Raw genomic sequence first — 102,205 nt, 5'->3', positions numbered from 1 at the left:
TTTTATTTTTATTTATCACTAAGGGTGTTTGGACCAGTTTGCACACATCTCAAATAATCTTTCAGGGCCTAGGACTGTCGGTCGGATAAGAGCTCCAGTGGTCACCCCTATTAGTGTTTGGAAAGACACAAATCTCAACTAATCCTTTAAGGTCCTAGAACTATCAATCAGGTAAGAGCTTCAGTGGTCACCCATATTAGTGTTTAAAGGGACGCACATTTCAACTAATCTTTCAGGGTCCTAAAACTACTGACCGAGTAAGAACTCTAGTGGTTACCCCTATTAGTGTCTGAAGGGACTCAAACTCAAAAGTTTATAGAACCTATTTTTCTCTATGGGGATCTTGTTCTTACTAACTTAATTCTTGATGACTAATGTTACAAAAGCATTTACTGTATAATTAATCAAATGAATTAATACCTGTTGATGCTTGATTTTGACACCAACTACTCGCACATGAGAAATGTTAAGCGGGTTTAGAAGTCACACGTGATTATGAAAATATTTAATTTGGTAAAAGGTGCAGAACAATGTTTAAAGTGGTTCGGATGCTTAAAAACCAATCTTACGTCTACTGATATTGTATTAATGAGAGTAGGGTCAGGTCGCGTTCAGCGAGCTGAATTACAGCTTTGAGAATACAAGAGAGAGAGAGAGAGTATGCTATTCTATAGTGAAATTAGTCAATCCCACAAATGAGAGAGAAGTCATCTATTTATAGTGGGATGAATCAAGGCAATGATTACTAAATCTACGAGCGGGGTGAATGCCGTGCAAATCCTTCTCTGCGTCCCATTGCTTACCTGCTCGAGTAATTTCCTCGACTTGTGCAGGGATTGGACACGTGGACCATTTCCAACCATTCGCCAACCTGACATTCACCCACTACACTGGCAGGAGCATACCAATTACGTCATCATGCAATGTGACCACATCTAACGGTCATGAAACCTTCTTAAGTTCTGATCACCCCATGCTGACAAGACTCTACGTTAGCTCTACTTTTTCAAGCATAACAATACCATTTTCTCTTATACCAAGTGGATAATGATGCATACTCATCTATTAATTGGATATATACACTGAGTGAGACAGAGAGAGGGAGAGAATTGGCTTAAGAGTTAATTACACGCAATTAACATTACCCTTTTTTAATGTGTTAGTGTGTGTGTTTAATATATGAGTCCCCCTCCATTGAATCTTCAAGTGGGAGTTTACTTGTGGAAATGAGTTTATCAATTTAATTGGGTTTTCTTTTTTAACCAAATAGTGTTCAATTTTTCATCAGTACAATAAAGTCAGGAAAGCATCAAGTAAACAGCTGCTAGTTAATCANTTAATCAGGGACGCCCGTCCAAAATAAAGGGACGACCGTCCATAACGGATGAACGGCCGTCCCTAATGTTTATAAATTTTTTTTTATTGTATTTTAATTAGGGACGGACGTCCTTTAAATGGGGACGCCCATCCCTTGTATATGGACGGGCGTTTATGGAGTGAACGACCGTTCACTAGAAAAAAATTGTAAAAAAATTCAGAGGCGCGTTACACGTAGGCCGGTACAGAATTTCGGTGCAACTTTTTCGGTGTCTGTAGCTTTGTTGTAACGAAAATGCTACATTTCTAACTATAGTCTATTGGACTCTGTGCTTTTAAAAATTAACTATTACCTTATGAATTGTGCATTCAACAATTAGAAATATGGTAGACAATCATTTGAAAGGTTGTAATGTGTGTATAGTTGTGTCAATATACATAGTCTTCTTCAAAACATACTCGTCAGTTCAATTGTGTTACTCTAATTTGACCTTTATCAAAGGTAGCATAGTTTTTGACAAATTTAGGATTGATCCTGTGGAGTAAAATGTTCTTATGCTTCTGTATATATTAGTGTTAACTGCAGGGTGTATAGGCTTTAGGTGATGTGCGATTTTGTAGGACATTCATGTTGGCAAGCTATAAGGTAAAGACAATAGCCTTTGCATACACAATATTCAAGATTTTGTAGGACATCTCAAGGTCTTAAACATACACAATATGATGATGACCATGGTGATGAATTTTAATGCTAGTGTGTGAAGCTCAATCAATATGGAGATGGATCAAAGAAAAAACATTTGCATCAAATGTTTTGTTATTAATTATTATGTATTTTGTTTTGTCATTTAATATGTAAATATAATATCATATTTGGATTTAGACTTTGAATTGTTGTTAAATACTTAAATTATGTTAGAATTGTTATTGAATTTGAACTTTGAATCATGTTGGATAATAATTAAGTTGTTATTGTATTATTAAAAAATAAAAATCTAAAAAAAAAAAATTTTTTTAAAAATATGTTGATATTATTATGATGAATGATGATATCATCGATCTAATCGGTTACACTAGTGAAATCGTGACTCGACCATCAAAACCCGTTGTCATAATCTTATGTACGGGTGGTCCATTCTTCCTTGTCATAATCTTATGTACGGGTTTCGTGGATATTTTACGGACATCAGGATGCAGCTGTTGGCATTAAATATATTTGCTNTATTTAATTAATTAATTAATTACTATCATTGTCAAGGCTATGATTAGCTGCCCTCCACTACTTTCATCATCCTCTACAACTTCCAATAATTCTCTCTTCCTTATTTAATCAAGATTTATAAACTCAACCCAATTCTCTGAATTATACATTGGAAATGGCCGGCAGTGTAATCCACATGTATATGATTTTTGTTTTAAAGTTTATGAATCATGAACCTAACATTAACATGTGAAATGTTTCACGTAAATATTAAATTCATTCATCCTTTTGAGTTTTGATTCCAAAAACAAAGACTTTTCAAAAGTATTACCCACTTTTTTATGGCAGCTAGGGAATTAATTTTCTCCATTAATTCTGTATTACTTATTCAAGTATATTTTCCAAATTAAACACCAGATGTCGATCAGGACCCCCCCTGTAATTTAAATACATAGTTTTGAATTTGAGCACTCTGAATTGATAAAGATGGAAAGGAAAACGATAGAATTCAATGGAGAGTCTTTTCCTAGGCCTAAATTTGATAATGAAAGGAGGATTATAAATAATCTGCATATGGACCATATGGTGGGGTTGCTAAAACTTTTGATTTAGGAAATGGGAACAGTTGATGTGCTACTGGTATCAAATTCTACTGTTTAGTTCAACTTAAAGCTTCGTTTGTCCCCCTGTGGCTGTGACTGACTCTGAGCATATGCCGTCCTTGACAAGCAAATTATTGGTTTTTTTGCCGACGAAAATGCAATCAAATTTACCCTTTCTCTTCAGTCAAGTTTGAATCATGCTGGTATTCTAGAATGCATGTGTAAAACTTGTTTAACAGCTTAATTGTATTGTTAAATCTTTACTTTATAACTTAAATTTTCAAAGACTAGTTCAACACAGATAATGTGTAATAAACGTGGAAATGCATCACACCCAAAGCTTTTTATTTTTTTTTTGTTTATCCGAAGATATCCTGACCAGTTTACGCATACTTCAATTAATCTTTCGAGATCCTGAAATTAACAATCAGATAAGTTTCTAATGACTATCCTTTATTAGTATTCGTAAAGAAACTTATAACCTCTTAAATAATATATCTAAGAGTGTTAAACAAACCGTCAAATTACCTAAAAGTATGTCATCACACCCAAAGTTAGAAACGGGTTCATACCAATTTCCGATTTGGTCAGTCATGGTCCAGATCCATAAGTTACGAAGAACTTATTGTACCTGAGCTTTTACTCGGAATGCAATTGCATTGACTCTTACAAGTTACAATACAATATCCCAGGACTATAAGCAACCCCTTTTTTGCACCATTTTCTGAATTGTAATCGGACAAGCTTTTAACTGCTGGAAGACACACAGAGATTATAAATACTGTTGTCTAAACATAGAGATACAATCCTGTGACTGCTGCAGAGAAGAGATCGATATTATTGCAAAAAGAGGCGACACTTCATAATAGAGGTCTTGATTTGATTTGACTGACCAAAAACCAAACAAAACATGACCATCCATTGAAAAAAGGCTGAGTAGCTAGGGCCCTTCTTGAAATTTGGTCTTCGTAATCCATTCATAATGTACTAAAATTTATCAAGAACTCCACTACATGAACCAAGTACTAGATGTTATAATGTAAATGGGGGCAAAACTAGTTTAGATGTATAAGTAACTATGGGGTAAAAATGTTGTTGAAGATGAGATCAGGGTAGCTGCAATACAATGACATGACATTGCCCCACCTGTTAGTGTATTGTCCATTTGTTTTTGTGCCTACAAACACGGGCATGTGGGTGCATTTTTTTGGATGCAAACTGATAGGAAACTAATTAAACAAAAGTATATATTCCTTTCAAACGTAACCATTCGTCAATAATAGAGTAAACGGGATGTTCCTACCCAAGGTTTTGCGAAATTCAAGAGTGGTACCCCTGGTTTCATAATATCCAGATTCCCACCCTTAAATGGATGGCGTTTCATTTCTTTTAACGTTGAAGGTTAAAATTGTCATTTAACATTTTCATTTCTAAAAAAATTCTCTCACCCAGTCGGCGTCGCTGCCGCTGATCTTGCCGCCATCTCTAGCATCAAACACTTCCAAATCAACCAGAATCAACTTCCAAGCAACCTTTAATCTAAATTTCCTTTCAAAAATCTCTGAAACAAACACCAATCAAATCCAAAAATCGTAAAAACCTAAGGGAAGAGGCGACTGACAAATGGTGGTTGATTGGGACTTGGGATGTTGGGGGTTTTAGAGAGGGAACGTCAGTGGTGCAAAAGGTGGTGGTGGGGGGAATTTCTGATGAAGGGAGGAACCATAATTTTGTTGGGGAAGGGTGATAATTGCGCAAAACCCTAAGGGGTTGGCAGCGCCAGTTAGTGTGCAATTGTGGTGGAAGAGTTTGGGGGTTTTCGATGGGGGACTCCGGTGAGGCTAATGGTGGAATCGGGGGCGATTGTCGACGATGGATTTGATCGAAAAAGCTTGAAATTCGTGGGCAAGAGGGAGTGGCAGCTAAAAGCTAGGGAGGAATGGATATGCCGGGGTAGGGTTGCAGCCGACTACAAGTTTACCCAATGGGGACAAGCGTTGGTCGCTGGACAAGCGCGCATGCAAATGGCAAGGTAGTTTTCTTGGGAAATTTGTCAAACGGGTGGTGTGCCTGTGCTAGCAGCTAAAAAAAATCAATCTTCCCAATTCGTTTAAAACCCATAAAATCGACAAACAGCACTCCAAAAAACACTCAATCAACCTCCAAACATAACCCCAACACTTGATCTCTAATCAAGAAACAGACACAAAAGGCCAATGACAGTGAAGAAGAGGAGGGGAGATGAAGAAGAAGTGGGTCCAAGGGCAATTTGGTAAAAACATATGTTGCTATTCTGTCTAAACTCATCCATCACTAACGACGTCCATTTACGGGTGGGAATCTGAAATTTATGAAACCCAAGGGTATCAAGCTTCATTTCACTAAACCTTGGGTGGGAACATGTCATTTACTCTCAATAATAATATAGCTAGGGGAAGGTGTTAGATTAGACAAGACTACTCGATGCAGGTGCCCTTTAGAAAGCCTCCACGCCAAGGCCACCCACTCTCTCTCTCTCTCTCTCTCTCTCTCTCTCTTTCTCTTAAATGATGTACTCCATTGGCTATATAATGAATATTGGCTTCATATCGCGACAAAAGAAACAGGTAATTGAGGTGCAGCTTGCTAATAAAATGAGAGTTTTCTCTTTCTTAGAATGTTATCTTTTGACATTGCTCCTTCTGCACTTAATTCCGTCACAATTTTGCTGCCCCAACGTACTGTATAACATGTTCGATACAAAAGAACATCAAACAGAAGAGATTAATAGATCTCTTTTTGTTCCTGTTCTGCTATTTTAATACTCTTTTCTCTTTGCATATCGCTTGGTTTACATATATGATCCCTCGTAGCATTAAAAGATTTGAGTATAAGGGTTTTTCTGGTGTCTACCCTACGAAGAACATAGAGGAACCTTTTGAATTAAGAAAAATGAAAAGATATACTCTCTTTTCTTTCGACTTTTGAAGAATAGATATGGTTAAAATATTAAAATACAAAGGTGTAAAATAAAGTAATCTAAATGAAATTGATGTGATTCTACAAAAAGCTAGAACAAAAAGAAGAAATCCCTGTGTGCAAAAGGCACAATATCATGTAATAAAAAAAAAAATGAAAGAAAAGAAAGGGAAGAAGGGAAGAACCAAACAAAGAAGAAACAATACAAAATACAATTAAAGATGACTATTGAATAGAGCAATAAATGTTATATGATTTTATTGGACATGGGGTGTACAGTGGAATTGGAGTTGAGTAATGGGTTTTTGTTGGGGAGTGACCGGTGTGGGTCTATGTTATTATAACAAAAATATTATATACGAAAACTATATTATAAAATAAGAAAGGGAAGCAAGGTTTGGCTACAGGTCCTTGTCATATTGAGGTAGTGATTACACAAATACAATAAGAGAAGCAATCACAAAAGGATTACTTTTTTCAAAATAATTGATGTTTACAGCCCCTATATTTTTTTCTAGTTGTTATTATCAGAGAGAAATGTTGTTTTATGAAGCATGAGAGAGAGAGAGAGAGAGAAATGGGTAAGAATAAGATACCCCAATCCAGATTCCAAATAACCAAAGCCCCAGAAATCTTAAAATCTGAAAACAAAATCTTAGATCGATCAAGTTATAAAGGAGGGGGGGATAGCACCTGAAACAAGAAGAGTAAAAATCAGAGGTGCACGTGTGCATAACTACAGAACTAACTCTATATATTGGACTTGGGGGGGAGCCCAGGCCAGGAGAAATGAAAGAAGCCGGGACCAGATGCACAGTTGCACTGACTAAGAAGATAATACAGTATAAAAAAGGATTTTGATTTAGTTGAGTTTCATTCAGTACTACTTATTGATTGACTCCACTTGACCTTGAGTGTGTTGTTGTGTTGGGGTATTGTTGCCCTTCTTGCAAACACAAAAGGCCTGCTGCGGTCTTCTCGCTCACTGTTAGAGCTACAAACAAATCTTACGCAACAGTTGCCACAAAGAAACCAAGAAAAAGGCAAAAAGAATGGCGACTATATCAACTATATGATTTTCAACCACACTATTTTATATTAAAGGGTCAATCTGATCTTCTGTGTTAATACTAATCTCTAGACTCTAAATATTGGGCAAGAAAACCAAATCCATTGGTACTGGTAGAGTTTTCTTGTACACAGGTACAGATATATACTTTTTATTGGATCGAGTTTACCAAGTCAAAATAATAAACAAATGAAATCTATACAGTAATTAATAATGACACCTAGTTTTGTTTTCCTAAATAACAGTATGATGGTCTATGGAACTGACGGAGAGGAAGAAGAAGAGTTTCGAACCATGCATGTACATATATATATATATATTTACACACACACACACTGAATTACTAATTATGAAATGAAGTAAAGGAGAAGAAGAAGAACAACAAAAATAGTAACCTTGTTCCTCTTTTATAATTAATTCATCATAAAATGAGTAGAGAAGAGAAGAGTGATGACGGCAAATAAGTATGAGAAAGAGAGAGATTTCTTACTGGAATTCCTATCTATTTTGTGTTCTCGATCCAATTATAAGAGAATCGATCGCCAGAAATATATTGCTCATATCGATCGTCCCAATAGCAACAGATAATCATAAGAAAATAAGAAAAATAAAATAAAAAAGTGAAACTATACTGTTGTAGTCGGAGCAGCAGCATTCCGAGCAACCTCACCTCCACCTCCACCTCCTTCACCAACACCACCACCAGCAGTAGCAGTAGCAGTAGCAGCAGCACTCGCAGCCACCGACACAGCAGCAGCCGTAACTGCAGGAGCTGGCCTCTTTCGCTTCTTCTTCTCATAAGGTATTCCTCTAGCTTTTGCCTGTCCTTCCCTAACCTCCCTCAAGTAAATCCTCACGGCCCTAGCCCCAAAAGGGTTCGACTCCGGCCGTCCACCGTTCTCTTCATAAGCTGCTCTCAGCCGTCCGATCAACGCATCAAGACTCCCCCACGCTTGCTTTAACGGGCAAGCGCATGGAGCCGGAGGATTTGGGTGCCCAAAATAAGGACACCCCGACATATGAACCTTTGTCTTCCCAAATTGGTCTAGGTATTTCAAGAACTCTATAACGTGTGCGCCACTGCAGCGAGCAAGCGTTAATGGTGGCTTGTGGTTTTTAAGATACTGCAAGAACGTGTTCCAGTCTCTCCGTTTTTGAGATTCATACCGACTTGGTGGAGCTGGAGAGGAGGATTCCGGCGGTTGTTGTTGCGATGGAGCTGAACCTGAACCTGAAGCTGAACCAGAACCAGAAACAGGAGGAGGAGCTGATGATGAACCTGCACCAGTATTTGACTCAGGTGCACCGCCTCCTGAAGCAGAATCCATGAGAAAGCAGTGCTATATAGACCTATTTTCAACTTTCTTCTCGAATAAATTGCTCTAGTATGCAATCTCTTCTCTCTCCGTATGTTTGATCAAGGGAGTCAAGTCTCAGATGGAATTCGATCCGGCGCTGTGTTAAGCAAAATTTGAATGTTAAAATGATCGATCTTTTCACGGGAAAGAGTAGTTTGTGTTTTCTTTATTCGTGAGGAGTGGAGGGGTTTTGGGGGAAGAAAATTTAAGAGAAAGAAAGAGAAAAGAAAAAAAATGAAAGAGAGAGAGAGAAAGAGAGATTGGTCTTTCAGTTGATGGGACGTAAAAAAGAAATGTTAAGATGAATGAATGAAAGACTGAGACTGTCTCTCTCTCTCTCTCCTTACACATTGATAAAACAAAACTCCTCTTCACGCTCTCAACTCTATATACGTACTTCAACTTCACTTGATCTTTGAAATTTCACCAGAATAGTTTTTTTTTTTTTATTCGGTATTTTTACAATTCAAAATAATCACAAGGTGGCCCCCAAAGGACGTGATATGTTTCTAATTCACCCTCGGCGGCCCCCTCCACTCTCCCCTTTCTTTCTAATTTATATTTGTCATACTCATACATGAGTCTCTTAGTTTACTCTCACCTCTCTTTTGAGGAGCGTGTCGCTTACATTCCATCGGTGAGTCCACCCGGGGAGGACTACTCTCTCACTACTACATCAATGCGTCATTACCACGTGCATCGGATGCTGCATGGATTCTGGGATCTGATGTTAATTAATAGCGCCTGAAATTTCCATCACCACCGTCGCCGGTTAAGGTTAAACTGCTGTGTAAAAATTTCAGATTAACCACGCTTGATAATACCAATTTATCTTGAGGCCATTTTGATTGTTATATGGCAATTTATTTGAGATTAGGGTTTAGCTTAATTAATTTGATGAATATCAAGTGAGGTTTTACTTATAGCTTAGAGCTCAATTAATTAATCAAATTCTCTATAGGGATCTTTTTTCTTTTTCTTTTTTTTTTTATCACTAGGGGTGTTTAGGCCAGTTTGCATACATCTCAAATAATCTTTCAGGGCCTAGAACTGTCGATCGAGTAAGAGCTTCAGTGGTCACCCCTATTAGTGTTTGGAAAGACGCACATCTCAACTAATCCTTCGAGGTCCTAGAACTATCAATCAGGTAAGAGTTTCAGTGGTCACCCCTATTAGTGTTTAGAGGGACGCACATTTCAACTAATCTTTCGGGGTCCTAAAACTACCGGCCGAGTAAGAACTCTAGTGGTTACCCCTATTAGTGTCTGAAGGGATTCAAACTCAAAAGTTTATAGAACCTATTTTTCTCTATGGGGATCTTGTTCTTACTAACTTAATTCTTGATGACTAATGTTACAAAAGCATTTACTGTATAATTAATCAAATGAATTAGTACCTGTTGATGCTTGATTTTAACACTAACTACTCGTACATGAGAAATGTTAAGCGGGTTTAGAAGTCGCACGTGATTATGAAAATATTTAATTTGGTAAAGGGTGTAGAACAATGTTTAAAGTGGTTTGGATGCTCAAAAACGAATCCTACGTCCACTGATATTGTATTAATGAGAGTAGGGTCAGGTCGCGTTCAGCGAGCTGAGTTACAGCTTAGAGAATACAAGAGAGAGAGAGAGAGAGAGAGAGAGTATGCAATTCCATAGTGAAATTAGCCAATCCCACAAATGAGAGAGAAGTCCTCTGTTTATAGTGGGATGAATCAAGGCAATAATTACTAAATCTACGAGTGGGATGAAAGCTGTGCAAATCCTTCTCCGCGTCCCATTGCTCACCTGCCCGAGTGATTTCCTCGACTTGTGTAGGGATTGGACACGTGGATCATTTCCAACCATTCGCCAACCTGGCGTTCACCCACTACATTGACAGGAGTATACCACTTATGTCATCACGCGACATGGCCGCATCTAGCAGTCATAGAACCTTCTTAAGTTCTGATCATCCCATGCTGACAAGACTCTGCATCAGCCCTACTTTTTCAGGCATAACAATACCATTTTGTCTTATACCAAGTGGATAATGATGCATACTCATCTATTAATTGGATATATACACTGAGTGAGAGAGAGAGAGAGAGGGAGAGAATTGGCTTAAGAGTTAATTACACGCAATTAACATTACCCTTTTTTAATGTGTTAGTGTGTGTGTTTAATATATGAGTCCCCCTCCATTGACTCTTCAAGTGGGAGTTTACTTGTGGAAATGAGTTTATCAATTTAATTGGGTTTTCTTTTTTAACCAAATAGTGTTCAATTTTTCATCAGTACAATGAAGTCAGGAAAGCATCAAGTAAACAGCTGCTAGTTAATCACAATAATAAATAAAGCCAACCATATCATTAAATATTAATCAAAAACATGTTAGTTAATGGGTTGTAGTAACATTCTTATAATAAAGTTTTCAAATTATGACGCTACTTTAAACTATAGCTTATACGTTGTTTTCAACATTCAATTACCTATTAATTGGTTTAATGGCCCCAATAATTAAGTTATTTATTACTCTATTACTTTATTGAATCAAATTAAAGTATTTTATATGTTTAGAAAAAAGTTTACTTCCTCCGTTAATTTCTTAAATTTAAACTACATATCTTAAGATTATCTACTATATTTGTGGTTTATAAGATTTATTGGATTTATAAAAAGTTCAATGAACTTCAAAAATTAATTGAGATACATGTAAAAAAAAAAAATAAAAAATAAAAAATAAACAACGACATCTCCTAATCCACTAATATAAAAGCTTGTAAAAATTTGATGTCTTTAAATGGACGTTAAAAACTTAAAACCATTAAAATGTAATGTTTGGATGATGAGAAAGACAAGTCTGCTGCAGGCTGAGGTAGAAAATAATTACTTTTACAATTACCGAAAGAGATTTAAAAGGTGGAGATGATTTGACAGACAAGACATTTGGATATTGAAATGATAGAGTTGATAATGGTGATGAGATTGAGGTGATATCATTAAAACGGTAATCCCTAATCACTTATGAATGTATTCTACTCTTGTGTTATTCAAATATGGAAATTTCACAGACCTTCCTTTTTCTGATAAGAGAGATCCATCTTTATTCTCGTTTCATTTCGTGGACGTCTCCCTCTTTCTTCTTCTTTTCATGGAAACGACTTGCACCTACCTAAGGTTTGAAGAAACAACATATTGATATTCAAAAGGTTTTAAAAAAATAAACAGGTACATTTCATTAGGGAAAAGACTAGAATGTCATTTGAGAAATATTAGTCTATTTTTTTAATTATTTTTAGACCCCTTAAGTTTATTAATTCCATCAAATACCTCAAAAAAAAATTTAAAAATTAACAAAAACACCCCCACTCACTCATACTTGTCAGATTCCGACGGCCACCACCGGAAATGGTCGATAGTTCATCGATTTGGCCTTTTTCGGCCAGATCTGATTTGAGAAGGTCGGAAAGTAACGGCCAAAGATGTGGCCGTCGTTGACTGTCAACGATGGCCACATCTTTGGCCGTCACTTTCCGGCCAGATCTGGCCTTCTCACGTCAGATCTGACCTTTTCCGGCCAGATCCGTGGTGGATCTAGCCAAAAAAGGCCAGATCGATGAACTACCGGCCATTTCCGATGGTGGCGTAGACCGTTGTGATAGATTCCGGCTACCACCGATGGTGACCGTCGGAATCTGGCAAGTATGGGTGGGTGGGGGTGTTTTTGTTAATTTTTAAACCTTTTTCTGGGGGTATTTGAGGAATTAATAAACTTAAGAGGTCTAAAAGTAATTAAAAAATAGACTAATATTTCTCAAAGGGTGTTCTAGTCTTTTTCCTAACAAAAGGTACTTGTTTATCTTTTTAAAACTTTTGGGTACCAATCTATCGTTTCTCAAAATCTTGGGTAGGTGTAAGTCGTTCTGCCTCTTTTCATCATCTTCTTCTGCATGGCACTGGCATTTGGCCCCTCCTCCTGTTCTGCCCTCTTCTTCTTCACTCTTATACGCCAACTACTGTTTCTATTTTTCTTTTCATTTTATTACAATTTACAATTTCAGTAAACCTTATAATTAATTTACATTAACCAAATAACATTACCCTCCTCCATATGAATACAAATAGGTTTAAATTCTTACTTATAGTGAGTTAATTTTTAGGAGTGATTATACTGAATTGGGTTGTATCAAAATTATATATAAAACCTCTACAAGGAAAAGTCGTTGTTAGGATTGTACATAAATAGCCTTGATAGGATAAAAGTGGTTACTAAAACTCTTAACCTCTCGGGTCATTTTAGAGTCTTGAAAGATTAATTGAGATGCGTACAAGTTAGTTCGAATACCCCCGATTATTTAAAAAAAAAAAAAAATCTTAACTGAGTGATTAAAGTCAATGATTTAGAAGTTAATTTTATCGAAAAGAGAAAAGAATTCGAGACTTTAATGGTGGTTTTCTCACTTCTCATTTGTCTACACAAAATCATTAAAGAGATGGACACCATTTTTATATTGTTTTTTTTACATATACAATTTAATCAAAAGCATACGCAATTGAGATTTATTTTCTTATTTCTATTTATTTTATCAACCACTAATTATATAATTGAATATTAGATTAAGATAATTTTCTAAACTCTATCATTTTTTTTTAAATATAAATTTTTTATTAGTGATTTATTTAATTCAGGGGAAAGTAGTGAATATACCAACCATTGTACCAAGTTTTTATTTATTTATTTATTATTATTATATAATAAAGTTATAATTTATTTCTTATTCTCTTAATGTTTTTAGATGATGTATTAATCTTCATATTATGTTGTAACTTTAATTAATTTATAATTTTAAATAATCTTGTTATAATTTATATAATTTTAATTGAGCATTTGGTTGTCTGTGTCAGCCACCAACCAAGCTTCTTAATTAATTGTTTTTTATTGATTTAGTAAGATATATGTATATAATGTTTCATGTCATTATAACAAAGATTACTTCCTTGATTCAGAAGGAATAAAAATCCCATATTAATTATCTCCTTCCTATGAACAAAAATTAATTAAATCCATCTCAAAGTAACATTCTTCTACATGTGATTTGGCTTATCAAATTTAATTAATTAATTATTAAATAAATAATCCCAAACCCTAATGTAAACTGAGATGATGATGATGATTAAGGAGGATTCACATGTCATCTTAATTTCCAAACAGTCTTGACTTACATTACACAACCTCAGGATTCTCAAATTTGTTCACAGGTTTAGTTTATAAACAATATTATATTCATACGGCTGAGTTCAGGTTCAGCTGTCAATGAATAATCAAATTAAATTAAATTTGTTTTGGTTATAAAGTCATTAGTTCCCGTGATACATTGGTCATGAATCAAGTTTTTGTTCTTTTTCTGATTACCTTATTCTATTATTAATTAAGTTGCATGACTTTGAACTAATCAAAATTCCTGTATGATTCGATCCTAAAAGTAAACAGCCTCGTATTAAAATGTTTTCTCATTACCATATTCTATTATTTTACACATCAACTGGGAGACGAGGTCAAGAGGCTGTGTTTGTGCAAAAGTTCTACATCGGTTAGCAGACGAGAGTCTTAGTCGCTTATATAGTAAAATGACACATTCACCACCTAGAGACGTTTTTTCAGGACAAAACTATGCAGATCCCAGAGCCCAAAGCGGATGATATATCTGGGAACTCATCTACTATGTGTCTGGATCTAATAGACATCAACACACTTCTAATATGTTTCTGGATCCGACAAACATCAACCCACTTCTAATATGTTTTCGGATCCGGCATATATCAACACATTTCTAACATTGAATGTGAGAATTCATAACACAATGATGGTAAATTTATAACATTAAACATAAAAATGATAAAATAAAATATAAAAATTAGGGTTTATTTAATAAGTCCCATGAGATATCGTTTATACATTTTGATAATTTTAAGCACGTTTTTAATATTAATAGATCTTTCCAAGTATATAAAATAAACCCATAAAACTTATAATATTTATGAATGTCAAATTCAATATGGGATTTTAAGAAATGAATCTTGTAATTAATTTGCCGAAGAAAATAGAAAAAGAAAAGGGAAATTAAGAAAGCAAAAGTTTTTCCAAATCTAAAGTTCGTCACTGTGTGAAAGAGTTTGGGTTTGGGTTGGGAGAAAGGGGCATCAGTTTGACCGTAAAATGTGTGAAGACTGATGGAAACTTGAGTCTACCATTACTGACCAGTATTTATATTTATGAATGTGGGGGCAGTGACTGAGTATTATTGGGTGCATGTCAGTCAGTAGTGGGATTCCAAATGTCAGAAGAAAATAAAATTAAAAGCAGGGGAAGCAAGAGAAGGAAGAGAGCAATGGCGATGAGAGATTACGTGTGAATTTGATTAAAGTTTTTTTTCTCTTCAATTCTTGGAAGAGTTGACAAAACGAAACTACCAAGAGAATACCCAGGACATTCACTATTTATATATATATATATATCCCCACGAACTTTTACACTCTTTTGACTATTGCTATCCGTTTGATTCATGATTATCAAAATGGTTTCTTTCTGCCATGGAGCTAAAGCCATTGAATAACAAACAGTTAGGTTTTTTGTGATTTAATGTTTTTCAGTCTTTCTTGTTATTTCCATATTTCTACGCAATGTATCTACAAAAACCTAACTGTTTGAACTTATGAGAAATCACTTTCAGAATTTGTCTTGTAACTGGGATTACTGATTAGCAAAGGTTTCCTAGGGAAGATTAATTTTATGATGATAAAAAGCTGCTGATTAAGCCAAATATTAAAGGTACTGATGATGATGATGATGATGATGATCTTGAAAGAAAGAAAGAAGGTAGGGAAGCTAGGAGGTTGGAGGTAGGAGGTGGAGGGTATCAGATAATGGGGACACAAATCAAAAGGGGTTTCTTTAATTATGTATCATCAAATATATATGTATATATTATAGATTGAATGAATGAGAAGATAATAATAAAAATGAAAGCAAGCAAAGAATGAATAAATTAAAGAGTGGCGTAAGAGAAGATAGTGGTTATATCGTACGGTGTTATGCAACCAAAAAAAAAAAATCCATTCATTCATTTTATTAAATTAAAAGTAAAGAAAAATAAAAAGCATCCAATGCTTAGAACATTTCATTCAGTCATTCATTCATTCATTCATAGACCCTAAATTCAAGACAAAATAAAGATGTCAACTTCGCAGCCCCACCCCACAAAATTTTTTCTTCTTTTTACGGTGAATTTATATACGTATCATGTATTCATAGGTTTGCCTTGACCCACCACCAACGATTCCTTCTTGTAATCATTCATTCATCCATCCATCTGTCTAACTTAATTAATTCATTCTTAATTAATCCATTTGCTAATGGGGTTTTCTTCTTTGTGATAGACGAATATATCAGGTGTACTTTTGCAGCTTGTAAATCTCCAGAAAAAAGATTTTTTATCAGCAGCAGTAAGTAAGTACGATACTACTGATCTTCAGCAGAAACCAACCGCTACAAGTCTTTTGATTTCTTTTCTTGAAAGATTAATGGTTTGTCACCTTGTAAGATCTTGCATATCTTTCACTAGATTTTTCCAAATTTTTTTTACAGTTAATAGAGACATGAATGACTCGTTGAAAAAACAAAGCTCTTGGTAATTTTTGTTTACCCTCCAGATAATTTTAAGTAACGAACAAGATTAAGACCTGTCAAGTTTGGATTCAAATCTTGAGAGGATTCAGATTCAGAATACAGATAGCCGTGTTAGTGTAAAAATATATCTGTCATGTTATGTGTTAATTAAATGATGTAAGATGAAATTGTACAAAATATTGCAGAGAATTAGAAAGAAGAGTTAGGTTGAGGTACAAATGAAGTCATTACAAATTCATCTAAAATCTATTTCTTGGTGCCCACCCACCCACCATATACCAGTCAATAAGGCCCTTATATGAAGAAAGAAAGAAGACAGATTTAAGTGGAGCATTTGGTGAGTGATGCTGCATGGATGTGTTTAAGAGTAGTGAGTGTATTATTTCTACTTCTGTAATATAATTTCTTTTGTGGTTGTTTTTATTTATTACCTCCCAACCCACCATTCATTGTCTGATGTAGGGTCAATTTCTTTCTGATGCTGACCCTCAACTCATGAAAGCTTAGTATGACTAATTGGATGAACCCCACAAATATTTTTAACAAAAATTTAAAGAAAAGAGAAGGAAAACTACATGCATATAATATATTTTTATTTAAAACTAAAACTGGGTTGCTTCCAAGTTTCAATTTTTGTTTTTATTTTCTGATTTATTATTGGCTTTAAAAATGGACTTGGGACGAAGAGGAATCAAAGACTTAACACAAAAGTAGGGAATAATATTTTCATAAATGCGTAGGCCTCTGCTTTTGCTTTGTCTCCATGTTTTGATTGAGTGAGTGAAAGCACTATTTTCTGATAATGGATACTGTCCCCACCCTACCAAAATATGTAACCTTTAAAGACTCTTTCAGTTTTTTTTTAATTTTAAATTTTAATTTCGGGTGTATAACATTTAATATAGCCCTTAAAATGTAGGGTAATCTAATTAGGTAGTGTTGTCATGTCATGTTGTTTTTATGTTTTTGGAATAATATTTTCAAATGTCATGTAAAGATTAAAGATCCAAAATCAAGATAAAATAAATTGAAAAGCATTCTTCGGGGTCCTCTGGACTAGTACGGTGTTCAATGAATCTCACCGAACACTCCAGTTATTAAAAAAAAAAAAAAAAATTAAAAAGCGTTGCCATCAATAGTTCGTTAATGAAGGGCAGGGCAGCTATCAAATTCAAGAATTGCAACCCTTAATGTCAAAAGCAATCAGATAAACCCCACAAAAAATACAAGCCCCATAAATAACAAACCCAATTCATTTCAAAAGCAGTGAAGAATGAAAAATAAGGAACCCTAAAGCAATGAGAATGATTGGGTTGGGTCATCCCATGATACGAATGGCTGAAATCAAATCAAAATCTATACAGGCAATAATTAAATGAATAATGTACATGATTTGGAAGAGATTCAATCAATCACATGAGGTAACAGAAAGAGCAACACGAAGATCATTTGAGGTTCCACATGTATACATTCGATATGTTTCTATTTCTTGTTGATAAACCCCTGGAGTGTTAGCCGCATAATGACTGTTGTTCGCGTGATTGTTCATGGAAAATATAATTTCCCTGAGGACCGGTTCATGGCCGTTCAGAAGATTACCCATGCTCAAAACTTTTCTCCATGATTGATTAGCAGTGGGCGGTGTGAACATATTCGATATAACCTCTCTCTCGTGGTTCCTCACTGGCAGCTTCATTTCAAAATCCTGACCAAAAATGACAAGAGCATAGCACCATTAAAGTCAAAAACATAATAAGGATGTTTCTGCAAAAGCAATGGATTAAAGGTTGATATTGTAGATTACATAGTTATAAAAGTCAAACATCATCAAAAACAATTAATTTGATGCAATCTCCTATAATGGTAATTTCGATTTTCAACCACCAGTCAAAATTAAGTTCCCAGGAAGATTCAGAATTTCAAATAGACCAATTAAAATGGTGCTTCACTGGAGCCTAGGAGAAATCTGCTAGACTATTAACAATGATAAGTTGTCATAGATATCTTACCGTTTGAACATCAACTTCCTTTGAGCTCATTCCCATTTTTGGAAGGTAAAAGTTGTAGTAGTCATTAAAAATTGCTTCAGTGAGGCGCGGTGCATGCAAGAACTTACGATGAAGAGAAGCTGCAAGAATTAACAGCTTCTCAATGTGCTCAAAGACAACACAAAGCCTTCTTAGGTCTTCTACAGTCTCGCTGTCGCCAGATAAATTATTCACTGCAACCAAGACAATTCAAACTTCAAAACACTAGGCAGGATACTTGCAAACAAGATGAACAAGATATTGAAGAAAAAAAAAAACACCAACCTATACCTTGCAAAGGCTTCAGTACAGATGCCATAGTAACGTAGAGTTGCTCTATTTTCATTGTCATCTGCTTCAAAGCTCCAAAATGAGTCTGATCTAGTGCGTCAGCTGATGCTCTGAAGGCAGTACAAACCATTTGTTCAAGCAGCTGATGGGGTTGCAACGTTTCAAGGTAATGAAGGATCTGTGCAATTCAAGGTGCTGTAGTGAGTGAAGATTAAAGCTAAAGGAGTTATTGGGAAAACTATGAAGCCAGTCATTCATTCATTCATTCATAGACCCTAAATTCAAGACAAAATAAAGATGTCAACTTCGCAGCCCCACCCCACAAAATTTTTTCTTCTTTTTACGGTGAATTTATATACGTATCATGTATTCATAGGTTTGCCTTGACCCACCACCAACGATTCCTTCTTGTAATCATTCATTCATCCATCTATCTGTCTAACTTAATTAATCCATTTGCTAATGGGGTTTTCTTCTTTGTGATAGACGAATATATCATGTGTACTTTTGCAGCTTGTAAATCTCCAGAAAAAAGATTTTTTATCAGCAGCAGTAAGTAAGTACTACACTACTGATCTTGAGCAGAAACCAACCGCTACAAGTTTTTTGATTTCTTTTCTTGAAAGATTAATCGTTTGTCACCTTGTAAGATCTTGCATATCTTTCACTAGATTTTCCCAAATTTTTTTACAGTTAATAGAGACATGAATGACTCGTTGAAAAAACAAAGCTCTTGATAATTTTTGTTTACCCTCCAGATAATTTTAAGTAACGAACAAGATTAAGACCTGTGAAGTTTGGATTCAAATCTTGAGAGGATTCAGATTCAGAATACAGATAGCCGTGTTAGTGTAAAAATATATCTGTCATGTTATGTGTTAATTAAATGATGTAAGGTGAAATTGTACAAAATATTGCAGAGAATTAGAAAGAAGAGTTAGGTTGAGGTACAAATGAAGTCATTACAAATCCATCTAAAATCTATTTCTTGGTGTCCACCCCACCCACCATATACCAATCAATAAGACCCTTATATGAAGAAAGAAAGAAAGAAGACCAATTTAAGTAGAGCATTTAGTGAGTGATGCTGCATGGATGTGTTTAAGAGTAGTGAGTGTATTATTTCTACTTCTGTAATATAATTTCTTTTGTGGTTGTTTTTATTTATTACCTCCCACCCACCATTCATGTCTGGTGTTTGCCATTCTGATGTAGGGTCAATTTCTTTCTGATGCTGACCCTCAACTCATGAAAGCTTAGTATGACTAATTGGATAAACCCCACAAATATTTTTAACAAAAATTTAAAGAAAAGAGAAGGAAAACTACATGCATATAATATATTTTATTTAAAACTAAAACTGGGTTGCTTCCAAGTTTCAATTTTTGTTTTTATTTTCTGATTTATTATTGGCTTTAAAAATGGACTTGGGACGAAGAGGAATCAAAGACTTAACACAAAAGTAGGGAATAATATTTTCATAATTGCGTAGGCCTCTGCTTTTGCTTTGTCTCCATGTTTTGATTGAGTGAGTGAAAGCACTATTTTCTGATAATGGATACTGTCCCCACCCTACCAAAATATGTAACCTTTAAAGACTCTTTCAGTTTTTTTTTAATTTTAAATTTTAATTTCGGGTGTATAACATTTAATATAGCCCTTAAAATGTAGGGTAATCTAATTAGGTAGTGTTGTCATGTCATGTTGTTTTTATGTTTTTGGAATAATATTTTCAAATGTCATGTAAAGATTAAAGATCCAAAATCAAGATAAAATAAATTGAAAAGCATTCTTCCGGGTCCTCTGGACTAGTACGGTGTTCAATGAATCTCACGGAACACTCGTGGTTATTAAAAAAAATAAAAAATAAAAAAATAAATTGAAAAGCATTGCCATCAATAGTGCGTTAATGAAGGGCAGGGCAGCTATCAAATTCAAGAATTGCAACCCTTAATGTCAAAAGCAATCATATAAACCCCACATAAAATACAAGTCCCATTCATAACAAACCCAATTCATTTCAAAAGCAGTGAAGAATGAAAAATATGGAACCCTAAAGCAATGAGAATGATTGGGTTGGGTCATCCTATGATACGAATGGCTGAAATCAAATCAAAATCTAAACAGGCAATAATTAAATGAATAATGTACATGATTTGGAAGAGATTCAATCAATCACATGAGGTAACAGAAAGAGCAACACGAAGATCATTTGAGGTTCCACATGTATACATTCGATATGTTTCTATTTCTTGTTGATAAACCCCTGGAGTGTTGGCCGCATAATGACTGTTGTTCGCGTGATCGTTCATGGAAAATATAATTTCCCTGAGGACCGGTTCATGCCCGTTCAGAAGATTACCCATGCTCAAAACTTTTCTCCATGATTGATTAGCAGTGGGCGGTGTGAACATATTCGATATAACCTCTCTCTCGTGGTTCCTCACTGGCAGCTTCATTTCAAAATCCTGACCAAAAATGACAAGAGCATAGCACCATTAAAGTCAAAAACATAATAAGGATGTTTCTGCAAAAGCAATGGATTAAAGGTTGATATTGTAGATTACATAGTTATAAAAGTCAAACATTATCAAAAACAACTAATTTGATGTAATCTCCTATAATGGTAATTTCGATTTTCAACCACCAGTCAAAATTAAGTTCCCAGGAAGATTCAGAATTTCAAATAGACCAATCAGAATGGTGCTTCACTGGAGCCTAGGAGAAATCTGCTAGACTATTAACAATGATAAGTTGTCATAGATATCTTACCGTTTGAACATCGACTTCCTTTGAGCTCATTCCCATTTTTGGAAGGTAAAAGTTGTAGTAGTCATTAAAAATTGCTTCAGTGAGGCGCGGTGCATGCAAGAACTTACGATGAAGAGAAGCTGCAAGAATTAACAGCTTCTCAATGTGCTCAAAGAAAACACAAAGCCGTCTTAGGTCTTCTATAGTCTCGCTGTCACCAGATAAATTATTCACTGCAACCAAGACAATTCAAACTTCAAAACACTAGGCCGAATACTTGCAAACAAGATGAACAAGATATTGAAGAAAAAAAAAAACACCAACCTATACCTTGCAAAGGCTTCAGTGCAGATGCCATAGTAACATAGAGTTGCTCTATTTTCATTGTCATCTGCTTCAAAGCTCCAAAATGAGTCTGATTTAGTGCGTCAGCTGATGCTCTGAAGGCAGTGCAAACCATTTGTTCAAGCAGCTGATGGGGTTGCAACGTTTCAAGGTAATGAAGGATCTGTGCAATTCAAGGTGCTGTAGTGAGTGAAGATTAAAGCTAAAGGAGTTATTGGGAAAACTATGAACACAAGTTCCCATGCTCAAGAGTGCTTTTTTTTTTTCTTTTTTCAAACTGACCTTTTCTCCTTCCCGATTTGGATCCAAGAGTGGCTTCTGCTCAGAAGCAGGCAAAGTGGGGGCATCATTCCAAATTTTTCGCCACAAGTTCCCATGCTCAGACATTCGCTGTGAAAGTAGTCCTCGAGGAGGCCAATTATCCTGTGAACCCTCTGTTGTAAGAACTCCGGATGCGCCATTTCCTTCACTTTCATCGTTGACCCAATCTCCAGGGGAATGCCACCTGATAAAATCTTCAAAAACAGCATCTGGGTTTGCTGCTTTAAATGCTGACATATCTACACCCAATTTTAAACAAATACTAGTGAAAAAGAATAGATAAAAGAAAAGTATTGGTAAAGTTACACAATCCAAATGCTTTCGATTGAATTTGATTTCCCTTTCTCATATATTTAACTCTATTTATTTTAATCAATTGCCTTATACCAAGGGTTATTTGCCTTATACCAAGGGTTATCTTGAGAGAAAAACATATATCTCAAGATAAAAATGATGGCCAGCAAATGAAGCATTAAACTACACAAAAATATCAGACTGATGAAAAATAGCTGTTGAAATTATTAATTACCTGATGATAAAATATCTCTCTCCAACTGAGCAGAAAAGTCCTGAAATAAAGTTGTAGACAATGCTTTCTTAGCTGATAATGATGAAGTTCCTCAACGTGACCTTGAGAAAGCATCTAGCATCTCATTCATATTACAGAAAAAGCATGACATGGATAAATTTCTGAAGCTTAATGTGCCACAAACAATGACCAACAAATCATAATCAGATTTAAATCTGTCAATAAAAATATTAATTGAGCATACCCGAACATAAACTGAAATATTTGAATCAAAGACTTATATACAAGGTATAGCATGCACTTTAACCAGTGAGGCGTAACAAGAATCACAATATTAACCAGAAAGGCATAACACAAATCACAATATCAACCAGTGATGCACGAATTCCCATATCCACCTGTCTCCAATTATTTTATATTAGTGTTTTTGATATCTCTTGTCAAATAACGCATACTTATGTCAAAGACATCATTGTAGATTGTTTCCTCCTTTTCCAATTGTTAAGACAGTTCATCTTTCAATGGGCAGACAAACTTATGCTAGTTTTGACAGAGCAACAAAACATAAACTGCCTGAACACCAAACAAATTGTAAGACTTCCCACTTACATACTATTGAGAACTCCTTAGAAAAGATCACTCACAACTCAATAGGCCCTAATAAAATTCATGTGGAAATATTATTTTGATTGGAGCTTCCAGAATGATAATAAATCAAATGTCACTAAAACAAAGAAATTCATAAGGATTGAAGCTTACAAATGAATCACCTAAGGCTTCAACAGCACGCAGACGTTCTTCATGCATGTCTTCCGTCATAAGTGGTGCATCCTATGATGAATCAGAGAGAAGGAAGATAACTTTTATAAACACCACACTTAATGGGAGATTTGAAAAGTTATCAGAATGTGAAACGGTACAAAGAGCATGGAGCAACCTGTGTGAAAGGGGCATGCATGTTTCGGTATGACTTCAGAAGCATCATAGACCCCACAACACCAGCTGAGCCCCTCCTAATACTATCTGAAGGCTTTTTTTCAGTAGACATCACATCTTCAGGCTTCTTTTCAGTAGATATCACATCTTCAAGCTTTTTTTCAGTAGACATCACATCTTCAGGCTTCTTTTCAGTAGACATCACATCTTCAGGCTTCTTTTCAGTAGATATCACATCTTCAGGCTTTTTTTCAGTAGACATCACATCTTCAGGCTTTTTTTCAGTAGACATCACATCTTCAGCCTTTGTATTAGACCTTGGTGTAGTTGTACCAGATCCATGCAAACCCTCTTCTGTCGACTGACTGCATCATGAGCAACAATATTAAGCACCATAATTACACAAATAAGATAAATATATCATTTCCCAGAGAAAAAGGAAACAAGTTGTATCTTGTAAATGGTTTTCACATATTCTTGAGCAACATAAACGATTTATCAGCGACATCGGCTGATATTTATACCAACTACTCCTAACTCCATCTATTTGAATACCATACTTAGAAGTTCTAGGCATTCATCAAGTTGTTTACCACCAAAAAAATCGGCTATTCAAATGTCCTACACCTATGTCACATAACAAGCTAACAACTAGATAGATTTATAACCTAAAACAGAATGATAAAGAGCCTCATTAAAGGAAAAATTCATGGCAGAACACAAATAACCAAAGACCAGATAGCAGATACTAACATTCAAATTTACTTCCATTTTATCTGACATTAACGAATCGATATATCCATCAATAAGATTGCAAGAGTTTTTCCTACATGCAAAACCCATAGGAACATGATGATAAATTGTCAAAGGCAATTTACAATCCAAGTTTACATTTATCTTATCTGCAATCAACTAATCATTACATTCATTAAAGGATTGCCCGAGCCACCTATCTCCTACATCAAGTATCTATCTCCTACATCAAGTATTGGTGTAGACACGTAAGTAACAAATGGCCAAAAAAAGAAAGAAAAAAGAAACACTACTTTCCATAGTCCACTCATCCGCTAATGTATGTGCTTATTTTTGGAGTTATAACCCACATCATGATAGTAACTCTCAAAGACAGTGAACTAAACCACTTCTCAATGCCACTTCTATAAATAACATGAGAATATCAAACCATATGAAATTAAACACCGAACAGTAACAATTTTTTTTTTTCCGAAAGTGATGAAGAGGAAAGAAATAAGAAGCTCAAAAGAATTAATTGCCCCAATTAAGATCAACTTAATGAAGACAACCAAAGAGCTCTCACTTGCTTCGTTCACCTGTCACGTTTCTGGTCTAAGTTTTCATTGGCTTGTTGCAAATTGGTTGAACCCTCCACAACTTGACCATCTTCCTGCATATTCATTTTTGAAAGACAAAGAGAAATAAATAATATTGATGACTGATTCTCACTATGGAACAGTTACAAGCACTAAAAGAAGATGGTAAGACTGAAAGACCATTCTTACCTCAATATCACCAACAGATTGCTCTTCGCTTCCAAAACAATCTTGAAAGTCTTCATTCAGTTCACGCTTCTTGTCAATGCAAATGGCAAGCTGAATATAGCAGCGAAATGACATAAATTTGTGTTGCCATAGAAATGCTATAGAAAGAAATAACAAGGCAATTCAAAGGTCCTAAGATCTGCAAACCAATTCTAATGTAATATTCGTACCAAAAAAAGAATCTGCAAAATAACTAGGGGACCAGCTTCCAGGAGGAAACTTAACCTACTGAATCCAATGCAAAACAAATTTGTACATATAAAAATAAACATTCATGAATCTGACACATGAAGGAAAGCACTTGGATCAATCTTTAAATATGTAAAACATTTGAAACCAAAAAAAAATTAACATGTTTCATAGCTTTATGCAACATCAACATTCTGAAGACTCAGTTTATTATTCACACTTTTAAGAAATTGTTTTTATTTCAAATTATTCTATGAAAAAGCATGCACTGTTGCAAACTAATGTTGGCTCATAAAATAAAAATGGCCCTCCTCGTCCAAAAGTCATCAATTTTTTTAAAGAAAACTTCATTTTGTTGTCAATCATCTGGATATGGAAAAAGAAAATTGCCCTTTGAAGATCTGTGAAGTCAATTACCATTTGTAGTTTCTGGTTAATCAAACAAGTTGATAAGTCAATTGAACCATTGGCTGGCATTTTGGGCAATGGTTGTGACTCTTCCCAACACCAACGAATTTCTCGAACAAATTCTATCCAGAGCATGGCAATAGCTAAACACAAATGAATGATACAGTAGTGTGGTCAGAAAGACTAAACAACAGAATGCTTATGGGTAAATCTCCCACAAACAAATGCATAATATGTGACAGTTAAACAGCTTTTTCATGAAAATAAGTCATAGCCACTTTCATACATACCTCGTATGTTGCAGTTGCCAAACCACAAGGAGTGTAAACAAAACTGTGCAAAAAGAGATTCAAAGGGCGCGCCTTTAATAAATCGAGAACTCTTATGCTTCCCTTTAGCATAATCTGGTAGTTTTGATCCTACACGTAACATGAGGAAATTTAATAATGCGATCCATACTTGTTTAAAATAAATAAATTAAATGTTCAATTCACAAGCAAATCCAGTACGTTTCTAAATGTTCGTAGCCAAATAATCTGTTAGAATACAAGGTGGATGCCTTTCTCAAAATATTGGAAATCATTTTATATGGACTGTATATGTAGTAAGAAACAAGAGATTTCTAGAAAAATCAGAAATTGCTGTGAAGTATTATTTATTTCACAGTAATAATAATTGTATGGACAAGTTTTCTTGTTCCTAGAAGATTATAAATCATAAGAATCAATAAATAATAAAACAACTAGACAAAGCAGACAGTAACTTAAGCCCCAATACCAAACATCAGAACTTGAATGTGCTTTCTGTTTTCAATGTCAATGCAAAGTTCGTTTTCATATCCAACAAAAATGGAGAAAGAAAGTACCCTCATGAAAGAGTTCTTTAAGCACACGATCAACAACTGTTGGTGAGGGTATAACCATTGAGGACTTCAAATTATCAGAACCAGGATTTTCAGCTGCTACAAACCAAAAAGAGGAACAAATAGGTAAAAACTTTAAGTTACAAAAACTAGAATCTCCAATTATTTCTATTACACTATGCGGCAAGTTGATAGAGTTGAATACATAAATTAAACAGGAGAAGATAAGTCATATTAGTAGCTCAAACCTGAGACAAAATCCTCCATAAATTGAGCCTCAAAAGACATATTCAATGCATCAATCAAAAGGCCCAATTGTGAAGCGAAACCAATGCTATTTCCTTTTGAACTTTCGTATCTGAATAAAAATAATGTTTTGAAATGTATTACATTACCAGAAAGTTAACGGAAGAGGAAGGTACTACAAGAAAAACAATAAAAATAATAAGAAAATAATCGTTAGACTGTTAAAAAAATCCAGAACCATCATATCCTACAAAATGTAACAAAATCTTTTTGCTTTTTTACAACGAAAACCAAAGCTGTCTAACAATATATAAGAACGTATATTCACAAACAAACGTTAATTTGGTCATAACATCAGAATGTCTTTGTCTGTGTCTCCATATACCATCTACTGAAAGACAGTTCTTACATAGTTGGGAATAAAATCCACTTCTCAGCCTCATGAGGTGAAGCATTTTCCAATTCAGCCATTTCCAGTGAGCTTTCAACCATCTTCTCTGACCATAAGGCAATCAAACCAAATCCTGTGTGCACAAAATGCACCAAGTATAAGAACGAACTCAATCTCTGTAGCAAAGGCTTAAAGCAAGAAAAACTCTTTCCAAGCTTGAGAAACCAACATTATTCTGATCTAGGCAAAGTACACACAACCTTAACAACTCCATCTACCTCCCCTCCTTCCAGGAAAAATAAAAAAAAAAAGATCTAGAAAACAAAATCTCTAAGCTTGATATTTTAATGTCAAATTAATTTAGGGTGGGAGAGTAAGTCCTCCAACTTGGTATGCATGTACTCTCGCAGAACAAATCTTTCATTCTCAAAACAACCAAACTCAAAATTTACTATCCTTGTCTCAGTTTGGAAACAGAAGAATATGAATATCCTGGACATAAGTTTACCTTTTATCGGGTCTTCCGCAGAATACCATTCACTCCAAGGACAATCATCATCCCACTGTTTTCGGTTGCTGATCTCACCAGGATAATCATCAGATTCTGCATTTTCAGCATCAGCTCCTCTTATATCATCATCATCATAGGGAAGTGTTTGGTAAGTTAGCTTCATTGTAAACCGAACTTTGAAAAGATGCATTGAGAAGTCCAATGTGGCGTAGGCCTTCAACATTAGATGAAATTAAGTAATGCTTTTCCAAGCATAAGAATTCAAAAGTCTACAGGAATGTAAAGCATAAATCTGACGTAAGTGTTTTTATACAAATTGGGCATGAAAACTGATTCAAACAACTTACAAGGGATAAAAATGTATCTATCGTGAGGGCACTGGCAATAAGTCCAACATTATCTTAAAGGTAACATTAATCAATAATTCGATTGATACCCATTAATTTGTTCTGATTACTCGATTAAAATGATTAAAAAACATAGTAGTCCTATGAAGGACACATAAAGAACAAATGACATAACAGAAAGGGTGCATCAATAATAGGCCATTTCATAAGGAGATAAATAGCTTCATTACAATCGAGGTAGAACTATAAAGTACAAAGGATGTTAGGAACTTACAAACTTGGAAACAAACAACTCGTACAAGCCTTCCAAATGCATGAGTCTCACTGGAACCTGGCTATATATACGATCTGCCTCAAACCTCCTAGTAAAAACTGTTCCCATATTTTGGATTCCAATATATGCATTTCGAGAAGGATCATGCACTGGAACAAACACTGGCCACAAACTGAATAACCAAATGTACAAATGAAAATTTTGATTTAGGCAGTCAAATGCGATTAAAAAAAAGACCACTGATACAAAAATAAAGTAGAAGACATGAACAAATTTTAGCCTAAACAACCATTCAATAACTATAGTTTAGGGCAAACAATAGAAGTTAAAATGTTACAAGTTGAGACAAATAAAATGATTCCAAACCAAACATCAAAGCTGCTGTAGTGTATTTAGCATATATATCATGGAAAGCACATTTATCAATATGCTTTGAATAAAGATTATCTGGTAATAATTTCAACTCAAAGCCCTACCTGGAACAATTTGACAAAGCTATTGCAATTGCACTTAAAAGCTTGCTAGCCTCTGGTGCATCAAGCACCACACCACTGGCACTTTGAGGAGCAATCACCTGGTGAACCACACACATTAAGTGCAAAGCAACGAAGTATTCAATGCCATGTGGAGTACAAGATGCAAATAGAAGCATACCAAAAATTCCTTTACTCCAAAACACAACTGCAAATCATGCAAAGTCGAATCCCAATTTGGGACTTTGCCTGCACCAACCAGAACTCAAGTCAAGGAAAACAAAAATGAAATAGTCTCCAAAACTTAGTAAAAAATTTAGGAAAAAAACAATTTGAGTACCATTATTGTTAATCTCGAAATAGTACTCCATGCAGTAGTTTTTCATAAAGTACTTCAAGTCAGATTTAATCTTATATATGCTCTTTGAAGAAGCCAACGGAACTGCTCCCTTTTCCTACAACCAAATAATATAGAAAATGTAAAAAGTGGAGTTAAATGAACAACAAGATGACAGGGATACGACTTGCATGCACCCGCTTTAACCATATATTTAAAAGCTAAAAACAATATGAACAACAAGAGTACACTCCAAAATATTTACAATAACAAAAAGGATATTGAACAATATTTAATACCATTAACTCGTCTAAGTAATTTATAAAACAAAAATTGCAAAACAAAGAAAGCATACCAGTAAATTCTTTGGTCCATCAGCCAACCACTGCCGACAAATTGCTTCTATTTCAGATATGAACCTTAAACCAACCATAAATTTAACTTTTATCAGCTTCATAAAACATCGAGCAGTAACATAAATAATCATTAATAACATAAATTAGATATACCTCTCCCATGAGGAAGCAAGTGTGAAATCATCAAACCGTTCCAACTGCAGCAATACAAAATAATAACAATAATAATTTCATATGCAATTTAAATGTGTTGCATAACAAATTAATTTGAAGGGATCGATAGTAATTCACCTCCTCCTCTTCAACTTCATCGTCTTCTTTAGAATTAACCTTGCTCGTGGATGCCATGAAAATGATGAACAGCTAAATTTAAAAACTAAAAACTAGAATTCAAAAGTGGAAGTTAGATTAATGCATTTGAAAAATTACTATCCCGCGCCAAGAAATGGTGCGAGTCTGACCTTGTTGATGAAGTTTCAGAGATCAGAGACTGATATGAAGATCTGTTTTTTGCAGTGGACGGAAAGGAGAAGACGAAGCTTTGTGAAAACTTTGAATAAATTGCAATCACATCCCGATTAAATTTTATAATTACTGAATCTCCCCATATAATTCTACATTTGCTAGAAGCGTCTCTAGTTTTGTGTAATATCCTCCACTTCCCCAATTCCATTACTATTAAAATAAATGAAATTCTACAGAAATCCTATCCATACAGGCAAGAATTAATGTACATAATTTGGAAGAGACTAATCGGATGAGGTGACGGAAAGTGCAACACGAAGATCATCTGAGGTTCCGCATGTATACATTCGACATTTTTCTATTTCTTGTTGATGAATCCCTTCGTGTTGGCCGTCTAATGACTGCTGTTTGCGTGATCATTCTTGGAAAATACAATTTCCCTGAGGACTGGCTCATGGCCATTCAAAAGATTACCCACGCTCGAAACTTTTCACCGTGGCTGATTAGCAGTGGGTGGTATGAACACATTCGATAAAACCTCTCTCTCGTCATCCCTCACTGGCAGCTTCATTTCAAAATCCTAACAGAAATGACAGAGGCATAGCACCGTTGAAGTTTGCGTTTTAAGGCATTTCGAGATATTACAAAATTTGATGCAATCCTCTAACTGGTGAGAATTTGAAAATATATTTGTTTATGGTAGTTTTGATTTTCAACCTCCTGTCAAAATTTCAAAAAATAGAACAATCAGAGCGGTGCTTCACGTCCTCAACCTTTTTTTTTTTTTTTTTTTTTTTTTTCAAATATCTCAATTAAACTAACATATCTTTTGTCAACTTTTTAATCACTCAAGATCTCAAAAATTTCAACAATATCACCTCTAGAAAATCGAAAATGTAGGGGGGGTTTGGTTTAATATTCCTATCCATATCCCAATCCATTCCAAAATATTTGTTTGGTAATTATTTAGGAAATATAATATCTTTTTAATTACTTTTAGACCCCTTAGTTTATTAATTTCATTAAATACCCCATAAAAAAGTTTAAAATTAACAAAAATACCCTCACTTGCCCATCGTTGCTAGATTCTGGCAACCACCATCGGTGGTAGCCGGAATCTATCATAACGGCCTACAAACGACCAAAACTGACTGGTAATTCACCGATCTGGCTGTCAACGACAGCCGTATCTTTGGTCGTCACTGATGGCCAGATCTGGACTTTTGTGGCCGTCGACGGCTAGATCCGTAGTGGATCTGGTTGAAAAATGCCATATCAAAGCCCTACTCGCCAGATCCAACCGGTCTGCGTTGTAACGCCATTTTTCGGTCAGATTACGGCGATGGTGGCCAGAATCTGGCATTGTGGGTGGATGGGGGTATTTTTATCATTTTACAAATTTTTTATATATTGGGGTATTTAGTTGAATTAGCAAACCTAGGGGTTTTTGTGTTAATTTTTAAATTTTACCTCGTAATACTCACCATATTCAACTACCTAATATTATTCCCAAAATCCTATTTAAAATAACAAAACAAACGGACCGTAGTTATTTGGTAGAAATTATAGTTATGGAGAATATGTTAGAGGAGTTTTACACTTTGAGAAGCAATCACCTTGTGGTAAGCTTACCCCTGGTAGGGTAGTACAAAGATTTAGGGTTAGGTTTGGGATTAAGCTTGAGCAGTTAAGGCTGTGTTTGTTTCCCTATGTCTATTCTATTCAAAATACATGTTTATTTCACTATTCTCAAAATTCAATCATATTCTATTCAACTCAAAATATTTAGATTTTTTTAACCCCATAGGTTTGTTAATTTAACTAAACACCCCTAACTAATCGGTCGTACGCCATTCCGGTGACTTCCGACCACCCTCCAACGGTGGTGGCCGACTGTCAACATTTAATGGGTGGGTGGGAGTGCTTTTGTTAATTTTAAAACTTTTATTGTAGGAGGTGTTTAACTAAATTAACAAATATAGGGGATTAAAAAATAATCATACCAAACACATTTTCAAATTCAAATCTTATCCTTGTAATAATAACCAGGGGCGGATCCAGCCATTTTTTGGCCCACCCTCAAATTTTTTTTTTTAAATGTTAATATATATAATTTATATATTTTGACCCACCCAAACAAAAATGTTAATGGACAAAAGTATTAATGTATAATTAATTTTTATTTTGGCCCACCTTAGCAGAAATTTCTGGATCTGCCATTGATAATAACCCAACTCAACTTTTTCAAAAATATTATTCAATATAACAAAACAAACACACCCTGGTTTGTTCCACCACATCCATGGAAGTAAAACTGGGTTTGTTCCTACATAAAATCTGGTGTTGTTTATATGCTTGCCTTTATTGTGTGATATTTTTCTTTATTTTCGGATGTCATGCACCGTGGTTTTCTCTAACAATCAAAGAGAGGTTTATTGAGAACTATGCCTACCGAAAAAAGGAAAAGCATAACTTAATGCTTTACTTGAAGGTTATTTTGATTCAAACAAAGCATCAAGTTTAGTTTTCAAAAGTTGAAGGCCTTGGTGGAGAAGAAGACGAATTTGAAACTGAAATGTCTAAAGAGTGTTGATAATGATAGGAAGTATGTCTCGTAGCGAGTTAGCGTAATAAAACAAGACTAATACTCGACTACACCGTTAGAACTGATAACAAGTCTCAATTACAGAAACTTAATCTTAAAATCTGAAATAAATTTGAATAATTCATTGAGTCTTCTATCTCCTCAAAAGAAATTAATAATAAATTTATATAGGGCGGTTACAACCAACCCTAACAAGACTCTAATTAAATAAGAAAATAAAATCTTACTTAAACACAAAAACTAATTAAAACAAGAAATCTCAACTGTTGACTAATTATGAAATAAGAAAGTAAAATTTAACTAAATTAAAACTTTCTAAATCAACTAAACCCCTAATAAAAATTAAAAAAGACTAACTAAATTCCTAATATGAAACCATAAATAAATAAAGAAAATCAAATAAAGAAAATATATTGTTGACTATCGACGGTTGTTACTCTACCTTGACTATAATGAACATTCATATAGAGTAGCTTTAAGATTCTTTTGAATGTAAATATACGAGATCAAATTGATTTACGACCTGACCATACATTGCTTGATGTTCTTTAATTAACCTTTGACATAGAATCACAATTAAGAATTAAAAAAAAAAAAAAAAAAAGAGTTATTCGTCAAAGAATACATGTCTCACCAATTATGGAAGAAGACGAGAAACATAAAGCACTTCCTAAAGAAATTCTTAAAGCCAACAAAGATCATGAGATGTTACAAATCGAGGATCACACATCAGAGGAGATTGAGCATGAAGTAGACGTTGAAGCTGAACGAGTTCTCCAAGAAGAGAAGATTGAACAAGAGCAAAAGTAAACTATCCTAAAGGAGAAGCTTGAGCAAAAGCAAGTTGTCCAACAAAATTAAATTCTAATTAAATCCTAATTTAATACTATTTTCTCTACATCATACTCTCCCTCTTAAAAATAAGCTCGGCCTCGAGTTTCAATCTGGTGGATTGATACTTGAAGTAGAGTAATAAGTCATCCTTTGGAGCAAATAAATATCCATTGTCATTGATCTTCTTAGGAGAGTTGTCACACACTATAGTCTTCCAGTCGAAATCAAAAGTCGTCGATGTTTCATCCTTTTGATCCTTAACTTGAATGTGTTCTTATTGCTCAATCTTCTCCTTTAAAAAGGAAACTAAATTAAATCCTAATTTAACACTATTTTCCCTATATCAGTATGAGAAGAATCATGAGTTCCAAGAGTTTTTTGTTGTTAATGGAGTCCGGATTGAAAAGACACACGGACAATTCCTTTACTCCAAAAATATTTACAATAACACGAAAATTCCAATCCCAATCCCAATATGGAACTTTGCCTGCAGAATGGCAAGTGCTTTTCGTAAGGTATATGCTCTTTGAAGAAGCCAGCTGAACTGCCCCGTAGTGTATATATATAGAAAATGTAAACATAGAAGTTTAAAATGAGCGAAAAGATGACAGAGATACGACTTGTTTAAAAAGATAACTAAAAGCACGAAAATACCAGTAAATTCTTAGGTCCGTCACCCAACCACTGCCGACAAATTGCTTTTATTTCATATATGAACCTTAAACCAATGCTTTCCCATGAAGAAGGAAGAGTGAAATCATCAAACCTTTCAAGCTGCAGCATTACAAAATTAATAATAATTTTCACGTACAATTTGCAAACGTGTTGCATGAAAACTGAAGTTAAGGATTTAATAACAATTCACCTCCTCTTCTTCAGCTTCGTCGTCTTCTTCTTCAGCATTAACCTTAGCTCGTGGATGCCATGAAAATGATGAACAGCTCAAAATCTAAAAACTAGAAAATAAAGTTGGAAAAAAAGTGAAAGTTAGATTAATACGTATGGATATATCTATATATTCATGACCCGCACTGAGAGATGGTGCGAGTCTGACCTTGTTGACGAAGTTACAGGGATGATAGACTGATATAAAGATCTTTCCTGCAGTGGATGAAATTAAAGGAGCAGACGAAGCTTTGTGAAGCACTCAGTATCCCATGCCTCTACTTCCCAGTTCCAATACTAATATCTTAATTAAACAAGGAAATTAGTACAAAAGATAACAATAAAAACGTGTTCAGCATAATTGTTTGAAAAGAAAAAAAATACAGAAAAATAAAAACATTGAAAGAGAAATGATAATTTCTTCAATTCCTTGACTTTCAAATATATTTTTTTGTTAGTTAGTCAACGATATTCCAAATTTCCAATACTAATTACAATTATTGTATGCATTTTCTTCCTTCAATCACGCAATTAATTTCACTTCTTTCGTTCTGCTTTTTTCTTTTCTTTCTTCTCTTTAATGTTTTTAGTGTTATATATATATATATAAATTAAAAAATCATGTGACAAATATGTATTAATTAATTATACTAATGATGTGATACCCTTTATTCATGGATGTAGACAGATACTCAATTGAGGGGTCAAGACGTTAATTAAACTTAACAATACAATTATAAATAAACTTATAATAAATAATATATTTGATATAAGTTATACAAAAATGTGAGTATTTATTTATAATGCTCTTTATAATTAATATTTATGATTGTGTTTGATGATATGAGATAAATTTATGATACTTTAACGAGTGTAAAACAAAACCAAGAAAATTTATTAAATGAACAAGTTATTAAGTTAACACAAATAACAACATTTCCAAATTAAACTATAATAAATTTCTATAAATAAAATATTCAAATATTTATCTAGTTTTTATAGTAAAATATTATAATTTTTGTTGTAATTTCACTTTTATGTTTCGACCCCTTCAAATAATTCATCAAAATACAATTTTTTTATATCTATCTTTTTTTTCTTCCTAACTTCAATATTTTGATATAACCCATTTACGGGTGGTCTAAATTGTTAGAATGAATTGGGGACAGTGTGGATAGATACACGGTCTCATGTTCAATTTTTCATCTGAACATCCTCGATTTAAGTGAAGGATTGTGAGTTAACCCTTATATATATATATGATTTTTGTTTTTTGTAAGTAAGAAGTATTGAAACACAAAACAATTGACAATAGTTTAATTTGACAAACAAATTTTACAAATGATATTTATTTTATAAAATATATAAAAAGATATACAAATTTTTTTCATTTTGTTCTTTGTACAATTAAATAATAGATATAAAATTCATTATATAATTTATTAAATATATCAAATTAAATTCTTAAACGATAAATAATTTAAAAGTTAATTTCATATATATATATATTTGATCATTTTTCAAAGTCAAAGGTCAACTTGATCAAATCATTCATCGTCGTCTTGATAATGGATTTTGTTTGAGTGGAGTGTCCATTAATGGAGTTTGTGTGTAAAATGTATGTCCATAGCTTAGAGTTGGACACTTGAATCAGAAGAACTAATTTTTAGAAAAATGGCAAAAACTCGAGATGTTCAAGTCTAGTTACTCGAGTGAGGTATAATAATATTAATCTCGCTTGAGTGAGTGTTTTTTTGACAAACTTCACGAGAATAATGTTATACATATGAAGTTGGGATTCTAACCATATATATATATATAACAATTAAGTTGACAAATTAATTCACTATTCACTAATCTCATCATTCTATAATTAAGGAGATATTGTCAAACAAATTAGAATACAAATGTTGTCATCTTGACAGTGGATTTTGTTTGAATAGAGTGTCCATTAATGGAGTTCGTGTGTAAAATGTATGTCCATGGCTTAGAGCTAGACAAAATGCATACATTGCTAGGAACTTCATCATTTATCTTCAATCTTCATCAATGAAAGTGGACCATCATGTCTCCTCAACAAGCGTTTTATGATGTTTTGATGATGAATGTCATGGAAGCTTTTATCATGGCTGTGTTTGTTTCATTATTTTGAGTAATATTTTTGAAAAAATTGAGTTGGGTTGTGATTACGAGATAGAATTTAAAAATTAACAAAAACACTCACTAGGTTTGTTAATTTAGCTAAACACCCCACCTATTCACATTTGCCAGATTCTGGCCACCACTGCTGGAAGGTGGCCAGAATCTGCCGTAATGGTGCATGACCGATTGGATTTGACCAGTCGTATGCCGATATGACCTTTTCCGACCAGATTTATAGTGGATATAATCGAAAAAGGCCAAATCTACAACCAGATCTGGTCGTCAATGACGGTCATATCTTGGCCATCATTGACGACCAGATATAGCCAAAAATTTGGCCATCAACGACCAGATCCACGTTGGATTTGGTCAAAAAAGGCTAGATCGGCGCACTATCGACCAAATCCAACCAGTAGTGCGCCATTACGGTAGATTCTGGCAAATGTTGGTGGGTGGAGGTGTTTTTATCAATTTATAAACTTTTTTTGTTAGGGATGTTTAATTAAATTAATAAAGCTAAGTGGTTTAAATAGTTTAATAAAATAAGATTGAATTTTGAGAATAAGAAAACAAATATGTATTTTTAGTACGATCGGAATAGGATAAGGTAAAAAAAATAAAACAAATGATATTATTATTTTCTTTTTTCTAACGGAACATATTTACGTACAACTTAAGTAATCTTTCTGGACCTTGACATTAACGATTACATATACCTCGCAAAAATGCAATATTACGACTCCTGTTGTACACAGCAGCTCACACCTGCGGCGAACGGTGGCAAGTGGGCTTAATTTAAGCCAAGAAGATGTTGTCCAGAAGGACCGGCCGGGCCCAGGTCACAGTTGCTAATCCGTTGATCCAAACATTCCGTACAAAACTTCATTTGCTAAAAAGAATCAAAGTGGTAGTGTACACAAGATTTACAATCAATCAAAACGTGATTTAGATAAGTTGGTCCCACTTAACAGAAAGTAGCCTCCAACCGCATATGAATCCCCACAAAATTTTCCCCAAATCAACGGCCTAGATTTCACCTTTTTTCTCATGATTTTCCAAACTGTTGTCTCTGGGCCGTCACATGGCAGACCAATCTCCAACACTTGATCCCGCCCTCCATCCCCACTGGTCCTACCTTTTCACATACACCAACACCATATTAACACCGCGGATTTGAATGTTTATAAACCCACTTTATTCCATTTATTTACTGTAAAAAATAATTAATATTAATTTTACTTAGATTAAATTTTATTTAATGCTGTGCGTAATAAGAAAATTAAAGAAATGGACATTATACATTAAGAACTCAGTGACAATATAAATTGGTTGAACTACCTTAAATACTCAAATGGATCCTTTATTTTTTTTTTATCAGAGCAATTTGTCCACTTCTTGACAAATTTTACGGGACCTTGAAATTAACGATCGGATAAACTTTTTAATGATTATCCTTTCAGTGACTATCCTTATTAACAATCGTGAGAAATTGAACTCAAAATCTTTTAAATAATACACTCAAGAGACTCTATCGTCTCACCCGATTATCAAAGAGTGGTTTATAACGGATCATTTTAATGACCCATTTTGTTATGCTTTGACATAACACATCATTAATACTTGATAAATATGATCATTTCAGGGTGTAATTGTAACCCACACTAATAATAATATTACTATATTGCCCAATCATTTTCTTAGCGCACCTAATAACTAGGGTCACTTTACATTGTTACAACAACAATACACCATTTTAATACTCTCCTTAATTAAATCATTAATAATTTGTGTAATAATAAAGTGAAAAACATTATCATAAAGATTTAAAAAAAAAATATATATATTTGTTTAACATACAAAATGAATAGTAAAATCAGCGATTCAGCGTCACTGAAGTAAAGCATCACCATCCATCATTCATCATGGCTTGTCATCACCATTCTCGATCAANAAAAATGCAATATTACGACTCCTGTTGTACACAGCAGCTCACACCTGCGGCGAACGGTGGCAAGTGGGCTTAATTTAAGCCAAGAAGATGTTGTCCAGAAGGACCGGCCGGGCCCAGGTCACAGTTGCTAATCCGTTGATCCAAACATTCCGTACAAAACTTCATTTGCTAAAAAGAATCAAAATGGTAGTGGACACAAGATTTACAATCAATCAAAACGTGATTTAGATAAGTTGGTCCCACTTAACAGAAAGTAGCCTCCAACCGCATATGAATCCCCACAAAATTTTCCCCAAATCAACGGCCTAGATTTCACCTTTTTTCTCATGATTTTCCAAACTGTTGTCTCTGGGCCGTCACATGGCAGACCAATCTCCAACACCTGATCCCGCCCTCCATCCCCACTGGTCCTACCTTTTCACATACACCAACACCATATTAACACCGCGGATTTGAATGTTTATAAACCCACTTTATTCCATTTATTTACTGTAAAAAATAATTAATATTAATTTTACTTAGATTAAATTTTATTTAATGCTGTGCGTAATAAGAAAATTAAAGAAATGGACATTATACATTAAGAACTCAGTGACAATATAAATTGGTTGAACTACCTTAAATACTCAAATGGATCCTTTATTTTTTTTTTATCAGAGCAATTTGTCCACTTCTTGACAAATTTTACGGGACCTTGAAATTAACGATCGGATAAACTTTTTAATGATTATCCTTTCAGTGACTATCCTTATTAACAATCGTGAGAAATTGAACTCAAAATCTTTTAAATAATACACTCAAGAGACTCTATCGTCTCACCCGATTATCAAAGAGTGGTTTATAACGGATCATTTTAATGACCCATTTTGTTATGCTTTGACATAACACATCATTAATACTTGATAAATATGATCATTTCAGGGTGTAATTGTAACCCACACTAATAATAATATTACTATATTGCCCAATCATTTTCTTAGCGCACCTAATAACTAGGGTCACTTTACATTGTTACAACAACAATACACCATTTTAATACTCTCCTTAATTAAATCATTAATAATTTGTGTAATAATAAAGTGAAAAACATTATCATAAAGATTTAAAAAAAAAATATATATATTTGTTTAACATACAAAATGAATAGTAAAATCAGCGATTCAGCGTCACTGAAGTAAAGCATCACCATCCATCATTCATCATGGCTTGTCATCACCATTCTCGATCAATCAGACTCACACCCCCATCGTTTATTTATTACTCTCCACCCGCTCTCTGTCAGAAACCAAACCAGAAGAACATGACCGACGTCACCCTAAAATCTACTGCTACTAATACTTAACACGACGCTTGAGTTCAACATTTCGGAGTAACTCAACCCAATGGCTGCAGCTCTCGAATGCTGGTCGAGCCGGACCAGCACGGACGAGGACATGGTGGAGCAAGTCTTGATGCGGACCAACGACAGGTCCGAGGGAGCGCCGGAGACCTCGGCGGCGGTGGCGGCGGCGAATATCGGACCGACCAAGGAATACTCTTCCGTTATGCAGAAACGGTTTCAGCGGTTGAGTCGGAACGTGTCCGAGGCGATTGCGTCGCTTAAGAATACGTTGAATCTGGACTCTGCGACAGCCGCAGGTGCTGCCGGAGGAGCACGTGACAACCAAACGGCAACGTCTAAGATCGAGAGTTGTCGGAAGGTTGTTTGGGGGAGTGTTGTACGGAACTTGACGCAGTTGTATCCTGGAAGTCAGTTACCGGAGAAGCTCGTCTCTAATATTAGAAAGCATTATGATTCGTTGCCGCTCAGGTATCGTTACTGTTGGTACTGAGAAAGATAAATGTATTTTTTACAAATTTTGTTTTATATTTTGACATTCTAATTATTGTGAATATATAAACAGTTATGCGCAAGCGGGATTTGATATGAAAGAAGTGTTTTTACATATAAAATTGATAGAGCAAGCGTCAGGGGATGAGCGTCCCGCTATAATGATTCAAGAAGTGTCCGATGATGAAGTACAGGGTTCTGTATTTAAGCTTACATTTGCATGTAACTCATCAATTTCATGGCCAACGATGTCTGGTGCATTAGATAACGCTTCTATTTGTTGCAAGAAGATACAGATCTTTGAAAAGAAAGGCTTTACTCTTGGGGTTGTTCTTCTGTTAGTTCAAGCTGGGCACGAGAAGTCGTTTAAATCAAGGATTGAAAATGCAATTAAATCGGCTATTAAGAAGCCTAAACAAACATCAGTGAAGCTCCCGTTTGGGCTCTGTGGGTGCCAAGAGGAGAATGCGAAGGGGAGAGATTTTGGAGAGATTGAGGAGGAATCTGGTGAGGAGAACTTTAGAAGTGGGGTTGAGAATTTGAATATGAAAATTCAGCTTCAGATGCCGTTACCTACTTCTTCGTTTGTTGTATCGGTTGATGAATGGCAGACGATGCAATCCGGTGGGGAAGAGATTGGGAAGTGGCTGTTGAACTCAGATAATCTTGAGTTTATTGACCAGATTGGACCCAATTCTTTTAAAGGAGTTTACAAGGGGAAAAAAGTGGGAATTGAGAAGCTCAAAGGGTGTGACAAGGGGAATTCGTATGAGTTTGAGCTGAGAAAAGATCTGTTGGAGTTGATGACTTGTGGGCACAAGAATATTTTGCAGTTTTATGGTGTTTGTGTAGATGAAAGTCATGGGCTGTGTGTAGTGACGAAGTTGATGGAGGGCGGTTCAGTTCATGACTTAATGATGAAAAACAAGAAGCTTCAGACTAAGGAGATAATTAGGATTGCTGCTGATGTAGCTGAAGGGATCAAGTTCATGAATGACCATGGTGTTGCATACAGAGACTTGAACACACAAAGGATTCTATTGGATAGACATGGTAATGCTTGCTTGGGGGACATGGGTATTGTCACTGCTTGCAAGAGTGTTGGTGAGGCAATGGAGTATGAAACCGATGGTTACAGGTGGCTTGCTCCTGAGGTTTGTATTCTGTTATTTCCTTGTCTCATTTTACCACAACAAGTTACGATTGATCTTAATCATCCAGTTCATAAAAAATCGCTTCATCTCAGTAATAATCTAACTTCTAGAGCCTATATGCATGGCCATAGTGATGATACCATTTACATACCTCCACTATTAAAAAAAAAAAAAAAAAAATTGTTAATGTAGCTTTCATGCCAAATGGATACCCCAAAGCGCAAATGTAGGCTAAACTGGTTCATCTTTTTTCCATGATTCCAGGGTTTTGCCGATGTGGTCCAATGTGTATATAACACCGGGCTGTGTTAGGAGACTAGGATCCTTCGTCTTCAGTGGATGTTTAGTAAATTGCAAGATATCTTGCTGATATACCCTACATCTTTAATAATGTAACTGGGGATTTGAACTTGATTATATTGGGGTAGTATGTGTTTAGACTAAGGCTATGGTTTAACCTTAAATCCTTCAAAGTAAAGCAATTGTGTTCTGCTAAATTAAGATACAGCAGTTTCACCTGAATAAGCCTTTCTAGTGTTCAATAGAAGGGCTCATTTTTCATGGAACATTATGTTGTTTTCTTATGTTTTAGGATGCTATTTAGATTCATTGTACCTAGGTACAATTCTCAGGTTTAGTAAACTCTTATAAAGAGACTTTATATCAATTACCCCAAAATCATTGTTTGAGCATGCGTAACATGTCATCATAATTATTATTGCTTTTATAATTTAATGTGTTGTTTACCTTTATTTAAGCACTCATATATTCTCCATTAAACTAATCAGCTTGGCCACAACATTGTAGCAGTTCCACTTTTAGCAAATTGGTTAATTAGTGGAGCCCGCATAATGGAGCTTTAAGTTATTTAGCATAATTAATAGTCCCTTTCCAGACCTAACTTGGAACTGTGTGGATGAAAGCTTTCTGCCGAATTTCTTTACCTACTTGGAAGCATTAGGACGTGTAAAATGAATGTGCCTAGTTTGAAGTAGATTATGATAATGGAGTTATAAAATACTTTTAACTATAGAAGTTTTCCTTTGCAATAAGTTTTAACTCATTTTGTTATGATTGTAGATGTGCAAAGTTTATGACTATTTCTTTAACATATTCCAATTCTGTCAAATTAGTGATGCAGATTCGAATTGGTGTCTTACTCTAATCTCTTTTTGGTGAGTACAGATTATTGCTGGTGACCCGGAGAGTGTTTCTGAGACATGGATGAGTAATGTATATAGTTTTGGAATGGTGATTTGGGAGATGGTGACTGGTGAGGCAGCCTATGCGTCATTTTCACCTGTGCAAGCAGCAGTTGGAATAGCTGCTTGTGGTCTAAGGCCCGAGATCCCCAAGGACTGCCCACAAATGCTGAAATCTCTCATGACTAAGTGCTGGAACAATCTCCCATCAAAGCGCCCTCAGTTCTCTGAGATTATACAAGTATTACTGCGGCCCAACAACAGTAATAGGTAGAAATCTTTAAATTCCACAAAACATAATCTACTCTCCAGATGTTTGTGTAAAATAGGTCCCTTATCAATTTGATTTTTTTTTTTTTTTTTTATGCATAAATGTTGACTTGGGAATTCATATAGCAGAAATGAAGATATAATTTCGTCATTTTAATTCAATGTTATATCTTATCTCTCTTACTCTTCCAAATAAATTTGTTTATCATACCTGTCCAAACATAAAAAAGAAGAACGCATGCGCCTTTATGGTTTTCGCAGAATGTGTTTAGCTTCATATGCATAACGTAATACATTAGGATGGTTATGAAAGTGATATAAACACTAAAAAAATGCTGTCCTCGTGTGTGTCATAATGGATGACTACTAGGCATTCGGTGTTGGTCTCAAAGGGATAGGATTATTAGCTTAGGAAAAGGGAAAAAGCAACGAGGAGTCGTGATTTGTGTGAGATCTTATGGCCTACAAGACTTGAGTGATACAAATTGCATTATAACTTCTCTTTATGTTTATATAGTGGCCATCTGAGGGCCCCAAACGATGCCCCCCTTGTTTTTGTGTTCCATGAGAGTTTCCTTCTTCCATTATTTCCATTGGAAGTTAATTGTTTGGAGCTTCACAATGTCCAAGGGATTTGGGTTTTGGTATAGTTACTTAAATCCCATTTCTAAAGCCCAGATTGGATCACATGATCATCATCAGTCAAGAAAGTATGAAAGATGCACATGCTAGGCATGTGCTTGTGACCATTAAGGTCAAAACTTCTGGCTCCATAGTTTCAACTTTCAACATCTGACAAAGTAGCAACTGTAAGATTGGCAATATAATATTAAAATTAAGATGAAAGTCGGTGTGAACTCTAATTTTGACTCTTATCTTGATTATCTTATTATGCAGATTCTTTGTGTATGAACTAGTCATCTGTGTGTCTACTTTTGCGTGTGCGCATGTGTAGACTGTCTTTAAGTCCCCAAATAATTTCTGTTTGTTTTTTCTGCCATTTCTGGTGCTTGCATTTAAGTCCTCATTACTTACCCGTGACAGGGAGACACTGAGTAGATATGGTTATTAATAACAAAAGTTATCCATCTTGTGAGTCTTGACCCGTGTGGGATAGGTTGAATGGCTAGGATTTTACCTAAATATGTGTAGCAAAATGATATTATTTTTATTTACATTGTACAAAGTTGCAAAACTTTTAAGAAATTACAGTTAAACCCCTAAAAGATTACATATTGCTCCCCGTTCTACCAAGCAAAACTCTAGAAGCCCTCCGGTTGCTCACATAAAATAAAATTTCAAAAAGATCTGTTATCATATAAACCAAACTTGGGCTTGAAGCCTCGGTAGGCCAGGGTCGGGTATTAAAAACCCAAGCTTTTTCCTAGACACGGGTTGCAGTTTCTTATGTACACGGGTCTAACCCGTGAAAGTTCGGCCCAGGCTTGGGTATATACATCCCTAAAAAAAGTGGATATGTTTGGGTGCGTTTGGCACATTATTTCTACCTATATTTCCAATCCTATTCCCAAAATACTGTTTGGCACATTATTTAAGAAATATTAGTATATTTTTTAATTACTTTTAGACCCCTTAAGTTTATTAATTTCATTAAATACCTAAAAAAAAAGTTTAAAAATTAACAAAAACACCCCCACCCACCCATACTTGTTAGATTCCGGCAACCACCATCGGTGGTAGTCGGAATCTGTCACAACGGCCTACACCACGAGCGGAACTGGCCAGTAATTCATCGATCTGGCCGGATAAGGCCAGATTTGGCCTTCGTTGACGGTCAACGACGGTCATATCTTTGACCGTTGCTGACGGCCATATCTTTGGCCGTTTGCGGCCGTCGACGGCCAGATCTGGCCTTTTCCAGCCAGATCCTCCAAATTGGCAAACCGGTACAACAAATACCGATTTGCCAAGGCATCTGCAGAATGAGTTGGTTGATCTCATAAACGGCCTACACCACAAGTTTGACAGTTTCAGCACCACCGTTTGTGAGAAGGTTGATAAAATGGAAGAGGAGAAACTTGATAGGGTTTGGGAAATGGTTGAAGTGCAACCTAAGAAAAGAGAGAGCCAAAAGGGCAAGCATGTGAAATCTCCATTCATGGAAATAAGGTATGATAAGAAGAGGAGAACTAAGAAAGATAAATAAGAAGTTGGTAGAAGTGGAGAAGCGAAAAAGGATGATAAGGAGGAAGTCGGGAAGTTAAATTGAAGGATTTAAAGGTTGATTTGTTTAGGCTAATAGATGAGGAATAGAAAAAATTATTTTATGCCTATTACAATGATGAAGGAAGTGACGTTTGTGTCAATTGCAAACGTCACTTCCAAGACCGAGGATTATTCCCGGAAGTGGTTTGATCAAATGTTGAGAATATGTTGTTGGCTTGATAACTCAATGAGTTATTTTTCCCTATTTTTGCTTATGTTTCCCATAAGGTATTTTGTGATCGCTTAGGCAATCTATTTTTTTCTAAACAAATTGCTTGTGTTTGCCAAGACACTTATCATCTTGTTTTGATTTGATGCAGCACATTGACGAGGTATTGACACTGATGAGGATGCGATAGAGTACTAATTGTGATATTTTTTATCAGCAATGTGCCATCACCGATGTGTCCTTTGGCTAGAGCCTAGTAAGTATATATGAGACGTTAATGAAAAAAGCCAATGATAGAGTAGCAACAAGGGGAGACAAGCAGAAAAGAATGGTCGCAGAGGAGTTTAACAGTGTCCTTGCATATTATCGGTTTGACAAGAGGATGATCCAGTATGTAAGGGGGCAAAGGCCCAAATATGGCAACAGTTGGGCGAAGGTGAAAAGAGTATACTGCATCGTGAATATCAAGCAAATGCATTGGATAACCATCATTTGGCTACTCGAGGAGGGCTTGGTGCAGATCCTTGATTGCAACTGGAGTATTTGTCGAGAGAGAGCGTTGAACATAGTGATGCAGTCACTGTGTAAGTTGTCCCATAGCTTTTACGAGACAGCGGGATATTTGAGTACTTGGGTGATAAACTACTGACGGGAAAGTGGTCACACAAGCACGTGTTCCGACTAATGAGGCGAGTTAAATTGTGTATAAAACTTACTTATTGCAATTAAGTAATTTTATAAAATTATAATTAATTAAGTAATCATTGAACCATAATGTAATGTTATAATTGATTAAGTATGATATTTAACTAGTAATTAAATTTACTAATGTTTATCAATTTATCATATATAATTAATTAATTGCTAATATACTTAGAACTTGATAATTAAAGTAAATAATTAAATATATTATTATTCAATCAAATATACTATTTTATTCAAAAATAATTCTTTTAATAACATTAAAACACTTTTAATTGGATTATAATTCCAGTTATTCCCTTAATTAATCAAAATTTTAATATTACTATATTAAAGTTTTTAATATAGTGTAGTTTATATGTAATAAGTATAATTGTATATTTATTTAATTAGGTTATTCTAAAAATTTAACTTCTTCTATTTTAAATTTTTTTTATATGTAAAATAATAAAAACCTCTCATTATTCACATTTCACAAATATTTTATTGTAGTCCAAGTTCTAAAATAGGTTCCAAACAGGTTCGAAACCAGGTACCCGCTATAGGTTCCAAGCAGGTTCCATTTTTAGATTCTTTTTCTAGGTTCTAGTTTTGGTTTGTTTTCGGTTCCTCCACACATAAGAACTGGAACCGAAACCGAAATCGCACAATGTCGGTTCCAATAAAATGAAACTGGAACCTACCTGCACAGTGCTGGTTTCAGTTTCGATTCTACCCGCATATTCCGGTTCTATCAGTTACCCGTGCTCACCCCTAGAGTAAACGATGTGTTCCCACCCAAGGTTTAGCGAAAAAGTAAGTTTCCACCCCTGGTTTCACAAATCTAAGATTCTCACCCTTAAAGTAACACTGTTAGTGACAGTTAAATTCTGACACAAGTACAAGCGATGCTATTACCAAACTGCCCTCCATATATCCCCTTCTCTGCTATTACCAAACTGCCTTACCGTATTCTTCTTCTTCTTCTTCTTCTTCATCCCCTCCTCCCATCTTCATCTTCTTCTATTCCCCTTGGCATAAAGATCATTTTACTTGTTTTCTCAATAAACTTCAGGAAAAAAAAAATATATATATATACAAAAACAGACCCTTAATAACCGAGGTAAAAGAAAAGAGAAATATGTAAAATTATATTCTTTAGCCTGCGATCGATCAACGATCTACCAAATCACTTTCGCTCTTCATTTTTTTGATCTATCCCTTTCATTTCAGCTTCATCAAACGCAATAACTCCCCAGTCCTCACCCATCAACAAAATTAAACAAATCTATTTACAACTTCATCAACTCCACGTTAAACCAACTTCATCAACTGCGGATTAATCAACAAAATAAATAAACTTAGATCTTCATCAACAAATTCAATACAAACATGACCAAGAATTTTTTTTACCAGAATATAAAAACAACAAAAAAATTACACAGAGAGGGTGGGTGTTGCTTGATTGAGACAACCAATTGCTTGATTTGAGAAGAATTTGGATGAGTTTTGGGATGGTGGATGCGGCAGCAATGGTGGCCATGGCTTTTGTGAGGTTTGGGGTTGATTATATCATTAAAAATTTCGATCCAATATATTATTAACATTTATTTTGAGTTTTATTAATTTGGATTGATTTGAGTTTTGTGTTGTTTGGATTCTGATTTGTTTGAAGTTTTTGGATCTTGGATTCTTGGGTGTTTTACAATATAGTTATCAATAAGTGCATGGATGGTAAAGAATAACATCAATAAAATTATTTCTTAAACAAAGTACTGAACCATCTGAATTTCTTTCTCTTTGAAACCACATTTCTCGTAGAATGATTTATTGTCAACACTGAAATCAAGAATTACCTTGTAACACCCCATATAATGAGCATGGTTTGTAAGGAATTTGATTATCTTCTTTCCTAATTGCATTCCTCGTGCACCAGCATCAGCCACAACATCTTCAATATGCCCAACTTTTCCACAATTTCTCAGAAACTTTTTTTCAATGAACATACTCCCAGTTGCAATAATTTTCCCAGAATGATCATCCTCAATCACACAAACAATATGGTCATCACCATAGGAACTCAGGCTGCGTTTGTTTCAGTTTTGGGAATACTACTTTTAGTATTCCCAAAAAAGTTAAACAGTAAAATACCCAAAAACTCAGATTTTTGGGAATACTACTCCCAATATTATTCAACTTTTTTTAAACCCCTTAAATTTGATAATTTAATTAAATACCCCTAAATATTTTTTTAAATTACAAAAACACCCCAATAATCCACATTTACCAGATTCCGGCCACCACCACCGGATAATGGCCGGAATCTGGTAGGATGGCGCACTACCGACTGAATCTGGCCGGTAGTGCGCCGATCTAGCCTTTTCCGGCCAGATCTTTGGTCGTAACACTCGGTCATGACGGCCAACAAACGGTCGTCGTTGACCATCAACGACGACCGTTTGTTGGCCGTCGTTGAGAGCAAATACGGCCAGATATGGCCTTTTCCGGCCAGATCCACCGTGGATCTGGCTGGAAAAGGCCATAGCGACGCATGATCGGCAAGATCCAACCGGTCATGCTCCCATACGGTGACTCCGGCCACCTCCGGTGGTGGTCGCCGGCTGGGGGTGTTTGAGGGTAGGTTAGGGATATTTTTGTTAACTTTTAATGTTTTATTATAGGGGGTATTTTGTAAAAAACAAACATAAAGTGTATTTTATTAATTTATAAATTCTACATCGTAATACCCACCCAATTCAACTTTTTTTTAACTTTTTTCAAAAAACTTTTCCCAAAACCCCAAATTTTGGACCAAAGGGAGCTCAGTTCTTGAAATCGCTCTTCAAATTGCTTGTCAACACGGAATCACAAACACTTAGTTGTTGCAACAACTCTATGAAACCCTTGCTTTTGTCTGTGATCTCCAATTTCCGGACTTGAAATTTGTTTCCCTCATTGGGTAAGTCAGTGTTCTGCATCCTGGTCAGACCTTAGTTCTCTGCCAAGTAACTAGTAACTGCGATTTGCCAATCTACAAACAAATAGATAGCATTAGATCCGTTAAAAAATTAATTCTTATAAATGATCAAATAATCTATAATACTTAACAAAATCCCAACAAGCAAGCATTTAGTGTACAGGTGAAGCAGCCTTGAAAGTGACTCTACATATCATATATGTATTTCAACAAATTTCTTAGGGTGTGTTTTATTATTTTGGGTATGATTTTTTAAAAAGTTGAGTTGGGTGGTTATTACGAGGTAGGATTTAAAAATTAACAAAAACACTACCCTAGATTTGTTAATTTAACTAAACACCCCAACAATAAAACATTGAAAATTAATAAAAACACCCCCACCCACCCATTAAATGCCGGCAGCTGGCCACTACCGCTGGAGGGTGGTCGACAGTCGTTGTAATAGCGCACGACCGGCAAGATCTGGTTAGTCGTGCATCGATCTGGCTGGAAAAGGTTAGATCTAGCCACATTTGGTCGTCAATGAAGACCATATCTTGGCCGTCGTTGACGACCAGCTATGGCCAAAGATCTAGCCATCAACGGCCAAATCTTTAGCTACGGATCTGATATTTTCCGAACAGATCCATGGTGGATTTGACCGAAAAATACTAGATCGGCGCACTACCAGCCAGATCCAGCCGGTAGTGTGCCATTACGCCAAATTCCGACCACCTTCTGACAATGGTGGTCAGAATTTGGCAAATAGGGAGGATGGGGGTGTTTTTGTTAATTTCTAAACTTTTTTTGTTTTTTTTGGTATTTAGTTAAATTAACAGATCTAGGGGGTTTAAAAATAGTTGAATAAAATAGAATAAGGAAACAAATATGTATTTTAGATAGGATAGGGAAACAAACACAGCCATACATATTTATGAGATTGACATAAACATAAGTATAAACCACTGGTTTCAAAATCTTTCATAAACCTTCTCCGAAATTCTAGAAGTCATTAGAAACCTCCCATAAAGTTGGTTTGAAACCTGCCTTGAAATTTTATAAAATTACTCAGCATAAAATAAAAATTTTCTAAGTGGAAACGAACATTCAAAGATAATTTCATCACTAAAAAGGAGTAAAAAAAGTAACGAATTGTAAACCTAAGAATACATAATTATATATGAAAACAAAAACTTTTATTTTTCAAAATAAATAACATGATTAAAACTAATTTCTGCCGCAGCAATTGAAAATAAAAATAGAAAAATCATAGGAAAAACCTCAACATGTTATGGATCTGAATCTTCATCAAAAACCTTTTAACAAAGGATTGCTGCTGCACCTAGCTAACTTCCTCAAACAATCAAAATAAACTTATATAAAAACTATAACTCAATACGTAAAATAAAAGTCAACTTGAAAAATATATGAATATGCATCTGCAGCCATGGGAGTGAAGGCTTTTCTTATGAAACGATACTCTAATTACAAGGTTCAGATGATGTAAATGCAACATTTAATTAATGAATGAATTCTGATTGAATTTCCACATAATAGATTTATTTTCTAAAAAATAAAAGTCTTGAGCGCAAACTGAAATCTTTGGTCTCTCCCAGCTCATAAATATACATTATACCAAATAGATAAATCTGAAAGGTATGTTATTACATAATAAATTTTGGGGGTGAGCGGTGGTTCCAGGTACCCTGCATTTTTCGGAGGAATCGGAACCAGATTTGCACAGTGCAGGTTTCCGAAAAAAGGAACTGAAACCGGAACTGCACAGTGCAAGTTCTTAAATTCAAGGAACCGAAACCTAAAATGCAGGTTCTGGTTCCTTTCCCGCGTATCCTGTAAAAAATCAATTGCCCCCCTATTAGTTTGAAAAATGAAAAAAATATCTTCAAAGTTTATAAATACACCCCTAACAAATTTTGATTACTCATTTATTTGTGTCCAATGTAACTCATAACCTGTAATCTCTAGGCAACACTTGAATTCAATCAATTCATCACAATTCACATAAAATTTGACAATCAAAACCAAAACACAAACAATTATTCATCACAATTCACATCAAATAACTTCACCAAAATCATTCAAACAAACAACAATATAGAAAGTTAAAAACTGTCACCAACTTCTTTGATTCTCTTACTAATTTCAATCACTACAATTATAAAACTACAAAACAACCCAAAAAGCATAACATGACTCATGTCTAATGCTCCAAATTAGGCGTGGATGTTCCTTCGTCAAGATATTGATCATGTCTAATGCTCCAAAAAAAAAAAAAAAATGACAGCTACAGAAAGCATATAGTGCAGTAAGCTACCAAACACGACACAAAACCCCATAAAAATTACAATCAATGCAACAAACCAAAAGCTCATGCATCTAGTGGCGGATCTAGGAATTTCCTTCGATGGAGGTAAAATATAAATAAAAAAAATAAAATTAAAACCAATCATAACTACACTTTTTTTTTTTTTCATTACAATGAGCTCCAATAAAAAGTTATAAAATACAAATAAATATCTTTAAAAAACACAATTTTTGTAAAAGTAGAACAATTTTTCTACAATTGTCCTTGACTAGTTTTCCTATTCTGAAAACGTTGGATAATCATTTCATTGTCAATTGTATCAAATACATTTTTCTTAATATAGATGACCAAGTAATCATTCATCCATTGATCTCTCATTCGATTGCATAACCGATTTTTCACAAGATTCATTGTAGAAAAAACCCTTTCAACAGTCGCAGTCGCAACTAATAAAATCAATGCAACTTTCACAAGCTTATACACCAACGTATGCAAAATTTCTTTTTTAAATCGAACTAAATTCTTAACCAAATCACCAATTCCTTGTAACTCAGCAAATTTATCACAAGAACGTATGTCAATAACATAAATCTCAATCTGGTTCTCAAGTACTATCAACTCAAGTGCAGAAAAATCAAATAGATAAAACTGACCAAACCCATTTCCTTTTCCTTTGCTTCTTCTTTTTTTCTTCTTTATGTGTTTTTCTCTCTTTTTCTTCTTTTTTGACAAACAACCCAATTTATATATAAAACAACTTATTTGAATTATGAAACTGTCCCAAGATTCTCTTATTCTCACCATGACCTCACCACATTAGCTTTCTAATGTAAAAATGCCTAGATTTCTCCCCTCAATTAAATGCAAACCCAACAGTTCTTATTTCTTTCATTTTCACTCCTAATAAAACTTTTAAAAACTAACAGATCCTCTTGCATAAAAATAAAAATCACAAAAAATATGAAATATATATATTCGGATTAAAAATAGGGTTTTACAAAAATAAAATCTAAACTAATCGAGAGTTAGTAGAAAAGAGTTACGAGAAAGAGAGTATAATAGAGAGAGTAAATGAGATTTGTAAGGAAAGAATTAGAGAGAGTTACAAGGATAAATGAGTAGAGGTTTTACTTACTGAGCATTGTTTTGTGCTCACCCCGTTGTTCCCTATGTTTTGCAGGATCTAGGTGAGGGCATAGTCGGATGAACGTCATTAAGCGAAGAGAACTGGCTACACTGTCCACCATGTTTTTGACGTTTTGTACATGATACTACTTTTTGTATAAAGAGTGTATATGTTTAATAAAAAGAAAAAATTTGGGCCCAACTTTTATGCTTTCTTACATGTATTTTTACTATGCATATTCTAAAGGAATATGAGTAGAATTGAGACGTTACAAGCACCACAAAAAAAAAAATCAAGATATTGTAAATGCTATAAATACGGTTGAAGCATGTAAGCAAGCTTTACAATTGATGAAATATAGTAGATGGGAGAATTTACCCAACAAAGTTTATCTTGCAATAAGAAGGATAGAGTGTTTCCATTAGTTTATCTGTTGATAAAATTAACATTGATTTTAGCGGTTGCCACTAGGCCCACTACTAATATAGAGAGAGTATTTTCAACAATGAATGTTGTGAAAAATCGTTTGCAAAATAGAACGAGTGATTAAATATTATATAAAGAATGATGTATTTAATAATATTAATAATGAAATCATTATACAATATTTTTAAAAGATGAAATCTTATTGAAAATAATTACAAGTGTGTTAATTAATGAGAATTTAATTAATATAAATATTTGTGTTTATTTTTATTTTATTTTATATTAATTGTTATTTTAACCTTTGTCCTCTTAAGCTTCATTCTTGGCTCCGCCCTGGAGATAGCCAAGACTAAAAGTCACACGATGGAATCGATGTGGGATTAGTTGTGTCTAAAAGTTTAATATATGGTCAATATTATTGTATCGATCTGGGATTAGTTCATCATTTTCAAAACTTACTTCATCACAGCTCCAACTTATCCCAATCAAACGTAAATTTATTCGTACACCTAGAAAGGAATGGTAGGGGTGCGGACTGAATGTCTACCATAACATAATATGTGTCACCCTCACCTCTTCAACATTCACTCATAAATACATAATTATTTATATAAATACCTTCCACTAATATACTTTATTTGTCACTTTGTATTTATTCTTTTGATTTAGACCCATTAATCACTAAGGTTGGTTAATTAATTTTTTTTTTTTTGATAATCAAGGTATTCGAATTAGTTTATGTACACTTTGATTAATCATCGGAAGAGAGTTCATAACCTTTTACTTAAATCGCGAATATTCAAAATAAAAATCGAATCTACACCGTGCGCGTCCTAATTCACCCTAACTGTTTAGGTTACCCTAATAGTAATCTAGCCGAAAGTTTAATTTTACTCAAATCTTGAGAAAAGGAAAAGGAATTTGGCTTTGCCTTTGGAAGGAATATATTCGTTCTTTAATGTAAAGTTTCTGTCTGTTGAAACCAATTTGCTGCAACTGTTGAAAGGCTTACTGGAAGGATCCATGGGAGGTGTTGTAGTGAAAGCTTCTAGGAAGCTTCTGCCCCATTTGTATCAGCTTTCTAAAGACAGACCAGACGTGGGCTCCACATAAATTGGTATGGCCAGGCCTACTCAGAAAGTCAGACCTACTTAATTTACTACTCTTGGGCCTAGCCTTCCATCCTAGTTTTAAAAGGGGAAGGTTTTTTTATCCTCATATAATTTTTTTCATCCCTAATATTATATTTATTTTTTGTTTTGGCAAATTTAATCTTATTTTAAATTACTAGAAATACCATTATAATTTTTAAATACATTCATACTATTTTTTTTAACATTTAATCTTATATAAACCTTAACCTTAATTGTTTTTATTATTGAGGATTTTTAACATTCAATGTTATATAAACCCTAACCCTAATATATATATATATATATATATATATATATATATATATATATATATTAGGGTTAGGGTTTATATAACATTGAATGTTAAAAATCCTCAATAATAAAAACAATTAAGGTTAAGGTTTATATAAGATTAAATGTTAAAAAAAAGAGTATGAATGTATATATATATATATTATTTTTAATATTAAAAAAATCTCGCCGTATTATTTGGGGCTACGGTAAGACACAGATAATACGGTAAGGCTATCATAGTGTTGAACGACATTGTAAAAAGGCAGTGACTGATCTCACTTGTTAAGGTTGTTTGATGACAACCTTATATAACGCATGGATGCTTGCTATAGGCAAGTTCACTAGACTGACCCACCAGAGGATTCCATATGGATGGTAACCCCAATGTCTATGGAATAAATCATCTAACGAATGATAGTACATGTGATCCTTAAACTTGAGATCACCGGAGTGCCTTGTACACCGATTGGTGCAGTTTAACACTAGCCCAACACAGTTCTATTCAGAGCTATCAAAAAGTTAGTGATTGACTGTATCAAGGAGTGTATCAAGACTATTGTGGATCGACAGAGGATTCATCACTCTTGGGTACGAGGATAAGTTATCTCATGGCGCAATTTAGTAAATGGCAATGACTCTAAAACTGTGGCCACAGTGGCATTGAGTTGTTACTTTATTCAGTTTATAATACTGGTCATTGGTCCAGTAACTGAATACATACATATTAAGAGTAACTAAGGTTGACACTATTTCTATGCCTCGGTCTCGTTGAGATAACGAATGATGAAAGGGTTGGACCCATATTGACGCCCTACCCGCTAGATCCGACCAGTTTGTGTCATAACGCAATTTTTCAACCAGATTCCGACGATGGTGGCCGAAATCTGGCACTGCAGGTGGTGGGGGTGTATAACTATATGGACATAGCAGTGTATTGTATTTGGATTGGAGCCACTTTGTGACTTGTTTACTGTCTTTATTCTATACCTTACCATTTATCACAGACAAAAACTTTACATTAAAGAAAGAATATATTCCTTCAAAAGCCAAAGCCAAATTCCTTTTCCTTTTCTCAAAATTTGAGTAAAATTAAACTTTCGGCTATATTATTATTTGGGTAACCTAGACAGTTAAGGGTGAATTAGGACGTATAGTTTATATTCGATTCTCTTTTTGGGCATTTGCGATTTAAGTGAAGGATTATGAAGTCTCTTTCGACGATTAGTTAATATGTGCGTAAGTTGATTCAGATACCTTAGTTTTAAGAAAAAATAAAATAAAAATTAATTAACCAATCTTAGTGATTAATGGGTCTAAATCAAAAGAATAAATGCAAAGTGACATATAAAGCATATTAGTGGAAGGTATTTATATAAATAATTATGTGTTTATGAGTGAATGTTGAAGAGGTGGGGGTGACACATGTTATGTTATGGTAGACACTAATGCCCCACCCCTACCATTCCTTTCTAGGTGTACGAATAAATTTATGTTTGATTGGGAAGAGCTGGAGCTGTGAATCTGTGATGAAGTAAGTTTTGAAAATGATGAACTAATCCCACATCGATACAATAATATTGACCATAAATTAAACTTCTAGACACAACTAATCCCACATCGATTCCATCGTGTGGCTTTTAGTCTTGGCTATCTCCAATGGAGGAAGAAACTGAAAGCCTATTCCCAAACGTAAACGTCTTCTAGAACTTTCAAGTATTTTGTAATACCAAAACTTGGACCGCCTGCCTGCCTGACACGAATGTCTCACTTGGGGGCAGCGCCCCGCCCACTGCTCCTCCTCCTTAGTCCTTGCCGTGTTTGTTTGCGCTTTGCCTTTGGCTTTTCCGACCGCCGCACCATTCCGATTCCCATTCATTTTATTTTTTAATTATAAATTAGTATACGACAAATCAAAATTTGACAAATTTTCTATTCAAAACGTCGACGTTTTTTTGTTTTACCAAATGACCCACCATTGTCAATTCTGATCTTGACTTTTATTTATCTATCTCCTCTCTCCTTCCTCCACACCAAATTCCTGCTTTCTAACAAGATGATTCTCAGTACAAAATTTTCCAAACAGCACCTGTCCAACTCAAAACCCTAGACACATAGCTCCACCACAAAACAATGCAAACCCACAATTACCCCTCCTTCTCCATCTCCATATATCATCATCACACAACCCACGCATAAGTAAGACTAAAATTACTCTCCAAGTAATCCATCTCCTCTCCATTTCAATTTAACAACTAAAAATCAATTCCTTAAAATCTACTTCTTCTCCCCCACAGATTCTATTCTTCTCTTAATCACAGTCCTAATCGGTACGTTTCTTTTCCCCTTTTTTTAACCTTTACTATTATTATTATTATTTTTAATAANCCTAGACACATAACTCCACTACAAAACAATGCAAATCCACAAATACCCCTCCGTCTCCATCTCCATATATCATCATCACACAACCCACGCATAAGTAAGACTAAAATTACTCTCCAAGTAATCCATCTCCTCTCCATTTCAATTTAACAACTAAAAATCAATTTCTTAAATTCTACTTCTTCTCCCCCACAGATTCTATTCTTCTCTTAATCACAGTCCTAATCGGTACGTTTCTTTCTCCCTTTCTTTCACCTTTACTATTATTATTATTATTATTTTTAATAATAACATTTCTATACTCTAAAGATTCCTTGTTCCAAATGAAGTTTAACAAGTGGGCGTTAGGGTTTACAGTCTTATTTCCGATTATTCTCGGATATCTGTACGGAAACTCTGATGTTGTTGTTCTTGTTGTTGATTATGGTAATCGATGCATGAGTTTTTGGTTTGTGGCATTGATTGTAATTTTTATGGGGTTTTGTGCCGTGTTTGGTAGCTTACTGCACTATATGCTTCCTAGAAAGAGAGCCAGTGAAGGAGTGGTTGTTGTCAACGAAACCGAAGAAGAACAAACTCTAAACATTTCTAGCGATAACGATAACGCCTCGTCTGTTATTAAGAAGCATCGGATCTCTGAATCAACCCCCGCTGAGACTAACAACGCCGTTATTTTGGACGACAGTAGCAACCACAGTACCAGTACCACCCTAGCTGAAATCCCGATCATGGCCCTTGGCGATTCCAATCAGACTGACATCGATGAAGATCTGCACAGCCGTCAGCTGGCCGTGTACGGTCGCGAGACGATGAGACGACTTTTCGCTTCCAATATCCTCGTCTCCGGGATACAGGGCCTTGGTGCCGAGATCGGTATGATTATTTAATTACTATTTTGTTTGGTAGATCGTGGTTTGATGGTTGTAAATTTACATTTTGTTATTCTTTATGTTGGTTTTGTAAATTTTAGTTTTGGGGTTTGTGATTTTGTATTTAATTTTGTGATTGATCTTTGGGATGCCGTAGTTTTGATATCCTGGATTATTTTTGTTGTTAAATTTTGTGTTTAATTGTTGTCTGCTTGATGGGAAAACAAGGAAATGCAATCGGTTTGTTCACCTTCTTTTTGGTAGTTTGTAATACGTATAATAGAGGCTATGTTGAAGACATGCGATCTATTCTATATATTATCTGTTATGAAGGCATTGCATTGGCCTTTACGTGCTAGGTTTAGAATGCATTTTTTCCTGGATTTTAGCTGGTTAAGGGAATATTCTATAGTTTGTTGTACATATATTAGAAGCTATGTTGAAGAAATGAGATCTATTTTGTATGTCATCTGTTAAGAAGTCATTGACCTTTACATGCTAGGTTTAGAATGCATTTTCGCTGGGATTTAGCTGGTTAAGGGAATATTCTATGGTTTGTTGTACATATGTGAGAAGCTATGTTGAAGAAATAAGTTCTATTCTAGATGTCATCTATTTTGAAGTCATTGGCCTTTACTTGCTAGGTTTAGAATGCATTTTTGCTGGGATTTAGCTGGTTAAGGGAATATTCTATGGTTTGTTGTACATATGTGAGAAGCTATGTTGAAGAAATAAGTTCTATTCTAGATGTCATCTATTATGAAGTCATTGGCCTTTACTTGCTAGGTTTAGAATGCATTTTTGCTGGGATTTAGCTGGTTAAGGGAATATTCTATAGTTTGTTGACAGATATTATAACCTATGTTGAATGAATGAGTTTTACTCTATATGTTATCTGTTATGAAGTTATTGGCCTTTACATTGTTAGGTTTAGAATGCATTTTCACCGGGATTTTAGCTGGTTAAGGGAATATCTGGCTAGTTTAATTTGACATGGACTTCTTTTGAGCTGCTGTGAGGTCCATGATTTGTAGTCTTACTTCATGTTATTTTTGTTACTTGCAGCAAAGAATCTTATTCTTGCTGGTGTCAAGTCTGTGACCTTGCATGATGAAGGGACAGTGGAGCTGTGGGATTTGTCCAGTAATTTCATATTTTCAGAGAATGATGTTGGTAAGAACAGGGCTCTTGCCTCTGTTCAGAAGTTGCAGGAGCTCAATAATGCGGTTATTATTTCTACCTTAACAACAAAGTTGACCAAAGAACGACTTTCTGATTTCCAGGTATTTCTCCCACTTTGTTTTTGCTTGATTAAACCTATGAATTGCTTAGTAACTTTTTTTATTTACGAAGACAAGTGTTACGGCATATTTGAAGTTGTTCCGACTTGTTCTATTTGATTTATATTTTGAACAAATTCATCATATAATACTGATTCTGTTCATTAACAGATAAGACGCTGAACATATTTCACCAGTTCATTAATCTTTCTTGTTGACTAAAACAAGATTTAAGAGGAACTTCTGACAATGTAGCAGTTCATAACAAAGATAAAGACAAGACTGAAATTAGAATAATGAAAGATCAATATCTGGAATTCGAGAGTTGTTGGAAATTCTCAGATTTGAAATTTGCTATGTGATGATGAGAGAAACTACTCTAATCAATAAATAATAATAATGATAAGTTGAAAAACTGCTTATATTATTTGAAGAGGCTAATTATAACAACCTTAGAAACACCTAAATCTGTCGAGCATAAAATATACAGCAAAAAACATTTCTTTCTTTGTTTGTCTGCAATATGCTGTTGTGTAATCCTGTTCTGCTTCTGCAAGAAACTGGATATATTAGATTTTAATGTCTTCTGTCCATTAAGGACTTACTTAAGTTGACTGATCTTCAAACTCCTGTCACTGGAGTGTGTTAACGTAGATTAATAACCTCAACTTTTTGACAGTATGTTTGTTTGTCTAAGAAGCGTCATTGTTATTGGATCCTGATTTAAGGAAATGACTTTCTGTTTCAAAAATTGAAGGTTGGGCTGGTTTTTTAGGGCCTTTTGTAGCTAATTTAGATGTTTTAATCTAGTTGAAAAGATCTTGCGCTTTTACTAGAAATGAATTGCACAACATATTAGGGCTATTATTTTTCAATTTTTTTCCTGTGATAGGGAATGAAGAACGTATTAGGTCTTTAAGTTTATTATATTTCTGATATCTGATCCATGTCTTATGCTGTTATTTCTATTGGCATTTTTGTGTGTTTACTTATTTCATTGTCCATGCTGTTTACTTTTTGGTGGTGCAGGCTGTTGTATTCACTGATATCAGTCTTGATAAAGCCATTGAGTTCAATGACTACTGTCATAATCATCAGCCACCCATCTCTTTCATCAAAGCAGAAGTTAGAGGCCTTTTTGGCTCCGTGTTTTGTGACTTTGGTCCTGAGTTTACAGTTTTTGATGTTGATGGAGAGGAACCACGCACAGGCATTATTGCATCCATTAGCAATGACAACCCAGCCCTAGTTTCTTGTGTTGATGACGAAAGGCTCGAGTTTCAGGATGGGGATCTTGTTGTGTTCTCTGAAGTTCATGGAATGACACAGCTTAATGATGGGAAACCAAGGAAGATAAAAAATGCAAGGCCATATTCGTTCACTCTTGAGGAAGACACCACAAATTATGGTACCTATGTTAAAGGTGGTATTGTCACGCAGGTGAAGCAGCCCAAGTTGTTGAACTTTAAGCCACTAAGAGAAGCTATCAAAGACCCTGGTGATTTTCTTCTGAGTGATTTCTCCAAATTTGATCGCCCGCCTCTTTTGCACTTAGCATTTCAAGCACTAGATAAGTTTGTCTCTGAGTTGGGTCGCTTCCCTGTTGCTGGTTCAGAAGAGGACGCTCAGAAGCTTATCTCTGTTGCCACTAGTATTAATGATAGCTTCGGAGATGGGAAAGTGGAAGATATTAACCCAAAACTTCTGCGGCACTTTGCCTTTGGTGCTAGGGCAGTGTTGAATCCCATGGCTGCCATGTTTGGTGGTATTGTTGGACAAGAGGTTGTAAAAGCGTGCTCTGGCAAGTTTCATCCTCTTTTTCAGGTTGGTTGTTGGTTTTGTTTCACGAGAGTTGTTTTTAGAGTCAGGACATTTCAATGTGCTTGTTATTCTGCATAATCAAGCCTGCTTTTATTGCATCAATAGACCTTATTGTGGGCATTCTATCTGTGCCAATTCTCAGAGATTTATCTCTCTGTTTCTCACACACAAAAGACATGCATGCATACATAAGAGTAGGCTCATGCTTACATGCACAGATACTGTGATTTAGAGTGTGTTGTAATTAGTCACAGGAACTGCTGACCGCGCTAGACACATGGTTGTGAAGCCTTTTAATATGTCCTGTTATGTTGATCTTGTTAACTTGCTTAATTTTAGTTGCATGAGAAACTTATGACCATTTTTCAGAGCTTTGTCTGAGGACTTGTACTCTTTTGATGTGTTGTTCTGTTTAACTAACCTTATTTCACTTGTTTTCACAGTTCTTCTATTTTGACTCAGTGGAGTCACTTCCTACAGAGCCTCTGGACTCCAGTGAGTTTAAACCTATAAATAGCCGTTATGATGCACAAATTTCTGTGTTTGGGGCCAAGCTCCAGAAGAAACTGGAGGATACTAAACTGTTTATCGTAGGATCTGGTGCTCTAGGATGTGAATTCTTAAAGAATGTAGCGCTGATGGGAGTTTCATGTGGTGATCAAGGAAAACTAACAATCACTGATGACGATGTAATTGAGAAGAGTAATCTTAGTAGGCAGTTTCTCTTCCGTGATTGGAATATTGGCCAGGCCAAGTCCACAGTTGCTGCTTCTGCTGCCTCATCAATAAATCCTTGTTTAAACATTGAAGCCTTGCAAAACCGTGTGGGTCCGGAAACGGAGAATGTGTTTGATGACAACTTCTGGGAGAATTTAAGTGTCGTTATTAATGCTTTAGACAATGTCAATGCTAGGCTGTATGTTGATCAAAGGTGCTTATATTTCCAGAAACCACTTCTTGAGTCAGGGACTCTAGGTGCCAAATGCAATACTCAAATGGTCATCCCTCACTTAACAGAAAACTATGGTGCTTCAAGGGACCCACCTGAGAAACAAGCACCCATGTGCACCGTGCACTCATTCCCTCACAATATTGACCACTGCTTGACATGGGCTCGATCTGAGTTTGAGGGATTGCTTGAGAAAACTCCTGCTGAAGTGAATGCTTATCTATCCAACCCGGCTGAATACACTACTGCAATGACCAATGCTGGTGATGCTCAAGCTAGGGATAACTTGGAACGTGTTCTTGAGTGCCTTGACAGGGAAAAATGTGAGACGTTTCAGGACTGCATTACCTGGGCTCGTCTAAAGTAATTTCCTTTATGATTGAAATTATCTTTGTGACTACAAATTAGTGTTTTGTTTTATAATTTCTTACATTTCATCATGATTCTTATGTAATCAGGTTTGAAGATTATTTTTCCAACCGTGTCAAGCAGTTGATTTACACATTTCCTGAAGATGCTGCTACCAGTACTGGGGCCCCGTTCTGGTCAGCCCCAAAGCGATTCCCTCACCCACTGCAGTTCTCAGCTGCTGATCCTAGTCATCTCCATTTTGTTATGGCCGCATCAATGCTACGAGCTGAGACATTCGGCATTCCGGTTCCTGGTTGGGCCAAGAATCCTAAGCTGTTGGCTGAGGCTGTTGACAAAGTAATTGTCCCAGAATTTCAGCCAAAGAATGATGCAAGAATAGTTACCGATGAGAAAGCTACTACTCTCTCCACTGCTTCTGTGGATGATGCAGCAGTTATCAATGATTTAATCATGAAGTTAGAGCAGTGCAGGAAGAACCTACCACCGGAGTTCAGGATGAAACCAATTCAGTTTGAAAAGGTTAATATCTTTTCATCCCTTGTTCCAGTATATATTTACCACTACCATGCGTATTCCTTTTGGGAATCAAAGTGGGTCTCAACTCCTTAATAATTTAAATTTGCTCATCTAAACTCAACATTTTTGTGAATGTGCAGGATGATGACACGAATTATCACATGGATATGATAGCTGGGCTTGCCAACATGAGAGCAAGAAACTATAGCATTCCTGAGGTTGACAAGCTAAAAGCCAAGTTTATTGCTGGAAGGATTATTCCTGCTATTGCAACTTCCACTGCAATGGCGACAGGTCTTGTGTGCCTGGAGCTATACAAGGTTCTGGATGGAGGGCACAAATTAGAAGACTACCGCAACACATTTGCTAACCTTGCATTGCCTCTATTTTCCATGGCTGAGCCTGTCCCGCCCAAGGTCATGAAACACCGTGATATGAGCTGGACTGTTTGGGATAGATGGATCCTGAAAGGCAATCCCACCCTCAGGGATCTTATTGAATGGCTCAAGCAGAAAGGGCTGAATGCTTATAGCATCTCATGTGGAAGTTGCTTACTCTTTAATAGTATGTTCCCCAGGCACAGAGAACGGATGGACAAGAAAGTGGTTGATCTGGCAAGAGAAGTGGCGAAAGTAGAATTGCCTCCATACCGTCGTCACTTAGATGTTGTTGTGGCATGTGAGGATGATGAGGATAATGATATCGATATTCCTCTGGTATCGATTTACTTCCGTTAAAATGTTGTTTTCCCGATCCACCAAACCAGTCAAACTGTGATTTAAGAATGAGAACCCTATTATTCGAAGTAGTATCTTTGGTTCTGTTTTATATTGAAGAGGTACAAAATCAAAATTTTACATCAGTTTCACTTGTCATATAGAAACCGAAAGCAACTCTGATTGTTGTTATATATTTCTATATTTGCTTTTATCTGCTGCTTGTGTTGTTGCTTTGTGCGTAATCTTCTTTGCTGTGTGAGTGAGTGGTCACTGATTGCAACTACAGTTTTAACACTAGATTTATGGGTTACTTTCTTTAGGTTTCTTTGTTTCTTTCCTTACATTATGCGATGTAGATTATCAAAAGGAGAGTGCCCTGGTAGTAATTCAACAGGTTTCATTACTTCCCAAAGAATTTTCAAGGGAGAAAATCCTGTACAAAGCTGAAATCAGCTATCCTGTTATAACTATTCATGTACCATTAAGGCTGAATCAAATGTTATGTTTTACTATTCTAAATGTAAAAGCCAGATTTTTCATCAGTAACTTGTACAACTGCCATCTCTAACCGAAAACAGATCACTTAATTTTTATCAGCATCTTCATCAGATTCAGCAGAATTAATAACTCCGAAATCATTTCGCTTCCGACGCTTTGCACGACGGCGCTCCTCAAAATCTTCCCATCCGTCACTCTGTTGTAGAAGAATACTTTAGTATCTGTTGCAGTAAATGGGGAGCAAATTGGGCCACTTGATAGTTCTAATAAATAATATACAAAACCTGCCAGAGGGTGTCCATAGTGATTTCTGTATGATGATGATCCAAAATTGAGAGCTGGGTGCACATCATGAAAAACGAATTTGGGAGGCTTTTCATAGCATTGTTACTGATATACAAAGCCTGTATCCAAGATAAAAAATTAGCCACAGTTCTAGATGGCAAATCTCATGCCCCCTCAAGAATATACAGCTAGTGCACAAGAATTGGTGAACCTCTTGATGCAAGAATTTGACTGTCCTCCAATAATAATGTCTTAAGTTCTATTTTAATTTAGTGAAAAAATTTGACCAAGATGAGGCGGGAATTCATTTACAAACTACCTAAAACCCTGATATAGCAATCATATGAAAGAGAGTAGAAAGAAAGAAACGTGTAACTAAGAAGAAAGTAGGGACCTTCAAGTTATGCAAACTGCAAAATTCATCTGGCAACTCAGACAGATGATTTGATGAAAGATCTACCTGCATCACGTGAAGATCGGGTCAAATGAAATATCAAATTCATGTTATATGGATGGAAATTTTCCTTGTAGTTTGCAGCCAACAACCAAGTAATTTACGTCGCATTATACAAATTTTCATCCAATTAAAAAGAAAAAAGGACGAACACAAAGAATTGTACCTCGACAAGAGAAGTACAATTGCCTATACTTGAAGGAATGGAACTAATCCTGAGGAAGATAAACAAGCCAATCAAGAATCACAAAATTATGTGTACAGCATAGACAGAAAGAAGCATGCATAGGGCAGTCTTATTCTTTTTGCGCTCCAATGCCAACAAAAGATTTCCTACAAAAAAATTGCATCAATTTATGTATATATTACCTATTATTGTTGACTTTCAAAATTTCAAGCTCAGTCAGATTTCCTATTTCAATTGGGAGGGCAGTTAAGAGGTTGTTTGCAACATTTAGCTGCTGCAGAGAAGTCAAAAGACCCAGTGTGGAAGGCAGAGTGTTCAAACTGCAGAAAAGATGTCATTCATCATATTATGCATACATACACAGTGAAGCTACGGTTCCAGGCGTATAACACCTTAGGGATAAAGAAAGTATCCCACATTTCACACCTCAGGTGACTTTCAAGAACAATGATTAAAGAAACTTATGAATTAGTATGCACTTATACGAAATTTAACAAAAAAAAGAGAGAATCATGATTTAGTAAAACAAGCAGTAACACTGGGGAATACATAAACAACTAACCAGTTTCGGCTTAAAAATAGAACTTGTAGAAGCTTCAGACTTGTGAGTCGTTGCCAGCTAAGGATTCATCCGTAAAGCATTTCCATTAAGATACAATTTCTACCAAAGAATTGAGATTGAAGGATTACATTCATGATCTTTAAGAGGGAGGTCATTCAAATAGCTGAAGTAAAAACACAAAGTTCGGAACAAAAGGTTCTTATACCCTCAATCCAGTAAGACAATCAATCCGGTCAGGTACATGCTGAATGGAATTGTGGCTGACACAAGGATTCTTATAAAAGGGCACAAGGCCAAACTTCATCAGGAAGTCCTATCAAGAGATACAATAAAGTTATCAAATATAAAAATCTTTCGTTTTACATGTTTATATCTGATAATAATGAAGTTCTACACCTCTCAGTCAATTGTTTTCTTCTACATATAGGCAACACAGAAATCTTAGCTCCTAAAAAGTATATAAATTGACACTGATTCTACCAACCTCAAACTTCTCATTAATAATCTATGTTCTCCATTTAAAGAAAACTAACCTGCAGCAAATTACTTCTGTTAATGGTTCACATCAAAGGGGAAAGCAACACTCACATTACAGCGAAAAGCAGCTCCTCTAGTTTTTCAAATATCTGCAGGCAGGTCTTACAAAATTCCATTCATGGTGAACATCTATGACATTCGAAGATTGATAATTTGTATCATCAGACATCAGACAAACCGCTAGCTAAGTATCAAGTTTTTTTGATACAATAAACTTAGGTAAATTTTGTTGAAATCATTTGGAAGAGAATTACTTTTGTACCTTCAAGTTGCATTCGGCCAATGCTACAATATTGGTAGCCTTCCACCGTTCAGGACGGCCTTTTCAACTTTGATATTCTTCTTCGTTGAAGCAAATCGACTTGGAGCCCCTCCTATCGTTGAAGCAAATCGGCTTGGATTCCCTCCAATCGTTGAAGCAAATCGGCTGGGAGCCCCTCCAATCGTTGAAGCAATTGGGCTTGGAGCCCCTCCAATCGTTGAAGCAAATCGGCTGAGCCCACCAATCGTTGAAGCAATTTGGCTTGGAGTCCCTCCAATCGTTGAAGCAAATCGGCTTGGAGCCCCCAATAGTTGAAGCAAATCGGCTTGGAGCCCCTCCTCTTGTTGAAGCAAATCGGCTGGAGCCCTTCCTCTCATTGAAGCAATTCGGCTTGGAGCTCCTATTGTGGACATCCTGTTCATATAAAACTCTCAGTCAAATACTAAAGACATTTAAATCCTATAACCACAAGTTTTTCCACATAAAAAACCTTTCTTTTCAAGAGTACATGTTGATGTATGTCCATATTGTTAACAAAAAGAAATTTTATCAACGTTTCTAACAGTTACAACTTTAATCACTTCTCAAAAATGAAGAACCTTTGATTAAAAATTAGCTAATCTCGTCACAGGAAAAAAAAAGAAATAAAGAATCTTAAACAATGTAAACAAGAAAGAAGTGAAAATTGTCCCTTTTTAAGTCTATTTCATGCATTAATAACAGAGTTTTAATTTACAAAATAAAATGAAAAATTTACCCATCGGAAAAAACCTTAGTGCCCACACAGATGATCTTGGCTCCATTGTTGACCCCAGATTCTCTCAAAGACTTATCGTTCTCCAAAAGTCGGCCTTTCAACACAAAAACAAGACAAAAAGGTGATCACCAAGAAGTCAAGATTCAATTTTGAAAAATGGGTTCTGATATTTAAACCAAATGGAACCTTAAAGATGAGTTTCTGGCCAGGAGGGAAATACTAGTGAGAGGTAGAAGAATGGTCTTCAAGCGTTGAACTGTTGAATCATGCGATATAGTTATGGTATCGTGTGTAGTGAACTTCACTGTGATTAATGTCGCTTTTCCATCTTGCTCTCTGTTTCGTCGTGAAAAGCTTTTCGATTGCTTCTGTTGCAAAAACCTCTTCTTGTTGTGTGTATTAGAAAGCCATTCAGGCGCTTAACAATTAGTAGTTTTCAATAGTTTTTTATTTTTATTTCTTTTTGCCGTCGGCCAACTGATGAATCAGCTTCTTTTCTCGTTGCGGATGTTCGCCTGTGAAGGAACTGAAGTTCTATAAGGAAGCCTTCTATCTCTGGATTGGGTCCTGGACAGTGGGACTGGAGGTTTCTTTTGAAAGCGGGTTTACCCATCTAGAGTTGAACATTCCCTTCATTGCCCTTACCCAATTCATTGTCGGTTTGTGGTCCGTCCACTGCAAATTGAGTAAAGCTCTCAAGCGGTAAGCGAACTTAGCTAGTTAGCTGTCTTCATTGGTGGGTGTTCACTGAGACTCTGAGAGTGACTATAGTTTTACGCAAAATTTGGCTGTGCCAATAGCAATAAATTAATGGGTTATTTTCTTTAGACTGAGAATCTGGTTCTTTCGTTCCTTTCCAGAATATGTATTTTGGAGATAATAATCCGTCCTGTTACAGTTTGCTGAAATAACGGAAGTCAGAAGCAAATTTATCCAGAAATTTTAAGATTTTAACCCAATCCTACTTCCTATGTGAGGTAGTTGATCAAAAGGAGAGTACCCTGGTAGTAATCAACCGGTTTCATTACTTCCAACAATGTCGAGGGGAGAAAATCTATACAAAGCTAAAATCAGCATCCTGTTATAACTATTCACATATCATCAAGGTTGAATCAAATGTATGTTCTTTGTTCTAAATGTAAAAGCCATTTTTTCATCAGTAACTTGCACAACTGCCATCTGTAACGGAAAACAGATCACTCAATATTTATCAGCATCTTCATTAGATCAGCAGAATTAAAAACATCGAAATCTTTTTCCTTCTGACGCTCTGCACGACGGCGCTCCTCAAAATCTTCCCATCCTTCAGACTGTTGCAGATGAATACTTTAGTGTCTGGCAGTAAATGGGGAATAAATTGGACCACTTGATAATTCTAATAAATAATATACAAAAACTGCAATAGGGTATGTAATTGATTTCTGTATCATAAAGATACAAAGTTGATAGCTGGGCACACATCCTGAGTAATGAATTGGGAGGCTTTTATAGTATGTTACTGATATCAAAGCCTGTAAATAATAGAAACATTAATAAATCCAAGCTCAATAATTGCCACAGTTCTTGATGGCCAATTCATGCCCTCTCAAGAATATACAGCTAGTGCACAAGAATTGGTAAACCTTGATGCAAGAGTTTGACTGTCCTCCATAATAATGTCTTAAGTTCTATTTTAATTTGCGAAAAGGGGGGGGGGGGGGGTGGGGGGGGGGTGGGGGGTACAAACTACCTAGAACCTTGATATAGCAATGGATGAAAGAGAGTAGAAAGAAAGAAATATATAACTAAGAAGAAAGTAGGGACCTTCAAGTTATGCAAACTGCAGAATTCATCTGGCAACTCAGACAGATAATTTGATAAAAGATCTACCTGTACCACGTGAAGATCAAGTCAAATGAAATATCAAATTCGCGTCATATGGATGGAAATTATCCTTGTAGTTTGCAGCCAACAGCTAAGTAATTTACGCCGCATTAGACAGATCATTTTCATTCAATTGAAAAGAAAAAGACAAACACCAAGAATTTTACCTCGATAAGAGAAGTACAGTTGCCTATACTTGAAGGAATAGAACTAATCCTGAGGAAGAGAAACAAGCCAATGAAGAATCAAAAAATTATGTCTAGAATATGAAGAAGCATGCATAGGGGCAGTCTTATTCTGTTTGCGCTCTAATGCTGACAAAAGTTTTCCTACAAAATAATTGCATCAATTTATCTATATATTACCTATTATTTTTGACTTTCAAAACTTCAAGCTCAGTCAGATTTCCTATTTCAATTGGGAGGGCAGTTAAGAGGTTGTTTGCAACATCTAGGTACTGCAGAGAGGTCAAAAGACCCAGCGTTGAAGGCAAAGTTTCCACACTGCAGAAAAGATGTAGTTCATGATAGTTAAAAAATATGCAACAGCCATATTATGCACATATACACAGTGAAGCTGAGGTTCCAGGCTTATATAACACTTTAGGGATAAAGAAAGTATCCCACATTTCACACCTCAGTTGACTGTCAAGAACAATGATTAAAGAACTATACAGAATTAGTAAAATAACGAAGAGAGAATCATGTTTTTGTGAAGTCTTAACAATTATATACGTGTATGATAAGTTCATTATAGAATTTGAATTAGCTCAAATGGAACAGAGGCTGATAATATTTTTCATATTTGAGGAGGTGCAGAGACTAGACATTAGGTCCCAAGTTTGATTATTAAATTTTCCCCTCCCCATGTAGTTCATCCTTTTCCTTTCTTCTTTTTTATTTTGTTACTTCAGGTAAACAGTAGAAAAACAAACCACAACTCCATAAAAGCTTCTTGTCATACTGGAGCAGTAGAGGGATAACCAAACCACGTTTACAAACCCCTTTTTCTAGTTTTGCTTTAAAGATGAGCGCTTTACTATGAATGTCTGTTTCTTTTTTTTTTCCTTATAAGAAACTAATTGAAAGGTAAACAAGCAGTAGACAGCTCAAAAGAATAAATATGTGTTTTGCATAGGAAAGCAGAAACCAAAATTCTACTACACATATTATACATAAGTGAACATAAACAACTAACCAGTTCCAGCTTAAAGATAGAACTTGTAGACGCTTTAGACTTGTGATTCCTTGCCAGCTAATGGATTCATCCGGCAAACCATTTCCATTAAGATACAATTTCTACCAAAGGATTGAGATTGAAGGATTTACATTCATGATCTTTTAGAGGGAGGTCATTCAAATAGCTGAAATAAAAACACCAAAGTTTGGAATAGAATGGTTTTTATACCCTCAATCTAGTAAGACAATCAATCCGGTCAGGTACATGTTGAATGGGATTGTGGCTGATATCAAGGACTCTTATAAAAGGTGCACAAGGCCAAACTTCATCAGGAATGTCCTATTAAGATACAATAGAGTTATCAAACATATACCTTGTGAATACATCTAAAAGAAGAAACTTGAAAAACTCTTTGCTTTTTTATGTTTATTTCTGATAATAATGAAGTTCTACACCTCTCATTTCAATTTGTTTTCTTCTACATATTAGTCAAAACAGAAATCTTAGCTCCTCAAAAGTACATAAACTGACACTGATTCAACCAACCTCATTAATAATCTATATTCTCCATTTAAAGAAAACTAAATCTGCAGCAAATTACTTTTGTTAATGGTATTAATATCAAAGGGGAAAGCAAAACTCACATTACAGTGAAAAGCAGCTTCTCTAGTTTTTCAAATAACATTCAATCGGTGAACATCTATGACATTCGAAGACCTGACTAATTTGTATCAGCAGACAATTGGATTCCATTACGCAGGACAATCAGACAAACCGTTAAGCAAAGTATCAAGTTTTTTTGATACAATATCTCAATCAACTTAGATAAATTTTGTTGAAATTACTTGGAAGAGATATTAGTTTTGTACCTTCAAGTTGCATTCGGCCAATGCTACAATATTGGTAGCCTTCCACCGTTCGGTACGGCTCTTTTCAGCTTCGATTTCCTTCTTCGTTGAAGCAATTCGGCTTGAAGCCCCTCCTGTCATTGGACCATCCTGTTCATATAAACTCCTCAGTCAAATAATATAAAGACATTTGAATCCTATAACCACCATGTTTTTCCACATAAAAAACCTTTCATTTCAAGAGTACATGTATCTCCATATTGTTTAACAGAAAGAAAATTTATCAACGCTTCTAACAGTTACATCATGTACAATCTTTAATCACCTTCTACAAAAATGAAGAACCTTTGACTAAAAATTAACTAAATCTCGTCACAGAAAAAAAAAAAAAAAAACAGAAAATAAAGAATCTTAAACAATGTAAACATGAAAGAAGCTGAAATTGCTCATACTTCTCCTAAATCTTCATACATTAACAACTTTTCAGTTTAAATTAAAAAAATAAAAATGAAAAAATTTACCCCGGGGTAAAAACCCTTAGTGCCCACAAGCATGATCGTGGCTCCATTGTTGATCCCAGATTGTCTCAAAGACTCGTCGTCCTCCAAAAGTCGGCCTTTCAACACAAAAACAATACAAAAAGGTGATCACCAAGAAGTCAAGATTCAATTTTAAAACATGGGTTCTGATAGTTCAACCAAATGGAACCTTTAAAGATGAGTTTCTGGCCATGAGGGGAGATACTAATGAGAGGTAGAAGAGTGGTTTTCAAGCGTTGAACTGTTGAGTCATGCGATATAGTTATTGGTATCGATTGTGTAGTGAACTTCACTGTGATGTTAATGTTGCTTTCTTCCATCCTGCTCGCTGTTTCGTCCGCGAAAAGCTTTTCGATTGCTTCTGTTGCAGACACCTATTCTTGTTGTGTGTATTAGTAGTTTTCAAGAGTCTATACTTCTTTTAAATCTTTCATACATAAATAACATTTTAGTTTAAATTGACAAAATAAAAATGAAAATTTTACCTGAGTGCCCACAAGCATGATCTTGGCTCCATTGTTGATCTCAGATTCTCTCAAAGACTTCTCGTTCTCCAAAATTCGGCCTTTCAAGACAAAAAACATTACAAAAAGGTGATCACCAAGAATTCAAGATTCAATTTTGAAACATGGGTTTTGATATTTCAGCGAAATGGAACCTTTAAAGATGAGTTTCTGGTCAACAGGGAGGACACTAGTGAGAGGTAGAAGAATGGTCTTCAACTGTTGAACTGTTGAGTCATGCGATGTAGTTATTGGTATCGATTCTGTAATGAACTTCACTGTGATGTTAATGTTGTTTTCTTCCATCTTGCTCTCTGTTTCGTCTGTGAAAAGCTTTTCGATTGCTTCTGTTGCAAAAATCTCTTCTTCTTGTGTGTATTAGCAATTCAGGCGCTAAACATTTTAGTAGATTTCAATAGTTTTTTTTTTTTTTTGCCCGTGAGTGTTCACTGAGACTCAGAGAGTAACAATAGTTTTACGCAAAAGATTTATGGGTTATTTTCGTTAGGCTGAGATATCTTTGTTTCTTTCGTTCCTTCCATGAATATGTATTTTGGAAATAATATATCCTGTTCTGTTACAGAGTTCTGAAATAATGGACGTCAGAAGCAAATTTATCCAGAAATTTTAAGATTGTAACCCATATCCTACTGTTGAAGCTGGTGATATTTTGCTGAAAATGTGTGAATATATTGCTTGTTGAAGATGCAGGTTTTTGGCGCCAAGTTTGAATGTTGCTGGGCAGATGATGGTGAAGGAGCTGATATTTTGAAGTCCTTTATGTGATAGCTTTAGGTGATAGCAGCCGGTGATTAAGGCTTTCCTTTTAATGTTTGTACCAGCATTAGTTAAGTATGTATGGTTAGAAATGTTTTTGTAAAAATATCCTGCAGAGTAGTTGTAACACTTTTACATGAATGAAATGCTTAGTAATAACCTTCTCTCAACTCTCTCTTTTCCCACCCACCCAATGTGATGTAGTTGATCAAAAGTAGAGTACCCTGGTAGTAATTCAACAGGTTTCATTACTTCCAACAGAATGTTTGAGGGAGAAAATCCTATACAAAGCTAAAATCAGTCATCCTGTTATAACTATTTACATATCATCAAGGTCGAATCAAATGTTATGTTCTTTTGTTCTAAATGTCATCTCTAACTGGCACTAGTGCCATCTGTATCCGAAAACAGATCACTCAATATAACATCAGCCAATTCAACAAATTCAGCTGACTTAAAAACTTCGAAAGCTCTTTGCTCCTGACGCTCTGCGCGACGACGCTCCTCAAAATCTTCCCATCCTTCAAACTGTTGCAGAAGAATACTTTAGTGTCTGTTGCAGTAATTGGGGAATAAATTGGGTCACTTTATAATTCTAATAAATAATATACAAAACCTGCAATAGGGTATCCATAGTGATTTCTGTATCATGAACATCCAAAGTTGATAGCCGGGAGCACATCCTGAATAATGAATTTGGGAGGCTTTTTATAGCATTGTTTCTGATGTGCAAAGCCTGTACAGTAATAGAAACATTGAATAAATCCAAACTACCTAGACCCTTGATATAGTAATCAGATGAAAGGGAGTAGAAAGAAAGGAATATATAACTAAGAAGAAAATAGGGACCTTTAGGTTATGAAAACTGCAAAATTCATCTGGCAACTCAGACAGAAGATTTGATGAAAGATCCACCTGCACCACGTGAAGATCGGGTCAAATGAAATATTAAATTCATGTTATATGGATGGAAATTATCCTTCTGGTTTGCAGCCAATAGCCAAGAAATTTATGCTGCATTAGATAAATTTTCATTCAGTTGAAAAGAAAAAAAGACGAAGACAAAGAATTGTACCTCGACAAGAGAAGTACAGTTGCCTATACTTGAAGGAATGGAACTAATCCTGAGGAAGATAATCAAGCCAATCAAGAGTCACAAAATTATGTATAGCATAGACAGGAAGAAGCATGTATAGGGCAGTTTTATTCTTTTTGCGCTCTAATGCTGATAAAAGATTTCCTACAAAAAAATCGCATCAGTTTATCTAATATTACCTATTATTTTTGACATTCAAATCTTCAAGCTCAGTCAGATTTCCTATTTCAATTGGGAGGGCAGTTAAGAGGTTGTCTGCAACATCTAGCCGCTGCAGAGAAGTCAAAAGACCCAGCGTCGAAGGTAAAGTGTTCAAACTGCAGGAAAGATTTAATTCATGATAGTTAGAAAATATGCAACAGCCATATTATGCACACATACACAGTGAAGCTACGGTTCCAGGCGTACAACACCTTAGGGATAAAGAAAGTATCCCACATTTCACACCATCAGGTGACTTCAAGAACAAGATTAAAGAACTCTCTAGAATTAGTATGCTTATATGAAATTTAGTAAAATAACAAAGACAGAATCATGATTTTGTAAAGTGTTAACAATTATACATGCAAGATAAGTTCATTATAGTAAACTAATTGATATATCAAAATTTGGGAACAGAGGCTGATAACATTTTGCATATTTGAGGAGTTGCAGAGACTAACATTAGTCCCAAGTTTGATTAACAGTAGAGGGATAACCCACAACTCCATAAAAGCTCCTTGTCACACTGGAGCAGTAGAGGGTAACCAAAACACTTTACAAACAACTTTTTCTCTTTTGCTTTAAAGAAGAGCGCTTTACTAATTGTCGTTTTTTTTTTCTTGTAAATAACAATTGATATATTCAAATAAAAGCTTTCAATGAAAGGTAAACAAGCAGTAGATATTCAGAGAATATATGTGTTTTGCAAAGGAAAGCAGAAGACAAAAAATCTACAACAATATTATACATAATGAACATAAAAACTACCAGTTTTGGCTTAAATGTAGAACTTGTAGAAGCTTCAGACTTGTGATTCCTCGCCAGCTAATGGATTCATCTGACAAATCATTTTCCTTAAGACACAATTTCTACCAAAGAATTGAGATTGAAGATTTACTTTCATGATCTTTTAGGGAGGTCATTCAAATGGCTGAAGTTAAAAAAAAAAAAAAAAAAAAAAAAAAAAAAAACAAAGTTTGGAATAGATGGATTTTATACCCTCAATTCAGTAAAACAATCAATCCGGTGAGGTACATTTTGAATGGAATTGTGCTGATATCAAGATTCTTATAGAAGGTGCACAAGGCCAAACTAGGCGAGGAATTTCCTATCAAGATACAATAAAAGTATCAACATATACGAGAAGAAACTTTAAAAACTTTTTGCTTTTTTATGTTTATTTTTGATACAATATCTCAATCACAATAAGATATTTAGGATCCACAATCAACTTAGGTAAAAATTTATTTGAAATAACTTGGAAGAGATATTACTTTTATACCTTCAATTTGCCTTCGGCCAATCTATATACTTGGTACCTTCCACAATCTAATAAGGCCCTTATCAGCTCTGAAATCCTGCAACCACCATGTTTTTCCACATAAGAAAACATTTCTTTTCAAGAGTACATGTATCTACATATTGTTTAGCAAAGGAAATTTATCAGAGCTTCTACTGTTACATCATGTACAATCTTAATCACCTTCCACAAAAATGAAAAACCTTTGACTAAAATTTAACTGATCTCGTCACAAAAAAAAAAAAAAAAAAAGAATCTTGAGCAATGTAACAAGAAAGGAGCTGAAATCGCTCCCTTTTTTAAGTCTATACTTCTTTAAATCTTTCATATTAATAACATTTTAGTTTAAATTGACAAATAAAAAATGAAAAATTTACCTTCGTGCCCACAAGCATGATCTTGGCTCCATGTTGATCCAGATTCTCTCAAAGACTTCTCGTTATCCAAATTCGGCCTTTCAACACAAAAACAATACAAAGAGGTGATCACCAAGAATTCAAGATTCAATTTTGAAACATGGTTTTTGATATTCAACGAAATGGAACCTTAAAGATGAGTTTTCTGGTCAACAGGGTGGACACTAGTGAGAGGTACAAGAATGCTCTTCAAGCGTTGAACTGTTAGTCATGCGATGCAGTTATTGGTATCGATTTCGTAATGAACTTCACTGTGATGTTAATGTTGCTTTCTTCCATCTTCCTCTCTCGTTTTCCGTGAAAATCTTTTCGATTGCTTCGTTGCAAACCCCGATTCTTGTTGTGTGTATTAGAAAGCCAATTCAGGCGCTAAGCCAATTTAGTAGTTTTCAATAGTGTTTTTTTTTTTTTTTTTGGCCGTGAGTGTTCACTGAGTGAGTAACTATATAGTTTTATACAAAATTTGGCGGTGTTAATTAGCACTAGATTTATGGGTTATTTTCGTTAGGCTGAGATATCTTTGTTTCTTCCGAATATGTACCATTTTGGAAATAATATATCCTGTCCTGTTACAGTTGGCTGAAATAACAGAAATCCGAAGCAAATTTATCCGGAATTTTAATATTTTACCCATATCCGAAGCAAATAACAGTTGTTCAAAAGGAGTGAACCCTGCTAGTAATTCAACAGGTTTCATTACTTCCAACAGAATGTTCTAGGGAGAAAATCTTATACAAATCTAAGATCGGCCATCTGGTTATGATTATTCACATATCAGTTAAATTGAGTCAAATATGGAAAAGCCGGGTTTTCATTAGTAACTTTGTGCAACTGCCATCTGTAACCAAAAACTGATCAATGTTGGTTCTGTTGGTTCTACTGGAGAGTGATGAAGAAGAGAGATTAAGCAAAGGAAATAGACGGCAGCAACATGAAATGAGTGCTCTGTTTTTCATTAATAGAATAAGGATAATATATATACAAAACCAGTCCACTGTTCCAGCTAAAACAACCTAATGCAGTGGATATTTTTACACATTTGAATTTGAAATAAACTTACAACTAAAGCATGTCTTAATCACAACTGAACCCAACTAAACATTTCACAAAAACTTCACAATAATTCATCAAAAACAGTAGCTTCAACCACTGCACCCATAACAACAACTTGAACACTTGGCACCAAAAACAGTTTGAAACTTTAGCTAAATATTTCTGTATTTCCAGCAAATTATCACCATCTTTAGCACCCCTCCTTGATAATCTTGTTGGAAACACCAAGTTTGAGTCTTAAATTCTCAAACTCAGATTTGGATAAAGCTTTGGTAATGATGTCCGCCACCTGGTCTTCATCCCTGCAATGGACCAATTTAATTTCTCCATTACTTTCTACCTCCCTCACAGCATGGAACTTAATTTTGATGTGCTTGGTTCTACTGTGTAAGACATAATTTTTTGCCATTGCCACAGCTGATTGGTTGTCACGGAAGATCACAGTTGGACTCCTCTGTGTTTGCCTCAAATCCTCCAAGATTTTTCTAAGCCATATGGCTTGGTTTACGGCAGTAGCAGCAGAAATGTATTCTGCTTCTACTGTGGACTGAGCTATGGTGTCCTGTATTTGGGATAGCCAACATATAGCACCTGAATTAAAAAAGAAAGCATAGCCGGAAGTACTTCTCATATCATCAAGGCACCCATCCTAATCACTGTCAGAGTATCCAACAAGCTGAAAATTTCCAGTCTTCTTAAACCATGTACCAAGTTCAGAACTTCCCTTAATGTACATCAACACTCTCTTCGCTGCCTTGAGATGAACTTCACTCGGGTTGCTCATAAACCTGGAGAGGAGACTTGTTTCAATCATTAAGTCAGGCCTGGTGGCTGTCAAATACAATAGACACCCAATCAAACTTCTATAAATTCCTTCATCAATCTTCACAGCCCCATCATCTTTGCTCAACTTCAAATTTACAACCAGTGGAGTGTCCACTAGTCTGCACCTGTCCATGTTGAACTTGTTTAGGACTTCATTAGCATATTTTCTTTGGCTAACAAATATCCCATGTTGAGTTTGACTAATCTCAATTCCAAGGAAATAAGACATTTCTCCTAGATAAGTCATTTCAAACTCATTATGCACTGCCTTCTTAAATTCTTCCAGCTGAATTGGATTGCTTCCCGTGATGAGCAAATCATCTACATATAGTGATACAATAATGAACTCCCCTTCCAGCTCTCTCACATACAATGTGTGTTCATTTGGGCTCCTCATATATCCCAAACTAATAAAGTAATCATTGATTCTACTATACCAGGCTCTAGGGGCACGTTTTAGGCCATATAATGCCTTCCTCAGCAGATAAACTTTGTTCTCTTGGCCTTCAACTTCATATCCCTCAGACTGCTCCACATAAATTTCTTCATTAGCCAACCATTCAAGAATGCAGACTTGACATCTTGCTAATAAATCCTCCCTTCAAATTGGGCTGCTAAAGCAAGGAGAAGCCTGATTGTATCATGCCTGGCCACGGGTGCAAATGTATCTGAGAAGTCTATTCCAAATTGCTGAGCAAATCCCTTGACAACCAACCTTGCTTTATGTCTATAAGTTGATCCATCTGGATTTAATTTTCTCTTATAAATCCATTTAACTTGGATCACTTTTCTGTTTGCTGGTCTGTCTACCAATTCCCAGGTGCCATTCTTATCAATCATGCTTAACTCCTCCTTCATTGCATTCCTCCAAGTATCTGACTTAGCAGCTTCATTGTAATTTGCAGGTTCAAGTAAAGCTGCATTACACCTTTCATAAACCTCTACTAGAGGTCTGGTACCTCTAACTGGAATATCTTCATTTTCATATGTCCCTTGTTGTTCATCATTTCGGTTCACTGCTGGATCTGTCAACTGCCCTATTGAGTCTTCTTCAATTTTCTTTTCCTCCCAGTTCCATACACCATTTTCATCTACTTTCACATCTCTAGTGATGTGAATTTTCTTAGTTTCTGGAGCATAAAATCTGTAAGCCTTGGATTGATCACTATAGCCAATGAAGATTCCTATCATGGCTTTGTCATCCAACTTACTTCTCTTAACTGCTGGGATAAGAGCATATATAGCATATACTTCCAAAAATTCTTAGATTTTCCACAGTAGGCTTCACCCCATACCAAGCCTCATATGGAGTTTGATTAACTAATGCCTTAGTGGGAAGTCTATTAAGTAAATAGACACCGGTGTTCACTGCCTCTGCCCAAAAAGACTTGGGCAATTTCTTCTCAACAACCATGCACCTAGCCATCTCCATAACAATCCTATTTTTTCTCTCACTGACTCCATTTTGTTGTGGAGTATAGGGACTACTAAATTGATGTTTAATTCCAACCTGCTTACAAATTGATTCAAACTCATTTGAAGTGTACTTACACCCATTATCACTTTTCACTGTTTTGATACTAAGTCCAGTTTGGTTTTCAACTTGCAGCTTAAATTCCCAAACACAATTGCAACTTCATTATTTTGTTTTAGAAAATAGACCCAGCACATCCTGTACCAATCATCAATGAACAAGACAAAGTACTTGCTCCCGTTCAATGAAGGTGTCTTCATAGGTCCACACACATCTGTGTAGATAAATTGGAGTTTCTTAGCAGCTCTCCAAGATTGGTTTATGGGAAAGGGTTGTCTACTCAATTTGCCAAGTTGACAAGTAGCACACACAACCTTAGCTTCTTCAATTTCTAGCAGATTATGGACAAGATTTTGGTCTGAATTTCTCTAAGACCATGGTAGTTGAAATGGTCAAATCTCTTGTGTCATAACTCAGACTCATTTACTTTAGCAGTATGGGCTTTAGGTTCTGATTTTTTCAGCCTAATAGGGAAGCTTTTTCCCATCATTTTAACCTTCATTAGTTCACTACCTTCATTATCAGAATTGTGCAGGATTGTCCTGGAAATTTAGGACATAATTCTTTTCTAGCATTTGTCCTACACTAAGTAAATTATGACTTATTTCTGGCACATACAAGACATTAGAAATCAGTTTAGTACTTAACCTTGTCTGCACAACAACATCTCCTTTCCTTTTGACATCCACAAAGTCTCAATTTCCAACTTTAACTCTGAAGTGATATGCCCTGTCCAGGTTGACAAAATCTTGTAAGTTTCCTGTCATGTGGTTGGTGCAGCCACTGTCTCTAGAAAGCATCCTTGCAAACCTGAGCTGCACAGCAAGATGCCACAAATAGTTGCTCAGATTCTGAATTTGGCTATTGAACTTCAACAATCTAAGCTTGCTGTGGTGGCTGGTTTGGCTTGTTTTTGCAAAATTTTTCAATGTGGCCAAATTGCTTACATGCTCTACATTGAAGGTTTGGTCTGAACCAGCACCTCTTCTCAAAGTGGCCCTTCTTCTTGTAGTGAGAACACAGTGGAAACTCCTTCATTCCACCTGATTTGTTCCACTGATTACTTGTTTTCTCCTTCTATTTCTTATCTCCAGCAAACCTTTTGTTTCCTCCCTGAACAACTTTGCCTTTAAAGCCTGCCACCATTGCACCCTCACTTGAATCCTCTTGTCTCAGCAGCCTCCTTTGCTCTTGAGCTTGCAGATCATGCACCAAATCAGTGAGTGTGATCTGTGATAGATCTTTAGAGTCCTCAAGTGATGAAATCTTGGACTCAAACCTCTTAGGTAGGCTCACCAATACTTTCTCCACAATTCTTTTGTCTGTCATTTCCTCACCCAACAATATGATTTTATTCACCACATTCATCAACCTATCCACATACTCTTTTGTTGATTTTGATTCCTGCATCTTCAGCATCTCAAACTCTCTCCTTAAGTTCAATACATCCATATTTCTAGTCGTATCACTACCACTAAACTCCTCATTGAGCTTGTCCCATGCTTCCTTGGCTGTTTCATATGCCATGATTCTTGTAAAAACAAGTTCAGTTACAGCTGTATGAATATGAGACAAAGCTCTAGGAGCTTTAGTAGCTTCCTCCTCATGAAGCCTGATTTGATTCAACGCGGGATTTGGTCCTAATGCAGGTGGTTGCTTGTTCTCTTTAACATACTGCCACAGAACTTTTCCCCTTAGGAAGGTCTTCAGTTTGACAGTCCACATGTGGTATTGTTCACCATTGAAGATTGGAGGAGTAAGGGAAGCCGTGTGTTGTGCCATTGGATCAAGTTATTTGAAGTTTGACAAAAGGTTTTACCGTAACAGAGGTTGAGAAGTTGGATAGGAGGAGATGAGTGTATCAGGCCCTTTAAGATCAATTACAGCTCTGATACCAATTGTTGGTTCTGTTGGTTCTACTGGAGAGTGATGAAGAAGAGAGATTAAGCAAAGGAAATAGATGGCAGCAACATGAAATGAGTGCTCTGTTTTTCATTCATAGACTAAGGATAATATATATACAAAACCAGTCCACTCTTCTACCTAAAACAACCTAATGTAGTGGATATTTTTACACATTTGAATTTGAAATAAACTTACAACTAAAGCATGTCTTAATCACAACTGAACCCAACTAAACATGTCACAAAAACTTCACAATAATTCATCAAAAATAGTAGCTTCAACCACTGCACCCGTAACAACAACTTGAACACTTGGCGCTAAAAACAGTTTGAAACTTTAGCTGAATATTTCTGCATTTCCAGCAAATTATCACCATCTTTAACAATCAACTGAATTTTTATCAGCACCTTCATCAAATTCAGCAGAATTCATAACTCTGAAATCTATTTGCTTCTGATGCTTTGCACGATGTCGTTCATCAAAATCTTCCCATCCTTCGCATTGTTGTCAGAAGAAAACTTTATTATCCCTTGCAGTAAAATGGGAATGAATTGTGCCACTTGATAAGTCTACAATACCTGGCGGAGGGTATCCATAATGATTTATGTATTATGAAGATCCAACGTTGAGAGTTGGGCGCACATCCTGAATAACGAATTTGGGAGGCTTTTCATAGCATTGTTACTGAGATACAAAGCCTGTATCCAAGATCAATAATTAGCCACAATTCTTGGTGGCCAATCTCGTGCTTCCTCAAAAATATACATCTAGTGCACAAGAATTGGTGAACCTCTTGATGCAAGAATTTGACTGTCCTCCAATAACAATGTCTTACGTTCTATTAAAATTGATGAAAAATTGACCAAGATGAGGCGAGAATTTATTTACAAATTACCTAGAACCTTGATATAGCAATCAGATGAAAGAGGGTAGAAAGAAAGAAATATATAACTAAAGAAGAAAGAAGGGACCTTCAAGTTATGCAAATTACAAAATTCATCTGACAACTCAAACAGATGATTTGATGAAAGATCTACCTGCACCACATGAAGATCAAGTCAAGTTAAATATCAAATTCATCATCCCTTGTTCCAGCATATATTTACCGCTCCCATGCATATTCCTTTTGGGAATTAACGTGGGTTTCTGTTCTTTATAATTTTAATTTGTTAATCTAAACTCAACATTTTTGTGTATGTGCAGGAAGATGACACGAATTATCATATGGATATGATAGCTGGGCTTGCCAAAATGAGAGCAAGAATGATTGTTTTTAGAGCTGGAGTATATTAAGAAATGAAGGCCAAAACAGACGTGAGAGAGAGTTGTAGAGAGGGAAAATTTGAACTGAAATTTTGCTCTATTTTTCTTTCATAAAACAGGGGTATTTTATACAAAACATTATCACCTAATCTTACATGGATAACAATCGGCTGCTATCACCTAAAGCTATCACATTAACATTTCAAAAATCAAACATCTTCACCAACTGCAATCTGCCCAGCAACATTCAAGCTTGGCGCCAAAAACCTGCATATTCAACCAGCAACATATTCACACATTTCCAGCAAAATATCATAAGCTTCAACAAAGAAACTATAGCATTTCTTAGGTTGACAAACTAACAGCCAAGTTTATTGCTGGAAGAATCATTCCTGCTATATATTGCAACCTCCACTGCAATGGCGAGAGGTCTTGTGTGCCTGGAGCTATACAAGGTTCTGGATGGAGGGAACAAAGTTGAAGACTACCGCAACACATTTGCTAACCTATCATTGCCTCTATTTTCCGTGGCTGTTTATTTTCTATTTTCCATAGCTTCAACAAACTATGCTTGTGTTAATTAGCGCTACATCAATGGTTTATTTTCAATACGTTGGGAGTGTGTTAGGGATCGTTCCTTTCATGAATATACGTATTTTTGGAAACATTATTATCTTGATATATAAAAATAAGATGATGGGTAAATAATATGAATATATGTGTTTTATATTCTCCAGCAAAAACCAACACATGAAGTCAGAAGCAAATTTGTTAAGAAATTTTAAGATTTTAACCCAATCCTACTTCCTATGTGATGTAGTTGATCAAAAGGAGAGTACCCTGGTAGTAATTCAACAAGTTTCAGTACTTCCAACAGAATGTTCGAGGGAGAAAATCCTATACAAAGCTAAAATCAGCCATCCTATTATAACTATTCACATATCATCAAGGTTGAATCAAATGTTACGTTCTTTTGTTCTAAATGTAAAAGCCAGATTTTTCATCTCTAACTTGAAGAACTGCCATCTGTATCCGGATAAATATCACTCAATATAATATCAACCGATTCATCAAATTCAGCAGAATTAGTAATTTCCTCTCTTCGCCCCTGACGCTCTGCACGACGGCGCTGGTCAAAATCTTCCCATCCTTCATACTGTTGCAGAAGAATACTTTAGTGTCAGTTGCAGTAAATGGGGAATAAATTGGGCCACTTGATAATTCTAATAAGTAATATACAAAACCTGCAATAGGGTATCTCTAGTGATTTCTGTATTACAAAGATCCAAATTTGATAGCTGGGCGCACATCTTGAATAACGAATTTGGGAGGCTTTTCATAGCATTGTCACTGATATCCAAAGCCTGTACAGTAATAGAAACATTGTACATAAATCAAAGATAAAAAATTAGCCACAGTTCTTGATGGCTAATTTGATGGCTAATCTCATGCCGCCTCAAGAACAAACAGCAGAAGAATTGGTGATCCTCTTGATGCAAGAATTTGACTGTCCTTCAATAATAAGACACTGTCCTCCAATGATAATGTCTTAAGTTCTATTTTAATTTAGTGAAAAATTGACCAAGATGAGGTGGGAATTTCATTTACAAACTATCTAGAACCTTGATATAGCAATTATATGAAAGAGAGTAGAAAGAAACTAATATGTAAGTAAGAAAAAAGTAGAGACCTTCAAGTTATGCGAATTGCAGAATTCATCCGGTAACTCAGACAAATAATTTGATGAAAGATCCACCTACACCACGTGAAGATCAGGTCAAATGAAATATCAAATTCATGTTATATGGATAGGAAATTATCCTTCTAGTTTGCAGCCTATGCCCAAGTAATTTACGTCGCGTTAGACATATTTTCATTCAATTAGAATTAAAAAAGAGAGAGACAAACACCAAGAATTTTACCTTGATAAGAGAAGTACAATTGCCTATACTTTCAGGAATGGAACTAATCCTGAGCAAGATAAACAAGCCAATTAAGAATCACAAAATTATGTATAGCATAGACAGGAAGAAGCATACATAGGGCAGTCTTATTCTGTTTGCACAAAAGATTTCCTACAAAAATAATTGCATCTATTTATCTATATATTACCAATTATTGTTGACATCCAAATCTTCAAGCTCAGTCAGATTTCCTATTTCAATTGGGAGGGCAGTTAAGTTGTTGTGTCCAACATCTAGCCTCTGCAGAGAAGTCAAAAGACCCAGCGTCGGAGGCAAAGTGTTCAAACTGCAGAAAAGATGTAATTCACGATAGTTAAAAAATCTGCAACAGCCATATTATGCACACATACACGGTGAAGCTAGGTTCCAGGCGTATAGCACCTTAGGGATAAAGAAAGTATCCCACATTTCACACCTCAGGTGACTTTCAAGAACAATGATTGAAGAACTCTATAGAATTAGTATGCACTTATATGAAATTTAGTAAAATAACAAAGACAGAATCATGATTTTGTAAAGTCTTAACAATTATATACATGTACAATAAGTTCATTATAGAATTTGAATTAGCTCAAATGGAACAGAGGCTGATAACATTTTGCATATTTGAGGAGGTGCAGAGACTAGACATTAGCTCCCAAGTTTGATTATTAAATTTTCCCCTCCCCATTAGTTCATCCTGTTCCTTTCTTCTTTTTTATTCTGTTACTTCAGGTAAACAGTAGAAAAACAACTCCACAACTCCATAACCAAACCACATTTACAAACAACTTTTTCTACTTGTGCTTTAAAGAAGAGCGCTTTACTATGATTAATGTCTAATTGATATATTCAAACTAGAAGGCTTCAATGAAAGGTAAACAAGCAGTAGATAGCTCAAAGAATATATATGTGTTTTGCACAGGAAAGCAGAAGACAAAAAATCTGCAAGACATATTATGCATAAATGAACAAAAAAAACTAACCAGTTTAGGGCTAAACATAGAACTTGTAGAAGCTTCAGACTTGTGAGTCCTCGCCAGCTAATGGATTCATCCGACAAATCATTTCCCGAAAGATACAATTCCTACCAAAGAATTGAGATTGAAGGATTTACTTTCATGATCTTTTAGAGGGAGGTCATTCAAATAGCTGATGTCACCAAAGTTTGGAATAGAATGGTTTTCATACCCTCAAGTCAATAAAACAATCAATCCGGTGAGGTACTTGTTGAATGGAATTGTAGCCGATATTAAGGGTTCTTATAAAAGGTGCACAAGGCCAAACTTTTTCAGGAATGTCCTATAAAGATACAATAAAGTTATCAAAGATATACCTTGCGAATACATCTAAGAGAAGGAACTTGAAAAACTCTTTGCTTTTTTGTGTTTATTTCTGATAATAATGAAATTCTACACCTCACATTTTAATTTGTTTACTTCTACATATTAGGCAACACAGAGCTCTAAGCTCCTCAAAAGTATATAAACTGACACACTGATTCTACCAACCTCAAAACCTTCCTTATTAATTATATATATTCTCCATTTAGGGAAAAACAACACTCACGTTACAGTGTAAAGCAGCTCCTTTATTTTTCAAATATCTGCGGACAGCTCTTACAAAATTGACATTCAATCGATGAACATCTATGACATTCATAGACCTGACTAATTTGTATCATTAGACAATTGGATTCCATTACACAGGACAATGAGACAAACCGTTAAGCAAAGGATCAAGTTTTTCTGATACAATATCTCAATCACAATAAGATGTGATTAGGATCCACAATCAATTTAGGTAAAAATTTTATTTAAAATAACTTGGAAGAGATATTACTTTTATACCTTCAGGTTTTCTGCGGCCAAATCTATACACTTGGTATACTTCCACAATATAATACGGCTCTTATCAGCTCTGAAATCCTGTAACCACCATGTTTTTCCACATAAAAAAACATTTCTTTTCAAGAGGACATGTATCTCCATATTGTTTAACAATAAGGAAATTTATCAAAGCTTCTAACAATCTTTAATAACCTTCCACAAAAATGAAAAACCTTTGACTAAAAATTAACTAATCTCGTCACAGGAAAAAAAAAAAGAATCTTGAACAATGTAAACAAGAAAGAAGCTGAAATCGCTCCCTTTTTTAACTCTATATTTCTTTTAAATCTTTCACACGTTAATAACATTTTAGTTTAAATTGACAAAATAAAAATGAAAATTTTTACTTTAGTGCCCACAAGCATGATCTTGGCTCCATTGTTGATCTCAGATTCTCTCAAAGACTTCTCGTTCTCCAAAAGTCGGCCTTTCAACACAAAAACAAGACAAAAAGGTGATCACCAAGAATTCAAGATTCAATTTTGAAACATGGGTTTTGATATTTCAACGAAATGGAACCTTTGAAGATGAGTTTCTGGTCAACAGGGTGGACACTAGTGAGAGGTACAAGAATGCTCTTCAAGCGTTGAACTGTTGAGTCATGCGATGCAGTTATTGTTATCGATTCTCTAATGAACTTCACTGTGATATTAATGTTGCTTTCTTCCATCTTGCTCTCTGTTTCTTCCGTGAAAAGCTTTTCGATTGCTTCTGTTACAAACACCTATTCTTGTTGTGTGTATTAGAAAGCCAATTCAGGCGCTAAACAATTTAGTAGTGTTCAATAGTTTTTTTTTTTTTTTTTGTTTTGCCGCGAGTGTTCTCTGAGAGTGAGTAACTATAGTTTTATACAAAATTTGGCGGTGTTAATTAGCACTAGATTTATGGGTTATTTTCGTTAGGCTGAGATATCGTTGTTTCTTTGGAATATGTATTTTGGAAATAATAAATCCGGTCCTGTTACAATTGGCTGAAATAACAGAAATCCGAAGCAAATTTATCTGGAAATTTTAAGATTTTACCCAATATCTTACTTCCTATGTGATGTAGTTGGTCAAAAGGAGTGTACCCTGGTAGTAATTCAACAGGTTTCATTACTTCCAACAGAATGTTCAAGGGAGAAAATCCCATACAAATCTAGAATCAGCCATCTGGTTATGACTATTCACATAGCAGTGAAGTTGAGTCAAATATTATGTTCTTGTTGAAGTTGGTGATATTTTGCTGGAAATGAAGAAGATTTCAGACTGTTGAAGTTGCAACATTTTGGCGCCCAAGTTTGAAAAATCTGCTGTACAAGAAGCAGTTGGATGGAGCTGCTGTTTTGCTAGATTTTGTGATATGATTGTGTGATATGTTTAGGTGAATTTAGCCTTGATTAAGGGTTATATTAAAGGCTTGTACTTGTATTAGTTTTGATTGTATGGTTGAGATTTACGCTTGTAAAATTATCCACCGCATTAGATGAAACAGTGGACAACTTTTGTATAAAAATTTCTCTGTTTTTTGAATGAAAGTTTAAGTTGAATTTGCAGCCAATTTTCGTCTCTCTTTCATCAGTTTTTCCCTTTGCATTCTCCAGCAAAACCAACAATTGGTATCAGAGCTCTTCTTACGATCAAAAGGGCCTGCAAAACTCATCTCTCAATCTACATTATCAACTCCTTTTCACGTAAAACTCCACTGTCAACTCAACAAAGAACCTGTCTTCATGGCACAACGCACAGCCTCTCTTTCTCCTCCTGTTTTCAATGGAGAAGAGTACCATATATGGGCTGTCAAAATGAAAGCATTCCTGCGAGGCCAAGGCTTGTGGCAGGATGTAGAGGAAGAGAAGCAACCACCACAGCTGGGACCCAATCCCACGCTGAATCAGATCAGGCTCTATGAAGAAGAAGAACCTAAGGCTCCAAGAGCTTTGTCTCACATCCATGCAGCTGTAATAGACCTTGTGTTTCCAGGGATTATGGCTTATGAGACAGCAAAGGAAGCATATATGAGACAAGCTCAAGGAGGAGTTTGGCGGAAGTGATAAAACTAGAAACATGCATGTGTTGAACTTAATAAGAGAGTTTGAGATGTTAAAAATGCAGGAATCAGAATCTGTAAAGGAGTATGTTGACAGGTTAATGAATGTTGTCGACAAAATTTGGCCACTTGGTGAGGAGATGACAGACAAAAGAATTGTTGAAAAGGTGTTGGTGAGCTTACCCGGAAGATTTGAGTCCAATATCTCATGAATATGTATTTTGGAAATAATATATCTTGTCCTATTATAGTTTGCTGAAATAATAGAAGTCACAAGCAAATTTATCCAGAAATTTTAAGATTTTAACCCATGTCCTACTACTTCCTATGTGATGTAGTTGATCAAAACGAGAGTACCCTGGTAGTAATTCAACAGGTTTCATTACTTCCAAGAGAATGTTCGAGGGAGAAAATCCTATACAAAGCTAAAATTAGCCATCCTGTTATAACTATTCACATATCATCAAGGTTGAATCAAATGTTAAGTTCTTTTGTTCTAAATGTAAAAGCCAGATTTTTCATATCTAACTTGTAAAACTGCCATCTGTATCCAGAAATAGATCACTCAATATAATATCAGCCAATTTATCAAATTCAACAGAATTAAAAATTTCCTGACATGACCCATCCCGACCTTCCTCATCCCATATCCAGGCGCTCCCACAAGACTTGGATGACCGAGATTTGTCATGTGGGAAAACTGTGAAACCTGAAATCCTGTTTTTCTGAATATACTATGCATAAATAATCCGTACGAAAATGTAATTAAAAATACAAGTATGAATAAGTACATAAACAAATTTAGGAAGTTTGGAAAACATAAATGCATAATCCATGAAAAATCTAGAAACAAAGTATCAAGTCTTGTGTAATTACAGCAAAAACATAAGACTATTACAGAAAACAATACAACCTTGAGGGGTGACTCACTGCTTGGCTCGATCTCCCTGTAAACCTTTTGTGGGGGGGTGAGGGGTGAGGAAAACATTTTTTGAAAAGGGGTGAGCTAAAATACTCAGTGAATGGGGAAAAAAGGGAGTTTGCAAAACATATCTTCAACAATAGTTATGGTTTGCAATAGTCCTTATGAAATTTTGAAAACATGATTCTATGAACATGTTATGGAAGCAACTAATCATTCATGTATGCATGCATAACTCGTTTCTAATTGTTCTAAGTACTGTAATCTGATCATTTAAACTAAAAATAATTTTTGAATCCTAACTCATCACTAAATGCTAAAAACTCTTTTATGAGAACTTAAAGTATAGCTGTAAATGCTTATGCTTCTGAAAACAATGTTTTTCCATAAATCATGCTACAAACATCGAATGTTTCATATAACTAATGCAAATTATCCATAACTGTTCTAATACAGAAAACTGAATCTGATTTTGAACATTCTAAAACTGAAAGCTGATTCTTATACTGTTACTAAAACTATTAACTAATACAGAAAACTGTAGGCCGGTATTTGAAAACTATAAACTAATATCCTGCTCCGAAACAATAAACTAATACTGAAGGTTCTCACCACAACCAGTACCTTGGGGAAAAATCTCAATACCTGGTGGGCGTCCCACATACAGGCAGAGCTGGGAGAAACATCTCAATACCTGGCAAGATCTATCATCGCGCGAGCAGAGCCTGAAGAAAACCATCTCAATACTTGGCGGACAAACTCAACGCCTAAGCAGAGCCTGAAGACCGAATATCTCAATACCCAACAAATCCTGCATTGCATGGGCAGAGCTTGAAACTGGAGGATGGGTACTTTGTAGGGTGGTTTTAGCACCACAACAATCTCATGCATAATCTCAAGTAACATGTAAGTCAAGAACATATTACATATGTGCTTATAAATCATGCATATATGACATAATATTCAAAATCACATACAGGGGTGAAACAACAATTTTTTAATTTAAAAAACTAACGGTTTAGCCTAGATCTAGAATTTCTTCAACAACCCATCACAATGGCACGTCCGACACCACTCTTGTGTAGGTATCACTTTCATACTATTCACATGCTGCACATTACCCCAAGTACCCAAGGAATGTCGTACAATCATAAATGAGAAGTACTTTCTTTGACTTCCAAGACTCACTATTTCATACTTCCTATAAAATATTACTCAATACGGAGCACACTTCCACCCAAGTTGCCTTAAATTCCAGCATTTTAAAACGGCATTAAATCAATTTTCTCAAAGACATTCCAGCCGAGAGCATGCAAGTGTATTCAACCAACTAACCTTTAAATCAAAAACATAACTCAAGCATCTCCCAAATGTTATCCAGCCAAGTGCATGCAATTAAAGTATTTAGTCAACATCACAATTTAATAAAACAACCAAATGCATGCAAGTTCAATTAGCAAGCAAATTACATTCCATTTTAAAACTCAAACCAACCACTCTAGAATACATCCAAAAACATGCAAAAGAAAATAAATTAAGCAAGCTTCACATTTAGCTCAAATCTCATCAAAACACAAAAAGGCGAACTACAATTAATATGCAAGCATAGATCTGAAATTTAAGAAAAGTTTTCATTTGATCCACTCACAAAAATTCAGCTCAACTGATCTCAACTCAAAGTCTCAAACACTTTTTTCCTCGACACTTACACCAAGGAACCAAGATCAATCTTCCACCCTTTATAAGAAGAAAGAAACTAAGAAATTTGTCTTCCTAACCCCCATGCATGAGTTACCCGAGCTCAGATCGAAGTGATCTGCTTCAAATTTTTCTCAGCCCCATTTTTACTCCATTTCTCTCTCACTCTACCTTTCGGCCAACACTTCTTCTTCCCCGCCTAGATTTATATAAAACAATTTTTTTTATTTTCACAACAACCCCCAAATTCTCTTAATTCTAGTATAACCCTGCCACATAATCTTTTGCGTGTAAAAACCTCCAGATTTTGTGCCCCTGCTGCATGAAAACCCAATAGTTTCCATTTCTTCGTTTTCATCCCCAACACAGAAAAGTCCCTTCTTATAAACAAAACCAAAGAGAATATATATATATATATAGAATGAGGTTTTACATTTCCTCTCTTTGCCTCTGACGCTCTACACAACAGCGCTCGTCAAAATCTTCCCATCCTTCACACTATTGCAGAAGAATAGTTTAGAGTCTGTTACAGTAAATTGGGAATAAATTGGGCCACTTGATAATTCTAATAAGTAATATACAAAACCTACAATAGGGTATCCCTAGTGATTTCTATATTATGAAGATCCAAAGTTGATAGCTGGGCTCACATCCTGAATAACGAATTTGGAAGGCTTTTCATAGCATTGTTACTGATATCCAAAGCCTGTACAGTAATAGAAACATTGTATAAATCCAAGATAAAAAATTAGCCACAGTTCTTGATGGCTAATCTCATGCCCCCTATAGGACAAACAGCAAAAGAATTGGTGATCCTCTTGATACAAGAATTTGACTGTTCTCCAATAATAAGGCACTGTCCTCCAATAATAATGTCTTAAGTTTTATTTTAATTTAGTGAAAAAACGACCAAGGTGAGGTGGGAATTTCATTTACAAACTACCTAGAACCTTGATATCGCAATCAAATGAAAAAGAGTAGAAAGAAAGAAATATATAACTAAAAAGAAAGTAGGGACCTTCAAGTTATGCAAATTGTAAAATTCATCTGGCAACTCAGACAGATAATTTGATGAAAGATCCACCTGCACCACGTGAAGATCAAGTCAAATAAAATACCAAATTCATGTTACATGGATAGGAAATTATCCTTCTAGTTTGCAGCCAACGGCGAAGTAATTTACGTCGCAACAGACAGATTTTCATTCAATTAAAATAAAAAAAAGAGAGAGACAAACACCAAGAATTTTACCTTGATAAGAGAAGCATAGTTGCCTATACTTGCAGGAATTGAACTAATCTTGAGCAAGATAAACAAGCCAATCAAGAATCACAAAATTATGTATACAGCATAGACAGGAAGAAACATGCATAGGGCAGTCTTATTTTGTTTGCGCAAAAGATTTCCTACAAAATAATTGCATCAATTTATCTATAGATTACATATTATTATTGACATTCAAATCTTCAAGCTCAGTTAGATTTCCTATTTCAATTAGGAGGGCAGTTAAGTTGTTGTTTGTGTTGGTTATCCTGGAGAGTGCTAAGTAAGATAAAAACTCAGTAAAGAGAGAGGGATGACCATTTGAATATTGCTTTGTTTTGCATTCAAAAAACAAGGGTAAAATAAATACAAACCACTCCATTGTTTCACCTAATGCAATGGATATTTTTACAAATTTGAATTTGAACTAAGCACATTAAACTAATACACGTACAAACATATCAAATACATCACTTAACCAGACCTAAATTCACCTAAACATCTCACTAATAAACATCACAAAAGTCATTCTAAACAGTGACCAAAAACCATTGCTCTATGCATAGCAGAAGTTCAAACCGTGGCGCCAAAAACTTGCAACTCCACTTTCAGTCGACTTCATCATTTCCAGCATGATATCACCACCTTCAACACTCCTCCTTGATATCTTTGTTGGAAACACCAAGTTTGAGCCTTAGATATTCAAACTTGGATTTGGATAAAACCTTGGTCATGATGTCTGCAACTTATTCTTCACCCCGGCAATGTATCAGCTCAACTTCTGCATCTTGTTTAACTTCCTTTACAGCTTGAAACTTTATCTTTATGTGTTTGGTTCAACCATGATGAACTGGATTTTTAGCCATAGCTATTGCTGATTGATTGTCACACAAAATTGCAGTGGAACTCCTCTATTTTAGTCATAAATCACCTAGAATTTTTCTTAACCAATTGGCTTGATTTATAGCAATAGCAACTGAGATATACACTGCCTCTGTTGTGGATTGAGCATGCTTTCTTGTTTCTTGGAAAGCCAGCAAATAGCACCAGAATTCAGGTAGAAAATACCCTAAAGTGCTTCTCATATTATCCACAGAACTAACCCAATCACTATCAAAATACCCCATTAATTTGAAGTTTTATGACCTCCTAAACCATACTCCAAAATCAGTGCTTCCCTTTACGTATCTCAGCACTCTTTTGGTAGCTTTAAAATGGACTTCACTCAGATGGCTCATAAATCTGGAGAGCAAACCGGTAGCATACATAACATCTGGTATGGTTACTGTTAAATTTAGCAAATGGTCAATTAGGCTTCTGTACAACCCTTCATCAATCTTCACTGCACCATATTCTTTGGAAAGTTTCTGATTTTGAACTAAAGGAATGTCCATGGATTTGCAACTCTCCATACTGAATTTCCGTAGGACTTCATTGGCATACTTCTTTTGGTTGACAAAGATTCCACATGGAGTTTGATTAATCTCCATTCCGAGGAAGTAAGCCATCTTACCCAAATCAGTCATTTCAAACTCAACATGCATGGCCTTCTTAAATTCTCCTACTTGAGCAAGATTACTCCCTGTCACCAAAAGATCATCTACATAAAGAGAGACAATAGTTACATCTTCATTTATCTCCCTTACATACAAGGTGTGCTCATTTGGACTTCTTACAAATTCCAAATTGATTAAGTGATCATTGATTCTACTATACCAGGCCCTTGGTGCTTGTTTTAGGCTGTATAGAGCCTTCTTCAAGAGTTAAACTTTGTCCTCTTTTCCTTTAATCTGATGCCCTTCAGGTTGCTCCACATAAATCTCCTCATTCAACCATCCATTTAGGAAGGTTGATTTAACATCCAACTAAAAAATTTTCCAACCAAATTGAGCTGCCACAATAAGTAATAATCTGATTGTATTATGTCTAGCTACCGGTGCAAAGGTGTCCAAGAAATCAACTCCATATTGTTGACCAAAGCTTTTGACAACCAACCTAGCTTTATGCTTATGAACTAAGCCATCCGAATTGAGTTTTCTCTTGAAAATCCACTTAACTTGGATTACTTTTCTATACTCAGGTATGTCCAGAAGCTTCCAAATTGGAACTCCTCTATTAAGTAGGACTCAAAGTCCTACTAGGATTCCAACCTCATGGGTTCACTATATAAAGAGAGGCAAACCCTCTCATCAGTGATTCACAAATCGCCTACTAGCTCTCAAGCTGTCGCAATGTTCCAATGTCTCTTTTGCGCCACCTCAGCCTCCACTATCCTCATTGCCTTCTCTGCAAGTCCACTAGATTGTCAGTGGCTCGCAACACAAGATCCGACCCTCATATTTGTAACCGTAGATTTTATCGTCTACACAAATTAGCAATAGATTTATGGTTTAAAGTTAGTGATATTTAGCTGGAAGTATGAAGAAGTGTTAGTTGGATGAAGTAGCAAGTTTTTGGCGCCAAGTTTGAAATTGCAGTTCTGGGAGCAGTTCTGTTGGGTTGATTTCTTGACAAGTTTATGTGATGGTTTTTGGTAAATCCAGCAGTCATTCAGCCGGTGATTAAGATTCCTTTTGATGTAGTGTACTTGTAGTTGTTAATTATGTATCGATGAGGATAATTGTTTGCAAATTATCTTCTGCAGATTAGGTGCAACAGTGCACAAAAACTTCAGTTTATGTTAATGAAATGCAGATAATTTTTAGCTGAAAAAACTCTCTTTCTACAAACTCTTTCCTTGGTATTCTCCAGCAAAAACCAACACATGAATATGTATTTTGGAAATAATATATTCTGTCCTGTTACAGTTTGCTGAAATAACGGAAGTCAGAAGCAAATTTATTCAGAAATTTTAAGATTTTAACCCATATCCTACCACTTCCTATGTGATGTAGTTGATCAAAAGCAGAGTACCTTGGTAGTAATTCAAAATGTTTCATTACTTCCAACTGAATGTTCGAGGGAGAAAATCCTATATAAAGCTAAAATCAGCCATCCTGTTATAAATATTCACATATCATCAAGGTTGAATCAAATGTTATGTTCCTTTGTTCTAAATGGAAAAGCCAGATTTTTCATCTCAACTTGCAGAACAGCCATCTCTATTCCGCAAAAAATCACTGAATATAGTATCAGCCAATTCATCAAATTCAGCAGAATTAAAATGTTCCTCTCTTCGCCTCTGACACTCTGCATGACGGCGCTCCTCAAAATCTTCCCATCCTTCACACTGTTGTAGAAGACTACTTTAGTGTCTGTTGCAATAAATGGGGAATAAACTTGGCCACTTGATAATTCTAATAAATATTATACAAAACCTGCAATAGGGTATCCGTAGTGATTTCTGTATTATGAACAGCCAAAGTTGATAGCTGGGCGCACATCGTGAATAACGAATTTGGGAGGCTTTTCATAGCATTGTTACTGATATGCAAAGCCTGTACAGTAATAGAAACATTGAATAAATCCAAGATAAAAAATTAGCCACAGTTCTTGATGGCTAATCTGATGCTCCCTCAAGAATGTACAGCACAAGAATTGGTGAACCTCTTGATGCAAGAATTTGACTGTCCAATAATAATGTCTTAAGTTCTATTTCAATTTAGTGCAAAATTGACCAAGATGGGGCGGAAATTTCATTTACAAACTATCTAGATCCTTGATACAACAGTCAGATGAAAGAGAGCAGAAAGAAAGAAATATATAACTAAAAAGAAAGTATGGACCTTCAAGTTATGCAAACTGCAAAATTCATCTGGCAACTCAGACAGATGATTTGATGAAAGATCCACCTGCACCACGTGAAGATCAAGTCAAATGAAATATACTTCTAGTTTGCAGCCAATGGCCAAGTAATTTATGTCGCATTAGACAGATTTTCATTCAATTAAAATAAAAAATAGAGAGACAAACACCAAGAATTGTACCTCGATAAGAGAAGTACAGTTGCCTACACTTGAAGGAATGGAACTAATCCTGAGCAAGATAAACAAACCAATCAAGAATCACGAATTATGTATAGCATAGACAGGAAGAAGCATGCATAGGGCAGTCTTATTCTGTTTGCGCAAAAGATTTCCTACAAAATAATTGCATCAATTTATCTATATAGTACCTATTATTGTTGACTTGCAAATCTTCAAGCTTAGTCAGATTTCCTATTTCAATTGGGAGGGCAGTTAACTTGTTGTTTGCAACATCTAGCCGCTGCAGAGAAGTCAAAAGACCCAGCGTCGGAGGCAAAGTGTTCAAACTGCAGAAAAGATGCAACAGCCATATTATGCACACATACACAGTGAAGCTACGGTTCCAGGCGTATAACACCTTAGGGATAAAGAAAGTATCCCACTTTTCACACCTCAGGTGACTTTCAAGAACAATGATTAAAGAACTCTATAGAATTAGTATGCACTTATATGAAATTTAGTAAAATAACAAAGACAGAATCATGATTTTGTAAAGTCTTAACAATTATATGCATGTACGATAAGTTCTTTTTTTCTTGTTACTTCAGGTAAAAAGTAGAAAAACAAACCACAACTCCATAAATGCTCCTTGGCATACTGGAGCAGTAGGTGAACGAAATAGAGAAGCAACAGGAACAAAATAATAATAGTAAAACAAAACAAACAGTAAACAAAGAAATTATACGCACGATTTACCCTGGTTCACCCAATGTGGGCCACGTCCAGCTGAGTCAATATTATTGAAATATGCCTCACCTCTCTTGTTTACAATGAATGAATTGCTCTCACACTCATAACAAGAGAAAAGTATGTTTATATACTAGGTTTAAGAGATTAAACCTAGTTTTACAAGAATTCCTATTCCTAAGCCCAACCCAAAAAGGAATTAATAACTTAAAAGGAATCCTACAGCGGTTATAATAAACTCATTGATATATTCAAAATAAAAGGCTTCAATGAAAGGTAAACAAGCAGTAGATAGCTCAAAGAATATATATGTGTTTTGCACAGGAAAGCAGAAGACAAAAAATCTACAAGACATATTTTACATATAAATGAACATAAAAAACTAACCAGTTTTGGCTTAAAGATAGAACTTGTAGAAGCTTCAGACTTGTGAGTCCTCGCCAGCTAATGGATTCATCCGACAAATCATTTTTCTTAAGAAACAATTTCTACCAAAGAATTGAGATTGAAGGATTTACTTTCATGATCTTTTACAGGGAGGTCATTCAAATAGCTGAAGGGAAAAAAAAAAAAAAAAAAAAACAAAGTTTGGAATAGAATGGTTTTTATACCCTCAATTCGGTAAAACAATCAATCCTGTGAGGTACATGTTGAAGGGAATTGTAGCTGATATCAAGGATTACCAAAAAAGGTGCACAAGGCCAAAGTCCTTCAGGAATGTCCTGTCAAGATACAATAAAGTTATCAAATATATACCTTGTGATTACATCTAAAAGAAGAAACTTGAAAAACTCTTTGCTTTTTTATGTTTATTTCTGATAATAATGAAGTTCTACACCTCTCATTTTAATTTGTTTTCTTCTACATATCAGGCAACACAGAGCTCTAAGCTCCTCAAAAGTATATAAACTGACACACTGATTCTACCAACCTCAAAACCTTCCTCATTAATTATATATATTCTCCATTTAAAGAAAAATAACTCTGCGACAAATTACTTCTATTAATGGTATTAATATCAAAGGGGAAAACAACACTCACATTACAGTGAAAAGCAGCTCCTCTAGTTTTTCAAATATCTACGGACAGGTCTTACAAAATTCACATTCAATCAATGAACATGACATTCAAAGACCTAACTAATTTTGTTATGCCTGGGAAAACAAGGGCTGACGTGGAAAGTCACGTGGTGCAGTGTGACCTGCTCCCGTCAGAACGGTAGATACACGTTAGGCCTGCCAAGCGCTATGGAGCTCCCACGCGTCCATTTCCCTGCAATAAATCGCGTGAAATCAGCTTGGGAAGGCGGCAATGGGACGTAAACCCGGATTATGTCCTGACACTCACACCAACCCATGGATTGAATGATGATCACACGCCCTCATCTGGTTATAAAAGGGAGAAGACCCCTTCATTAAGGGGATTCGGCCATTTTTACACTTGAACTCTCTCTCTCTCTCTTGCAAACTTTGTATTTACTTTTCCTAATCATTTGTAAGTTAGTCCACTGTTGCGACCTGACCCACATTACTAATACAAATCAGTGGACGTAGGACTTGCTACCTTAGCATCCGAACCACTTTAAAAAGCTTTTATTGCATTCATTTCACATTTTCTATCCATAATCACGTGTGTCTCCTGACCAATCAACGTTACACACATGTCGATTAGTTGGTGTAAGAATCACGCATCAACAGTTTGGCGCTAGAAGGAGGGCCTGATTTAGTGTTCATCCTTCATCAGGAGAATCTTCAACCTACTGGTCCTATAGCAACAAATGGCCCGCCAATCTGAACCTGAGCAAGCTAACCAGCGCGCTGAAAGAGTCCCCTTGACCCAAGGGGATACCCCTTCCAAGATAATTCCAGTTTCACAAAATGCTGTGGGGGATATCCCGGCAGCTTCGCAGCTTGACCTCGCCATCAGAAGCTACCTGGAGAGGTTCGATAATACTCTCCAGACGGTCAACCAGAGGCTGGACTGTTTGGACCAAGGAATGTCATCTACAATAGCTGGGGCGGTGCAGCCGCCAAAAACGCCTGCAGGTCGCGCGAAAGCGCGGCAAAGGGAAATAGCCCGTGCCGCGAGCACTGCAGCGCGTAGGCGTAAGGGTAAGCAAGTGGAAAAAAGTAAGCTTACAGGCTCCCAAAGACCAGCAAACACAAACCGCGCCTCGAGCAGGGTGCCGGCAAAGCTGAGACTCGACGAAAAAGTGAATCCCGAGTTGTCCCATGCCACGTCGCAGGTGAACCCAAGCAAAGGTGCCGGGCGCGACGATTCCTATCACCACCAGCAGAACGATCTTGATCGCTATCATGCGGGTGGTCCCCATACCTCGCGGGGCGGTTCGTACCACCGCGAGGGTCGTGAAAACGCCTCGCACAATCCTTCGCCTTCACACGCCTCTAGTCAGCGTGTGTCGAGTGCGGCCGAAAATGCCGACCGAGGAGAAGAGGAGTCCGACCTCCGGACTTTCCTGAACCGTAATCGTGAAGGCCGGACTCCCATGGGTGAGAGTAATCCCCAATTGGCTCCGTTACCACAAATTGAGGAGCTACAGCGAGCTCTGGACAGGTTAAGGGAGCAGCAAAACGAAAAAAAAAAACACAGTCTAGGTCCCTTGCCTCCCCTTTCTCTCCCGAAGTGCTAGCTGCTCCACTCCCACCGGGGTTCAAAATGCCCGATATGCGGCCGTTTGATGGGAACCATGATCCGCAGGATCATTTATATGAGTTCAACGACCTGATGGAGCTCCACCAGGTTTCGGATCTTGCAAAATGCCGTTGTTTGGCCGTGACGCTGACTTCTCACGCCAAGCGGTGGTTGAGGTCGCTCCCAACGGGATCGATCAGTTCGTGGCCTCAGATGAGCACGATGTTCCTACGGCATTTCCAAGCTAATCGAAAGTTTTCGATGCCTTTGAGCTACCTCAGCAACATAAGGCAAGAAAGAGACGAATCCTTGCAATCTTATATCGATCGTTTCCACATGGAACTCAACAAGGTGGCTCATGCCCCAGAAGAGTCCATCCGAACACTTATAATAGCTGGAGTTCGCCCGCAAACCGACCTGTGGAAAGAACTGCAGGCTGAGGACGATGTTTCCCTCACCAGATTTTACGACCTTGCAGAAAAATATCTCCGAATAGAGAATTCATTGGCGGCACTCCGCCGTAGCGATCACGGCACTCCGAGCCGTATGTCTGGTCGGGGAGAAAATAGGAGAGCTGATCGCAAAGGAGACATTGATGATCAGCGAAAAGGGAAGAAACCCCGCTATGAGCACAAGAAGTCCTATGCTCCTGTTCCTCGTCATGACCGGGATAGAACTCAATACACTCCGCTGAACGTGTCCATATCTGCAATCCTTGACAAATCCGAGGAGGCCAGCCTACTCGGTGAACCGGAACCTATGAAAACCCCTGCTACGGCCAGAAACAGGCAAAAATACTGCCGTTTCCATCGGGATAACGGGCACCATACTGATGAATGCCGAGCTCTAAAGCAGGCAATTGAGGAGCTCATCAAGAAAGGGCATTTCAAAGAGTATATTGATGACTCTCCAAAAGAGAACCAAGTGGAGCAGAAGAAAAAGCGTCGTGATCGCAGCGGGTACAGCAGTGTTAACATAATCTTCGGAGGTCTGCACCTCACGGGAAACACGCGAGGTGCACAGGAAAGGTACGCTCGTGAAGCATATCACGACCCGATCAGGGTAATGAACACTTCGCAGCGACCGCAAAAGGCTTGAAAGGAGGAGCTGATCACCTTCTGCGAGAAGGAAGCAGCTCGCTTGCACCATCCCCACGAGGACGCCCTGGTAATCACGCCCCTGATAGGGTGCCATAATGTCTGCAGAATGCTTGTGGACAACGGAAGCGCTGTGAACATCCTATTCAAGACCGCTTTCGATAGAATGAACCTAGACGAGGCCGACCTGAAGCCAGCCTCGATGCCTCTTTACGGTTTTATAGGGGATCACCTGATCCCCAAAGGAACGATCCAACTACCAGTCACGCTCGACGACTACGACGAGGTGACTAGGGTTAACGAATTTTTGGTCGTGGATTGCCCATCGGCCTTTAATGGAATCTTGGGGCGACCTCTGTTGAGAAGCTTCAAGGCAGTCACTTCCATATATCACCTCAAGATGAAGTTCCCCACTCCAACAGGGATAGGGGAAGTGAGCGGATCGCAGAGCGCATCTCGCGAATGCTACGTAAAAGCGGTGCAGATGGCAGGCAAGGGAAAGGGCATTATGCGATGTGTGCCTCGCCAGGCTATGGCGATAAGCCAGATCGAACCACAGCATGGTCCAGCGGAGGATAACATAGATCCGCGAATCCAGGAAATCCCTCTGAGCGGCCCGGTTGAGGATCTGTCCGAAATTTCAATTGATCCAAAAGAGCTGAGCCGAGTGTTGAAGATTGGAAGCTGTCTCAGCCCTCAGTTCGCTTCCGAGCTGATAAGCTTCTTAAGGGAAAACATTGACGTGTTTGCCTGTGCAAATATGGTCAGGATCAGCCCGAACATTATTTGTCACTCATTAAACGTCAGCAGTGAAGCCAAACCGATTCACCAGGAAAGAAGGGCAATGGATCCAGAGCGGTACGCCGCACTGAAATCAAAAGTGGAAAACCTTCTCAGAAATGGGTCCATTCGAGAAGCTCTCTACCTGACCTGGGTTGCCAACCCGGTCCTGGTAAAGAAGCCAAACGGCAAGTGGCGGACCTGCGTTGACTTCAGCGACCTCAACAAAGCCTGCCCGAAAGACAGCTTCCCCCTGCCGAGAATTGACCAGCTCGTTGATGCCACCTCGGGGCACGAGTTGTTAAGCTTCATGGATGCATACTCGGGATACAATCAAATCCCGATGTATGGGCCAGACGAGGAGCATACGTCCTTCATTACGGACCGGGGGTTGTACTGTTACAAAGTTATGCCTTTCGGCCTCAAGAATGCAAGCGCGACCTATCAGAGGTTGGTTAACCGAATGTTCTCCGACCAGATCGGAAGGACAATGGAGGTCTATATGGACGACATGCTGGTCAAATCCCAGGCCGCCTCAGAACACATTGCACATCTCGCTGAGATGTTTGACATCCTCCGACTGTACAGAATGAAGCTGAACCCTCTCAAGTGTTTGTTCGGGGTATCGTCAGGAAAGTTCCTGGGATATATGGTTAATCAGCGGGGCATAGAAATAAACCCTGAAAAGATCCAAGCTCTGCTCGATATGGAGAGCCTGACCAGCAAGAAGCAGGTCATGAGTCTAAATGGGCGGATAGCGGCACTTAGTCGCTTCATATCAAGGCTAACAGACCGCTGCTTGCCATTTTTCAATGTTCTGAAGGCCAATAAGAAATTCGAATGGACTCCTGAATGCGAACAGGCATTCCAGAGTATAAAAGAACACCTCGGGAAGCCATCTCTCCTCTCTAAGCCTCTTCCACAGGAAATCCTGCTCATCTACCTGTCCGTATCTCAGTTCGCGGTCAGTGTAACTCTGGTACGGGAAGAGGAAAAGGCGCAATGGCCAGTGTACTATGCGAGCAAGCGCCTGTCGGATGCCGAAATACGGTATCCAGAAATGGAGCGACTAGCCTTTGCTCTGCTGATCGCATCAAGAAAGCTGCGACTTTACTTCCACGCCCATACGATCCACGTAATGACTAATTATCCCCTAAGGCAGGTCCTCCAGAAACCAGAAGCCTCGGGTAAACTGCTCAAATGGGCCATGGAATTAAGCCAGTTCGACCTGAAGTACAAGCCCAGGTCGACCATTAAAGGGCAGGCTGTTGCAGATTTCATATTAGAATTTTCCTATCTCCCAAGCGAGCAACAGCCTAGCGAAGTCATGCAGGAAAGTATTCAAAACCTGTTGACCTGGAACCTCTACGTCGACAGGTCATCGAACAGGAAAAGAGCCGGTGCGGGTCTTCTCCTTGTAAGCCTCGAGGGGGCTCGAATTCATGGTATTCTCTGGTTCGGGTTTAAGGCGACCAACAATGAGGCTGAGTATGAAGCCTTGCTCGCCGGGTTGCGACTTGCCAAA

At 36.1% G+C, this 102,205-nt stretch overlaps 8 protein-coding genes and 2 pseudogenes across 10 annotated transcripts; 2 read left to right on the top strand and 8 right to left on the bottom strand.

The window, feature by feature from the left end:
- Positions 1 to 6,732: 6,732 nt before the first annotated feature.
- On the bottom strand, positions 6,733 to 8,843 carry LOC116130215 (protein LIGHT-DEPENDENT SHORT HYPOCOTYLS 6-like). The gene is made up of 2 exons (XM_031415953.1): positions 7,780 to 8,843; positions 6,733 to 6,771 (listed from the first exon to the last, which is right to left on the bottom strand). The coding sequence occupies exons 1-2, from the start codon at positions 8,473 to 8,475 to the stop codon at positions 6,748 to 6,750; spliced, it is 720 nt and encodes a 239-aa protein (XP_031271813.1). The 5' UTR covers positions 8,476 to 8,843; the 3' UTR covers positions 6,733 to 6,747.
- Positions 8,844 to 20,622: 11,779 nt separating this feature from the next.
- LOC116130182 (rab3 GTPase-activating protein catalytic subunit) lies at positions 20,623 to 29,836 on the bottom strand. The gene is made up of 22 exons (XM_031415932.1): positions 29,620 to 29,836; positions 29,482 to 29,525; positions 29,328 to 29,391; positions 28,967 to 29,090; positions 28,817 to 28,890; positions 28,639 to 28,736; positions 28,163 to 28,334; positions 27,539 to 27,755; positions 27,049 to 27,163; positions 26,642 to 26,751; positions 26,397 to 26,489; positions 25,822 to 25,950; positions 25,541 to 25,674; positions 24,896 to 24,985; positions 24,707 to 24,780; positions 23,377 to 23,740; positions 23,199 to 23,270; positions 22,440 to 22,479; positions 21,872 to 22,149; positions 21,575 to 21,752; positions 21,266 to 21,477; positions 20,623 to 20,961 (listed from the first exon to the last, which is right to left on the bottom strand). The coding sequence occupies exons 1-22, from the start codon at positions 29,674 to 29,676 to the stop codon at positions 20,665 to 20,667; spliced, it is 3,036 nt and encodes a 1,011-aa protein (XP_031271792.1). The 5' UTR covers positions 29,677 to 29,836; the 3' UTR covers positions 20,623 to 20,664.
- A 9,593-nt stretch (positions 29,837 to 39,429) lies between these two features.
- On the top strand, positions 39,430 to 42,824 carry LOC116130278. The gene is made up of 3 exons (XM_031416033.1): positions 39,430 to 40,020; positions 40,115 to 41,195; positions 42,381 to 42,824. Exons 1-3 carry the CDS (start codon positions 39,593 to 39,595, stop codon positions 42,669 to 42,671), a joined length of 1,800 nt encoding a protein of 599 aa, XP_031271893.1. The 5' UTR covers positions 39,430 to 39,592; the 3' UTR covers positions 42,672 to 42,824.
- A 4,635-nt stretch (positions 42,825 to 47,459) lies between these two features.
- LOC116130151 lies at positions 47,460 to 50,422 on the bottom strand (annotated as a pseudogene).
- A 5,990-nt stretch (positions 50,423 to 56,412) lies between these two features.
- On the top strand, positions 56,413 to 63,123 carry LOC116130269 (ubiquitin-activating enzyme E1 1). Of its 3 annotated transcripts, none has more exons than XM_031416024.1 (7): positions 56,413 to 56,614; positions 56,910 to 57,259; positions 58,321 to 58,538; positions 59,565 to 60,359; positions 60,800 to 61,668; positions 61,764 to 62,196; positions 62,334 to 63,123. In XM_031416024.1, the coding sequence occupies exons 2-7, from the start codon at positions 57,115 to 57,117 to the stop codon at positions 62,928 to 62,930; spliced, it is 3,057 nt and encodes a 1,018-aa protein (XP_031271884.1). In that variant the 5' UTR covers positions 56,413 to 56,614; positions 56,910 to 57,114; the 3' UTR covers positions 62,931 to 63,123. The 3 variants fall into 3 exon arrangements, with proteins under 3 accessions (XP_031271884.1, XP_031271883.1, XP_031271882.1); XM_031416023.1 differs by having other exon boundaries at positions 56,886 to 57,259; XM_031416022.1 differs by lacking the exon at positions 56,413 to 56,614 and having other exon boundaries at positions 56,695 to 57,259.
- Positions 63,124 to 63,373: 250 nt separating this feature from the next.
- On the bottom strand, positions 63,374 to 71,692 carry LOC116130180 (LRR repeats and ubiquitin-like domain-containing protein At2g30105). Its single transcript, XM_031415931.1, has 12 exons — positions 71,542 to 71,692; positions 71,369 to 71,448; positions 71,053 to 71,257; positions 70,866 to 70,960; positions 70,366 to 70,494; positions 69,725 to 69,835; positions 69,515 to 69,615; positions 64,519 to 64,656; positions 64,316 to 64,364; positions 64,090 to 64,155; positions 63,695 to 63,814; positions 63,374 to 63,606 (listed from the first exon to the last, which is right to left on the bottom strand). Exons 1-12 carry the CDS (start codon positions 71,690 to 71,692, stop codon positions 63,496 to 63,498), a joined length of 1,356 nt encoding a protein of 451 aa, XP_031271791.1. The 3' UTR covers positions 63,374 to 63,495.
- An 846-nt stretch (positions 71,693 to 72,538) lies between these two features.
- On the bottom strand, positions 72,539 to 75,169 carry LOC116130179 (LRR repeats and ubiquitin-like domain-containing protein At2g30105). The gene is made up of 8 exons (XM_031415930.1): positions 75,138 to 75,169; positions 74,743 to 74,818; positions 74,229 to 74,329; positions 73,439 to 73,576; positions 73,239 to 73,287; positions 73,013 to 73,078; positions 72,780 to 72,899; positions 72,539 to 72,691 (listed from the first exon to the last, which is right to left on the bottom strand). Exons 1-8 carry the CDS (start codon positions 75,167 to 75,169, stop codon positions 72,539 to 72,541), a joined length of 735 nt encoding a protein of 244 aa, XP_031271790.1.
- A 4,496-nt stretch (positions 75,170 to 79,665) lies between these two features.
- Positions 79,666 to 80,370, bottom strand: LOC116130178. Its single transcript, XM_031415929.1, has one exon. The coding sequence runs from the start codon at positions 80,368 to 80,370 to the stop codon at positions 79,666 to 79,668; it is 705 nt and encodes a 234-aa protein (XP_031271789.1).
- A 501-nt stretch (positions 80,371 to 80,871) lies between these two features.
- Positions 80,872 to 86,258, bottom strand: LOC116130177 (annotated as a pseudogene).
- Positions 86,259 to 90,882: 4,624 nt separating this feature from the next.
- LOC116130176 lies at positions 90,883 to 98,074 on the bottom strand. The gene is made up of 10 exons (XM_031415928.1): positions 97,962 to 98,074; positions 95,614 to 95,751; positions 95,426 to 95,474; positions 95,225 to 95,290; positions 94,817 to 94,936; positions 94,584 to 94,728; positions 94,442 to 94,495; positions 92,660 to 93,099; positions 91,255 to 91,320; positions 90,883 to 90,942 (listed from the first exon to the last, which is right to left on the bottom strand). The coding sequence occupies exons 1-10, from the start codon at positions 98,072 to 98,074 to the stop codon at positions 90,883 to 90,885; spliced, it is 1,251 nt and encodes a 416-aa protein (XP_031271788.1).
- Between the last annotated feature and the right edge of the window lie 4,131 nt (positions 98,075 to 102,205).

Source organism: Pistacia vera, unplaced genomic scaffold (assembly GCF_008641045.1).
Source record: "Pistacia vera cultivar Batoury unplaced genomic scaffold, PisVer_v2 Contig218, whole genome shotgun sequence".
Taxonomy (NCBI): Eukaryota; Viridiplantae; Streptophyta; class Magnoliopsida; order Sapindales; family Anacardiaceae; genus Pistacia; species Pistacia vera.
This window is presented reverse-complemented; position numbering and strand designations above follow the sequence as displayed.

Excerpts from the sequence above, each read along its gene's own strand:
- LOC116130215 (XM_031415953.1), bottom strand. The coding sequence starts at position 8,475 with ATGGATTCTGCTTCAGGAGGCGGTGCACCTGAGTCAAATACTGGTGCA. Across the intron at positions 6,772-7,779 it reads CTGCTGCTCCGACTACAACA|GTGCTATCCCCCCCTCCTTT; the intron begins GTATAGTTTCAC and ends TTCTTGTTTCAG.
- LOC116130182 (XM_031415932.1), bottom strand. The coding sequence starts at position 29,676 with ATGGCATCCACGAGCAAGGTTAATTCTAAAGAAGACGATGAAGTTGAA. Across the intron at positions 27,164-27,538 it reads TGCGGAAGACCCGATAAAAG|GATTTGGTTTGATTGCCTTA; the intron begins GTAAACTTATGT and ends TTGTGCACACAG. Across the intron at positions 23,741-24,706 it reads TTAGACCAGAAACGTGACAG|TCAGTCGACAGAAGAGGGTT; the intron begins GTGAACGAAGCA and ends CTCATGATGCAG.
- LOC116130278 (XM_031416033.1), top strand. The coding sequence starts at position 39,593 with ATGGCTGCAGCTCTCGAATGCTGGTCGAGCCGGACCAGCACGGACGAG. Across the intron at positions 40,021-40,114 it reads TATGATTCGTTGCCGCTCAG|TTATGCGCAAGCGGGATTTG; the intron begins GTATCGTTACTG and ends ATATATAAACAG. Across the intron at positions 41,196-42,380 it reads ACAGGTGGCTTGCTCCTGAG|ATTATTGCTGGTGACCCGGA; the intron begins GTTTGTATTCTG and ends TGGTGAGTACAG.
- LOC116130269 (XM_031416022.1), top strand. The coding sequence starts at position 56,710 with ATGAAGTTTAACAAGTGGGCGTTAGGGTTTACAGTCTTATTTCCGATT. Across the intron at positions 58,539-59,564 it reads AACGACTTTCTGATTTCCAG|GCTGTTGTATTCACTGATAT; the intron begins GTATTTCTCCCA and ends TTGGTGGTGCAG. Across the intron at positions 62,197-62,333 it reads AACCAATTCAGTTTGAAAAG|GATGATGACACGAATTATCA; the intron begins GTTAATATCTTT and ends GTGAATGTGCAG.
- LOC116130180 (XM_031415931.1), bottom strand. The coding sequence starts at position 71,692 with ATGGAAGAAAACAACATTAACATCACAGTGAAGTTCATTACAGAATCG. Across the intron at positions 71,258-71,368 it reads TCATGCTTGTGGGCACTCAG|GTGTCTGCAACAGAAGCAAT; the intron begins GTAAAATTTTCA and ends CAACAAGAATAG. Across the intron at positions 70,961-71,052 it reads CCAGAAACTCATCTTTAAAG|GCCGACTTTTGGAGGACGAC; the intron begins GTTCCATTTGGT and ends TTGTGTTGAAAG.
- LOC116130179 (XM_031415930.1), bottom strand. The coding sequence starts at position 75,169 with ATGGAGCCAAGATCATGCTTGTGGGCACGAAG. Across the intron at positions 74,819-75,137 it reads TCATGCTTGTGGGCACGAAG|GATTTCAGAGCTGATAAGGG; the intron begins GTAAATTTTTCA and ends TGGTGGTTGCAG. Across the intron at positions 73,577-74,228 it reads CTACATTTAAGCCAAAACTG|TTTGAACACTTTACCTTCGA; the intron begins GTAGTTTTTATG and ends TCTTTCCTGCAG.
- LOC116130178 (XM_031415929.1), bottom strand. The coding sequence starts at position 80,370 with ATGGCACAACACACGGCTTCCCTTACTCCTCCAATCTTCAATGGTGAA.
- LOC116130176 (XM_031415928.1), bottom strand. The coding sequence starts at position 98,074 with ATGGCGAGGTCAAGCTGCGAAGCTGCCGGGATATCCCCCACAGCATTT. Across the intron at positions 95,752-97,961 it reads GGGACTCTTTCAGCGCGCTG|TTTGAACACTTTGCCTCCGA; the intron begins GTTAGCTTGCTC and ends TCTTTTCTGCAG. Across the intron at positions 91,321-92,659 it reads AGGGAAGCACTGATTTTGGA|GTGGATCTTTCATCAAATTA; the intron begins GTATGGTTTAGG and ends CACGTGGTGCAG.